Genomic DNA, 103,461 nt, shown 5'->3' on the forward strand with positions numbered 1-103,461 from the left:
TATGAAAGGACAGCAAGGAGGGTGTTGTAGTAGAGTCTGTTGGCAACGCTGCAACTGGTAGTAGGAGTGGTAGAGGAGGGAAACGAGGTGCCCAGGTGTTAGATGAGGAGCAGCAAAGGAAGAGAATCCAGGAGATACTTATGTCACCCACTGATGAAGAATCCTTTGAGGGTTTCTCTGAGAGTGAAATGAGTGAGGAGGAGGAAGGAGATTCAGATGGGAATAGAGGCATTAAGAGGATTACTCGAGAGCAGGAATCAGACAAGGAGCGTCAGAGAAAGAAGATCTGGGACATACTTACTTCTCCCACAGAGGAAGAGGATTTCATGGGTTTTTCTGGGAATGATGGGTCTGGGAGTAGTGGGGATGAAGAGGAACCACTGGATTGGACCAAGGTACAGGAAATTCGGAATGTGTGCACTCAACCAACGTCCAGTGACACTTTTGAGGGGTTTTCTGGTGGCGGGGATTGGCAATCTAGTGATACCATGGAATCGTGGGAAGACCTAAGTCTTGACAAGAGGTGGAAGAGTTGGAGGGATGGGAGTTGGCGTTCACCTGTAGAGGCTAAGCCAGCTGATAGTGATTAGGATGGGGTAGAGGGCAGCTCATCATCGGATTATGAGCTGTAAGATAAATGAAGGCACTGGAATGATAGAACTTTGCAGTAGGCAAAGTGTTGGTTTCGTGCCTTGGGTCTTGTCGCTGCCGTTTTTCTTGTTGGGCTTGGGTCCTGGATCTGCAGGTTGCTGCTTGCTTCGTGTACCTACTGGCTTGGATTCTCGTAAGTGCGGATTTCCCCTCTCCTTGACTTCGGACTGTTTTTGACGCTACCACTGCCTTTTGGACTTTGGAACTTTCAACTGGTATTTCTTCGAATTTGGACTGCTTCTAGACGACAGTTTCTCTTCACGGCTCTTTGTTTGCTTATTATCTTTGAACTGTGTGATTTTGATGTGCTTTGGAAGAACTCTTGTTTAATCTGGATTTTTTGCCAGTTTAATCCGGTTTATTTTCTGAGTTTGTTTTTCGAGCTGCAAATTGCTGCAAACTTTGAGTTTTGACCAGAGGCGCTGAAGCAAGTGTCTCTGAGTCCTGTTTACTTTGCTTTAATAAACTATTGTTTTGGCCATACTTCTGTGTCTGGCTCTTTAAGGCATCTGGGTTCCGACAGAGGGAGCCAGCTAAGGAAAGGATTATAGGAGAGGTCAGGGAGAAGGCTCTTCATGTAGTATCTCTTACTGTAATGTGTTTGATTATTTTAATATTCCTTGACTTTGTAAGCATCTCGAATGTACAAAACTAACGCAGGTCTTGTAATACACCCATGAGCAGAGTTTAGGGAAATTCTGTTTTTGGACTCCAGCTTCCAGGATCCCTTGGCAGACATTGGAATTTGCGGAGTTGTAGTCAGTCTTTCAACCTCCCTCCTCCTTTCCAAGCCATTTCTGGAAAGGAGCACGGACACTTGGCATAACTGATCTATTTTCTCTCTTGCACGATCTGATCGAGGTTCAGCTAGAACAGCATTCTTTGCACAAAATCAAAACAAACAAACAGCTTCCAACAACAGCAAATACAAATGGGTCCACCAAATGTTGGCTGATGGCCAGTGGTCCATTTTCTTTCTGCTCTTGATGTATAATACACACACAGAAAAGATTCATTCTCAGTATAGGGCACACAGGGTATTGGGATTTTAGCTGACAGAGATAAAACAGGAACAAGAACAAATGATTTAACTGGAAAAATGCAGAAGGAAACTCAAGGGGAAAGAATTAAACAACTAAAAATAATAACGTACTGGAAAGATGTTTGAGCAGACTGTATGCTCTCCAGCAATTACATTTCAAATCTTGGCCATTATTTGTAGTAGGAGGGAGGTTATGAACATAGATAGTGCAATGGATAGGAAGAGTAATGTTTCATAGATACTACTATCATACTGAACATCACCTTTTCTTCTCACTCAGTGGGGCTATTGATCTGTATTTGGAAAGGAAACATTATGTTTGTTATATAATTGTATTAGGTTGCACATAACCTGAATAGATGCTCTCTAATTGATAATGTATAGTCTTTATTCTAGTAAACTGGACATGGAAGTGAAAAACTAAAACAAAGTGTTAACCCTTGCTGGTTATAATCCTATGCTGATTGGGAATACCAAAATCAAATTCCTGTATTCTATTGCTATAAGGATAATTTGAATCATCTTAAAGGGAAACTAGCATATACAGGGTGCAGCAACATAACTTCCTTTTTTCAAAATTTAATAAAACCCATTTTATGAATCAGAGTTTTTTAATGTATATATAATGTAGGTGCACACCTAAAGTTTTGTTTTACGTAGTTTTGAAGGCCAAATTAGGTAGGTGACGTCCCCCATTCTCCAAACACTGAGTAAACCGATTTCTAGCGTTTGTCATGACTCTTGGCAGCATAGCAGGCGTTATGTTGGCAATTTCTTCCTGGATGTTGGTCTTCAAATCTTGTAGGGTCCTTGGACGGTTCACATAAACACGGGATTTCAAAAAAACCCATAGAAAAAAAATCACAAGGGGCCAAATCTGGAGAGTGGGCCGGCCACTCCAAATCCCCCCTAATTGGGATGAGGCGCTCTGGGAAGTGTTCCCTCAAAACAGCTATCAATGCTCTTGAAGTGTGTGCAGTTGCACCGTCTTGTTGGAACCAAACGTCCCCTAAGTCCAACCCATCTAGCCATGGGAAAAAATTCCTGTAACATGTTTACATACCAGTCCGAATTCACTGTCACTGCAACTTCATTTTCCTCAAAGAACCAGGGACCAATAATTCCAGCGGAGAAAATGCACACCGCACTGTGATTTTAGGTGAATGCAAAGGCCTGTGATGCAATTCTCGAGGATTGTTGTCACCCCCCTAGTGCATGTTTTGTTTGTTGATGGATCTACATAAATGAAAATAGGCTTCATCACTTAAAAAAACAATAGCGTACTCAGGAACGACTTCGAGAAGAACCTCACATGCGTTCCTCCGAGAATAGAAGTCACGTTCAGAAAGTTCCTGCACAATCGCCATCTTATAAGGATGGAAATGAAGATCATCATGAAGAATTCTCCTCATGGAACAATCGGCAAATCCAAGGGCAGACGCATGTTTGCGTGCAGAACGCTGTGGTGATTGCAACATTGAAGCTCTCACTGCCTCAATGTTCTCAGGTGATCTAATGGGGCGAGGGACTCCAGTTCTTCATCTTGTCACACTTGCAGTTTGTCTGAATGTAGTGACCCACGTCACAATTGATTTCTGGTCCGGGACAGGGGCCAATGGGACTAAATTAAAGCGATTCCGAAAGACGCGCTGGGTTGCGATCGCAGAACATTTGCTCGAAAAATAGGCCTCAACGGCAAAAGCATGCTCCAATGCATTATGGCTACTGAACTGTGTCAGGACAAAACTTTATATCCCGCCTCTCGAGCGAGACCAGTAGCGCTCCGCTACGTCTTCAACCGACTGAATAGCGCGCATTTTAAAAAAGGAAGTTATGCTGTAGCACCCTATACCATTTGAGCAGAGCTGCTGACTTTACAGCACTATTATAAGCAAGATACTTTAAGTTGTCCCCCTTTTAACTGACAAGGCTGTGATTCTTGTCTCCATGTGTATCACATCTCTGGTTTCATTTATCCACTTTCAACAAAACATGTCCTGTCTAGACATTTTCTAGATCCTCCCATGCAATTCTACAGTATTCTTAGGCCAGAATTCCTTCATTTTAACAGGGTTTGCTATTATCCATAGTGTTGAGTATCCACACAAAGTCCACACCCTTTACCTGTCCAGTTACATTATTGTACTGTTGTTTTGCAACACCGATAAAAGTATAAAATCATTTAAATAAAATTGGAAAATAATGTACAAGCTTAGCATCTCTTATCTGGAATTTCAAAATCCAAAGTACTGCAAAATCCAAAAATGTTCGCACGAGTGGCTGAGAGAGCAACACCACTGCTTTCTGATGTCCCAGTTTTAACTATCTAACAAATATTTTGTATAAAATTATTTTCAAGCCTCATGTACGAAGGGTATTTTTTAAGTAAGGTCCGTTTTGTTGTAGACACTAGTAGTTTGCGCGCATACCGCAACGAGCACGTGCATCATGTACTGGCATGCCTCAGGAACAACTGTGCTCAGTTTCCGCTCTGTAGCTAACCTGTACGGTTCTGTTCTGTGCTTTAAAAATGTTTAAGACTATCAACTCACCCTCCGCATGTGAGGTTCACTCAGTGATACGGTTTTTGTCAGCAAGGAACCTGCCTGCTGCAGAAATTCATCGTCAGATTTGTGAAGTGTACGATGATACTGTTATGAGTGAAAGCAAAGTGCATAAGTGAGTATGACAATTTAAAGATGGCCGTGACAACGTCCATGATGAGGACTGCTCCGGTCGCCCTTCTTTGATTACAGTGAACTCTTGGTTATCGGAGCAGGCAGCAAGTTTTTATGAAGAGGGTATTTTAAAATTGGTTCAGAGGTATGATAAGTGTTTGAACAAATTTGGCAACTATGTTGAAAAATAGAGTGAAGTATGTACTTTATGAAAATAAATTTACTTCTTTGAAATAAACTTTCGTTGTGTACTTATGTTCAAACGGACCTTACTTAAAAAATACCCCTCGTATATGAAACGTAAATGAATTTTATGTTTAGACGTGGGTCCCATCTCCAAGATATTTCATTATGTACGTATATGCAAATTCGGATCTTCCAAAATCAGAAGAAATATGAAATCCAAAAAAATCTTGGTCCCAATAGATAAGAGATCCTCAAACTGTATATTAAAATATTCATAAATACAAAAAGTGATGTCTTACCTTTTGCTCATAGGTGGTGCTTTGACCTTGAGACAAGGTGCTCCATAATGACAATTCTCCGTCATTTCAACTTGGGTTACATTTATTTGTTGAAGTGACTTGTTTCCAAAGCCTCTCATGAAAGATCCTCTCTGAGAATCTAAACTGTGTGTGGACGTCTTCAAAGTGAGGAACATCTTGGTCCCAATATGCACATGTTCCCCAGTTAAGTTGTATCAGATGAAGAATTATATTAATTTTAAATAGATGTGACAATTCTCAGCCCTTGATACCACTAAAGACGATGGTGATAAATGGCAGTTAAGACTTCTGGCATGATGATTACTGAAAGAAGAGTACTACACACTTGGGATCTGAGGCCTAGCTATAGAATATCATGCTTCAAAAATGAATCCTTCCAAACTGTCAATTTAGGGTACAAATTCTAGATGCCCAGTGGTGTACATAACTCTCAGTGAGTATAGCCTTTTAATTAGTCTGAAAAATGCACATATTCATAATAACTTTCCTGACCTTTCCTGAGTAGAGTCCAGCTATAATTAAAATGTTTTCTCACAGGGGGAAAACTTCAGACCAATATTTTACCTTCCATTCCAATTTATACATTGAAATGTTCCAACAATCACTGATGATATTACACTATAAAGAGTTATGATGAACCAACAGTTGTTAATTATATTAGTCAGGTGCCATCTGTCCAATTAACTTGCTCCTGATCATGACCATAAATCACCGGGCTAAGCACAATATACCTAGATAGGTAGATTCTTGGTCCCCTGTTACTGTAATGGTTGAATGGCACATCCCTGTATTTCTCTATTTCATCCAATGAAGTAATGTGCTCCATTGCTCCCTGACATGTTTAATGGCATCTTCCTGCTGTAAATGGATTTAGTTTCCTTACTTTCTTACTTAGGCAATCCTTCCTTGTCCGAGTAGGATTGACTTCCAAGATCAGCGTACTGGCGGCGGGTGACTGTGGAGCCCTATTCTTGATATGCATGTTCTCCCGCAGTAAGGGCATTGGTTTCCAGGTGGGAGTCGGTCCTGGTTGGGATTGTCTTGATGTGCCATCCTCTTGGCACGTTTCTCTCTTTCGCCCCTCATTCGTGCCTCTTCAAATTCTGCAGCACTGCTGGTCACAGCTGACCTCCAGCTGGAGCGCTCCAGGGCCAGGGCTTCCCAGTTTTCAGTGTTTATGCCTCAGTTTTTAAGGCTGGCTTTGAGTCCATCTTTGAATCTCTTTTCCTGTCCTCCAACATTCCATTTTCCGTTCTTGAGTTCGGAGTAGAGCAACTGCTTTGGGAGATGGAGGTTGGGCATCTGGACAACCTGGCCGTTCCAGCAGAGTTGATGGCGGAGGACCATTGCTTCAATGCTGGTGGTCTTTGCCTCTTCCAGCATGCTGACATTCATCCATCTGTCTTCCCAAGAGATTTGCAGGATTTTTCAGAGGCAACGCTGATGGAATCATTCCAGGAGTTGCATGTGACGTCTGTAGACAGTCCATGTTTCGCAGGCGTATAGCAGGGTTGGCAGGACAATGGCTTTATAAACAAGCACCTTGGTCCCGGTCCTCAAACACTCTCTGCTTCATTTGGAGAAATACTGCACTCGCAGAGCTCAGTGGAGAGGTGGCTGCCAAGGTAGTGGAAATGGTCAACATTTTCTAATTTGGTTTAGTCCAGCAGTCGTGTTTCTTTTAATTGTTTTGGCATCTTAAATTTCAAAACAAAAATATGCTATTTTTTAAAACTATCCACAGAGAAGTAATATGTTCCAACTTTTCAGTCAACCTTTTTATTTTTTATTGAATTTCTGGACAGAGTAGCTGTCCACTTTGCATCCTGGTTCCATTTCCTGTTTATATTCAAAATAATTTTGCATCATCACCATGTTGCTCAGCTTCTTTGGGGTGTATTTCCTTCCACTTCTCAAACAGATATTGTAGCGCAGCGCAGCTCAGGTATTGTATTTAGATAAATCTGGATAAATATTTAATTGTGTTGAGTGTGACTACCATGACTGAAATAAAATATTGCAATGTTAAAAACTTCCAGTGATACACAATAATGTAGTCTTTAATTAAATGTTGACAAAATGTTGACCAGATTTTTGTATGGCCAAGTTTTCATAAGAGATTATTTCTGCAATTCATATAGTTACTTGGCCATTCTTGTGTTTTCCATATTTGCTGGCGTATGGCATGCATCATCTTGACAGCATCATCTTTCAAAGTGTTAAATAGTTCAGCTGGGATCCCGTCGTCTCCTGCTGCCTTGTTGTTAGCAATGCTTCTTAAGGCCCATTCAACCTCACTCCTCAGGATTTCTGGTTCTAATTCACTCACCACGCCATCAAAACTATCCTCAATATTATTATCGTTCCTATACAGATTTTCTGTATAATTTCGCCACCTTCTCTTGATCTCTTCAGCTTCTGTTAGGCCTTGCCATCTTTGTTTTTTAGCACGCCCATTTTTTACTGAAATTTACCTCCAATGTTTCTAGTTTTCTGGAAGAGGTCTCTTGTCCTTCCTATTCTGTTGTCTTCTTTCACTTCCATGCATTGCTTGTTTAAAAATAGTTCCTTATCTCTCCTGGCTAACCTCTGGAATTGTGCATTTAATTGGGCATATCCCCCCCCCCCCCATCACTGTTTCCTTTTGCTTTCTTTCTTTCTTGGGCTACTTCCAGTGTCTCAGCAGGCAGCCAACTTGCCTTCTTGGTTTTCTTTTTCTTTGGGAAGGACTGTGATAGATAACCTTTTAACATAAACACTTACTGTCCCTTAAATAAAGGGGCAGACTAATGTTGATTGTATACTCTGTTGTCCATGCATACGCAAGGATGCATATGTCCTTATAACAAAGTTTTTTAATGTTATATCCAGGTATTGAATGTTTGCCGTTTATAAGCTGAAGATTAATCCCGACAGAGGTCCTCTTGGTCAATCGTAAACCAGATCGGGGTATAGGGTGGCAACCTGTGTTGGACGGGGTTGCAGGTCACAGGTCCGAGGTCCGCAGTTTGGGTGTCCTCCTGGACTCATCACTTAGGCTTGAAGCTAAGGCGTCAGTGGTGGCCGGGAAGGCCTTTGCACAACTAAGACTTGTGCGCCAACTGCGACCATACCTCGTGAAGGCAGATCTGGCTAGGGTGATCAATGCCTTAGTCACCTCCAGATTGGATTACTGTAATGCACTCTACGTGGGGCTACCCTGATGCTCCTTATAGGGAGAGGTCAACCCTCCTGTTTAAGGAGCTCAATTGGCTGCCGTTCATTTTCCGGTCCCAATTCAAGGTGCAGGTTCTTACCTACAAAGCCCTAAACGGTTTGGGACCCGCCTATCTGCGTGACCGCATCTCTGTGTACGAACCCACACCTCTTTGTTCATCTGGAGAGGCTCTACTCACGATCCCACCTCCATCGCAAGCGCAATTGATGGGGACGAGGGATAGAGCCTTCTCGGTGGTGGCCCCTTGACTCTGGAACTCGCTCCCCAAGGACATTAGGCTGGCCCAACTCTGGCAGTCTTCAAGAGGAGCCTGAAAACGTTGTTCCAGTGTGCCTTCCCAGAATAAGGAAACCCTAAGCAACATGCCCCTAATCGCACTTTACTAATGATCTAGGATTGTCTGCTCGCTCCATCTCTCTCCAAATACCTATCCTAGTTATATGTCACCTTGTCACGCCCAGCATTTTTAAAAAAAGATTAATTATTACATTTGACCCTGCCATAGGTTTTTAATGCGTTGTTGTGTTATTGTTACTGTTTATTGGTTTGTTTATGAGTTAGTTTATTGTCTGTATTATTGTTGTTGCTTTTTACTGATGTATTTAGGCTCGGCCTCTTGTAAGCCGCACCGAGTCCTTCGGGAGATGGTAAAAAGGTAAAGGTAGTCCCCTGACATTAAGTCCAGTCATGTCTGACTCTGGGGTGTGGTGCTCATCTCCATTTCTAAGCCGAAGAGCCGGTGTTGTCCGTAGACACCTCCAAGGTCATGACTGCATGGAGCGCCGTTACCTTCCCGCTGGAGCGGTACCTATTGATCTACTCACATTTGCATATTTTTGAACTGCTAGGTTGGCAGAAGGTAGGGCTGACAGCGGAAGCTCACGCCGCTCCCCGGAATTGAACCTGTGACCTTTCAATCAACAAGCTCAGCAGCTCAGTGCTTTAACCCACTGCACCACCGGGGGCTCCCTTTCGGGAGATGGGAGGATTATTATTATTATTATTATTATTATTATTATTATTAGGAGTGTGTTGATGTTACTATTAGAATCAGAGTAAAGTTGTGATGCAAGCTCCTTATATTACCTGTTAACTTTTCAGATCCAAATCATGCAATCTGATATTAAGTACATACATTTGGAAGAAAGACATAAGGAAGTAAATGTGACAAAATTTGGTTCATATTTGTAAAAGTAACGCCTGCTTTCTCTATGCTGCCAAAATAATGTGAACAGACTTGTGGAAAGAGATCTACTGAAAATAATGGAAGGAGCTATGAAAATGTTACCTGTAATATTGTACCTCTAATACGGAAACCTAGGCAAGTCATCACTATACTGGTGTGAACCAAGTTTTATTTGCAAAGCAATATGTGTGTGTTTCCAGACTTTGACAGAACATTGACCCTCATGTTCCCTTTATTAGTACAGATTAGTACAAATGCAGTGTACTTACTTGTGCCTTACTAACATTGCTTATTGTGTTTGGCTTCAATTGCCTGCTTCCTGAAGAGCAAGAGAGAAATAAACTTTATGTTTCAAACTTATAAACTGCCTGGTACAAAAGGTCAGCAGGGTTGCATACCATAGCAGATGCCCAGTATAACTGCAAGTTGGGAGGCAACTCTGTGGATGTAATTTAAAGCTGCTATAGTCTAAATTTTAAAAAAAATGTGAAATTGAACTGTACGTTGCAGAAAGTCTAGAGACATAATATACCGATAGTAGCACTTTTTCTTTGTTGTAGTCGTGTCTATAACTTAAAAGCACCACTGAGTGTGAGAATGCACTCGTAGACTGTCATCCCGTTTGGATATCAGCCAGCACGTCAACGACTTAAATCAAGAAATAGTTTTCTAAGATCTACAGAGACACTCGCTGGAACACTTCAGCAAGTGAGAGTCCAAAAGTGGCAGGCTCAAACCCAGAACCTCAATCAATGGCTGATACCAAATGAGAGACTCCCCCCTGGGCACACAGAGGACTGGGCGACTTGGAAGGCGCTGAACAGACTGCGCTCTGGCACCACGAGATGCAGAGCCAACCTTAAGAAATGGGTCTACAAAGTGGAATCCACGACATGCGAGAGCGGAGAAGAGCAAACCACTGACCACCTGCTGCAATGCAACCTGAGCCCTGCCACATGCACGATGGAGGACCTCCTTGCGGCAACACCAGAGGCACTCCAAGTGGCCAGGTACTGGTCAAAGGACATTTAATCAACTACTCAGCTCGCAAACTTTGTGTTTTGTTTGTTTCTTTGTTTTGTTAAAGAATGCAATGCAACTGGTCTGCCCCTGACACGATAAATAAAATCTGCTTCCTTGCAGAGTCTACATTTGAGATTATTATTATTATATAGCCCGAAAAACCTACAATATCCCAGTGATTCCAGCCATGAAAGCCTTCGACAATACATTGTCCCCTTTCAGTTTGGCTAATGCAGTGGTTCCCAGATGTTTTTGCCCTTAGAATCATAGAATCAAAGAGTTGGAAGAGACCTCATGGGCCATTCAGTCCAACCCCCTGCCAAGAAGCAGGAATATTGCATGCAAATCACCCCTGACAGATGGCCATCCAGCATCTGTTTAAAAGCTTCCAAAGAAGGAGCCTCCACCACACTCCGGGGCAGAGAGTTCCACTGCTGAACAGCTCTCACAGTTCTTCCTCACGTTCAGATGGAATCTCCTTTCTTGTAGTTTGAAGCCACTGTTTCGTGTCCTAGTCTCCAGGGAAGCAGAAAACAAGCTTGCTCCCTCCTCCCTGTGGCTTCATCTCACATATTTATACAGCCTTCTCTTCTTCAGGCTAAACATGCCCAGCTCCTTAAGCCGCTCCTCATAGGGCTTGTTCTCCAGACCCTTGATCATTTTAGTCGCCCTCCTCTGGACACATTCCAGCTTGTTAATATCTCTCTTGAATTGTGGTGCCCAGAATTGGACACAATATTCCAGGTGTGGTCTAACCAAAGCGGAATAGAGGGGTAGCCTTCAACTCCCAGAAGTCCTAACAGCTGGTAAATTGGCTAGGATTTCTGGGAGTTGTAGGCCCAAAACATCTGGGGATCCCAGGCTGAGAACCACTGTGCTAGTGGTCCCCGTTGGAGGTCGCCTCTAACCCAGAAAGACTCAGCCTCTGTTGTCGAAGGTTTTCAGGGTGGGACAAAGGACTCTTGTCTGCTGGAGCTAGGTGTGAATGTTTCAACTGACCACCTTGATTGGCATATAATGGCCTGACAGTGTCTAGAGCAAACTTTTGTTGAGAGGTGATTAGATGTCCTTGTTTGTTTCCTCTCTGTTGTTGTGCTGTTGTAATTTTAGAGTTTTTTTTAATACTGGTAGCCAGATTTTGTTCATTTTCATGGTTTCCTCCTTTCTGTTGAAATTGTCCACGTTTGTGTATTTCAATGGCTTCTCTGTGTAGTCTGACATGGTGGTTGTGAGAGTGGTCCAGCATTTCTGTGTTCTCATATAATATGCTGTGTCCAGGTTGGTTCATCAGGTGTTCTGCTATGGCTGATTTCTCTGGCTGAAGTAGTCTGCAGTGCCTTTCATGTTCCATGGTACCTCTCTATTCTGTTTTAGTTAGACCTCGCCGGCAATACTGTGCCCAATTCTGGACACCACAGTTCAAAAGAGATATGGAGAAACTGGAAGGTGTCAAGAGAAGGGCAACTAAAACGATCAAAGGTCTTGAGACCATGAATACCTATGAGGAGTGTCTTAAAGGGTTTCATATGTTTAGCTTGCAGAAGAGAAAGTTGAGAGGAGACATGATAGTCGTGCATAAATATGTGAAAGAATGTCATAAGTGGGATCAAGGAAAATGAAAGGCACTGCAAACTATTTCAACCACTATTTTCAATCAAGAAGTCAGCCATAGCAGACCACCTGATGAACCAACCTGGACACAGCATAGAATCAAAGAGTTGGAAGAGCCATCCAGTCCAACCCCTGCCAAGAAGCAGGAATATCGCATTCAAATCACCCCTGACAGATGGCCATCCAGCCTCTGTTTAAAACCTTCCAAAGAAGGAGCCTCCACCGCACTCCGGGGCAGAGAGTTCCACTGCTGAACGGCTCTCACAGTCAGGAAGTTCTTCCTCATGTTCAGATGGAATCTCCTCTCTTGTAGTTTGAAGCCATTGTTCCGCATCCTAGTCTCCAAGGAAGCAGAAAACAAACTTGCTCCCTCCTCCCTGTGGCTTCCTCTCACATATTTATACATGGCTATCATATCTCCTCTCAGCCTTCTCTTCTTCAGGCTAAACATGCCCAGCTCCTTAAGCCGCTCCTCATAGGGCTTGATCATTTTAGTCGCCCTCCTCTGGACACATTCCAGCTTGTCAATATCTCTCTTGAATTGTGGTGCCTAGAATTGGACACAATACTCCAGGTCTGGTCTAACCAAAGCGGAATAGAGGGGTAGCCTTCAACTCCCAGAAATCCTAACAGCTGGAAAATTGGCTAGGATTTCTGGGAGTTGTAGGCCCAAAACATCTGGGGATCCCAGGCTGAGAACCACTGGGCTAGTGGTCCCCGTTGGAAGTCGCCTCTAACCTAGAGAGACTCAGCCTCTGTTTTTCTCTACTCCCCCCCCCTTCCTCCTTTCCTATCTCTACCACCTCCCCCCCCCCCCCTTAAATCTCATTGGTACATCCCAGCCTCCTGCTCAACAAACACTGGAAGATCCCTTCGGAAGAAGGGGGAACAATTTAGGGGTGGGGAAGAAGAAGAAGAAGAAGGAAGTTTCTCCAGAGGTAGGAAAGGGAGGGGGAGGAGGAAGAGGGCGGGACGGGCGAGCCGCTGGGCCAATGGCAGCGACCTTCGGGGCGGGGCATCCAATCGCCGGGCCGCATAGGGAGGAAGAAGGCGGGAGCGCGCGGACGGCACTGCGCCTGCGCGGGAGGAAAAGGCGTGAGAGAGTGTGTGAGGCGGAGAGGAAAGGGGGGAGCGGAGGAAATAGCCGCGTCGCTTCGCGTGAGGGAGGGGATGGAGCGGAGCCGAGCCCTGGCCGGGAAGTTGTGCTGAGGGAGGGAGGAGGAGGAGGAAGGGAGGGAGGCCAGGGCGAGGCGGAGGAGAAGGAGAAAGCCGGGTCTCTTCCGCCCAGAGAGGCCAGGAGGGAGGATGGAGCAAGAGGAGATCCTGAGGAAATTCATCCAGCGCGTCCGGGCCATGAAGGACACCGACCACAATGGGGAGGACAACTTCGCCACAGACTTCATGGTAAGCCTGCTGTGAGGGGAAGGGGGCGCCCAGGGGGAGAAGGCCTGCGGGGGGGGGGGAGGGTGGGGAGGGAGGCTCGAGGCCCTTCCTGGGTGCCTCCCCCTCCCCCTTTCTTTCCCCCTTCTCCATCTCTGAAAGGAAGCTGCTGCATCCTCTTCCCTTTCCTCGCAGCCTTTTCCTGTGGGTGTGTGCCTTTGCTAGGAAGCCTTGTGCAAAAGATAGACACATATTCTGGCTCTTTGCTTCTTTCTCCCCTCCTCCAGAAGTCCCCCCCCCCTTTTTTTTTGAAGGCACGCCTCTACCTTAAGAAGGGAGCAGCCCAGAGGGATTTCTTCCTTTCTGGTTTTGTTACCAGGTACCAAGGAAGGATGTGTGTGGAAATCGGGGATCACCTTCCCCTGCAGTTGGGGTCTATCAGGGCCCCTTTACTACTACTAATAATAATCTGTATTTATACCCTGCTGCCATCATCATCATCATCTTATATAAATAAAAATGTAATAATACTAATACTACTACTACTAATAATAATCTTTATTTATACCCTGCCACCATAATAATAATAATAATAATCATCATCATCATCATCATTATCATCATCTTATATAAATAAAAATGTAATAATACTAATAATACTACTACTAATAAGAATCTTTATTTATACCCTGCCACCATAATAATAATAATAATCATCATCATCATCATCATCATCTTATATAAATAAAAATGTAATACTACTACTAATAATAATCTTTATTTATACCCTGCTACCATAATAATAATAATCATCATCATCATCATCATCACCACTATCTTATATAAATAAAAATGTAATAATAATACTAATAATAATAATCTTTATTTATACCCTGCTACCATAATCTTCATCATCATCTTATATAAATAAAAATGTAATAATAATACTAATCTTTATTTATACCCTGCTACCATAATAATAATAATCATCATCGTCATCATCTTATATAATTTTTTTAATAGTAATACTAATAATAATATTTATTTATACCCTGCTACCATAATAATAATAATATTTATTTATACCCTGCCACTATAATAATAATAATAATAATCATCATCATCTTATATAAATAAAAGTGTAATAATAATAATCATCATCATCTTATATAAATAAAAATGTAATGTTCGTTTGTGGGATTAACATAACTCAAAAACCACTGGACCAATTGACACCAAATTTAGAGACAATACACCTAACAACCCAATGAGTGACCATCACCCATAAAAACACTGAAAAACACAGTGGAATAGACTTTAAAAAGCCAAAAAATAAAAAATACATTACAACGCATGTGCAAAACCACATATATACACAAACACACACATATATATATACACACACATATATACACACACACATAGAATCATAGAATTAAAGAGTTGGAAGAGACCTCATGGGCCGTCCAGTCCAACCCCCTGCCATGAAGCAGGAATATTGCATTCAAATCACCCCTGACAGATGGCCATCCAGCCACATATACACAGATTGGACCACAGCAACATGTGGCAGGGGATGGCTAGTATATAAATAAAAATGTAATGTTCGTTTGTGGGATTAACATAACTCAAAAACCACTGAACGAATTGATACCAAATTCGGACGCAATACACCTAACAACCCAATGAGTGACCATCACTCATAAAAACACAGAAACGCACAGTGGAATAGACTTTAAAAAGCCAAAAAGTAAAAAATACATTACAATGCATGTGCAAAACCACATATATACACAAACACACACATATACACATATATACACACACACACATATATACACAGACTGGGCCACAGCAACGTGTGGCAGGGCATGGCTAGTACATAAATAAAAATGTAATGTTCATTTGTGGGATTAACATAACTCAAAAACCACTGAGCGAATTGATACAAAATTCGGACACAATACACCTAACAACCTAATGAGTGACCATCACTCATAAAAGCACTGAAAAACACAACAGAAGGGACTTATAAAGCCAAAAAAATAAAAAATACATTACAATGCATGTGCAAAACCACATATATACACAAACACATACATATACACACATATATATACACACACATATACACAGACTGGGCCACATCAATGCGTGGCAAGGGATGGCTAGTAATCTATATAAATAAAAATGTAATGTATGTTTGTGGGATTAATATAACTCAAAAACCATTGGACGAATCGACACCAAATTTGGACACAAGACACCTATCAGGCCAACGAGTGACCATCACTCATAAAAACACTGAAAAACACAGCAGAAGAGACTTTAAAAGTCAAAAAAGCAAGAAGATGCTACAGCGCATGCGCAAAAATGACTCCACCTGGCAAACAAAACACACAATAGCATATCCACACTCTCTTCCAGACTACAGCTCCCAGCATCCTCTAGACCAAGCCCTTTAGGAGGGGGGGGGGATCCAAATGCATTGCTTCCAAGCTGCAAGCTTTCTTCTTGGATTTCTTTGAGAGCATCCTAATCCCTGCAGATTTCCAATTACCTATTCTTGGACTGCAACTCTCAGCAATCCTCCAGATAGATAGATTGGAAAGAGATAGATAGATCAGGAGGACTGCTGGAAGTTGCAGTCCAAGAATAGATAGAGAAGGAAGAAAGGGGAGAAAGAGGAAGGGAAAGAAAAAGGGGGATGGAAGAGGAAGAGAAGGAAGGAAGGAAAAAAGGGAAGGAAGGAAAAAAAGAAGAGAAAGAGGGAGGGAAGGTTGACCACAGCAACACCTGGCGAGTACAGCTAGTAATAATAATAAAATCAAACTGCAAAGGCTCTGGCATAAACCAGTACAGGTGGTCCCAGTGGTCATTGGCACACTGGGTGCCGTGCCAAAAGATCTCAACTGGCATTTGGAAAAAATAAACATTGACAAAATCACGATTTGTCAACTGCAAAAGGCCACCTTACTTGGATCTGCGTGCATCATTCGAAAATACATCACACAGTCCTAGACGCTTGGGAAGTGTTCGACTTGTGATACGAAATCCCACATATAGATCTTGTTTGCTGTGACATACTGTGGTTCTCTGTCAGTAAAATAATAATAATAATAATAATAATAATAATAATAATAATAATACACCTCAGCCTGCTTTGAATGGGAATTAGGGTCCTCTTGCCACAACCTCTTCTATTTTTTTCTTTTTAATCATTTTTTTATTATGGAAAGAGACAATTTTTATACATACATTAAAAAAAGATTTGTGTGAATTGGGGGTGGTGGGGGGTGGAGGAAGTAAAGAGGGGAAGGAAGAGGTAGAGGAGCGGAAGGAGATAATGGAGGAGAGAGAAGGAAAGGCGAAAGGGGAGGGATAGGATAGGCCAACCTCTTCTAATTTCATGATCATTATTCCCCTTACGTTTATCCCTGGGCCACTCCTGAAGCCATTTGTTTGTGCCCTTAGATGCGGTCTCAAATTGTATTTATTCAAAAGCTTCCTGTTCTTGCAGGAACAGCCTTTGTACATTAATGAATACATGGCTATATATGCGAGTAGTGGGTGACCCCTAAGAGCAATGTGAGTTTTTGTAACAATTGTTCTGATTGCTTCCCACGGAACCACAAGCCCTCAGTAAACTAATTGGAAATATTAATCTTTGTCTCGGCTCATCTCGTTCAGCTGGGCTGCAAGGCTTTGGCCATGTTGCTATGCGAGATCTGATCCCTTGATGGCTTGGGAAGACACATTCTGATGCAAGTGTCAAATGGAAGGGTTGCCCAAAATGCAAGGAGGCGGCTGCAGGATGTTGCAAAAGACCAAGGGGCTGTTGAAAGATGTGTCAGGTCTGAGGCGTGGAAGAGGAAGTGGACTTTAGGAAGTGGTTTCCTGATCCCGGATGAGGTGGCATGGGAAAGAGGAATGGCTCTTCTGGCTGAAAGGCTTCTATTGTTCCTGAGAGGAATCACAGAGGATCAGGAGAAGAGACGAAGCCTCACAAGATCCTCTCGGATTGAAGTGCTGTACTTCATTTCCACTTAATTTGATACACATTTTCCAAGGCTTCGAATCATGTATTGCTTTTTGAATATTTGCTTGCATCTATAATATAGTTGAGAATACTAGCTATGATAAAGTCTCTGATCACAGCTCTCTTGTTTTATATGTAGTGCAAACATGATTGTAGATACTACTTCATTATCAAGAAAGTCACATAAATGAGATTAGGGAATGCAATCACTTTGTAATCATTGTACTATTAACAAACATTGTACCAAAACCATTATTCCCATACAGAAAATTGTGGAGATTTTAACTTGCTCTGCATGCAATATCATAAAAGATTGCCTGATTACTAATAGTGCTGCGCACCGCAAATTCATACAACAAATAGAAAAAGGGTTAACAAATGGAAGGGTAAGGTGGTTATAGATGTGACACCTCATGATTCCTTTAACACTTATAAATGTGCTGCAGCAAAAGGGACTTGGTTTATCATGTTCAGCAGTCCTCTCCTAAATAATGTATTAATGGGACATTTTGTAAGCCATCTCTTAATAATACAGAGGCTGTTTTAGATCTTTGTCTCGGCTTTGTCATTGCGATGTGAAGATGAAACATTGAAGGAAACATTTTGTTATTTTTATTGTGTTTATGCACCATCTTCCAACTACCAGTGGTTGATTTTCAGGAATCCTCACAACAAAATCGCTTTATTAGGTTTCACAGGCTTGCATTTTCAAAGAAGACGCACATTCCTTTAAAAAAACACCCAAATTTAATCATATCTCCAGTCATAATTGTCCTTGACCTATCTGCTGCCTCTTAACATTTTGGTTCGGATAATCTTAATTGAATCAATTTCATCCAGTGGCTTTGCACGAAAGTGCTGCTGTCTTCTGGGATGTAAAAATCGTCAAGGCTTTTTTATTGCATTTCTCATTTTTCCATCTGAATTCTTGTCTTATCTCGGTTCTGTTTTGGGCCTGATTTTTTCCCCCATGTGAAAACGGATGTGTATTTGTATACATATTTTGAAAATGAAAAACTTTCTATAATATATACATTTTGAATAAACTAAGTTAATATGGATCATTAACATTTATCAAGTTTTTCTTTTCCATGTTTTTCAAATGCACAATATGATCTTATGCATATTTTTTCTTTACTAAAATGTATTGTGAGCCTTGAAAACGAACAACTTTTTGCAACAAAATTTTGTGTTATCTTGTCAGTCTCAGTAGGTATAAAATGGCTATTTCCACAGATAAATGTGTATTGACCAACTGCTTTTAGATCTGTAGCCTGTGTTCATCTTCTGTGTGTCAGATTTCCCTTCCTTTATTTATTCCTTCACTTCCCACTATTCTCGAAACTGGGTTGTTGTAGGTTTTTCCGGGCTATATGGCCATGTTCTAGAGGTATTTTCTCCTGACGTTTCGCCTGCATCTATGGCAAGCGTTCCCAGAGGCAAGCATCCTCACTACCTCTGAGGATGCTTGCCATAGATGCAGGCAAAACATCAGGAGAAAATGCCTCTAGAACATGGCTATATAGCCCGGAAAAACCTACAACAACCCAGTGATTTCGGCCATGAAAGCCTTCGACAATATATTGTCGAAATTATTTGAAAAAGTTAATTCCTTGGTCTCCCACTACTTTCCTTCTGTACATTTATGGACAATTTGATTAATTCTTAGAGCCTCTGCTACCATATTGCAAAGCTGGTTTTCCATTTCTGTCTTTCATGCCCAAATATACGAGTATATCTTGGAGACATTTTGTAAACTTCTCTCTTTGATTATTGTACTATCATTTGATGATGAGCATAATTAGCATTTCAGACCAAATCCCCTGCACTGCTGCGTTTCTGACATTGTTGAGGAAACCAACTAGAATGCTGTTTGTGTGCCATACTAGTACAGGCAGTCTTCAAATTACAAACAAGATAGGTTCTGTAGGTTTGTTCTTAAGTTGAATTTGTATGTAACTCGGGGTAGTTACATTTTTAAAGTGTAAATCCAATTATAATTGATGTTTTAATAATTCATGTTTTAATTGTTTGGTTTTAATTGTAATTGTTAGTGCCTCTGGTGGTGCAGTGGGTTAAACCCCTGTGCTGGCAGGACTGAAGACCGACAGGTTGCAGGTTCGAATCCGGGGAGAGGCAGATGAGCTCCCTCTATCAGCTCCAGCTCCTCATGCGGAGACATGAGAGAAGCCTCCCACAAGGATGATAAAACATCAAATCATCCGGGCGTCCCTTGGGCAACGTCCTTGCAGACGGCCAATTCTCTCACATCAGAAGCGACTTACAGTTTCTCAGGTCGCTCCTGACACGACCCAAAAAAATTGTAATTGTTTATTTGCTATATATGTATGGCATTGAATTGTTGCCTGTTGTAAGGCTGCCTTGAGTCCACTCCGGGGTGAGAAATAAATATGGCGTGTGTATGTGTGTGTATATATATATATGCGTGTGTGTGCGTATATATATATATATATATATATATATATATACACACAGAGAGAGAGAGAGAGAGCGAGAATGCTTTGGAGAGCATAGGAAAGGGTTAACCCCCCCCCCCCCCCCGTGTTTGTTTTGTGTCTGCTCCTGTTCAGAAGATTTCACCTCACTTTCTGTCCCTGTGAGAATTGGATTTTGAAACATGTGGGTTGTTGTGGAAACAAGGATTGGTGAGAAAGCTTCAATGGAAAAGACACCTTTCCCCGTGATAACTCTTTCAGGAGTGAATTTTCCTTCCTAGGGGTAGATTTCTGTCATTTCCTGTTGTTTCACTCCTGTTCTTAACAATTTGTTGATGTAAGTCGGATGTTAGTAACTCGAGGACTGCCTGTAGCTGTATATCTCCCAGGCCATTCAGTGATGTTTTGGAAAGGCAGATGAAATCTCCAGCCTCCAATTAGCCTATTTCTCCTATATCTTATTTCCTTCTGGGTTGCTGTGTCCACAACCTCCTTTCTTTTGCTGCCTTTGCCCATTGTAGTCATGTTTGCGTATTAATGCATTAATAAGATTCCCATCTCTGCCTTTCCTTGTTCCATGCATGGAATGGTCACGTTATAATTAGCACTCAACATTCTCCTACATTATCATTTGGTTTCTTGATATATATTGGAAATGAATCCTTTATACTCTGAATTCTCGTTCATCTTCTTTTTCTGCCCTTGCCCTTGTTATAGCTCCCCACTGTGATAAGTTTAACCCAACTCTTGTAACTTTGGTATTTTGCTGTTATTAGTACTATCTGTTGTCCTTGTTCTGTCTTGCTGTAAAATAATTTCTTTTTGAATGCCATGGCTTTGTTATGCAGCCGTTTCAACTGCTAAACAATATAATAGTACACTATTCTCAAGTTAATTTTTGATTCGTGTTTACTTTTATTTCCTCTTTTCTACAACTAAATTTACTAGGCAGCTGATAGAAACCAGAAATTTCTTAATTTTATCCTCTGGTATGCAAGGATATCATTGAGCAGACCAGTTAAGCCAACTATCTTCCCCTCTAAAAATGGTGGGAGTAGTTCTCTTGAAGAGAGGGGCAAGTACCTCATGCATTTTGGTACTGCAGATAGTTCCCTACTTTGACTGTATTGGGGCACTCCTGGTTTTGGTTTATTTCTTTGTCGTGTCAGGGCAACCATTCAATTATATTACATTTCTAACAGAACAAAGCAAACAAACAGACAAAATACAAAATTTGTGAGTTTGGTAGTTGATTAAATGTCCTTTGACCAGTAGCTGGCCACTTGGAGTGCCTCTGGTGTTGCTGTAAGAAGGTCCTCCCTTGTGCATGTGGCAGGGCTCAGGTTGCATTGCAGCAGGTGGTCAGTGGTTTGCTCCTCTCCACACTCGCATGTCGTGGATTCCACGTTGTAGCCCCATTTTTTGAGGTTGGCTCTTCATCTTGTGGTGCCAGAGCGCAGTCTGTTCAGCGCCTTCCAAGTCACCCAGTTTTCTGTGTGCCCAGGGAGGAGTCTCTCATTTGGTATCAGCCATTGGGTGAGGTTCTGGGTTTGAGCCTGCCACTTTTGGACTCTCGCTTGCTGAGGTGTTCCAGAGTGCCTCTGTAGATCTTAGAAAACTATTTCTAGATTTAAGTCATTGACGTGCTGAGTGACACCCAAACAAGGGATGAGCTGGAGATGTCTCTGCCTTGGTCCTTTCACTATTGGGTGCTACTTCCCGGCGGATGTCAGGTGGTGCAATACCGGCTAAGCAGTGTAATTTCTCCAGTGGTGTAGGGCGCAGACACCCCGTGATAGTACGGCATGTCTCATTAAGAGCCACATCCACTGTTTTAGTGTGGTGAGATGTGTTCCGCACTGGGCATGCGTACTCAGCAGCAGAGTAGCACAGCGCACGGGCAGATGTCTTCACTGTGTCTGGCTGTGATCCCCAGGTTGTGCCAGTCAGCTTTCGTATGATATTGTTTCTAGCACCCACTTTTTGTTTGATTTTCAGGCAGTGCTTCTTGTAGGTAAGAGCACGGTCCAGAGTGACTCCCAGGTATTTGGGTGTGCTGCAATGCTCCAGTTGGATTCCTTCCCAGGTAATCCTCAAAGCTCGGGATGCCTGTCTGTTCTTAAGGTGAAAGGCACATGTCTGTGTTTTAGATGGGTTGGGGATCAGCTGGTTTTCCCTGTAATAGGCAGTATAAGCACCTAGAGCTTCGGAGAGCTTCTGTTCTACCATCTCAAAGCTCCCTGCTTGAGCAGTGATTGTATTGGTTGATTGTATACAAAGTCAAAGCTTATAGTCCTGACATAAAACATACATCGTGTCTTGATTTTTTTCTTTAACTACCCCATTTTTTCCCTATTTGCCTACTACCTTCTGCATTTTTATTACTTCAGTCTTGAAACATTTTACATTTATCATGATCCAGAAGACTTTTCTGCACAGTTTATCTAGTAGAGCCAAAGTGGATATTTCTAGCCAAAGTGCATATTTCTAATCTTACTGAACAAAAGTGTTAAAAATCTTGTTTATCATTGTTCTGTACTTTCTGCCTTGGTGCTCGTTGTGTCTCATTGGTCATTTTTGTGTTCTTTATCCAAGTGTTTGGTTATGACCTATCTATACCAAAGTCTGCTTTGAGAGTTAATTTGTGCCTTCTGCCATGTAAATAACAATCCCTTTTCTTTCTTAATTGCTTTTCAAAGCTGTTAGCTGTGTTTGAATTTGTATTGATGATGTTATACTATAATTATGCTGAATATTGTGCTGAGTTCTTCTGGTAGAATAGCAGTATATTGCTTTTGAAAATACTTCCAGAACTGTAGCTGTATTAGTCAATGGCTGCCAAAACAAAACCCTGTTCTTTAAGACTACTATATTTATTATGCCATAAGTCTTTGAACCAGAATCCTCTTTTGCTATACCCTAATAAATCTGTCAATCTGCAAAGTACCACAAGACCTCATTGCTTGTGCCCATAGGATACAAATATGGAAGTCTTTCTGGCAGTGACTAGACTGCTTTTCATAGAATGATAGAATAATAGAGTTGGAAGAAACCACATGCGCCATCTAGTCCAACCCCTTGCCATGCAGGAAAAGCACAAAGTACCCCAACAATAGATGGCCATCTAGCCTCTGGTCAAAAACTTCGAAGGAAGGAGCTTCCACCACGCTCTGAGACAGAGAGTTCCACTGTGAAACAGCTCTTAGAGTCAGGAAGTTCTTCCTAATGTTCACCTGGAATCTCTTTTCCTGTAATTTGAATCTATTGCTCCATGTCCTAGTTCCCAGGACAGCAGAAAACAAGCCTGCTCCCTCTTCCTTATGAGATCAACCTTCTCTTCTGCAGGCTCAACATATGTAGCTCTTTAAGACGGTCTTCATAGGGATTCATGATCTCCAGACCCTTGATCATTTTAGTTGCCTTCCTCTGGACACCTTCCAGCTTGTCAATACTTCTTTTAAACTGTGGTACCCAGAAATTGTGGTTCTTCGTGGTATTCAACACATCGCTAGCCCATTATCATTCTTCTTCTTATCAGCGTTTTCTTCTTTGGATGCCATGTACACTGGTACTTTAAGAATTAATGAGACAATATTGTCAGATCTCAGTTTGTAGCCTAGAATCTATAATGTACAGTTGGGAAATGAGAAAGAGAGGAGTATGATAAGGAGCAAAGAATATGAGCAATTGCTGTTCCATGTGCTTACAGCTTGATTGTAGATAGGAATGAGGAATTAGAAGATAAGACCATGCAGAAAAGATGAGTCCCTTTAATCATTCTTTTGCAGTCCTACCAGGCATTTAAGCACAATATAATATTGTGATTAATTTTTCTATTCTCATATTGAGTTGTCAATATATATGAAGTGGGAATTGAAAGAGCATGTGCTCGCTGTTACAGTTAAACACTGCAAATGGATGGTGCTAGACAGATATTGCTGCATGTTATTGACATTGTGCAATATTGAAAGATACAGTCCACCCAGAAACAGTGTTAAGGAAATAAACTTGAGTCCAGCTTTCTAGTCTATATTTTGGAGTCCAACCCAGATCATCTATGAAGGTGGAATTCAGAAAGAGAAACTTGCAGCAGAGAGTTACAAGTACACCAAGGTTTGGGAAAGAATTCACAAGGGAGTTTGTGTCTCAGTGATATAATATGTTCTCTGCAAACACTGGGTCCCAGTTGAGTCACTAGTATGCCCCATTCAAAGGATAAGGGATGAGATAATGTAGGAGACCTCTGTATAAGACCCCAAGAAACTGATGCCAGTTAGTAGTCTAGATAACTAGATTGGTTTGGTTTAGTGTAAAGCAGTGCATGTCTTTAAGAGTGGACAAAGCTGTGAGGGTATCAAATAATCTAGGCGTGAACCAAAGACAACTACTAAGAATAAGAAACAACTGACTATTGGCACAGATGATCAAATCTTCAAAGAATAAACTAGGAAAGCTGTCAGGAAACAAGTTATGTGATAGATGTGAATGTTGAAATGGGATGGGGAGATCTGGAAAATTATATTAGCTGCAACAGGGAATAAATATATAGCATTAACTTCACAGCATAAAATGTAGAACAAAGAGTGATCAGAGACATGGCTGATACTAGTATGATTTTGTCAGAAGGCTATTATCATGACGACTAGAGTGAGGAATTGAGATCTTCCAGAGATCTCATACAAGGAGCCTGCATCTTTTCCAAAATAAACTTTTTCCAATAGGTTCAGTGAGCAGGAAGATCTCCTTTTTCTGCCACCCCCATGCTTCACTTATAGCCATTTGGGGTGAAATGTTTGTAAAGTCAGTCCAGAGCAGCCTGAATGCACATCACTGCTGACATGTATGATCCTGCTGACATTATAAGATCCAGAATAAATTAATAAAAATAAGTCACAGTCGCTTTTATGATAAACTGACCCAATTCAACATAATTTACCTCATTTCCACAGCTGTCCCCATCAGCAGCCTATGGAGATCTTTTTCTCTGATCTAACTAGCTCCTCCAATTTTCTTCTTTTTCTACATTTAATTTAAATCATGCTCCATATATCTTACTTACCACTCATTTTTACTCATGTCTTGCCACTTGTGGTAACAGGGCAATGCAGGGATGATAGTGAGGGTGTTTTGTCAAGTGTCTCTGAGGACAAGGAATTGAAGAAAAAATCACACCATGGATTGGAAATCTTTTCTGATTCACTGGTTAGAGGTAGAAGTGGAGATGTGGTTGTCACAAAGTGTACCAAAGGTTCAAACCATATGGTCACAAATGGCACACAATATATAAATAGGCTGAACATGCTTCTACGGCTAAGCCTTAGGCAAGTAAATGGAAGAGAGAATTACTGTTTTTCTCAGTTCTAAATACAGGCCAGGATAGAGGCTAATAATAGAAAGGATTCTATTCTTGATCAGGGAAGAATGCAGCAAATATTTTTCCCACATCCTTTTTAAATAGATGGATGTTTTATGTCATAAAAATAAAAGTAATTATTTTCAAAGCAATTGTTTGCGCTTTCACATGTTCCAGAAAATAAAAAGCTAGTTAGATGTGTGGAATGAGCTTTTTGGTTCTCTAAATAGTGTTTCATGATACAGATGTTAGTGCCATGATATACAAAAATACCTTATGCTGGCCAAGAACTATGCATGCTGATACAGGTTTCCTATTTGGTTTGTTGATTCAATACAGATGTACCAGGAATCTATGGGTTCCCACTGTTTGAGTAAGCAGTGATGAATTTCAGTCTTTCCCTTTTTTCATAGCTACAAAATGCAGGCAAAACTTTTGGGTTCTGCTATTAAAATATTATTACAATTACTCATAATATTCACTCAGATGGGGGACTTGTTTGACTTTAGGCAAGTGAGAGCAGGTTGTATTTTAAACCAAGGTAGATCAATTATGGTCTTCTAGATCAGTGTTTCTCAAACTCTGCTCCTTCATGTGTTTTGGACTTTAGCTTCCATAAATCATAGCCAGCTTAGCAGCTGTTAGGAATTGTGGGAGCTGAAGCCCAAAACATCTGAAGGAACACAGTTTGAGAAACACTGTTCTAGGTGTTTACTCCAGTTGTCATAGTTCTTCACCAATGATTGTGCTGATGATAGCTGTAGGCCAGAAACATGTAAGCAGGATGTAGCTGTCCACCCTAGGTTGAAAGAAACCAAAATTCCAAGTTCAGGTGTAATGGGAATCTGATTTATACCAATGAGGAGATGTGAATATGCAGTCTGTAGTCACTTTAAATTTTGGAGAAACAACAAACACATTACAAAATAGCCTCCAAGAGCTCTTTAAAATGGAGCACAAGCAATAGCCTCCTAGGCTTGGGGTGCATATCTGTAATTCAGAGACTTCTGGAAATATTCTATCCCAGTTCCTATACATGAATAGCAAGAAGTGTCCAATTTATGTTTTCACTGACACATAATTGTTTTTCTTATGTTCCATGTGCACACACACATACAGTGTGTGTGTGTGTGTATATATATAGAGAGAGAGCGAGAGAGAGCGCTTGGTAATATATTGTAGACAATATGTATAGCTAAAAATCTTCATAGCTCATTTTGTCAATACTCCAGTAATTTCAAACCTGGAAATGACCTTTAGCGTACTTGAGACTAATGAATTAATTACATTTTCCATTCTTGTTGTGGACCCCTGTGAAATGCTACAGGCTGACCTATACAGATTATATAAATACAAACATTTGAGATTCAGAGTAAAAAACATCCCTAGTTTCGAAGGATAAATATAACTTCCTTCTCTTTGGGGTTCACATTCATTAAAGCTTTAAGTGACACCATTGTGGGACTAGGTGTATTATTTTGTGAGATGCAGAAACTATGTATTCCACTGGACCTTTGTAGGCAGTTGTGGCAGGAACATGTTTTAAAGTTTTCCTCCTTACATTTCTATCTTGGTGGAAGCACCCACCCACCACATTTGTGGCTGTGCTGGAAGAGGGAAGGAAGGTAGGAGAGCTGTATCAGTAAACAAACTCTATCGTTATGTGTGGGTGTGGATAGTGGGGTCAAAATAATGTTCCTTTATGCCTCTTCTGAGATTCTATATTCTACATTGAAATTGTTTTGTTTTTTTTTTGTTTTTTTTTTTTGCTTCAGAGTGTTATTATTAGAAATGGTATTAGTACCATAGTAGGCTGTATTTCAGAGGAAGGAACTGACAAAACTACCTCTTGAATATTCATTTTCAAATAAAACCCTATGAAATTCATGGGGTTGACATAACTGAACAGGTAACTTGAAGGCATGCACATACATTGGTAGTAGGAGGGAAAAGGCATGTAATTAGCATAGTGTAGATATATATTCTCCCAAAATAAGTACCTCTAGTCTTTATTCAGTCAACATCAACATTTTTTCCTTTCATAGATCTGGCAATAATTGTTAAATGTTCTGGATTCCTTAGCAAGCATTTCTTGTAAGGAAGCCATAGCAAAATTTTGTAGTATATTCCAGAACATGATAACTTCCTTCTTGTTTGAGAAAGGCGCAGAAATATGCAGAAAGCATATCCCACTGGCAAACATCTCTTAACATCTGGAAGTTCTTCCTAATGTTTAGGTGGAATATTTTTTTCCTTCAATTTGAGTCAATTGCTCTGTGTCCTAGTCTACAGATCAGCAGAAAACAAACTTGCCCACTCTGCAACATGACATGCTTTCAAATATGTCGGTGTGCTGCTAATCTTGAGTTTCACAGTCATGAAAAAACACTGCTGGTTTCATAGATGTTAAAAAAGCATGGCACAGAGTTCTGTTTCCCTCAGTGGCCAGTCAGTTGCCTCTGGTAAACCAACAAACAGGTCATCAGTCCTTTTGCCTTTCCCTAGTAAATGAAATTCAGAGGCATACAGCTTCTGATTCTGAAGACAGAGCATATATGCCCATCAAGTCTAATAGTCATTGATAGCCTTATCCACTGTGACTTTGTCTAATCTTTTTGAAAGCTGTCTAAGCTGGCAGTCATTGTTGCATCTTGTGGCAGCAAATTCCCTTGTTTAGCAGTACACTGTGTGATGTAATCTCTCACCATTTAACTTAATGGAATGTCGCTGGCTTCTACTACTATAAAAAGTAGAAAATACTATGCTTATTTTCCCTATGTATTCTGTACAGATCTTCTCAGTTGGTTCCATTTATTTTTAAAAAACTAAAGAGCTCTGAACATGGTAATCTTGCCTTGGAAGCAAAAAAGCACTCATTTTCCAAGTTCTTTCTCCACTCTTTCCATCTCTTCACTATTTACTCCCCACTTTCTTGAGGTGGGGTAACCAGAATGGTGCTTTTATTCAAAGTTGTTGTGTACAAAGGTGTTATGATGTTTGCGGTTCTGTTTTAGAGCTTTTGTTTATTGATCCCAGTCTAGAATTTTCTCATAGCTGGTTCACACTTCCAGTAACAAATCTAAACCTTTCATTCAGCTATCTGCTGTGATCACAAGTTCTCTTTCTTCATCAGTCACTGCTGATGAAAAGCTGATCAGTATCTATGTGAAATTAATTTCCTTTGCCCTAGTATGCATCACTTTATACTTTCAAACACATTAATAGGGTTATTGAACCTATTGACCAAGTTTACAGAGATAATTTTAGAGTTCTTCATTTAGATTAACTTGGAGTCATCCTTCTATGTATTCATTACATTGCAGTGTTAACTTGTAATACTAGAATTTATTATCAGGAAAGCACTGACTTCAGAAAAAATATTATGTAATAGATCAACTTTCCAGGCACTGTCTTCAAATCTGACTCCGTAAAACTATAAGAACCATTTTAATGTGTTTAGCAATACAGTATGACCTCTGCATCTATGGCGGATACATTCCTGGACTTTGCTTGAATATCCGCAACCACAAATAGTAGTGAACCCTCTTGTAATGAGGGATTTCTAGATCAATTATAGAATTGTACTTGAGGACTTAGGTCTCTTCTACACTGCCATATAATCCAGAAAATCAATGCAGATAATCTACATTATCTGCTTTGAACTGGATTATCTGCCAGATAATCTGGATTTTATATAGCTGTGTAGAAGGGCCCTTAGAAGATTCCAAGAAAGGACTCATTTTGTTGGGTATGGATAAATGAAAACACTGATTCCAGTCCTATGGTTACGGGGGTCACAGTGTAGTCCAGTCTTGCGATGAATTGTAACTTGATGACACAAAATTATTGAGATAAGTACAAAAAATAATTACAAACAGAATCTCACCTAGCTGGGATAATGCCTTTAAAATGTTCTACTGAGATCCATTTTAAACAAGTGTTAAATGTTTCACAGTCCTAACTTTATATGTAAAGTGATAGGATTTCAGTTGACCTGCATATAGTAGCTGGTAGTCCAGGAATGGGATCTTAGTGTTATGGTTGATAGCGCAATAAATATGTTAATTTATTTAAAATTATTTAAAACATTTATATTCCACCCTTCTCACCCCGAAGGGGACTCAGGGCAGAGCACAGCATATATGCGGTAAACATTCAATGCTGGGACAAGTATGCAGTTAATGCAGTATGCAGGTGGCTGTAAAACAACAACTCATAGAGATCTATGTTTTTGCCATACTGTGTATAATTTTAGTCACTATCCTTGAAAAACAATATTGCAAAGCTAGATAAGAACAATCATGAATAGTGTATGAAAGAACAATCAAAATGATTAGGGGGCTGGAGCAAGCCTGTGAGAAAAGGTTACAATATTTGAACATTTAGCATAGGAAGAAGGAAAATAAGGAGAGTCATGTTAGGGTTACATGTTGTTATGCATAATGTGGCAAAAGTAGAACATATGGTTACTCACTGAAGCAGAATCTCATGAGATTCAGGACTGATGACATGTGCACTACTGTGGAACCAAGTGTTCGGCCCATCATTACTGAGAAGGCTGTTCAGACCTTGAACCGGTGCTTGGCCGCTGTGGCAGACTGAATGAGGGCTAACCAATTGAAATTGAATCCAGGCAAGATTCAATTGCCAGTTGAAAGGCCGAACAGGGCATAAGGTTACAGCCTGTGTTGGATGGGGTTACACTCCCCCTGAAGATGCAGGTCCGCAGCTTGGGAGTGATCCTGGATTCATCGCTGTGGCCCCAGGTTTTGGCGGTGGGCAGGGGGGCTTTTGCACAGTTAAAGCTTGTGCGCCAGCTGCGTCCGTACCTTGGGACGTCTGATCTGGCAACAGTAGTCCACGCTCTAGTTACATCCCGAATAGATTACTGCAACGCATTCTATGAGAGGCTGCCTTTGAAGACTGTTCGGAAACTTCAACTAGTCCAACGGGCTGCAGCCCGTTGCAGATTACTAAAAGGAGCGACATACAGGGAGCACACCACCCCCTTGTTGTGTCAGCTCCATCGGCTGTCAATCCACTTTCGAACTCAATTCAAAGTGCTGGTTTTGGCCCAGCTTACTTGTCTGAACGCGTCTCCCTCTACATCCCGCCTTGCAGTTTAAGATCATCCGGGAAGACCCTGCTCTCGCTCCCACCAGCAAATACGTCTGACAGGGAAGAGAGACATGGACTTCTCGGCTGTAGCCTCCCGCCTGTGGAACTCGCTTCCCAAGCAAGATGAGCTTCATCCCTCCTGTCTTTTAGGAAGAAATTGAAGTTGTGGTTCTGGGACCAGACTTTTGGACAGCAGGCATAAATAGCGCTTTGGATATGGAATTAGACTGGAATGGTGATACAGCGGTTAATACTGTTTTTATTGTTTTAATTAATGTTCTATTTATTGTTTTAATTGTTGTTATATTGCTTTGTTATATTTAATGGCATCCAATTGTGCCAAATGTAAGCCGACCTGAGTCCCCCTTCGGGGGTTAAGAAGGACGGGGTAGAAATACTGGAAATAAATAAAATCATAGGAATATTTAAAGTTAAAATGGAAGTTGCAAGTGCAATGACCCAGGACTGTTTACAACAATGGCTATGTCTCTGTGTGATAGGTGATGCTATTTTATGTGATGTGTTTAATGTTTTATTAGAGGAGGGTCAGTTTTAATGTTTTATACTGTTTTTATGGATGACATTGAATTATTGCCAACACTGTGAACCGCCCTGAGTCCCTTTCAGGGTTGAGAAGGGCAATATCGCAAATAATAAATAATTAAATAAATACTTCCTGTCAAGCCTAATTAAAACTGGAATTCAGCCCCACAAGTAATTTTCGCTGATCACTTGGATAACTAACAGGTTATTGGACAAATGTACAAAGGACGAGAAAGTCATGGCTACTAGTCATGTTGGCTATATATTCCTTCCAAAGTGTGTGTTATTTTCTGGGAAGTACAAAGGAGAATAGTGTTATATGTTGTGTTTGTGGGCTTCCCATAGGAAACTAACTGGCCAGTGTATATGAACATGGCCAAAGGTAAATGTTTATTTTGTTGTAAAAATTCTCTTCTCTATGTTAACTGCAAAGTAGTGGAGCCCAATTTTAACAAGAGTGGTGATGACTGATAGAATTGAAAGCTGTTAAGCAGTCTAGAAGAATCAAATATCCTAGATTAAATTACTGCCTAAGGCAATTGCAGAAGCCTGACTATCCAAAAGAAAAATGGGGAAGGGGGTTATTTGGGATAATAGAGTTTTGTGTGTTGTCCCAGATAGTTTTCAACTTCTAGTAAATTCCTTATATTATTCCCTTCTATTTATTACAAATATTAAATAACATCTCCCACAAATTATATGAGGATACAATGCTACTAAACCTCTTAGCAGTAGCAGATAGGCGGAATGCTTCTAAGTGGAGGTTCTGGTGTCTCTTAATATCACCTATGCCCGTTCCACTGCCACCATAAAAGATGAACTGTTAAAATTCAGACTGTCTTATTTATTAGGTCTGGGATTAAAATTTGGGTTGAAAAATAAAAACATATTTAATAAAGCTCAGTTAAAAAGATTTAAGAATACAAATATGTGTCCTTTGTGTTTAGAAGAGTTACAGTTTGTCCAGTTTTGAAACTCTGTTGGGGTACTTTGGGTGTTAAATGGTATCTTAATCATTATCTTTTGCTATGGCTTTAATCAGGAACTTGGAATCAAAGGAAAAAGATAATTTAATCACTTGACTTGCTACTCCTGATAAAAGGCATGCTTTTTAATAGGGAACTGCTGTGGTGGGATTTGATAAGCCCTTAATTCATGAAAGGGCACTTCAATTATTTTTAGTGAAAATTTGTTGAACTGTCAGTAAAAGTAGTTATTCGAATATAATATTAACCAGAGTGCAGATGTAAACTTCAGTCTTTAGATCTCTGAATTCTTAAATACAGCCAGAAACTGATATGTAACACCTGAAACCTGGCATCTTTTAGGCTTCTGCAGACTAGGAAAATGCTCACCCTAGAACAGTGGTTCTCAACCTGGGGTCTCCAGATGTTTTTGGCCGTCAACTCCCAGAAATCCTAAGAGCTGGTAAACTGCCTGGGATTTCTGGGAGTTGTAGGCCAAAACACCTGGGGACCCACAGGTTGAGAACCACTGCCCAAGAACTATAGTAGCTATTGGGCATGTACAAATGCACCACTCTCCCTTCTCCCCTATGATGCTGTCAGTATCAGAACAGTATCCAGTTCTTACCATCTATATATAAAAATATGTAATATTCGTTTGTGGGATTAACATAACTCAAAAACCACTGGACAAATTCACACAAAATTTGGACACAATACACCTACCCAAAGGAGTTACCATCACTAAAAAAATGGATGATGTCATTTAGGAGTTGTAGTTGCTGGGATTTATGGTTCACCTACAATTAAAGAGCATTCTGAACCCCACCAACGATGGAATTAAACCAAACTTGGCACATAGGACTGCCACAACCAACAGAAAATTCTGGAAGGGCTTGGTGGGCATTGACCTTGAGTTTTGGAGTTGTAGTTCACCTACATCCAGAGAGCACTGTGGACTCAAACAATGATGGATCTGGACTATACTTGGCACTAATACTCCATATGCCCAAATGTGAACACAGATGGAGTTTGGGGAAAATAGACCTTGACGTTTGGGAGTTGTAGTAACTGGGATTTATAGTTCAGCTACAATCAATGAGTATTCTGAACCCCACCAACGATAAAATAGGGCGAAACCTCCCACAGAAACCCCCACTACCAACAGAAAATACTGTGTTTTCTGGTGGTCTTTGGTGACCCTTCTGACACCCCCTCACGACCCCGCCAAGGGTCCCAAGGTTGAGAAATGCAGCTTTAAGGCCATCCAGTCCAACTCTCTTCACTGGGCAAGAAAACATGATTAAAGCCCTCCTGACAAAGAGCCATCCAGCCATAGATATAGATAGATAGACATATTTCACACACATACACACATATGTATATGACAGATATAATATCATAATTTGAAAGGGACCCCTAAAGAAGGACAATAATATGTTCCATGTTCGAGAGTAGGCAAACCAGATAATCTCTACATCAACACTGACAAAGAAACAAGAAGTACTGTTTATACACAAGCAGAAAGAAATTACATATATTAGAAACCAGCACTTTCTCATTATTTTATTTTCCAGATCATCAGACTGGGCCACAGCTACGCGTGGCAGGGAACGGCTAGTTACCAATATATAGACAGTCCCTGAGTTACAAAAATCCGACTTACAAAAGACTCATAGTTAAGAATGGGGGTGAAACAGCAGGAAGTGAGAGATATCTGTTCCTGGAATGGAAATGCATTTCTGAAAGAGTTATGGTAAAAAGGTGTCTCAACTGAAACTTTCTCGGCAATCCTCGTTTCCATAACAAGCCACATTTTTTGAAATCGAGTGATCACAGACACAGGAAAAACAAACATCACAGGGGTATTAACCCTTTTCTGTGCTACCCCCCTCTCTATATAAAGATATCTATTCTGACTTACATACAAATTCAACTTAAGAGTGAACCTACAGAATCTATCTTATTCGCAACTTGGGGACTGCTTGTATAGGTTCTGTTTTGTTATCTTAGGCTATAGTCAAAACTTCCAACAAAGATCATGTAATTAATTACAATTCTGTGATGTTTTGCTCCGTATCATTTTCTAGCGCATAAACCCTCGTATTGTGCTAACTATAGATCTGTTTAATGAATTCCCTCATATATTTCTCTTTACTCATACAGTCTCTCTAAATTCTATTTCTGACTTTCATTTCCAAACCTCATTCCTTGTCTTGTCATTCATGTCACACCATTCTAAACAGTACCTTCCCCTCATTCTTTCTCAGCTTCCACCCATATTCAACTATATTTAATCTTGTCAATCATTCCACATCTTTCAGAATGTTTTAGATATACACTCTGAAACTAGTTACCATACTGAACAAAGGCACAAAGTCATAGTATATTATAGTAAAACAATACTTCTATATTTGCTAAATTCTTTAGATCAGTGGTTCTCAACCTTTGGTCCTCCAGGTGTTTTGGACTTCCATAATTCCTAACAGCTGGTAAGCTGGCTGGGACTTCTGGGAGTTGAAGTCCAAAAAACGTGGAGGACCAAAGTTTGGGACCACTTAGATGATTGTGCCAAAAGGGAGATTACTGTATTTCTTCAATTGTAAAATGCACTCTAAAAAGAGGGTGTGTCTTAGTATTGTGAGGGCGTACGTGTGTGTGTGTGTGTGTGTGTAGAGAGAGAGAGAGAGGTGGCCAAAGTACTTCATATTTGTGAAAGATTCCTACCGTCATGGAATTCATCTATCAGATAATGGGCAACCTATTTAACCTCAGCAGATTGAAAACCAAAACCAAGGTCACAACAGTGTCTGTTATAGAACTCAAATATGCTGATGGTCATGTAGTCTGTGCTCATTCAGAAGAAGACCTACAAGCCACCCTAAGCACCTTTGCAGAAGCATATGAAAAGCTTGACTTCTCACTGGAAATGGGGAAAATCAAGGTGCTGTTTTAGCAGGCACCAGCCAATCCCTCTGCAGTGCCAGAAGTACAAGGTTAAGGGTGTAACATTAGAAAATGTTACTATTTCCGCTATTTTGGCAGCCACCTCTCCACAAGACCATCTAAGCTCTGCAAGTGCAGATTTTTTTTAATGAAACAGAGAGTGTTTGAGGATCAGGACATTCATAAGAATACAAAGATGCTTGTTTACAAAGCTATTCCCAACCCTGTTAAATGCCTGCGAAACATGGGCCGTCTACAGGCAGGTGGACAAATGTCGGCATTCTGGAAGAAGTAAAGATCACCAGCATTGAAATGATGATCCTCTGCCATCAACTCCGCTGGACTGGCTACATCAGGGGTCAACAAACTTTTTAAACTGAGGGCCAGGTCACAGTCCCTCAAACTGTTGGAGGGCCAGATTATAATTTGAAAAAAAAAATGAATGTGATGTGGTGGCAAAAAAGACAATGGGATTTCGGCCTGCATCAATAGAAGTATAGTGTCTAGGTCCAGGGAAGTCACATATCTTATTTGTAGTGCAAAAAATACTTTAACACAATACAATAATTAAAATGAACAATTTCAATAAATATAAGCTTATTAGTATTTCAATGGGAAGTGTGGGCCTGCTTTTGACTGATGAGATAGGATTGTTGTTGTTGTGTGCTTTCAAGTCATTTCAGACATAGGTTGACCCTGAGTGAGGGCTGGGTAAATGACCTTGGAGGACCATATTCGGCCCCCGGGTCTTAGTTTGTTTGAATGCCCAATCTCCCAAATTGGTTATTCCACTCTCAACTCAAGAATGGAAAACAGAATGTTGGTGGAGAGGAAAAGAGATTTCAAGATGGGCTTTAAGCTAATCTTAAAAACTGTGGTATAGTAACTGAGAACTGGGAAACCCTGTCCCTAGAGCGTTCTAACTGGAGGTCAGCTGTTGACTAACAGTGCTATGTAATTTGAAGAGGCACGAATTGAGGGCAAAGGGAAGAAACATGTCAAGTGAAAGGCATGTCAAGCCAACCCTTGTCAGGACTGCCTTCCATCTGGAAATCTATGTCCTCATCGAGGACATGCAGATCTAGAATAGGTCTCTACAGTCACCTGCAGATCCACTGCCAAGACCCTACACTGAAGACAATTATACTCTGCCACGAGGAATCACCTATGATGACTAACTCCCGATTTTGCAAGCATTTAAGACCACATGAAAACTTTTGCCCAATTTAAATGAGGACACTTCTTCAGTTACTTAGTTTAAATAAATCAAGGTTTTTAATCAACTGAACATATCATCTGTTGCTTCTAGTGATGTGTCAGGATGCCTGCCTTACACTCACTGCCATCCCACTGCCCCATCAGTGAGCCGACAACCAGGATCCGTTTTGGCTCACTCGGCATTTTAGTGGAAAATTCTTATTGTCAGCTTTATCTCTCCCCTGTCCCCATCTGCCACACAGAGATAAGCAAACCTGCCTTACAGCTTTATTATAAGGAATGCTGAGAGAACATGTGAAGTATATTGCATACTTCAGAAACCATGCTGTAAATACCAGTGTTTGGTGGAAGCAGAAGAAATTATGCAGAAAAGAAGAAAATGATGCAGTTTTTTGGCACAATATTCTAGGCATGCATGGTATATGAGAGTGCACAAGATTTATATGAAACTCAGACTGGCTTCTACATTGTTGTTTGCATGCAAGCATTGCTAAACCTCTTCAAGACTTGAATGGTGTTTCTATTAAGAAAGTCTTTAGTATTACGGTACGATCAAGACCAGTTTTGTAAATATGATGCTTATGACTAAATCATATTTACACTAGAACTAGAATCACATTTAGTGCTACCAGCGCCTTGTTTTATACTTGGTGGGAAGCATTTATTTTATGTATAAAATATTATGTATTATATTATATATTATATATTAAATTTATATATATATATATATATATATATATATATTATTAAATATTTTTAAACTATTGCAAATTTTCTATTTTGTACAATTGTGTCTTTTAATGATGTATTATTTTCAGCTGTACTTTGCTTTAACTTACATTGTAAGCCAACTTGAGTCCTGTGCTGGAAGAAAGCTGGGATGTGTATGTGTGTCTTCAAGTTACCTGTTGACTAATAGCAAACCTATGAATCCTTCAGTGTTTTACTAAGCAAGGAATGCTTCGTTGTTTTGCCAGTTCCTGCCTCTGAACAACAATCCACAACATCTGATATTAATTGGCAATCTCCCTTTCAAGTACTAACCAGGGCTGATGCTTTGCCTTCAAAAATCAGACAACATCTGGTGCCAGTAGATTCTAAACTCCGCTATATCTAACAGAAGAGATAGAATCATAGAGTTGGAAAAGACCTCATGGGCCATCCAGTCCAACCCTCTGCAAAGAAGCAGGAATATTGCATTCAAAGCAGCCCTGACAGATGGCCATCCAGCCTCTGTTTAAAAGCTTCCAAAGAAGGAGCCTCCACCACACTCCGGGGCAGAGAGTTCCACTGCTGAACAGCTCTCAGAGTCAGGAAGTTCTTCCTAATGTTCAGACGGAATCTTCTTTCTTGTAGTTTGAAGCCATTGTTCCGTGTCCTAGTCTCCAGGGCAGCAAAAAACAAGTTCGCTCCCTCCTCCCTATGACTTCCTTTCACATATTTATACATGGCTATCATGTCTCCTCTCAGCCTTCTCTTCTTCAGGCAAACATGCCCAGCTCCTTAAGCCACTCCTCATACGGCTTGTTCTCCAGACCCTTGATCATTTTAGTTGCCCTCCTCTGGACAATATATCTCCTCAATTGTGGTGCCCAGAATTGGACACAATATTCCAGGTGTGATCTAACCAAAGCAGGATAGAGGGGTAGCATGACTTCCCTAGATCTAGACACTATGCTCCTACTGATGCAGGCCAAAATCCCATTGGCTTTTTTTGCCGCCACATCACATTGTTGGCTCATGTTTAACTTGTTGTCCACAAAGACCCCCAAGATCTTTTTCACACGTACTGCTCTCGAGCCAGGCGTCCCCCATTCTGTATCTTTGCATTTCATTTTTTCTGCCTAAGTGGAGTATCTTGCATTTGTCCCTGTTGAACTTCATTTTGTTAGTTTTGGCCCATCTCTCTAATCTGTCAAGATACTACAGTTAAGTATGTTCTCAGACATTTCTATAATGAACAGATTCTTTTATAGCCTGCTCTTGCTAAAAGATTACATCTTTTTACAAAACATGCTGGGCATAGCCACCAACAAAAGCAATCATTTGCTTTTGCCATGGCTTTCTTCTGTTATTAGTGTCCCCCGTGCTTGTTTTCTACATCTCTCCAGTTTTGTTTCTTCAGTCTATGCACAAGAGTGAATCTTAACTCCGCAGCTTTCAACCTTAGTAGCATACGCTATGTCTTATAACCGGCATCTTCAATCAGGATCCCGAGTTATCCTCAGGGTGAAGCATCATTGGACAGGTCTTCTTAGGACTTGTTGTGCAAAAATAGAGTACCTTTCTGTGTGTATTGTTTTGTAAAGCTTGTCTTAAGTCTTGGACCTGAGTCTGGGCCTAGAAAAACTATAGTTGAAAGAACTGGCTGAAGGAGGACTCATGCAAAACTGTTGTGAAATTTGGAACTTTATGGTACAAGGCAGGCAAACTGGAAATGCTGTGTACATTTCGCTACCAGTTTGCCTCACCCTGGTGATTCTGCTGTCTCTAACTATTAATCCTTCAATAGTTTCTCATCCTGCAATGCTTCTGTCATCTATTTTGGTGTAATGGATCCCCTCTGTTTGTGTGCTGGCAGTAAAGTGACATCAGGATTTTCTTCTCCTGTTCTTTCCCCTTGCTAGTACCAAGTTGGCTGTTTAATTGTATATGTATCTTCAGCTGTAAAAAAAAAATACCTCCCTAATCCCTGAATTAGCTTTTTCCCAGCAAAATATCTATATAAATAAAAATGTAATGTTCGTTTGTGGGATTAACAGAACTCAAAAACCACTGGACGAATTGACACCAAATTTTGACACAAGACACCTAACAACCCAATATATGTCCTTCACTCAAAAAAATTGATTTTGGCATTTGGGAGTTGTAGTTGCTGGGATTTATTGTTCACCTACAATCAAAGAGCATTCTGAACCCCACCGACAATAGAATTGGACCAAACTTGGCACACAGTTCTCCCATGACCAACGGAAAATACTGGGTTTGGTGGGCAGTGTCCTTTGGTTTTGGAGTTGTAGTTCACCTACATCCAGAGGTCACTGTGGACTCAAACAATGATGGATCTGGAACAAACTCTACACGAATACTCAATATGCCCAAATGTGAACACTGGTGGAGTTTGAGGAAAATAGAATCTTGACCTTTGGGTTGCTGGGATTTATAGTTCACCTATAATCACATAGCATTCTGAATCCCACCAACGATAGATTTGGGCCAAACCTCCCACACACAACTCCTATGTGGCCCACAGCAACGCGTGGCAGGGGACGGCTAGTTTGATTATAAAAATGCTTTTGAGTAGAAACCAGTAAATACTGGCCTCCTTCACAAAGGTAACAATGAAAATTGACCAGAGTGTCATTTCAGCTTTCTAAACGTTTTACTAGTGTTATCTGTTTGGGGTTGAGAGGGAGCATGTGCCAGACCCCTGCCCTAGACTAATTTATAAATGATTTTTAAAGAATTTTTAGAAATGTAACAATTTTTTACAATGACAGCAAACAATTACAAGAATCAAACCTATCACTTTCACAGACAAATATTCGCAAAATTTGCAATTACAAATATCTGCGTCTGGATCTCATAATGATCGTAATAGTGTTATTTCCCTATAAGGTCATAATATGAAACAAGACTTCACAAGTACAATTAGTAGTTTAAACTGCCCACTATACTTTTATCTGTTTTTGTCATCTTAACCCAAATTACTAACAGCAATTCAGATTGTACTTTTCTAAGCAAAGATACCTTGCATTTGAGTTTTCCACTCAAGGGAATGCTCCAGCCCTGAGCTATTGGCCCACAAGGCCCCCCAGGAAGTTCTTGAACTTGTCTGTCCACGTTCCATAAACTTCCCTAATCTCAATAAAATAGACAGTCAGGCTACATTCCAGTTTTTTGTGACTTTCTCTGCTAGTTTGTGATAGTACAGGGTGAGGCAGCATAACTTCCTTTTTTCAAAACTTAATACAACCCATTGTATGAATCAGAAATATTATTATTTTTTATAATGTAGGCACATACCTAAAGTTCTGTTTTACGTCGTTTTGAAGATCAAATTAGGTAGGTGACGTCCCCCATTCTCCATACACTGAGTAAGCAGATTTCTGGCGTTTGTCATGACTCTTGCCAGCATAGCGGGCGTTATGTTGGCAATTTCTTCCTGGATGTTGGTCTTCAAATCTTGTAGGGTCCTTGGACGGTTCACATAAACACGGGATTTCAAAAAACCTCATAGAAAAAAATCACAAGGGGTCAAATCTGGAGAGCGGGCTGGCCACTCCAAATGCGCTCGAAAAGTAAGCTTCAACAGCAAAAGCACGCTCCTCACTGTTCCAACCCATGATGGCGACTGAACTGTGTCAGGACAAAACTTTATACTCCCGCATCTCGAACGAGACCACTAGCGCATTGCTACGTCTTCAACCGACTGAATGGCGCACCTTTTAAAAAAGGAAGTTATGCTGCCTCACCCTGTATATAAAGCTAGATATTGTTATTATTGTTAATTGTTATTATAGTTAGTGCCATCAATGTGCATGGTGCTTAAGAAGTAAAAGAACAACAAATCATATATTCTAAGTCACCAGGCTTACAACATAAGATATGAAACAAAAAAAGGGGATCCAGCAGATACTGCCTTTTCCCCTCCCTCGGATATGTAAGATATAAATACAATATTTTATACATTGTTTATATAGATTACTATATAATATGCTACTATTATATATTACTACATAATACAAATTAAATAGACTTACAAAATAGAGTTGGAAGGAAAGGAATGAAGGCAGGAAAGGGGGAAGGAGGGAGAGAAAGAAGGAAAGAAAGAAAGAAAGGTAGAGAAGCAAGAAAAGGAGAGAAGGAAATAAAAATTGAAAGGTTAGGACAGGTACTATTGTGTTACCACTGCAGACATCTTCTTAAAGTTGGGAAAACAACTGTGTATATGTGATTCATTAAAAAAATAACTTGCGTAAAAAATGAAAATTAGCTTCGTGGTGTACTCATTCCAGCTTCCCTCCCTCTCTTGCTCTCTCTCCCTTGCCTTCTTCATGAACCAGGAATAAAAAAACACACAAAACCAACTAACCCAAAGTTCCTTGAAGCAAAGCCCGGGTCGAGCGACAGGTCTTAACTCACTTTACTGGATAGGATCAAGCGCAACCAGCAAAAAGGAATTCATGATCCATAGTGACAATCAAATTAACATAGGGGGCAATTGATAACGGGTGATAAGTCTCTGCTTAGATCAGTGGTTCTCAACTTGTGGGTCCCCAGGTCTTTTGGCCTTCAACTCCCAGAAATCCCAGCCAGTTTACCAGCTGTTACCATTTCTGGTAACATCTGGGAAGGCCAAAACATCTGGGGACCCACAGGTTGAGAACCACAGGCTTAGATGCAACTGTTAGATCTCAGTAAAGATACATTCCTGAATCAGTTATAGATGGCAGGGTGAGTGGTGTTGTATCTTCATGGTAATTGATATTCAGTGGTGGGGTCTGGATAAAATGATTTAAACATTAAGTACAAAACATTAAGAAATTGGTAATGACTTGCTTGGTTTGCCTTACTCGAAGTAGCACCCTTGCCAGATGTGAAAAGAAGTAGAAATGTTGTTGCACTTAGTTATAAGTATTGCCAGCACATCCCCAGAAACATCAGTTGCAGCTGTTTATGTGACTTGTATTATTGGACTTTTGTGATTGAGGCTCTTGATACATGCCATATGTATGTAGATGGAACTAAACATTTAGATGCAATTAAATAGCAGTAGTTGATTAACTGAGAGATGTACAGTTCTATGCATAATAAACCAGGTTGGTGGCTACAGTTTACCACTGAATGAATTGTTATATTTGGGATTTGAGGAATTTAAGAAAATAATTTAGTCATAGCCATAAAATGAAATTGTAAAATGGCTGTGAAATTTGTTACTGTGGCAAACTGGTATGGCTAAAATATAAGTAACTTGTCCAAGAATCTCAATATAGGCCAGAAGTGCGATCTGAGTGTCAAAACACAATATTATTGCTTTGACTGTAGTTTTCAGTTCAACAGAAAACCATTTGAGGCACATCCCCCCCCCCCCCCAAGACACAAATGTGAGCATGATGCAATGGTCAAACATTCCCAAACTCTGAACAATCAGCCTCTAGTCTTCACTCCCTTCCTTCCCAGGGGAACATTATCATTCCTGTTACTTATTTTTCCTCTTCTTATTTCTCCATTCTCTTTTAGTTGGCTAGATTAGGAACTGGACAAGGGGAATGTATCCCTGTTGAATCTGTTGGATCTCATAGTGACTTTCTGTGTTGTTGATCATGGTATCCTTCAGGACCACCTCTCTAGGATGGGGATTTGGGGGACTGTTGTGGGGTGGTTCCTGAAAGGACAACCTCCGAAAGTGGTGCTTATTTATTTATTTATTTCGGGCACTTCTACCCCGCCCTTCTCAACCCCCTAGGGGGGACTCAGGGCTAAGGGACAGGGACTCTTGTTCCCTGCTTTGGCTATTGGCCTGTGGAGTCCCTCAGGCTCTGTTGTGTCCCACATGCTCCTAAACATCTGTCTAGATAAAATAGCTAGGAGAGGTTATCTGGAGTTTTGAGGTGTGATGTCACCAGTATGCTGAGACTATGTTACTTGAACCTATTTGTAAGGTCAACAATGTATTCATGGAAAAATAGGGAGTCTAAAATGACAAAAGATATTTCTGATCTTGAATTGGGAAGTCAGATCTGGCCACAGTGGTCCACGCTCTTGTTACATCCCGAATAGATTACTGCAATGCACTCTACGAGGGGTTACCTTTGAAGACTGTTCGGAAACTTCAATTAGTCGAACGGGCAGCGGCCAGATTACTCACCGGAGCGTCATACAGGGAACATACCACTCCTCTGTTATGTCAGCCCCACTGGCTGCCGATCCAGTTCCGAGCACAATTCAAAGTGCTGGTTTTGACCTACAAAACCCTATATGGCTCCGGCCCAGCGTACCTGTCCGAACGCATCTCCTTCTACATCCCGCCTCGGAGTTTAAGATCTTCTGGGGAGGCCCTGCTCTCAGCCCCACCTCTATCACAAGTGAGATTGGTGGGGACGAGGAGCAGGGCCTTCTCGGTGGTGGCCCCTCGCCTGTGGAATTCGCTTCCCGGGGAAATTAGGTCATTGACATCCCCCCTCTCTTTTAGAAGGAAACTAAAAACATGGATATGGGACCAGGCCTTTGGGTAATCTGGCAGACAGACAAAGGACAATGGCGACTAGAATTGGATAGGATTTGACAATGCGGAATGAACTTACGGATTCTGAGCTTGGCGAACGTTGATCATTAGATTGGTTTTTATTAATTGTGAAGTATAACTGGATTGTTTTAATTGTTTTATAATTGTTGTTGATACATGTTTTATCTTATTATCTGTTTTGCTGGCATCGAATTGTGCCTTTTGTAAGCTGCCCTGAGTCCCCCCTCGGGGGTTGAGAAGGACGGGGTAAAAATGCGCGAAATAAATAAATAAATAATACTTTGCTGTCAAAACATTTTCAGCAGAGATCTGATTAATTAATCAAACACTGTTCTTTTATTTTATTTATTTATTTATTTATTTATTATTCAAACTTATATGCCGCCACTCCCCTAGGGCTCAGAGCGGCTTACAAAACAAACTGGAATCTAACACAAATTAAAACAACAGATCAAAGGTCAAAAGCCTGTTGAAACAGATATGTCTTACAAGCCCTGCGGAAGGCTGATAAGTCCCGCAAGGCACTAACTTCTGGTGGCAGAGTGTTCCAGAGCAATGGTGCCACTACTGTAAAGGCTCTGCGTCTAGTTGCTGTAGACACAAGGTTTTAAAACTGGGAACTTCCAATAAATCTTGGTCCTCAGAACGGAGAGATCTCTGGGGTTGATAGAGGGTGAGGTGGTCCCTTAGGTACTTTGGCCCCAGACCATATAAGGCCTTAAAGGTAAGTACCATCACTTTAAAAGTGATCCGGTGCTCAATTGGCAACCAATGCAGCTGCAGTAAGATTTATATACAAGTGGCGAAATATGTATTGACAGAACTGTATATGATTTAAGAATGTCAAAATATCTGGATATTTCTTCAATGAATATTACTAAAAATTACACACACACACACACACATATTTCTTACCCACCTCTTCTCATGGCTCAAAGCGGGTTACAGAACAATTAAGACAACAAGTTAGGTAAAACACACACAGATACATATATTAAAATGTACCTCTATAAAAGTTACACACCAAAATTAATCTCTATAAAATACTTATTAAAATACATAAAAAGAGATTAAACAAAATGCACACATTTAAAATTCCATGTTTAAGGATTGTCTTGGTAGGCTTGCTGGAAGCGATAGGTCTTTACATGGTTTTTAAATTCCGACAGCTCATTTAGCTGTCAGAGTTCTTCTGGCAGGTCTTTTCCGTAGTGGAGCGCCGATGAAAAGGTCCTCTGGTTGATCTTGCAAGTGGAAGTGGATTAGCACTTTATTGTTATGCATTGTTTCTGGAAACTTGACAAAGAAGTTCTGCATATCAAGTTAGTTCAGTTTGTAGTTTTGTTTCTCTCATTTACTGGCTACAAGCATGGAACAAAAGGTTTTCATTTTCTTTTAGCGGCTTCCCCAGACCAATCAACTCCTTTTATATGTCTGCATAGTCTACAATTCAGTTTCAATGTGAGTGGGTGTTAAAGCCTCTGAAAAGGAAAGGTACTATGTTAGTGAGAATTTAGCATTTCACATTATTAAAACATTTTGAGTATGAATTATTTTTTGTAAATATACAAATGATAATTTATTACACCTCTGTAGGTCACAGTGTGTCTTACAGAAATTTGTGTTTGGTTAAACATAGTAAGACAATCTTGTAAATAGAAAAAGGTACATACAGTATTGTGGCCTACATCTTTAGGAAAACTTTATCTTTCTAGTTGTGTGGGATGTGGTGCATGTATTTGTATGATCTCTTGTTCCCATTTGCACATGTGGAAGCTGTGTTTGGATTCTCCTTTAGCGCCTAATTTGCAACGAGGCCTTCACAAGTACATTTTTACTGCTGAATTACTGCTGAGCCAGCTTCAAATCTTCCACACGCTATGTCTTGAAAGTAAAACGTGTGTTTTTCTTACTAATATTTTAATATTTCTTACAATAACAGTGAATCCTCCTATGTAAATTTGAAAGTACTCATTTTTAATATGGGGTGTAAAACAATGCTAGTCTGGAAATCAAGTTGATATGAGTAGTAACTGAAAAATGTAGGAAGAAATGTTTTTTCACTTTGATATGTCTTCCCCAAATTACTTTCTATGGTTACATAAACTATGAAATAGACTTGGAATCCAATGGAAAGAAAATCATAGAAGCTCATCCATTTTAGAGAAGACTTGTTGAGGGAAAAAGGAAGGTCCCACTCACCGGGTTGTTGTAGGTTTTTTCGGGCTATATGGCCATGTTCTAGAGGCATTCTCTCCTGAAATGTCACCTGCATCTATGGCAAGCATCCTCAGAGGTAGTGAGGTCTGTTGGAACTAGGAAAACTTTATCTTTCTAGTTGTGTGGGATGTAGTGCATGTATTTGTATGATCTCAGCTTGGGAGTGATCCTGGACTCATCGCTGAGCTTGGAACCCCAGGTCTTGGCGGTGGCCAGGAGAGCTTTTGCACAATTAAAACTTGTGCGCCAGTTGCGCCAGTACCTTGGGAAGTCAGATCTGGCCACAGTGGTCCACGCTCTTGTTACATCCCAAATAGATTACTGCAACGCGCTCTACGTGGGGTTGCCTTTGAAAACTGTTCGAAAACTTCAGTTAGTCTAATGGGCGGCAGCTAGATTAATCACCAGAGCGTCATACAGGGAACATACCACCTCTCTGCTATGCCAGCTCCACTGGCCGCCGATCCAGTTCCGAGCACAATTCAAAGTGCTGATTTTGACCTATAAAACCCTATATGGCTCCGGTCCAGCGTACCTGTCCGAACGTATCTCCTTTTATGTCCCACCTCAGAGTCTAAGATCTTATGGGGAGGCCCTGCTCTCGGTCCCGCCTCTATCACAAGTGAGGCTGGTAGAGACAGGGCCTTCTCAGTGGTGGCCCCTCACCTGTGGAATTCACTCCCTGGGGAAATTAGGTCATCAACATCCCTCTTCTCCTTCAGAAGGAAGCTGAAAACATGGATATGGGACCAGGCCTTTGGGTAATCTGGCAGACTGACAAGGTAATGACGACCAGAATCTGGAAAGGACTATGGTAATGCTGAATGGACTTACGGATTTTAGAACTCAGTGAACGTTGGCCACTAGATTGGCTTTTTAGATGTTATTGTATTAATTGAATGTTTTAACTATTGTGGTTATTGCTGTTATGTATTTTATCTGTTGAATTGTTGGCATCAAATTGTACCGGTTGTAAGCCGCCTTGAGTCCCCCCCTAGGGGGTTGAGAAGGACGGGGTAGAAGTGCCCAAAATAAATAAAAATAATAAACTAGGAAAAGGGGTTTATATATCTGTGGAATGACCAGGGTGGGACAAAGGACTCTTGTCTGTTGGAGCTAGGTGTGAATGTTTCATCTGCTGGCCATGAAAGCCTTCGACAATACATCCCACTCACCTTCTAAAAAAGCCTAGATCATCATATTTGGTCACAGCTGCAGAAGGTGGAAACTATTTCCAGGGCTCTTCTTACTTGGAGTATTCAAAGGAATATTTCTAAATTATGTAGCGTCGGTGTATTGGTCGTGCTAAAATCCTATGTGTTCTTCTAGGCAAGAATGGCCATCCAATTGAAATTTCCATAGAAGAGACTGAGGCATTTTTACCAGGATAATACATGACCCACAGCAGCACAGGAATACTCCTTAATATATATTACACCAGATGGGAGGGTTAATAAAGTTGAAAGCTCAGTAGTAATTTTCTTTTTGACTACTTGTTCAGACGCTACTGAGCTCTGTCATAAATAAGGCTTTTGTAAAGACTGCATTCCTTGGCTCCTAGTAATAGGCAAAACAGGAAGAGTGCACATTTTTACCATGTTTTGCCCAGTTAAGAAAGAGATGTAGTTTTTTTTTGTAAAGGATTTCTTTTATTACTCATTCATTGAGGTCAGCTTACTGTGATGTCAACAATAGCTCATGACTTTGTTGCATTTAGAGCAGTGCAAACAAAATGTATTCTACTGCTGGACTGGATATTCTTACTGTTGTAGCAAAGGAAGAAAATCATGTTATGCATACAGCTGAACAAATAGAGGAAGACTGTTATCTATATATATAAATTTGTTAGGGGCATCCAACGAGGAAACAAAACTCAAAAACCCCCCAACGAAACTTAACCAAAATTCCCATGCCCATAACACAACCCACAAGGTACAAACATATCTACTCAAAATGAAAAACAACACAACAACACACTCACAAAACGGCAAAACAACAAAACTCAAAAATCCCCCAACGAAACTTAACCAAAATTCCCATGCCCATAACACAACCCACAAGGTACAAACATATCTACTCAAAATGAAAAACAACACAACAACACACTCACAAAACGGCAAAAGAACAAAACTCAAAAATCCCCCAACGAAACTTAACCAAAATCCCCGTGCCCATAACACAACCCACAAGGTACAAACATATCTACTCAAAATGAAAAACAACACAACAACACACTCACAAAACGGCAAAACAACAAAACTCAAAAATCCCCCAACGAAACTTAACCAAAATCCCCGTGCCCATAACACAACCCACAAGGTACAAACATATCTACTCAAAATGAAAAACAACACAACAAAACACTCACAAAACGGCAAAAGAACAAAACTCAAAAATCCCCCAACGAAACTTAACCAAAATTCCCGTGCCCATAACACAACCCACAAGGTACAAACATATCTACTCAAAATGAAAAACAACACAACACACTCACAAAACGGCAAAACAACTGAGCATGCGCATTGGCGCCCAGCCGCAAGTTCCATTGCGCGCGCACATGGCCTTCCGGCCAACGTTCCCTCTGTGGAAACCATGCCCACTCCAAGCCCCGCCGCGCCGCTTCCCGCACACACACACCCCCTGCCGCAAACACACACGCAACCCCACGCTCCATCACTCCCCCCACCGCCGCACACACACGCAACCCCACTCCCCCCGCCGCCGCACACACACAGGCAACCCCAGGCTCCATCACTCCCCCCGCCACCGCACACACACACGCAACCCCACGCTCCATCACTCCCCCCGCTGCCGCACACACACACGCAACCCCACGCTCCATCACTCCCCTGCCCCAATCTTACCTCCTTTTACTTCAGGCCACCTCCAAACCCCACCCCGCCCCTTCCCGCCCTGTCAAAATCTAGGAAAGACAGGAAGGAAGGAAAGAAGGAAGAAAGAGAAAGGGAGGTAAAGAAAAAAGGGGAAGGAAGGAAAGTTAGAGGAAGAAGAAAAGGAAAGAAAAGGAAAGATGGAAGGAAAGAAAAGAGAGACAGCAGAAGAGAAAGAAAAAGGGGGAAGGAAGGAAAGAGATAGAGAAAGAAGAGGAGAAGGAAAGATGGGAAGGAAGGAAGGAAGGAAGGAAGGAAGGAAGGAAGGAAGGAGGGAGGGAGGGAGGGAGGGAGGGAGGGAAAGAAGGAGAGAAAGAGGGAAGATTGGCCACAGCAACACGTGGCGGGTAAAGGTTGTTATTTCTATTATTATTATTATGATGCTATTGTTCCTATGAGACCCTTTTAGGGGGAATGGGAGAGGTGTCAGGTCCCAGAGGCAATGCATTGCATTATTGTTATTGTTATGATGGTGGTGAAATAAAAGGAAATAAAAAGAGAAAGAAGGAAGCAAACAGGGAGGGAAGAAAGGCAAAGGAAGGAAGGGGGAGGGAATGAAGGAAAGAGAGAAGGATGAAACCAAGTAGTGAAAGAAGGAAAGAAAGAAAGAGGGAGAGAAGGAAGAAAGTAGAGAAAGGGGGAGGAAAAGGGGGAAGGAATAGGTAGGGACCTCTCTTTCATAATAGTCCAGATATCTACCTCAACTTTGATAAGTTTTACTATAGGCCACAGCAACGCGTGGCAGGGCACAGCTAGTGAAATATAAAAACATTTAGCAAAGAGCCCATTTTCAACTGTTCTAAAAGATGTCATGTTCTAGCCCAGGGGTCCTCAAACTACGTCCCGGGGGCCAAATACGGCCCTCCAAGGTCATTTACTCGGCCCTTGCTCAGAGTCAACCTAAGTCTGAAACGACTTGAAAGCACACAACAACAACAACAACAACAATCGTATTTCATCAACCAAAAGCAGGCCCACACTTCCCAATGAGATACTAGTAAGTTTATATTTGTTAAAATTGTTCTTCGTTTTAATTATTGTTCTAAAGTGTATTTTTGCACTACAAATAAGATACATGCACTGTGCATAGGAATTCATTCTTTTTTTTCTTATTCAAATTATAATCTGGCCCTCCAACAGTTTGAGGAACTATGACCTGGCCCTCTGTGTAAAAAGTTTGTGGACCCATGTTCTAGCCTATATTTCAGTGCAGTTGAATCCTTAACAAAACATACATATAACAAGGTACTGTCATCAACAAACAAATCAGCGCAATACCCTGTTGTAAAGATCTCCTTTATATTTGAAGGTAAATGAGGTGAGGGCAACTACACAGGGAGTAAACAGGGAGTTACATCAGTATAAAATGAAAATGTGCTTACAATATGCATGTATTTGCATTTTAATGATCAAAATGTGAAAGATTTTCTTTTACAGGCCCAAAAGTCAGAAGTCAGGATTATATCCCAGTACTTAATTTGCCCATTGTTACATTTTTAAAAAGTTTTTATTTGGATTACATTTGAGCAAGCTCTTAGTAACTGCAAATACTAACTGACAAAAATCCACAATCCTGACTGAAGAGTTTAGTTCATGTAATCTCCTGCAATTTGTTTGAGTAGAGAGTGCCTAAGAGGAGCTTTAGGCCTGTAACGCTGTGGCAGCTGAGAGCAGATCCTACATGGAACGAAAGATATATATGGAAAGCATTCTGATTAATTTGCTGTTGAGATTTTGTATGTTAGATAAAATCCAGTTCAAAGATTAAATACTTAAAGATACGGTGGAGATGAAGATGGAGCCCTGTGTCATTCAAAAGCCATCTAGGAAATAGGCAGAAGATCCTTCGGCAGTTTGGTTTCAAGCCTTTAACAGTTACTATGCATGACCACTATTTAAAAATAGAAGACTAGGTAACTTGGAGGAACAACAAAATACTATTTCAGTTGAGCTTGTTTCAAAAGCTTCCCTTAGGACAGTGTTTCTCAACCTGGAGGTCGAGACCCCTAGAGGGGTCGCCAAAGACCATCAGAGAACAGTATTTTCTGTGGGTCATGGGGGTTCTGTGTGGGAGGTTTGGCCCAATTCTATCATTGGTGGGGTTCAGAATGCTTTTTGATTGTAGGTGAACTATAAATCCCAGCAACTACAACTCCCAAATGTCAAGGCCTATTTTCCCCACACTCCACCAGTGTTCACATTTAGCATACATTTATCATAACTTTATGAAACATCTTTACATTTATGTTGTAATACAAATAAGCTGAAACAGTTTAACCAAGGCTGTGGTGGGAGATGATTTCGTTGGCATTGTGAAGACAGGTTTTTCTATACAGCCTACTTCCACTCTTGCACTAATAGGAGTATAGTGTCCAGATCCAGGGAAGTAATCAAGGGTCTGGAGAACAAGCCCCATGAGGAGTGGCTTAAAGTGGGCATGTTTAGCCTGCAGAAGAGAAGGCTGAGATGAGACATGATGGCCAGGTATAAATATGTAAAGGGAAGTCATAGGGAGGAGGGAGCAGGCTTATTTTCTTCTGCCCTGGAGACTAGGTGGCGGAACAATGGCTTCAAACTACAAGAAAGGAGATTCCACTTGAACATGAGGAAGAACTTCCTAATAGTGAGAGCTGTTCAGCAGTAGAACTCTCTGCACCAGAGTGTGGTGGAGGCTCCTTCTTTGGAGGCTTTTAAATGGAAGAGACCTTATGGCAGTGTTTCTCAACCTTCCTAGTACTGTGACCCCTTAATCCAGTTCCTCATGTTGTGGTGACCCCGAACCATAACATTATTTTCATTGCTAACTGTAATTTGGCTACTGTAAATATCCGACATGCAGAATGTATTTTCATTCACTGGACCAAACTGGGCACAAATACTCGATACGTGGGGTTCGGGAGATTGATTTTGTCACTTGGAAGTTGTAGTTGCTGGGATTTATAGTTCGCCTACAATCAAAGAGCATTCTGAACTCCACCAATGATGGAATTGAACCAACCTTGGCACACATGACCTACAGGAAATACTGGAAGGGTTCAGTGGGCATTGACCTGAGTTTGGGAGTTATAGTTCGCCAATCTCCAGAGAGCACTGTGGGCTCAAACAATTGTGGATCTGGAGCAAATATTGGCACAAATACTCAATATGACCAAATGTGGACAGTGGTGGAATTTGGGGAAAATAGAGCTTGATATTTGGGAGTTGTAGTTCACCTACAATCACAGAGCATTCTGAACCCCACCAATGAGAAAATTGGGCCAAGCTTCCCACGCAGAACCCCCATAAACAACAGATAAATACTGGGCATTATATGTTTTTATCCTGTTCTCTCTTTCATTCCCTCACCCAAATTGTGCTTCAGTAGTTATATTTATATTTTTAATGTACCAAAAATACCAAGTTTGTATGAAAATGTGACTATTTCCTGTGCTGGTCAATGACCGAAATAAATGACCCCCCCCCCCCCCGGGGTCCCGACCCCCAGGTTGAGAAACACTGCCTTATGGGTTGGACTGGATGACCCACGGGGTCTTTTCCAGTCCAACTCCTTGCCAAGAAGCAGGAAAATCGCATTCAAAGCACCCCCGACAGATGGCCATCCTCTGATTCTATGATTCCATGCTTTGATTGATTCCCAAACATATTCTTTTCAATTTTGCAAAAGAGCTGAAGCTGAAGCCCCCAAGATTATTTCAGATTTGTGCCTGTTGTGCAAATTATAATTAGATCATATTTCTTTCTGTATTATGTAGCATTTAGAATAATAAAAACACTTAAAAAGTATTCTAAAATTTAATTTAAAAAAATGTTTCACCCATTTTAGAAAAAAAAACCTAAAAGTTTTTCAAATGCTTTTCTATGTCACATTATGAGACAGTTGCAAAAGGGTTATTAATTAAGTCTAATTGCATAGAATAGAAGTCAAAAGTGCCATAGATCCATTAGCCAAAGCAAGGGCTTTTGCTGCATTGTCTTTTGAAACAGTGACAATATAAGTCTTGTAGCTATTCAAAAAAATATGTCTTTTGGCAAAGCAGTATGGAGATTTCCTGTATGTTTTTGCAGAAATAAATAGCCTGTGTTATTCATGCTAGCATTTACTGTGCGCTTCCTCTTCTGAGTGAGCACCAGGGAAAAGATAAAACAATGGGTAAGGGAAAATGCTCCTTTTTGAATAAATGGTGGGATTTGTGTGAGAAAAGCATTTTTAGCCAGGATTATTAACTATGGCAAGCTTGTAACAGACTGAGAATTCAGTTTTGTGGTTTCAGTTCATAAAACATGAGGTTTTGGGCTTCTTTTATGTAATCATCAGCCAGTTAGAATATTTGACATTGTTTCTATGCTGATTGCATGGAATGACAAAGCTATAGATTACGAGTCTATAGATAGAAGGCTTTAAAACATGCAAAAGTATGACTGAAAAGCATAGTCTCCTAGAACATCTTAGTCTGCAAATATACAAAATTTGAGGTTCTCGGTTAGAAATTTTAGACTATTTTGATCGCTTCTGACTTAATAATCTCAATATTGTATTATCGTACAGTGGAATAGGAAACTATTGATGTGTACTATTGGTATATCTACAGACATGGGGCTCAGAGAAAGGAAATAAGGCAGGGTTATTTCTTGGGCTCTGTTTTTAATTTCCAAACTCAACGTATAAGGCTTATCTAAGCAGGGAGAGGGGTTTCTGATCTATTACCAATCCTGATGTGGCCTGCAAAGTGTTCTGAATATGACAACATATATCACTCCCCCCTCCATTAGCACATAACCCATTTCCCAATTTAGAAGACCAGTAGCACACAACGGAACCCAATGATACCAGTAGGGATACCAGCAGGGAGCTGATACTGTTACCCCTAGGTTTGACAATGTACAGGATATACAGAGCTTCTAAGACCACGTGTGACCTCATAGAATCACAGATTTATAAAGTTGGAATAGACGACAAGGGTCATGCAGGAATACACAATACTGCAATGTCGTGAATGCAAGAACTTTTAGAAATTACTTTATATTATGTATAGCATGTATATGTAATGTTGAGAATAGGTCCTGTTGAAAAATCATTTAGCAATATTTAGTGGATCAAAATGTAAAAACTAAGGAAAGAAAATGATGAGGAACAAACGATCTAAACTAATAGGAATGATTGGGTAAATATCATGTTGTGTTATATTCTCTTGAACTGATTTATTATTTGTTTATTATTTCCAGTGTTTCTTCTCTACCCCTGAAGGGGGACTCAGGACGGCTTATATTTTGACAGCGATTCGATGCCACTACAAAAAACTATTACAATAATACAACAACCATTAAAATACAGTATATTCTGGCGTATAAGACTACTTTTTAACCCAAGAAAATCTTCTCAAAAGTCAGGGGTCGTCTTATACGCGGGTGTAGTCTTATGCATGGGAGTTGTCTTAACTCTATATTTTAACTGGAAAGGTTGGGGGTCGTCTTATATGCCCAGTCGTCTTATATGCCGGAATATACGGTATATAAAACATTGCAGCAGGTTAATATTGTACATTTCTGCAGTCTGGTGATGTATTTAATAGGGGAGAACATTGGTGATAAAGGTTGTGGATTGAGTGCACACTAAGTTGAAGGGTGATACATTGTGCGACAGCCAGTGGTTTTGATTTAATCTCTGCAACATTGTTTTGAAAATTCCCTAAAATTTACACCTCTGCTCAACTTATGTAAATGTAAAAATGGTTTTGCCCGTGATTTGTATTATGCAGTGTAGTGGAATTTCATTTCATGATAACATACAGTGAAGGGAAAAAGTATTTAGTCAGATACCAATTGTACAAGTTCTCTCACTTAAAAAGATGAGAGAGGCCTATAATTGACATCATAGGTAAACCTCAACTATGAGACAACATGAGAAAACACATCCAGAAAATCACATAGTCTGATTTTTTATCAAATTTATTTGCAAATTATGGCAACTTCAAGACTCATTTATTTTAACACCAGGTTTAATTGCTATCAAACATATGGATTGATTGAGTACATAATTAATCCCATAGATATTTAAGTAGCGTTTGCGACATGCTGGGATTGAGAGCAGGGCCTCTCCTGAAGATCTTAAACTTTGTGATGGTTCGTAACAGGAGATACGTTTGGACAGGTAGTCTGGGCCAGAACCGTTTAGGTCTTTAAAGGTTAAAACCAGCACTTTAAATTGTGCTCGGAAGCTGACCAGTGGAGCTGGCGTAACAGAGGAGTTGTATGCTCCCTGTATGCCGATCCAGTGAGCAACCGGGCTGCCGACCGTTGGACTAGTTGAAGCTTCCGGGAAGTCTTCAAAAGCAGCCCCACGTAGAGTGCATTGCAATAGTCTATTTGGGATGTAACAAGAGCGTGGGCCACACTCTTGTTAATTAAACAGCAATTATATATGTATATGTGTAGTTTTAGCTGAAAACTTGTAGGTGTCAAGTGGTGTTTTGTTTTCTGGATCTATTAAAGAGATTATTGTTCATTGGTATCAGTCTGGCCAAATTGTTGTTTGTTTATTTATTTATTTATTTATTTATTTGGGGTGCTTCTACCCCGCCCTTCTCAACCCCCTAGGGGGGACTCAGGGCGGCTTACAAAAGGCACAATTCGATGCGCAACAATTCCCAAAAATACAATATACAAATTACAGTATAACGTCAACAATTATAACTAATTAAAACAATCAACCAATACAGTCGCAGCAATAAAATTATATTGTGGCCAATATTCGCCAATTCATAAATCCATGTTCCGTCTAGCATCGTCATTGTCCTTTCCTACTCTGGTCATCATTGTCTTTTTGTCCAACTGCCAGCTTACCCGAAGGCCTGGTCCCACATCCAGGTTTTTAACTTCCTTCTGAAGGAGAGGAGGGATGTTGATGACCTAATCTCCCTGGGGAGTGCATTCCAGAGGTGAGGGGCCACCACCGGGAAGGCCCTGTCCCTCGTCCCCACCAGTCTCACTTGTGTTGTTGTTGTTGTGCATGCATTTGTGTGTTATTTTGATGGATGGGTCTGAAAAATGTGTCATTTAAATTTAAGTTGGAGTCAGTCTGACTGATGTCATATCATGTGATGTGATGTGTGTTTTACTGATCATCCTCTATATTGCAATGTAAGGTTTGACTATTGTCCCTAAGATGATGATCCCAGGAAGTTTGGAGTGGACTGTAAGTTCTGCAGGAATTTAGTAATGTCCTTCACATAACTGGAGGTGTTGGTGCCATATGGTCTAAGGATATTATCCATACATCCAGAAGTGCCAAGTGTGAGTGTTCCAGGACTTGATGATGGCCCATCCAAGATGGCCTTGTTTATGTATTTTGGGTAATAGATAGAATGTCCCTGGTCAGTACTCCTGCACTATGTTGGTTCATGGATTTGATTAAAAATACTATCTCTGGATTCTCCAGTGTGATTCCATGGTCAGCTCTGCCAGAAATTGTCCATAGAGTCACAATAGAGGACCTACAAATTTTTGGAATTATGTTCTCCCAGGTTAAGAGAAAAGACTTGATGCTTTTCCATTTTCGGAGGGGTTCTGTGTTCTTTAACCCCAATAAATGTAGAGGACTGACTAAGGCTGACTAGATGTATTCATATAAAGGAGGTGCTTCGTCAAAAAAGTTTTCCAAGCAACTGAAAAAAAATTAGCATAATTCTGAACTTCTTAATTACAGAGGCTGAGGAGGCTGTCAACAAAGTATAGAACAGAGAAAATCTATCCAACAGTCACTGGAGAAAAAGAAGAAAATGTGAAAAAGAACAGATACAAAGATATCCTGCCATGTAAGTCTGGTTCTTTTTTTCATCGGACACTTTAATAACAATTATTAAGATAACTTGCCAGTTAACATTTACAGTTTCTTGAACTGATAAATTACACCGTAATTATTTGCTGAAAGGAGTATTCTTTAAGATACTTCATCTGCCTAAGTGACTTGTTTTGTTTCTGTGTGTCACCTCCCTGATTCTATTTAAAAACTTATTTCCAAAGCTAACAATCTGCTAATGCATTTGACCTAAAACCAAGGTTGTAAAATCTTTTCTTTTTTTGCATCATCACACACATATATGCAAGCTAGTGCACAGTTCTTCTTAAAGAATCAGTTAGTTTGGTTCTTACAAGAGACAGATGGATTTTTCTAAAAGACGGCTGGAATAAAGATAGATGTCTGATTGTGCATGAAACTCTGGATGTATTTTTTAAGTCACAGCTCTACATTTTCTTTCTACTTGAACCTGGAGATCACAACCAGACACAGTGAAGACGTCCGCCCTTGCACTATGCTACTCTGCTGCTGAGTATGCATGCCCAGTGTGGAACACATCTCACCACACTAAAACAGTGGATGTGGCTCTTAATGAGACATGCCACATTATCACGGGGTGTCTGCGCCCTACACCATTGGAGAAATTACACTGCTTAGCCAGTATTGCACCACTTGACATCCGCCAGGAAGTAGCAGCCAATAGTAAAAGGACCAAGGCAGAGACATCTCCAGCTCATCCCTTGTTTGGGCATCAGCCAGCACGCCAATGACTTAAATCAAGAAATAGTTTTCTAAGATCTACAGAGACACTTGCTGGAACACCTCAGCAAGTGAGAGTCCAAAAGTGGCAGGCTCAAACCCAGAACCTCAATCAATGGCTGATACCCAATGAGAGACTTCCCCCTGGGCACACAGAAAACTGGGCGACTTGGAAGGCGCTGAACAGATTGCATTCTGGCACCACAAGATGCAGAGCCAACCTTCAGAAGTGGGGCTACAAAGTGGAATCCACAACATGCGAATGTGGAGAAGAGCAAACTACAGACCACTTGCTGCAATGCAACCTGAGCCCTGCTATATGCACAATGGAGGACCTTCTTGCGGCAACACCAGAAGGATTCCAAGTGGCCAGATACTGGTCAAAGGACATTTAATCAACTACCAAGCTTGCAAACTCTGTGTCTTTTGTATGTTTGTTTGTTTGTTTGTTCTGTCAAAATGTAATGCAACTGTTCGGTTGCCTGACATGATAAATAAATAAAAAATTATTTCTTTCTTTAATTTATGTTCTGCCCTTCTCCCTGAATGGGGTCCAAGGCTGTTTCCAAAAGTTTTTAAAAATAGCAATTATTTTATGTACAGTAAAAAAGGATTAAATAAAAATGTATTGAAAACCATGATTAAAATAGACAGCTGGAATAAAGATGTCTAATTGTGCATGAAACTCTGGATATATTTTTTAAGTTACACCTCTACGTTTCCTTCCTTTCTTTAATTTATGTTCTGCTCTTCTCCCTGAATGGGGTCCAAGGCTGCTTCCAAATATCAAATTACGTATTTTATATACAGTAAAAAAGGGTTAAATATTGTTGGAAATGTAATGATCATGAAGGGAGCTTCTACCATCTTTGGTGGACTTGTAAGGAAGCCCAGAAATATTGGAGATGGATTCATGAAGAATGCCAACAATTTTTAAAAACAAAATTTCAAAAAAACAAACAAAACCAAAACGGAATATTACTTATTAGGTATCACAGATGGGGACATAAAACTGGATTTGAATGAGGATATTTTGTATATGACAACAGCCGCTAGAATAAACTATGTGAAACTTTGGAAGCAGAAGGAAATACCGGAGAAGGACCAATGGATAAAAAAGATAAATGAAATTAAGGATATGGACAAATTAACTTTATTATTTATTTATTTATTTATTTATTTATTTACAGCTTTTATATTCTGCCCTTCTCACCCCACAGGGGACTCAGGGCAGATTACAGTGTACACATATATGGCAAACATTCAATGCCAATTTTGACATACAAACATATACAGATATAGACAGAGGCTATTTAACTTTTTCTGGCCGCCGGGGAGCTGTCGCTTTCATCGTCCATCTGCGACGCTGATGAAGCACTTCCGCATTCCAGCATGCTTCCCCACTGGAATACTTTGCTGGAGTCTTCTTTATGGCCTCATAAATCAGTTAATTAAGCCTCCCCACATTTTAAAGTGGTACCTTATTTTCCTACTTGACAGATGCAACTGTCTTTCGGGTTGCAAAGGTCAACAACAGGCTACACATAATTGGTTGGAAACCCACTCCAACCCGGGCTGGCTTCGAACTCATGACCTTTTGGTCAGAGTGATCTTAATGCAGCTGACACTCAGCCAGCTGCGCCACAATCCCAGTGCTTTCTTACTGAAGAGGAACACAGGAAATCTGGTTAAACAAACAAACTGGGGAGAGGTGGAAGAATATTTAGAAAAGAGAAGTAAAGAAACTTAACTGTGAATCTATCAATATAGGTTACAAGAGTGGACAATTAAGAAAAAATCAGGAAAACCACATAGACAATAATGTTGAACTTGTGCAGGATTAGAAGGAAGTCACAAGATTTGTAATGTATCACAGAGAATACTTGAAAGCACTCAAAGTAATTCTTCCAAAAATTGCTGTATTTCAGTTGACCACAGCCGAGTTAAACTGACTTTGAAAACTCCTCCACAAGATTCAGACTACATCAACGCAAATTTTATAAAGGTATGTAGGATTATTTCACATTGGGATCTGTAAAATCTAATTTCCTAAAATGTAGACCAAATTTATACAATGGTTTGTTTAGTGCTTAGTTTATTGTTGTTGAGAAAATTGATTGCATTTTTATTTTTCAAGAGGAATGCAAAAATTGAGTACCCAAAACTACTAGGGTATGAAGATTGGTTATTTACACCAGCATCACAATTAAAAGATCAAAGAAGATAAACCTGCTTTTATGCAGTTCTAAGACATACTTTTTCCTATATAAAAATATCTAAAAATGGGACCCATCTTAGAATCACATGGGAGCCCTCGGTGGCGCAGTGGGTTAAAGCGCTGAGCTGTTGAGCTTGTTGACCGAAAGGTCGCAGGTTCGATTCCAGGGAGCGGCGTGAGCTTCCGCTGTCAGCCCTAGCTTCTGCCAACCTAGCAGTTCGAAAACATGCAAATGTGAGTAGATGAATAGGTACCGCTCCGGCGGGAAGGTAACGGCGCTCCATGCAGTCATGCCGGCCACATGACCTTGGAGGTGCCTATGGACAACGCTGGCTTTTCGGCTTAGAAATAGAGATGAGGACCACACCCCAGAGTCAGACATGACTGGACTTAATGTCAGGGGACAACCTTTACCTTTTACCTTAGAATCACAGGTATATTCCCTATATTTTAGTTGTTGGTGGTAGTACTGAAATTAGGGTGTATCTTAGAATTAGGTTGCTATACATTTCCGGGCTGTATGGTCATGTTCCAGAAGCATTCTCTTCTGACATTTTTCCCACATCTATGGCAGGCATCTTCAGAGGTTTTGAGGTTTGTTGGAAACTAGGCAAGTGGGGTTTATATATCTTTGGGATGTCCAGGGTGGGAGAAAGAACTCTTGTCTCCTTGAGGCAAGTGTGAATGTTGCAATTGGCCATTTTGATTAGCATTCAATAGTCTTGCAGCTTCAAAGCCTGGCTGCTTCCTGCCTGGGGGAATCCTTTGTTGGGAGGTGTTAGCTGGCCCTGATTGTCTGGAATTCCCCTGTTTGAGTGTTGCTTTTTACTGTCCTGATTCTAGAATTTTTAAAATTTTCTTACAATTGTTGGCAAGTTAAACATGAGCCAACAATGTGATGCGGCAGCAAAAAAAACCAATGGGATTTTGGCCTGCATCAATAGGAGTATGGTGTCTAGATCTAGGAAAGTAATGCTATCCCTCTATTCTTGGTTAGACCATACCTGGAATATTGTATCCAATTCTGGGCACCACAATTGAAGGGAGATGTTGACAAGTTGGAATGTGTCCAGAGGACGGCGACTAAAATGATCAAGGGTCTGGAGAACAAGCCCTATGAGGAGCGGCTTAAGGAGCCGGGCATGTTTAGCCTGAAGAAGAGAAGGCTGAGAGATGATAGCCATGTATAAATATGTGAGAGGAAGTCACAGGGAGGAGGGAACAAGCTTGTTTTCTGCTGCCCTGGAGACTAGGACGCGAAACAATGGCTTCAAACTAAAAGAAAGGAGACTCCATCTGAACATGAGGAAGAACTTCCTGACTGTGAGAGCCGTTCAGCAATGGAACTCTCTGCCCCGGAGTGTGGTGGAGGCTCCTCCTTTGGAAGCTTTTAAACAGAGGCTGGATGGCCAGGAGTGCTTTGAATGCAATATTCCTGTTTTTGCAGGGGGTTGGATTGGATGGCCCATGAGGTCTCTTCCAACTCTTTGATCCTATGAATTGTTCTTATGTATTTAAAATAATACAGCTTATTCAGAGGTTTTGCCTGAGGGCTGTAGTTACAGTGGTCCCTCAGTGTTCGCTGGGGTTTGGTCCTGTGGATACCAAAATCCGTGGATGCTTAAATTATAAACAATGGTATAGTAAAATGGTGCCCATTATATAAAATGGCAAAATCCAAGTTTCCATTTGGAATTTAAAAAATGTTCTCAAGTGTGGTTGAATCAATGGATGCAGAATTTGTGGATGTGGAGAGATGACTGTACTTAACCTTAATTTTTATACTAAGTCTAAAGACTCAAGGGCATCTGTTCTTTTATTTTTAGTCTAAAAAGGTCTCTTGGAAATATGAATAGAACTCAGTGTTAATAACTTTATACTATCTTACTCTTGGCTTTATATAGAGAACGTGACACTGCCTTTGTGCATCAACTTAAAATGGCTATTGTACTATGGGTAATTTTAGGTTCCTAGAATCTTCTATATGTAGCATCCTTTTCTTTTCTTCCTCCCTCCCATTAGTCACACTAAGTGAAGTTAAATAAATCCTTTGATGGCCTTTCAGTGAAATCCTTATATTGAAAGGAGAAGTGATCAGGTATTTTGGGGAGGGAATAACTGGGTCACTTATTGTAGGAGGATGATGAGGAGGTGAAGTGACACAGGGGACATAAACATTCTTATTTCAGAAGAGCTGCAAGACCGAGAACAAGCCACGAGAGTAAAGACAAAGATCCACCCAGAGGAATAGTGTTCTTGCCATATATCAAGGGAACCACTGACAGCATAGGAAAGCTGATGAGGAAACACAGCATACACATTATTAACAGACCCTCCAAGAAAATCCAACAAATACTACGTTCAGCAAAGGACAAGAGGGATCCTCTCACCTCTGCAGGAGTGTACCGTATACCATGCAGCTGTGGAAAAGTCTACATAGGGACCACCAAACGCAGCATTGCCCAAACACGAATCAAGGAACATGAAAGGCACTGCAGACTACTTTAACCAGAGAAGTCAGCCATAGCAGAGCACCTGATGAACCAACCTGATGAACACAGAAATGCTGGACCACTCTCACAACCACCATGTCAGACTACACAGAGAAGCCATTGAAATCCACAAGCATGTGGACAATTTCAACAGAAAGGAGGAAACCATGAAAATGAACAAAATCTGGCTACCAGTATTAAAAAAACTCTAAAATTACAACAGCAAAACAACAAAGAGGAAACAATCAGGCACAACTAATCACTTCTCAACAAAAGATTGCCCCAGGCACAGCCAGGCCATCAAATGCTAATCAAGGTGGGCAGTTGAAACATTCACACCTAGCTCCAACAGACAAGAGATACAGAGATACACAAACCCATTTTCCTAGTTCCAACAGACCTCACTACCTCTGAGGATGCTTGGCATAAATGCAGGCGAAACGTCAGGAGTGAATGCCTCTAGAACATGGCCATATAGTCCAAAAAAAACTACAACAACCCAATTCTTATTTTGTTTTTTGTTTTTTAAATCATGTCAGAAGCGACTTGAGAAACTGCAAGTCACCTCTGGTGTGAAAGAATTGGCCATCTGCAAGCACATTGGCCAGGGGACGCCTGGAAGTTTTACCATCCTCTGGGAGACTTCTCTCATGTCCCCACAAGGGAAGCTAGAGCTGACAGACAGGAGCTCGCTCTGTCTTACAAATTCTAACCAGTTGGCACAAGAGTTTAACCCATTGCACCACCGCGGCTCACTTTGTGTATGTTTTATATTTTCATTGTTTGTAAATGGAGTATTTGTCCATTAAGTTTCTCCTTGGATCGCGAAATGTATGTGTTTATGCAGATGTGTACAAACCTATCCATAGTTCATCATTTATGTCTAAGAGAAAGTTTATTGTATATTTTAAACATGCAGTTTGTCTGTTGAAATTATAGGGAGTATATGGGCCAAAAGCGTACGTTGCTACCCAAGGACCACTAGCAAATACAGTAATAGATTTCTGGAGGATGATATGGGAGTACAACGTTGCAGTAAGTATTTAATGTTATTTCATTTGGTGATGGGAGCATTTTTTTTGTAATAAATGTTTCACAATGCATAACCTTGCAAACATGATGGCATGAATGACTTGCTTTTAATTTTTATATTGTACTAGCCGTCCCTTGCCACACGTTGCTGTGGCCCAGTCTGTTGATCTGGAAAATAAAGTAATGAGAAAGTGTTGGTTTCTAATATATGTAATTTCTTTATGATTGTGGGTAAACAGTATTTCTTGCTATTTCTTTGTCAGTGTTGATGTGGAGAGTGTATGGTTTGCCCACCCTGGAACATGCAACATATCATTGTCCTTCTTTAAGGGTCCCTTTCAAATCTATGATACTATATCTCTCTGTGTGTGAATCATATCATATCTCTATATCTATCTATATCTATCTATGGCTCTTTGTCAGGAGGGCTTTGATTACATTTTCTTGCCCTGATGAAGGGAGTTGGATTGGGTAGCCTTAAGTATTTTCTGTTGGTCATGGGGGTTCTGTGTGGGAGGTTTGCCCCGATTCTGTCGTTCGTGGGGTTCAGAATGCTCTTTGATTGTAGGTGAACTATAAATCCCAGTAACTACAAATCCCAAATGTCAAGTTCTATTTCCCCCAAACTCCATCTGTGTTCATATTTGGGTGTATTGAGTGCTTGTGCCAAGTTTGGTCCAGAGCCATCATTGTTTGAATCCACAGTGATCTCTGGGTGTAGGTGAACTACAACTCCAAAACCAAAGGACACTGCCCACCAAACCCTTCCAGTTTGCCAAGTTTGGTCCAATTCTATTTTCGGTGGGGTTCAGAATGGTCTTTGATTGTAGGTGAACTATAAATCCCAGCAACTACAACTCCCAAATGACAAAATCAATTTTTTGAGTGAAGGACATACATTGGGTGTCTTGTGTCCAAATTTGGTGTCAATTTGTCCAGTGGTTTGTGAGTTCTGTTAATCCCACAAACGAACATTACATTTTTATTTATATAGATGGTTTTACTGGCTGTAAGTTGCCTTGGGCCCTTAACTGGGGAAAGGTGGGGTATACATCTCATAAATAAATAAATAAATAATAACAGCCTCACCCTCTGCATCAGTCTGCTTTTCTCAGAAATAAAATAAACAACATAGCATTAAAATATAAAATTAGGGGCTTTCCTAATCTCTCCGGGCAATGAGTTCCAGAGTCGGGGGGCCACAGACGAGAAGGCTCTCTCCCTTGTACCCACAAGGCGAGCCTGAGAAACTGGCACGGGTGAAAGGAGGGACTCCCCCGAAGATCAAAGAGTTCAGCCTGGTTCATGGAGATACGAACATGAAGATAGGTGGGTCCCAAACCTAGGTTGTTGTAGGATTTTTCGGGCAATATGGCCATGTTCTAGAGGCATTTGCTCCTGACGTTTCGCCTGCATCTATGGCAAGCATCCTCAGAGGTAGTGAAGTCTATTGGAACTAGGAAAATGGGTTTATATATCTGTGGAATGACCAGGGTGGGGCAAAGGGTGGGTCCCAAACCGTTTAGGGCTTTATAGGTAAGAACCTGTACCTTGAATTGGGACTGGAAAATGAATGGCAGATGAACCTATCAGGCCAACAAGTGACCATCACTCATAAAAACACAGCAGAAGAGACTTTAAAAAATCACAACCTAAAACAAAACATTACAATGCATGTACAAAACCACATATATACCGCTGTCAGCCCTAGCTTCTGCCAACCTAGCAGTTCGAAAACATGCAAATGTGAGTAGATCAATAGGTACCGCTCCGGCGGGAAGGTAACAGCGCTCCATGCAGTCATGCCGGCCACATGACCTTGGAGGTGTCTACGGACAACGCTGGCTCTTCGGCTTAGAAATGAAGATGAGCACCACATCCCAGAGTCAGACATGACTGGACTTAATGTCAGGGGACTACCTTTACCTTTACATATATATACATATACACAAATATATATATACACAGACTGGGCTACAGCAACGCATGGCAAGGGATGGCTAGTCAATAATAAATGTACATGTGCAGATATTTCATTGCACAAGGATTTTAAAAGTACATTTACATTTTTTTGTTCCAGATTATTGTAATGGCTTGTCGAGAGTTTGAAATGGGAAGGGTATGTATACAAAGTATTGACTTGATTATGTGGTAGAACTAATATGCTATAGGTGTTAGTGGAGTTCAATTTTATATTTGGGTTTGGTCAGCGAAGCACACGTCTGTACTGGCCGATATGTTTTCTTAAGGGAATCTCAGTTTTTCATATTACAAAATATAAAAATGGCATTTATTGGTATTAGTTCATGAAAAATCACAAGTTTTCTTGCACAGCTCTCATAGAACTATGTGTAGGAAGATATTGTAAAAATAACTCCAGCAACAAATGACTTTAGACATTGTAAAGCACTTAAAATACTTTTAAGAGCTTCATAGTAGGGTAGGTATGCTAAATATACTGGCAGCAGGGTGAGTTGGAGTAAATACTAAGGATAGCATACAAATGGCAGCCTTCAGGGACCGATTGCATACCTAATGAAATGAGATCACCTGCTGAAATGTCTAAAACTTTGAGAGGATTACAGTGACTGTGTAAATCCATCTTCTGTATGTACTTACAAATATATGTGTTTATTGATTTTAAATTTGCATTTTTTGGATAACAGAAAAAATGTGAACGTTACTGGCCTCTGTATGGGGAAGAAGGCATTAGCTTTGGATCATTTCATATTTCTTGTGTGAGTATTTTATCAGTGGGGATTTATTACAGATAATCTTTAAACTAACTTGTAATTTGTGCATATTACAACTTTTTCAGTTTCTACACAAGCTCACATGTTGGTTATTTGTGATTCTTGAGTTCATATATTGCTGAGGAAATCAAAGAACTATATAAGCAAATTTATAGAATTCTGATTTAGAGGGTGATACTAAATTAATACTTTCTCGCTGATAGTGAGGTACTAAATTTTGGAAGGAAATAACTGGAGGTCTCTCATTGAAGCCATAATATATTAAATCTACACTATGGGACTCATCTGAGTTATGTTGTGTTGTAGACCAGGGCTTTTTAATCCCCCCCCCCCCAATTAATGACCTGTTTTCACCTAAGACAGTGTTTCTCAACCTGGGGGTCGGGACCCCTGAGGGGGTTGTGAGAGGGTGTCAAAGGGGTCGCCAAAGACCATCAGAAACATAGTATTTTCTGTTGGTCACTGGGATTCTGTGTGAGAAGTTTGACCCAATTCTATTGTTGGTCGAGTTCAGAATGCTCTTTGATTGTAGGTGAACTATAAATTCCAACAACTACAACTCCCAAATGTCAAGGTCTATTTTCCCCAGACTCCACCAGTGTTCACATTTGGGCATATTGAGTATTTGTGCCAAGTTTGGTCCAGATACATCATTGCATGAATCCACAGCACTCCTCTGGATATAGATTAACTATAATTCCCAAACTCAAGGTCAATGCCCACCAAACCCTTCCAGTGTTTTCTGTTGCTCATGGGAGTTCTGTGTGCCAAGTTCGATTTTAAACCATCGCTGATGGAGTTCAGAATGCTCTTTGATTATAAGTGAACTATAAATCCCAGAAACTACAACTCCCAAATTACAAAATCAATCCTCTCTCCCCAACCCCACAAGCATTCACATTTGGGCATGTTAGGTATTTGTGCTCAATTTAGTCCAGTGAATAAAAATCCATCCTGCATATCAGCTATTTACATTACGATTTACAACAGTAGTAAAATGACAGGTATCAAGTAGCAACGAAAACAATATTATGGTTGGGGGTCACCACAACATATGGAACTGCATTAAGGGGTCACAGCATTAGCAAGGTTGAGAACCACTGACCTAAGACATTTTACATGACCCATATAGATATATAAAATAGGTATACAAACAAAACATTTACTAATAATAAATCATACAGAAATGTATTTTAAAACAGTTCTTTGGAGTACATATACTTTTATCAATTTATTAAAGATTAAAGCAAATTTGCATGTTAATAACAAGGATATACATGTTTATTTTTACAAAATGAATTTAAATCTTGACTGAATATTTGATATTACAGGACATGGAGCATCTTCAGCATTTTAATGCCATGCTGGCATGCTTTGTTTACAGTCTCTAGTGGCAGTTGAAACATTTGCTGCATGTTGTTGCTAACAAGATTCATGTAAATATCTTAAACAGCCACTAAGTGGCAAGCTACACAACATTTTTGTGACCTCATAAAGGGGTCACAATCCACAGATTAAGATGCTATCTTTCAGACCAGGGGTCCTCAAACTAAGGCCCGGGGGGTCATTTACCTGGCCCTCGCTTAGGGTCAACCTAAGTCTGAAACAACGTGAAAGCACACAACAACAAAAACAATCCTATCTCATCAGCCAAAAGCAGTCCCACACTTGAAATATTAATAAGTTTATATTTGTTAAAATTGTTCTTCATTGTAATTATTGTATTGTTTTAAAGTGTTTTTTTGCACTACACATCAGATATGTGCAGTGTACATAGGAATTCATTCATGGTTTTTTTTCCAAATTATAATCTGGCCCTCCAGCAGTTTGAGGGACTGTGACCTCTGTTTAAAAAGTTTGTGAACCCCTGTTTTAGACTATATTGATGAACTTTGGGCACGTACTCTGCCCTTTCAGCTTGGTTGGAAGGAAGCGATTGAAGTCATTATTTTCAGTGTTTCAATAATTCTAGATGTTCTTCATACTAAATGCTAGTGCATGTTGCCTGCTTACTGGCATTACAAGTGGGAGTAGCAGACTTCCTGTTTGTGGCTTGTTTATTGTGACACATAAACCCTACTCTCCAAATCCAGTGTTACATGCTTTCAGTATTCATTTTAGTGGAGGACTTCAGGGTTTTTTTTTAACTTCTGTGGCTACCTTAGATTTACTTGGATCAATTGAGTGTAATATTACTATCAATACTAGAGCAGACTTTTGTGAAGTTTCCATGTATTGACAAAAATCTTTCCATTTTGTTTAGGAAGCTGAGCAAGTCAGAACTGACTACTATATTAGAACTTTGTTATTCGAATTCCAGAATGTAAGTAAATAAAAGTTGAGTCCTCTAGTCAAGTTAAACATGATAAAATCAATAAGCATAATAATAATAATAATAAAAAAACAATCATGTTAAAAAACAAAGTATGGATCGTTGATGTTGCAATCCCAGGTGAAGAGAACTGGAAAAGCTGACACGATACAAAGATTTAAAGATTAAACTGCAAAGACTCTGGCACAAGCCAGTAAAGGTGGTCCCAGTGGTGATCGGCACACTGAGTGCAGTGCCTAAAGACTTTGGCCTGCACTTAAACACAATTGGCGCTGACACAATTACCACCTGTCAGATGCAAAAGGCCACCCTAATCGGATCTGCATGGATTATTCGTTGATACATCACACAGTCCTAGACACTTGGGCAGTGTCTTGACGTGTGATCCAATACAACAGCCAGCATAGTGATCTTGTTTGCTGTGTACTAATTTTGTTGTGTCAATAATAATAATAATATTAGCAACAACAACAACATAAAATTGTTCTTTTGACTGTTTGCCAATGGGAAGGATGGCAACTGCACACCCATAAAACTTTTTAGCTTTTCAGTTGTTTTACTGTAGAGCATCGTGTTCATTTTATGGCACAATAAATAGGGGTGTTGAAGTTGATGATAATATATCTCAGCATAACATAAAAACCGAATTGTGATTGCAATTACACTGTGGCAAGTTGCTCAGTAGGAAATTCTACTGTATTGTAGTTCCCTTTCTGGTACATATTTTCCCTGTTATCGTCATACTTTTAGCCCCCTACCCTCTGCCTAGGTCAGTGCTTCTCAACCTTGGGTCCCCAGATGTTTTTGGCCTACAACTCCCAGAAATCCCAGCCAGTTTAGCAGCTGTTAGGATTTCTGGGAATTGTAGGCCAAAAACATCTGGGGACCTCAGGTTGAGAACCATTGTCCTAGGTGGACAATGAGAAATGAGATGAATCACAAACAGGGCTGGAGAACATGATATTAAAGTAAAAAATTGGGGGTCTACTATTGGGCCAGATAACCCGAATAGCCACTGCAGTATCGCTGTAAATAAAACATTTTACCAGGGAGCATGACCTGGTGAACTTACTGTTGGGTAGGCAAGTCCAGGGCAATACCTACAGCTGTCAACCCTAGTGAAAAACTGATATCCGGAAAACACAAATGGGCTTCCTCAGCCATCTGGCTGTTGCTGAGTAATGACTTTTAGATGACACTTCTTCCCTTGCTAATTTGTGGGATTTAGCTGCTGTTTCAAACATTTTAATACCCTTTTTAGACTGTAGGTTTGTTTAGTCCATTGAACCATTTGGATCTTGGCTGAACTTAGGCTGTTTTTGTTGATGGCATTCAGTTCATAGTTTTGTAAGATGCTTCTAACCTTTAAAATTAGTTCTGTGATCCTTGGGAAGGAAAACTTGACACCTGATATTCAATGAATGCTTTAACATGTGTCTTTCTCTAATCTCTTGTGATTCATTTGTTGAACCTACACGTATATTCCGGCATATAAGACGACTGGGTGTATAAGACGACCCCTAACTTTTCCAGTTAAAATATAGAGTTTGGGATATACTCACCATGTAAGACTACCCCTCTTCCAACACACACCAAATAATTTTTTTAAAAGCATCAGATTTGATTTCAATATGGTAATTTTCCTATTACTGTACCTCCTTCTCTGCCTCTCAGATCTCGCACATGCGCACGTGCACCGCTTCACAGCAGTCTTCAGGAGTGAGATCTGAGAAGCAGAGGAGGAGGTATGGTAATAGGATATAAGGGCAGACCAGATAAGTAAAAAGAGTTGTGTTTTTCTGGGCCCAGAGCCACTCTATCTCTTTTTCCCATACCCCAGGCGCCCCGGACGCCTGCAGCTTGCTCTGCCCTTCACTTACACCGTCCTGGCGAGGTGCCCCTTCATTAAGTCCACGAATCCTGATGAATGGATTTTCTTCTACCATACTTGTACAACGTCACCCTTAATGCTTTCATACAGTCGCTGCATACGGTAGGGACGCGGCTACTGCCATTTTCAACTCCTCCCACAATATCCAGCAACCACAGATTCTCCAATCTGGATTGGAAGTTTCAGCACCCGCTCTATAAGATGTATGAGACTTCCAGTGTATGAGACTGGAAAAATTGGGAGTCGTCTTATACGCCCAGTCGTCTTATATGCCACAATATACGGTACTAATGTATTGCAGTTGCCTCTTAGAGATGAATTTCATGGTCATGTCTGTGTGATGAACCATTTGTATGAAGCAGCACCCACAACATTTCCATGATTTATTTTCATTTTCTTTTTTGTGAATCTGTTTATTTTCAGATATTTTCATCTTGCCTTTCAATGAAGACGCCTCTCTTGACAAAATCGAGATGTTAATTTTTTTTTCTTTTTCCTTAGGAAACACGTAGGATATATCAGTTTCATTATGTCAATTGGCCTGACCATGATGTTCCTTCATCTTTTGATTCCATTTTGGACATGATCAGTTTAATGAGAGAATATCAAGAACATGAAGATGTTCCTATTTGTATACATTGCAGGTATTAAATTAAATTTTTTGTGTGCTTGTTATTACAGGAGTTTAAATAGGAGTGCATACAAAGTATTATTTGGAAAGCTTTCTCCCATTTCTCCACTTCCTGCTCCTGTTTCTGTATAACTGAAGAACTGGGAGCATAAAGTGCTTGTTCAAAGTTGTTATTATCCTGCTCTGAAAACTTTGAGATAGGTTCAGGTGGAAATCAAAACCAAAATGTTCCAAAGTGTCATGCCAACATTATTTTGTCTGAAAAAGTCCTATCATTTCTAATTAGGAATTTAATTGAAAATGCATATATTGTCTACCCATGCCTTGGAGCTCTTTCTTTTTGCTAAGAAATCATGTAGATAGTAATTTTTCGCCCAAACATTTAAGCACCTTCTTATGATAGTAAATTTCCCAGAGTTCCTGGTAAGAGAAGGAACATATTAATGAAATCTGCTTTGAAACAAATTTATATTTATTAACTACTAGCTGTCCCCTGCCACGCGTTGCTGTGGCCCAGTCTGGTGACCTGGAAAATAAAGTAATGAGAAAGTGCTGGTTTCTAATATATGTAGTCTTTATGCTTGTGGGTCAACAGTATTTCTTGCTGTTTCTTTGTCAGTGTTGATGTGGAGATTGTCTGGTTCACCTACTCTGGAACATGGAATATATAATTGTCCTTCTTTAGGGGAACCTTTCAAATATATGATATTATATCTCTGTGTGTGTGTGAATCATATATAACTATCTATATCTATGGCTGGATGACTCTTTGTCAGGAGGGCTTTGATTACGTTTTCTTGCCCTGATGAAGGGAGTTGGACTGGATGGCCTTAAGTATTTTCTGTTGGTCATCAAGGTTCTGTGTGGGAAGTTTGCCCCAATTCTGTCGTTGGTGGGGTTCAGAATGCTCTTTGATTGTAGGTGAACTATAAATCCCAGTAACTATAACTTCCAAATGTCAGGGTCTATTTCCCCCAAACTCCATCTGTGTTCATATTTGGGCATATGGGGTATTTGTGCCAAATTTGGTCCAGATCCATCATTGTTTGATCCACAGTGCTCTCTGGATGTAGGTGAACTACAACTCCCAAACTCAAGGTCAATGCCCACCAAACCCTTCTAGTGTTTTCTGTTGGTCAGGGGAGTCCTGTGTGCCATATTTGGTTCAATTCCATAATTGGTGGAGTTCGGAATGGTCACATTTGGGCATATTGAGTATTCGTGTAGAGTTTGGTCCAGATCCATCATTGTTTGATCTCTGGATGTAGGTGAACTACAACTCCAGAACCAAAGGACACTGCCCACCAAACCCTTCCAGTATTTTCTGTTGGTCATGGGAGAAATGTGTGCCAAGTTTGTTTCAATTCCATTGTTGTTGGGGTTCGGAATGCAGTTTGATTGTTGGTGAACTATAAATCCTAGCAACTACAACTCCCAAATGACAAAAGCAATTTTTTTGAGTGAAGGACATACATTGGTTTGTTAGGTGTCTTGTGTCCAAATTTGGTGTCAATTCATTCAGTAGTTTTTGAGTTCTGTTAATCCCACAAACGAACATTACATTTTTATTTATATAGATAATAGTGTTTTGAATTCTGTAACTAGCCACTTTGAAAACATTTGGAATGCTATATATTGAAATGATTTTTGCTCCCTTCTTCATGGTTGCTCATGAAATAAAATGTGAACAGTTGTAGGGTTATTTGGGATTCATTGTTATACAATGTGCTGCATCCAGTTCGTGTACTGTCCATAAAATAGATAAAAGCTTTGCCATGTTGTTTAAATAGTTTACTTTATTGGATATTAAAACTTTTATGATTAAAATATGAGTCTGCTTGTGATGATATTTTTATTGATAGTAATTCAGAATAAAATTTCCTTTAAAGAATTTCACTTATAAAAGTGCCTTCCAAAATAATGCTTCCTATCAAATGTTCAGTATGTACAGACAAAAATGTAGTGTTTTCATCTGTTTTTCAATAATTTTGCTTGTCTTTACCCCCTTTTAGCGCAGGGTGTGGAAGAACAGGAGCCATCTGTGCCATAGATTATACATGGAATTTGTTGAAAGCTGGGGTAAGGAGGATTTATAGCAATCTAAATGCTGAAAAACTAGGTCATCTTATGGCAGTGATTAAAGCAGCAATTTTATAGTAGAATAATAGATCTGTAGTCCATGTGGAAAATTGAGAATCATTTGAAAATGAGATTTGAGTGAACTAGTACCCTTTGTCATTTAGTTTTCCTGAGAATAATACCAAGACTCCTTTGTGCTTTCAATTCTTAAATCATAAAATCAGAATTGAAATATCTTAGTATATGCAAATATTGAAAGCTGAAGCATTTTGTGACTGTTTAGATAATATTTGAAACAAAGCAATTTCTCCTTTTGCTCTTTTCTATCACAGAAAATACCAGAGGAGTTCAATGTGTTCAGTTTAATTCAAGAAATGAGGACACAGAGACATTCTGCAGTACAAACGAAGGTAATATTGCCTTTATACAAAAGAGCACTTCTATGACAGTGGCATGAGTGTTTGGGTAAAACTGGCTTTCTGAAATTATATATCTATATGCTAATCTTGGTCTTTATTTTGTACATAGGAACAGTATGAACTTGTTCATCGAGCCATTGCACAGTTGTTTGAAAAACAACTACAAAAATATGAGAGTTGTGCAAACTTGAAAATTGCAGATGGCCTGGTATGTGGATTTTTTTTGGCACCTTAAGAATATTTTAAATAGTAACATTTCCTTGGAGTATAATTGCTTTTGTTTTGTTTAGTGGTGATCAGGGATTAGACATTACTGTTCTTTTTATGAGTTGTTTTTCTTACTTGGTCGATTGTCTCAGTACGATCCATAAATGTCTAGCTACTTCCAATCTAGAAAAATAGTTTACAATTAAAATCCTACCGTCTTGATTGTTGGTATATTTTTAGTATTTTTTCTTAAGGCTTCAGCATAGGGTTTATGGCTAGAAACTCAGTTTCTTTTCCCCTTGTTCCATCCCCATTTTATGCTTTCTTATATGCACCAGTATTCCAAGCAGTGGTGGAAATATTTTCTCCTCTCTGCAGTGATGTTTCCCATGTCATTGGACTCTTAGCCTGAACTTTGCAGGAGATCTCCAGTGTACTGAACCTAACATGGAGATAGATTTCAGAATTTTGGATAGTTATTTTAAAACATGGGCTCAAAACTAGAGCTAATTCATTGCACACTGATGTACAATCCATCAGCACCCCCTTTCTTTGTGATGTGATGAATCCCATTCTGGCGGGAGAAAGAGTCTCTTAAGGATACTGTGGAGGTATTGGTGGGATTCTAACTCTACAACAGGGGTGTTAAATTTGTGGCCCTCCAGGTGTTTGGACTTCGGCTCCCAGAATTCCTTGCTATTGGACAAGTTGGCTATGGTTTTTAGGAGTTGGCGTCCAAATTTCTGGAGGACTACAAGTTTGACACCTTTGCTCTAGAAGAAGATAGGCTCTCAAAGATATATATCATACTGTCATTCTTAACTGTCATCTATCACATGCCAGACTAGGATCTAAAATAAAGATAAATTGCTAGTTAGCTCTTTGCAATATTTCTGGGTAATTATGCTGAAAAAGAGGCTCTGCGTGAATTCCAACCTTGTGTGATGGGCTTCAGTGAGAAGTGTCTTACATGCCCTGCGGAAAACTGATAGGTCTCGCAAGAATTGGACGTCAGGTGGTAGAGTATTCCAGAGTGATGGTGCCACTGCTGTAAAGGCTCTGCGTCTGGTTGCGGTTAAATGCAAGGTCTTGACACTGGGAATTTCCAATAGATTTTGGTCCTCAGAATGGAGGGATCTCTGGGGTTGGTAGGGGGTGAGGCGGTCCCTCAGGTACATCAGCCCCAGACCATGCAAGGCCTTAAAGGTGAGTACCATCACTTTGAAAGTGATCCAGTGCTCAATTGGTAACCAATGCAGCTGTAGTAAGATTGGTGTTATGTGGCATCTCATCTGAATTCCGCAAGAAGCCGAGCAGCTGCATTTTGAACCAACTTGAGCTTCCAGATCACCGACAGAGGAAGGCCAATGTAGAGAGCGTTACTGTAGTCCAGTATTGAGATGACCGTAGCCTGGATCACTGTAGCTAGGTCGTCCCTGGACAGGTAGGGGGCCAGCCGTCTAGCCTGCCGCAGATGAAAAAAGGCGGTTCTGCTAACGGTGGAGACCTGTGCCTCCATCGTCAGCAGAGGATCCAAAAGGACTCCCAGACTCTTTACCAATGATGACGGGCATAGCGCCTCGCCATCCAGGGCAGGCAGCTGGATATCCCCACTGCCCGGTCGACCCAGCCATAGGATCTCCATCTTTGCTGGATTCACCCTCAACCTGCTTGCACGCAGCCATCCAGTAACGGCCTCGATGCACTGACGAAAATAATCGGGTACAGAGTCTGGTCTGCCCTCCATCCTCAGCACCAGCTGAGTGTCATCAGCGTACTGATAACACTCCAGGCCAAAACCTCAATTATGTACCTAAAGGGATTCCCATGACAACTTTGATATCTGTATGAGTACCCTTGGAGAAGATGATATAGTAGTTTGAGTGTTAGACTAGGACTCTGGGAAACCAGGGTTTGAACCCCTACTAAGACAAAGAAACCCCTGAGTGGCATTGAACAAGTTGGGGTAAGGAGGATTTATAACTATCTAAATGCTGAAAAACTAGGTCATCTTATGACAGTGATTAAAGAAGCGATTTTATAGTAGAGTTATAGATCTGTAGTCCTCAAACAGATGAAGTATTTGTCTTCTCCGCGAAGCTCTTTGGTTTGAAGTAAAAGGCTTCTGAAACTCTACACTCAGTGGAAGGTTTGAGGAAGCATTGAATATGCAAATGAAAGCATTTTGGTGTTAGTTATCAGTGTTGATGCCATTCTAAGAAGAAGCTGGTGAGAGGAATCCTAGAATGTTTTTACAGTGTTTGCCAGTATTGTTCATCTGAGTTCTCCATGAATGAGAGAGTGACAAGGAGAGGTGTGTGTCAATATTCAAGTACAGCAGAAATAGTGTGAGTCATACTACTACTTCTCTTGCAGAAGAAAATCTTGACATTTGTCCATTAAGGCACATGCACAGCATACATGGAATACAAAGGAATTTCACCTGCAAGGTTTTAGAGGAATCCAGAAATGATGCTTTTCCACTGGTTCTAAAGCAGGGGCGTCAAACTCATTTTCACCAAGGGCCACATCAGCCTTCAAAGAGGATCTGTAGATACAGAGGACCAACTATATATATATATATATATATATATATATATATATATATATAGTTGTGGCGCAGCTGGCTGAGTGTCAGCTGCATTAAGATCACTCTGACCAAAAGGTCATGAGTTCGAAGCCAGCCCGGGTTGGAGTGGGTTTCCAACCAATTGTGTAGTCTGTTGTCGACCTTTGCAACCAGGGTTTGGGAGGAGTCTTTATTCTGGCCCATTCCTCTTCAGTCTCAATCCCCGGATTCCATTGTGGAAAGGAATCCCTGCTGTCATCACTAGCCAGTGATTGGAGATAAAGGCAGGAAGTCCTCCACTTTGAGGTTTGGTCTGCACACCATTCCTACTGGACGAAGTAATCCATGAACATAGTATAATATGCATGTAATCAGCTTTTGAAACTGAATAGATCAAGCTCTAGACCAGGGGTCCTCAAACTATGGCCCGGGGGCCGAATACGGCCCTCCAAAATCATTTACCCGGCCCCCACTCAGGGTCAACCTAAATCTGAAACGACTTGAAAGCACACAACAACAATCCTATCTCATCAGCTAAAAGTAGGCCCACACTTCCCATTGAAATACTAATAAGTTTATATTTGTTAAAATTGTACTTCATTTTAATTATTGTATTGTTTTAAAGTGTTTTTTGCACTACAAATAAGATATGTGCAGTGTGCATAGGAATTCATTCATTTTTTTTCCAAATTATAATTCGGCCCTCCAGCAGTTTGAGGGACGGTGATCTGGCCCTCTGTTTAAAAAGTTTGAGGACCCCTGCTCTAGACAGAATGCCTTGGCACCAAAGTGATTTTTTTCTTAAATTCAGCTACCAAAATACAACAGAACAATATTTGTCTAGGCAAATAGGCAAGAAGTTGGCTAAAGGCAATCTGCTTTAGGAAGGCAAATGGTTTTCTTCTTAAGACCACCATCTGTTCTTTGCCACTGTGGATGAGCTGATCTTTGGAACATGCATTATAAATGCTTGCAGTTTTGGTGTCCCGCCTACCCCCCCCCCCCCCCCCCCCATCTTGAGTACCAGAAGCGAATGTCTTAATCCACATGTTCAGTAGCCAGAACATTTGGTTTATTAATTGAATACACAGTGTGAAACATATTGGTCGCTTCCTTTAATGGGAAATGCTTGTGTTACAGGGATCATGAGTAAATATTTGACTGTCAGCAGTTAAAACACTTACCCTTGTGCCATGAGTGCAATTCTGTTGATGTTTTGTACTGACAACGGTGTATATGTACAATATACTGAATGAGGTGAGAATATGTAATACATTTGGCTGGTTCAATAGGTCACTGCTTTTTTATTAAATGACTAGCAGTCCCCTGCCACACGTTGCTGTGGCCCAGTCTGGTGATCTGGAAAATAAAGTAATGAGAAAGTGTTGGTTTCTAATATATGTAATTCCTTTATGCTTGTGAGTAAACAGTATTTCTTGTTGTTTCTTTGTCAGTGTTGATGTGGAGAGTGTCTGGTTTGCCTACTCTGGAATATGCAACGTATCATAGTCCTTCTTTAAGGGTCTCTTCCAAATCTATGATACTATATCTGTGTGTGTGTGTATGTGTGAGAATCATATCTATCTATCTATATTTATGACTGGATGGCTCTTTGTCAGGAGGGCTCTGATTACATTTTCTTGCCCTGGTGAAGAGAGTTGGACTGGATGGCCTTAAGTATTTTCTGTTGGTCATGGAAGTCCTGTATGCCATGTTTGGTTCAATTCCATCATTGGTGGGTTTCAGAATGCTCTTTAATTGTAGTGAACTATAAATCCCAGTAACTACAAATCCCAAATGTCAAGGTCTATTTCCTCCAAACTCCATCTGTGTTCATATTTAGGCATATGGAATTTTTGTGTCAAGTTTGGTCCAGATCCATCATTGTTTGAGTCCACAGTGCTCTCTGGATGTAGGTGAACTACAACTCCCAAACTCAAGGTCAATGCCCACCACACCCTTCCAGTGTGTTCTGTATGCCATGGAAGTCCTTTATGCCATGTTTGGTTCAATTCCATCATTGGTGGAGTTCAGAATGTTCTTTGATTGTAGGTGAACTATAAATCCCAGCAACTACAACTCCCAAATGTCAAGGTCTATTTCCCTTACAACTACAACTCCCAAACTCACGGTCAATGCCCACCAAACCCTTCCAGTGTGTTCTGTATGCCATGGAAGTCCTGTATGCCATGTTTGGTTCAATTCCATCATTGGTGGAGTTCATAATGCTCTTTGATTGTAGGTGAACTATAAATCCCAGCAACTACAACTCCCAAATGTCAAGGTCTATTTCCCTTAAACTCCACTGTGTTTGAGTCCACAGTGCTCTCTGGATGTGGGTGAACTACAATTCCCAAACTCAAGGTCAATGTCCACCAAACCCTTCCAGTTTTTTCTGTTGGTCATGGGAGCCCTGTGTGCTAAGTTTGGCCCAATTCCATCATTGGTGAAGTTCAGAATGCGCTTTGATTGTAGGTGAACTATAAATCCCAGCAACTACAACTCCCAAATGACAAAATCAATTTTTTTGAGTGAAGGACATACATTAGATTGTTAGGTGTCTTGTGTCCAAATTTGGTGTCAATTTCCCCAGTGGTTTTTGAATTCTGATGGTATCACAAACGAACATTACATTTTTATTTATATACATTTAAGTCCTAGACTTGTATTCATTGATCTCCAGCAATCTACTTGTGGCTCCATTTTTTCTTTGACCCCCTCCTTGTTGCAAATAAGCTGGTTTGCTCTCATTGTCCTTGTAACCTTCTTCCAAATTCTCTGTTTATTGTCTTGAAATAGCATCTTTCATCTTAAAACAAAGTGTTTTCTCAGAACTGAATTATGAGTCACTTTTACAGCCAATGTATATATTGCATCATTTCTGCAATTCATGATTATTTCTCATCTTACTGCATGTCTTGTTCCTTTTATCTGCCAAGTTCAATGATTTTTGCCCAGGAAACATACATATATAGCTTGCTATTACTTCATTATCACATACAACATCCAAATGTTGCCTCATTCCCTATAAATAAAGATGTGATTTAATTGGACTTGTTTTGAGATGGAAAAACCAGGAGGAAAAAATAAGGACCCCCTCCCTCGAATATTTGCTTGTCTCCAGAAACTGTTTACTGTTCTCCCCTTTCCTCTGTTGATGTATATTGAATAAGGACGTTGTAGGTAACTGTTTACTTTGCTTGTTGTAAGCAGGCACACACAGCTACAGTTGGATTGGATAGAGCTAAGTCTCATTTTTTCCCTGCTCAGGCTTTATTGTACTGTTTTACCACAGACATACTTCTATTACTTAGTACTGAAAGTTTGTGTATTGTGCAGTCTTTTCTATCCGTCCTGGGCCCGGTCCTGTTCAACATCTTTATTAATGACTTAGATGAAGGGCTAGAAGGCATGATCATCAAGTTTGCAGACGACACCAAATTGGGAGGGATAGCCAATACTCTAGAGGACAAGAGCAGGATTTAAAACGATCTTGACAGATTAGAGAGATGGGCCAAAACTAACAAAATGAAGTTCAACAGTGACAAATGCAAGATACTCCACTTTGGCAGGAAAAACGAAATGCAAAGATACAGAATGGGGGACAATGCCTGGCTTGAGAACAGTATGTGTGAAAAAGATCTTGGTGTCCTCGTGGACAACAAGTTAAACATGAGTCAACAATGTGATGTGGCGGCAAAAAAAGCCAATGGGATTTTGGCCTGCATCCATAGGAGCATAGTGTCTAGATCTAGGGAAGTCATGCTACCCCTCTATTCTGCTTTGCTTAGACCACACCTGGAATATTGTGTCCAATTCTGGGCACCACAATTCAAGAGAGATATTGACAAGCTGGAATGTGTCCAGAGGAGGGCAACTAAAATGATCAAGGGTCTGGAGAACAAGCCCTATGAGGAGCAGCTTAAGGAGCTGGGCATGTTTAGCCTGAAGAAGAGAAGGCTGAGAGGAGATATGATAGCCATGTATAAATATGTGAGAGGAAGCCACAGGGAGGAGGGAGCAAGCTTGTTTTCTGCTTCCTTGGAGACTAGGACGCGGAACAATGGCTTCAAACTACAAGAGAGGAGATTCCATCTGAACATGAGGAAGAACTTCCTGACTATGAGAGCCGTTCAGCAGTCGAACTCTCTGCCCCGGAGTGTGGTGGAGGCTCCTTCTTTGGAAGCTTTTAAACAGAGGCTGGATGGCCATCTGTCAGGGGTGATTTGAATGCAATATTCCTGCTTCTTGGCAGGAGGATGGACTGGATGGCCCATGAGGTCTCTTCCAACTCTTTGATTCTATGATTCTAGTGAGGTCTGTTGGAACTAGGAAAAGGGGTTTATATATCTGTGGAATGACCAGGGTGGGACAAAGGACTCTTGTCTGTTGTAGCTAGGTGTGAATGTTTCAACTGACCACCTTGATTAGCACTTGATAGCCTGGCAGTACCTGGGGCAATATTTTGTTCAGAGGTGTTTAGATGTCCTTGTTTGTTTCTTTTCTGTTGTTTTGCCACGCCATCAAATTCTAATCAAGGTGGTCAGTTGAAACATTCACACATAGCTCCAACAGACAGGAGACCTTTGTCCCACCCTGGTCATTCCACAGATATATAAACCCCTTTTCCTAGTTCCAACAGACCTCACTACCTCTGAGGATGCTTGCCATAGATGAGGGTGAAATATCAGGAGAGAATGTCTCTAGAACATGGCCATATAGCCCGAAAAAACCTAAAACAACCCAGTGATTCCGGCCATGAAAGCCTTCGACAAAATATGAGTGGTTTGTAAGTCTCAATTTTGGATTCTTGTTTACAACCTTCTTTTAAAAGTGCTTATTAAAATGGAATCCTGTGCAATTAATGTATCAATGACTATGTTACATTTTAAATATTCATTCTATTTCTTTTTTTGGTTCAGCTTTCTGTGGATGTGTTTCTTACATTTTGAATAATTTTCTTGTTAGAATGAAGTTAACACAGAAAATACGGAGAGTTCTGCAGACCTTGAGAAACAGGATTCTCCTCCACCAAAGCCACCTCGAACTCGCAGGTACTCCTGATACAAAGCAAATGACTCCGTTAATTCATTTTAGACTCCTCTGCTCATAATATCTGGAGATACTTTGACTTTCGGATGGCTCTGTGTAGACAAACTATATTTTATATACTGAATTCTTTAAAACATCTGAAGAGATCAGGGGTGGAATGTGTGACTTTCTAAATTGGGAGGTGTGGCGCCCTTCATCCACACAATTGATGCTGACTATGGCTGGTAATGGTTGCAATCCAGAAATATCTGAAAAGCCACATATATGTTTACTATCGTTATTTCAGCATAGTGAGGTTTCTATTGTAGAATTATAAGTACAATAAATTTTATAATAAATTTTAGCCATCTCTCATCAGTGAAGCAGAATACAGTAGTAAGGAAGTAGTCGAAACCATCTTTGATTTTCTCTGTGACCAGAGAAAATATTGGGGGGATATTGAAAATATGACATCATGCATTCATCTAATATTAGTGGATTTCTGTATAGTCCTGGCAATCATTTCTTCAAATTACGCTATCTCTCGTTAAGTATCACATTTCACCCAATGAGTTCAAAAACCTTAGTAGTAATCGTTGCACTTTTCACCGGAAGCAATTTGAGTCATTAGGTTGTGGGAACTGGCTGTTTGTGCTCCATTCTGTGACCCAGGCCTTTTGTAGTTTCTAGTGGATCGTGTAAGACATTATTGAATTTAATTTCTTTCCCACAACAGCCTTTGCCTTTGTGTACGCTCTTACATCATGATAGGGAGTTTTGTGAAAAAGAACTATAGTGGAACTTGGCATCATTTATTGTATTATTTCTTATCTATCTGACAGTAAATTCATGGGAGCGTGCAGTTCAAAATAATGACATAGTATAATGGGTATCTGAAAATAGGGTTGTTGAGGGTGAAAAAAGAAGGTAACCAAATTCAGTTGACATTTCTGCGTATCTAATGTTTTGTGATTTCTGTGTGCTAAGAAAGGTTAAATATTCCTTATCTGGAATTCCAAAATACTGTAAAATCCAAAATTGTGCACATGAGTGGCTATGATAGTGACACTAAGCGCTTTCGGATGGTTCAATGCACACAAACTTCATTTATTAAAATATTGTATACAATTATCCTCAGGCCTGGTGAATGAAGTGTATACAAAACATCAGTGAATTTCATGTTTGGCTTCACTCCTATCTCAGATATTTCATTATGTATGTATATGCAAATATAATTATTCCAAAATTTTGAAAACTCCGAATTCCAAAACACTTCTGGTCCGAAGCAATTTAGGTAAGGGATACTCAACCTATACAGTATAGAAATTAACATCTGACATTAACTTTTAAAAAGTGCAATCTATTGTAGAGCTCAGTTCTTGTGGGTTTTTTCGGGCTATATGGCCATGTTCTAGAGGCATTTCTCCTGACGTTTCGCCTGCATCTGTGGCAAGCATCCTCAGAGGTGAGGTCCTCACGTCTGAGGATGCTTGCCATAGATGCAGGCGAAACGTCAGGAGAAATGCCTCTAGAACATGGCCATATAGCCCGAAAAAACCCACAAGAACTGAGTGATTCCAGCCATGAAAGCCTTCGACAATATATTGTAGAGCTATTTGTTCTCCAGATTTAGTTTGCACAGGTTTGCTAAATCTAAATTTATAATTGTGTAAATTTGTATCGTGGATCCCCTGTGGCGCAGTGGGTTAAACCACAGAGCTGCTGAACTTGTTGACCAAAAGGTCGCAAGTTCGAATCCGGGGAGTGCCATGAGCTTCCGCTGTCAGCCCCAGCTTCTGCAACCTAGAAGTTCAAAAACATGCAAATGTGAGTAGATCCATAGGTACCGCTCTGGCGAGAAGGTAGCAATGCTCCATGCAGTCATGCTGGTCACATAGCCTTGGAGGTGTCTACGGACAACGCTGGCTCTTCGGCTTAGAAATGGAGATGAGTACCAACCCCCAGAGTCGGACATGACTGGACTTATATTTATTTATTTTATTTATTTGTCGTGTCAGGGCAACCAGTCAATTATATTACATTTCTAACAGAACAAAGCAAACAGACAAAATACAAAATTTGTGAGTTTGGTAGTTGATTGACCAGCATGACTGGACTTAATGTCAAGGGACAACCTTTACCTTACCTAAATCTGTATCAGTGTAAACAGAAGGGGAGCAAGAGAAGAAAAGGAAATAAAAAGTTTCGTGGCACTCTTAAGATTAACTTTAGTTTGGAGTGAAAACTCCATGAAGGTTAATGTTAAAATAACTAGTTAGCATTAAAGGTATTGCACAATTTGGTCACTTTGAAAAATATTATTTCATTATGACTCAGTGAAAACTATTATAGGAAGCATATGAAGTAATGTGCTGAGATGATGTTATATGGCTTCTTTTCAAGTATTCCATCTAGTCAGTATTCCACCTTTCCAAATGAATTAACATCAGAATGGCACTTCAATGTTTCAAAAAACTTGCCAAAAGCTGATGCAATCTCCGCTTATTATTTTGTTACCTTTGCCCCCAACACATTTTCCAGATTTGACCACAAGAGGGCAGGTTGACTGCTCGCTAAAGTAAAATTGACATTACTGTAGGTAATCTAAACTCAAAATAATGGGTTCCAGTGATTTCCTATAGGCCATAGAAGATGCCTTTTCCTCTGAGTTAATCCTTAAGGCAGGGGTCCTCAAACTTTTTAAACAGAGGGCCAGGTCACAGTCCCTCAAACTGTTGGAGGGCTGGATTTTAATTTGAAAAAAAACATGAATGAATTCCTATGCACATTGCACATATCTTATTTGTAGAGCAAAAGACACTTAAAAACAATACAATAATTAAAATGAAGAACAATTTTAACAAATATACACTTACTAGTATTTCAGTGGGAAGTGTGGGCCTACTTTTGGGTGATGAGATAGGATTGTTGTTGTCATTGTGCGCTTTCAAGTCATTTCAGACTTAGGTTGACCCTGAGCGAGGACCGGGTAAATGATCTTGGAGGGCCACATCCGGCCCCTGGGCCTTAGCTTGAGGACCCCTGCTCTAGACCATGGCCATACAGCCCAAAAAAACCTACAACAACCCATTTCAGACTTAGCTTGACCCTGAGCGAGGGCCAGATAAATGACCTTGGAGGGCCATATCAGGTCCCCGGGCCTTTGTTTGAGGACCCCTGCCTTAAGGTATCCTTAAGGTATTTCTGGATTGACCTTTAGTCATAATTTGTTGTCAACACTAATGATGTTGGGGGGGAAAGTTATGGCTCTTGCAATTATTTGCCAAATTATACTTAAACATCTCAGTTTTTGTGTCTAAAATATGGCTCTTTTTAATTGTCTTGAAAGTCTGGAGCTTCTTTTCCAGTGCTTGCACAAAATTGGTAAGATGTTTATAATGCTTTGAATCTTTATTGATAACATACTTAGACAATAATTATGCTTTAGTTGCCTTGTAGAGGGTGATGTTAAAGAAGAAATCCTTCAGCCACCAGAGCCTCATCCAGTACCGCCCATTCTGACACCATCGCCTCCTTCAGCCTATCCCACGGTCACAACAGTTTGGCAGGACAATGATAGATACCACCCAAAGCCTGTATTGCATATGGTTTCTTCAGAACATCCAACTGACCTCAATGAAAACTACAATAAATCAACAGAACACCCAGGGAAGAGTGAAGTCTCTGAACATACAGAGAAAAAGCTGGAGCGCAACTTGAGCTTTGAAATTAAAAAGGTACCTCTCCAAGAGGGACCAAAGAGCTTTGACGGCAACACCCTCTTGAATCGCGGACATGCAATTAAAATTAAAACTGGCTCATCTTGTGTTGTAGATAAGACTGTCAAACCACAGGAGATCGGCTCAGGAGATGCACCCACAGATTCCTTACAAAACTCTTGTGTAGAATGCAATGTACAACCACTTAATAAATCTGTAGCATCCTCATCAGAAGGTTGTCAGTGTATAGGAGGTTCTGATGCTCTGCAAAGACCAGATTGTTTACCTCTTAAAGAGAAAGGGCATGCAACATGGTCATTACAAGGAACGAACAACATACATCCCGTACCAGAGGACACATCTTCAGTTGTTTTATGTCATGGTGTTAAAAATCTGTCATTAGTACCGGATGCACAGTCTCAAACGGATCTCCCTTCCATTGAACCAGCCAATCATCACAGTGGCATGCTTTCAATAAGAGCTCCCCTTTGTTTTACAAATCCTCTACATTCTGATGATTCTGATACAGATGAAAAAGATGCCGATGGATGTGTGACACAAAACATGTCTAATGTTTCAACTGCGAGTGCCACAGTTTCTGCAGCAGCCAGTGCAGAAAATGTTTCTAGTAGAAAAGTATTGCCAATGTCCATTGCAAGGCAGGATAACCCACCCACAAGACATTCTAGAGGTGATAAAGGTAAGATGTGCTTGATTTCACATATATTTTATATATATTAGCTGTCCCCTGCAACACGTTGCTGTGGCTCAGTCTGTGTATGTTTGTGTGTATATTTTTGTGTATATGTGTATATATGTGTGTTTGCATATGTGTGTGTGTGGTTTTGTGAATGCATTGTAATTTTTGTTTTGGCTTTTAAGTTTCTTCCAGTGTGTTTTTCAGTGTTTTTATGAGTGAAGGACATACATTGGGTTGTTAGGTGTCTTGTGTCCAAATTTGGCATCAATTTGTCCAGTGATTTTTGAGTTATGTTAATCCCACAAACGAACATTACATTTTTATTTATATCTAGCTGTTCCCTGCTACGCATTGCTGTGGCCCAGTCTGTGTATGTCTGTTTTGTGTGTATATATGTGCGTGTGTATATGTGTATATTTGTGGGTTTGTGCATGCGTTATAATGTAATTTTTGTTTTTTGGCTTTTTAAGTCACTTCTGCTGTGTTTTTCATTGTTTTTATGAGTGATGGTCACTCGTTGGCCTGAGAGGTGTATTGTGTCCAGATTTGGTGGCAATTTGTCCAGTGGTTTTTGAGTTGTGTTAATCCCACAAATGAACATTACATTTTTATTTATTTAGATAGATAGAAAGATAGATAGATAGATAGTGTTTAGAATGAAAGGTTATCTTTTTGGTCCTTTCCTTTCCCTGCACCCCATCTTGAATATTAAAGGCTCATGGTTTTTGAAGAGAGTTCTGTGCAGTGCTTCTATCCATCTTTGTTCCCTCATTTTCCACTTCCATAATACTGTGTTGTTATAAATTATGTTTGGGACTTGAGCATTCCAATCTATTACCCTTTCCTCTATCCGCAACACTTTTGACACTCTGGAAGCTGATGGGTCCTTGTTGTGGTTGTCTTTTGGATTAAAAATGTAATTTGCTGGTTTATACAATTCTGCATATCTAGGAACTCTACTTATTTATTTGTTTATCATGTTGGGAGCAACCAGACATTTGTATTACATTTTTAACAAAACAAACAAACAGACAAAACACAGAGTTTGCAAGCTTGGTAGTTGATTAAATGTCCTTTGACCATCTGGCCACTTGGAGTGCCTCTGGTGTTGCCACAAGGAGGTCCTCCATTGTGCATGTAGCAGGGCTCAGGTTGCATTGCAGCAGGTGGTCAGTGGTTTGCTCTTCTCCACACTTGCATGTCATGGATTCCACTTTGTAGCCCCATTTCTTAAGGTTGTCTCTGCATCTCGTGGTGCCAGAGCGCAGTCTGTTCAGCGCCTTCCAAGTCACCCGGTTTTCTGTGTGCCCAGGGGGGAGTCTCTAATTTGGTATCAGCCATTGATTGAGGTTCTGGGTTTGAGCCTGCCACTTTTGGACTCTCGCTTGCTGAGGTGTTCCAGCGAGTATCTCTGTAGATCATAGAAAACTATTTCTTCATTTAAGTCGTTGACATGCTGGCTGATACCCAAACAAGGGATGAGCTGGAGATGTCACTGCCTTGGTCCTTTCACTATAGGAACTCTACTAACTCTATAGAAAAAGGAACCCAACTCCACATGTTAGAGTGGTGGTAGCATTATACCCTGATAGATGCAGGATTGCCACTCCAAATAGTATTGCAGTTTCTGTTTCCATCCAATCTGGAACCATAACCTTGCAGTGGTGTTTATGGTTCACTCAGCTATGAAAATGACCATGCTTGGAAACCATGTTCCCTTCATTGAATCTGAAATGAGGAAACCAAATACATCAAGTGACAGTGAAACATAGAAAGGATTCAAATGGACAAAACTAAAATGAAGCAAAACAGATGCATCTTTACCATGGTTGAGTTTTATTAATTTTAGAATTTGTTGTCTTTAAATATGTGTTGGTTAAGCGAGTTTTAATTAAAAGGAAAAAAATAGTGTCCTTGTCCAAATTTCAGTTGACTGTTGAAATAACACATAACACATGTCATTGCTGAAAATATTCCTCTTCACAAAAACATATTGTGGTACATGAAACTTCAGCCTTTTTTGCAGTTGCCTTACTTCTTACATTCCTTTTTTGCAATTGCTGGATATCTTGGCAGATGTTTGCTGCTTCAGGCAAAATTGTTTAAATTGGCTCATAAATGCCATTGCGAGTTTTAGTCCAACCCCATTTAATTGGTGCTGGAAATTCTTGTCTTAGTAGGATTGCGTGTCTCCACATAGGATATCTTTGGTGAATAGGTCTTTTAATACATCCCTCTGAAGTTGTCCTTGCAGGTGGGACTAATTTCATGTACCGTATATACTCGAGTATAACCGACCCGAACATAATCCGAGGCACCAATTTTACCACAAAAAACTGCAAAAATGTATTGACTCGAGTATAAGCCGAGGGTGAAAAAATTAATAATAATAGAGTAAATAATAGAAATTTAATAATATTGTTAATAAGAAAGTAATAAATGTAATAATAACAATAATAGAGTAAAATAATAAATGTAATAATAATAATAAATAGAGTAAAATAATAAAAATAATAATAGAGGAAAATAATGTAAATGTAATAATAATAATAGAGGAAAATAAAAATGTAATAAAAATATTAATAACAGAGTAAAATAATAAATAACCTTGACTCGAGTATAAGCCGAGGAGAACTTTTTAAGCCTAAAAAAGGGGCTGAAAAATTAAGCTTATACTCAAGTATATACAGTAATTATTATTTGCAAATAACTTCTCTTTAGCATTCAAATACTAAATGTTGTATTTGTCTGTTTTAGCATTAGCTGATATAATAATAATAATTCTTATCTGTCCTCATGACTTGAGGTTACAGAATAATTTAAAATTCACAAACATTGAAAAAAATACCACAAATGCACATGTTAAAATGTATTTCTATAAAAAGATACATATTATAATGCATTTCAATAAAATACATATTGAAATACACAAAATGGAGATGAGTTTAAAATTCATACTTAGCTTAAAACTGGCTGGGTAGGCTTGTGGATAAAGGTATTCTGTAGCACCTTTGAGACTTGAGAAAAATCAATTTTTAGCTTTCATGGACTTGGAGACAATCCATCCAATGCTTTTTCTGTATTACTCCTGGTATTTGTTTAAAAAATACAGGATTTCCGATTTTTTCAGTGGAGGGGAAAATATCTTCTGATGTAATACTGGGTGCTGAGGATAACTTCAGCAATGTAAATTTTAATTCTCGGACATGTATTCCTGTTGTGTGCAGCAAAGTCTGGCAAATGTCACATCATGTCAAAGTGTGCTGTGTAATGGTCATAGATGAGATGCCATGTCATCGTCGGCTAAGCACCAGAATGTCTCCAGTTCCAGTTGTTCATTGCCATGTTGTAGTTTTTTGTGCAAAATATATAGAGTACTACAACATCTGAATCAACTATCTAATGAGAATATTACGATACTAATGTGTATAACATCAATTACATTTTTCTTTACAGGTGAAATTGCATTTGGTAGCCATTTTGTAAAATGAGTATCTTAGCCTTCAAAGGGTAAATCAACAGTGCCCCAATGCCCAGATTTTTAAAAGCAGTATAAATATCTGTCTGTCATATTTCATGCTATTATCACAAAGTGCGTAGAAAGTTGGCTCATATGCCCCACTGTCAGAGAATCTCTCATACTTGGTGTAATGATGCCACCAATTTGTGACGAGGCCACTAATTTGTAAAGAGTTTGTAAAGGAGCCACCACTTTGTAAGGGTTTGTTAATTTGATAGCATAGCTAATAGCTAGTGATATTGACTAGGTCTTTCCTCAATGTGTAGCTAGGCCTGGGTAACAACGGAAAAATTTGTTTCTAAAATCGATTCGTTTTTTGGGGGGTTTTGCGTTTCGATATTTAAAATAATTACAAAATTTTCCTTTTAAAAAGTTCGATATTTACGAAATTTCGTAAATGGTAAAAAAATAACGAATCGATTTCCGAAACAATAACGAATCGATTCGTTAATGGCGGACGCGACCGCGAAATACGCTAAAAAACCTCCAAAAACTTCTGAAGCGTCCCTCTCCCTCTGTTGTTGACTGTTGGTGTGATATTATAATTTTTTTTCACTAATTAAACCATAAAACTGGCCCAGACATGCGGAAATAATAACGAAACGACCTCGGAACAATAACGAAACGAATACAATAACGAAATACGAAGCATTTACAAAACGTCTTTAAAAATTCGTTTTTTTAAAAAATTGCTCCAGAATGGTTCGTTATTGCTTCGTAATCAACAAAATTAACGAATTATTAACGAATTACGAATTAACGAAACGAAACCGCCCAGCCCTATGTGTAGCGTGACTTAACTTGGAAAGGAATTGTAACAAGAGACAGAGCTTTAGGAAAAACAGTAACAAGTTTATTGAAATGTAGAAGGAGCATGATGGTTTCAATGTTTCTTACTCTTAGAGACACATATCTTCATAGGTTACATTTATAACGTTTATTAAACCACTCTAGAAAGGACTCTTCCTTCCACTAAACAGGTTTTAAACTTATTTGTGATTTTAAAAATCTGAGCGAAGTCTGAACGATCTTAAATTAATTCTACTTGTAGATCAAATAACAATGTTCAACCAGATTTGGAATGGTAGTTTTATCAAAGAGGAAAGGCTCAGTGAGGGAATCTGGATTCATATGGTACCGGAACTTCGGTTTTTTAAAGTTGTGCTTGCTTGTGTATATCAAAGGTGGATATTGGGAGGTAAATAGATACCTACTGTATATACTCGAGTATACGCCGACCCGAATATAAGCCAAGGCACCTAATTTTACCACAAAAAACTGGGAAAAACGTATTGACTCAAGTATAAGCCGAGGTGGGAAATGCAGCAGCTACTGGTGAATTTCAAAATAAAAATAGATATCAATAAAATTACATTAATTGAGGCATCGGTAGTTGAAATGTTTTTGAATATTCATAAAACAGTATTTTAAGGTAAGACCAACTCTGATTAAACCATTCTAACCTTCTTCAATGTAAATGTGCTTACATATCCTTCCAATAATAATAAAGAGAGTAAAATAATAAATGTAATAATAATAATAGAGTAAAATAATGGAAGTGTAATAATAATAATAATAAAAAGATTAAAATAATGAATGTAGCAGTAAACAAATTATAAAGTAAAAAAATGTAATAATAATAGTGTGCTAATAATAGCACAATTCAAAGTGCTGGTGTTGGCCTATAAAGCCCTAAACGGTTCTGGCCCAAGTTACCTATCCGATCGCATCTCTGCCTACAAACCCACTAGGACTTTGAGATCTTCCGGGGAGGCCCTGCTCTCGATCCCACTTGCAACACAGACACAGTTGGCGGGGACGAGAGACAGGGCCTTCTCGGTGGTGGCCCCTCGGCTGTGGAATGCCCTTCCCACGGACATTAGATCGGCTCCATCTCAAATGGTATTTCGGAGAAAAGTGAAAACCTGGTTATTTGAACAGACGTTTGAATAGGCAGTGCAATGAATATAGGAACGGAACAACGGATGATGAGTTTTGGATCATGTTTTCAGTTATGAGACGCCAATGAGTGGTTATTGATGTTAACTGTCTCGTCTGTTATTGTGTTAATTGTTTTTAAATATCTTGTTGATGTTAGCATTGAATTTTTGCTGCCACTGTTGTTAACCGCTGTGAGTTGCCTAAGGGCAGAGATATAAATAAAGTAAATAAATAAATAAATAAATAAAGTAAAATGATAAATGTAATAATAATAATAATAATAATAATAATAATAAATAGACTAAATAATAAATGTACTAATCATAGCAACAATAGAGTAAAATAATAAATAATCTTTACTCGAGTATAAGTCGAGGGGGACATTTTCAGCCTGCAAAAAAGAGCTGAAAAACTAGGCTTATATTCAAGTATATACAGTATATTCAAAGTTCCCAGCATGTTGTTCTCATAATAGCTAGCCAGACTCACAGAAACATTTAGTCAGCCGTCTGTATCCTGGATTCTGTATGGAGATTCAACCATCTACGGCTAGAATTTTTTTTGTTTAAAAAAATCCAAAGAGCACATCTTGATTTTGCCATCATTTTAATATGACATTTTATATAACGGGACTTGAGCATCCATGGAATTTGGTATCCAAATCCCAATGGATTCTAAGAGCCTCGATACTATCAATTATTTAAGTGGTATTTTATAACATTGCATTCTGTCAGTGCATGTGAAAGAGTGAATTAATATCTACAAAAATGCACAGGAAGCTAGACCAGTTTGTTTTAAAGGAGCTACTAAATTCATTCTTCCCACCACCTCTATTTTCCTTTTTATTAAGTGCTTTTTAAAAATTAGAAGGATACACTTTGTATAACTGTTTGTGTGTATTTAGATGCAGGTGCTGCTGAAGACTCTTCCCCTCCTTTGCCAGAAAGAACTCCAGAGTCTCTTGTCGTTGCAGGCGAACAGAGTGAGTTTGACAAGAATTGTGGACCAAACTTTGGTATTAAATGGGGGGGGGGGGGTGTTTTGGGGCCAAATAGTTATTATAGAGCAGGGGTCCTCAAACTTTTAAAACAGAAGGCCAGGACACAGTCCCTCAAACTGTTGGAGGACCAAATTATAATTTGAAAAAAAAAAAAAACATGAATGAATTCCTATGCACACTGCACATATCTTATTTGTAGTGCAAACTTAAAAATACAATAATTAAAATGAAGGTCAATTTTAACAAATATAAACTTATTAGTATTTCAACAGGAAGTGTGGGCCTGCTTTTGGCTGATGAGATAGGATTGTTGTTGTGGTTGTTGTTGCGTGCTTTCAAGTCATTTCAGACTTAGGTTGACCCTTAGCGGGGGCTGGGTAAATGACCTTGGAGGGCCGTATCCGGCCCCTGGGCCATAGTTTGAGGACCCCTGTTATAGAGGCTGAAATGAATACAGTATGCAGCAACACATATTTAGTTGGTAATTTCTTCAGGCCATTGCATTAGTGTTTTGCCTAATATATCAGGCTTGTAATTATGTTTGCTTGTAGCAAAGACCTCCCACAGCTGCAACATGTAGCTTAAAACATGTATGTGCCACAGTACGTGCAATTGCTCGTCCTGATTTAGTAGCTTCATAAAAGCTGGATTGGAAAAAAGGAGTCACTGCAACCCTGTGTAGTTTTACAAAGTTGTAATTAATATTGTATTGTCGAAAGCCTTCGACAATACAGTGTAAACAGTTGTGCTGGTTTTGGTTCAGAATTAGCCATTGCTGTCTGCACGACCATCCTGTTTTTCCTAGGCTCAGACAGCTCAAGGATGTTGTTGTAGGTTTTTTCGGGCTATATGGCCATGTTCTAGAGACATTCTCTCCTGAAGTTTTGCCTGCATCTATGGCAACACCTCTGAGGATGCTTGCCATAGATGCAGGCGAAATGTCAGGAGAAATGCCTCTAGAACATGGCTCTATAGCCCGAAAAAACCCACAAGAACCTTGTAATTAATATTCTTCCTTAAATGCTTCTTGGAAAAAACTGTCTTGCTTTTTAATAGAATTGCATATCTATCAAAATTGACTTTAAACTGGTTTTTCATAGTTACGACTTTACCGAAAGCTGTTATCCTTCCGCGATCTGCTGAATGGAGTTTGTTACAAGACGACAACACTTTAGAACAACCAAAATGTACAGTAAGTGTGAAGGCATTCAGAGGAACAGGAAGAAACATTCACAGCATATTAATAAAAGCACTGCAATATCAATTGGCTGTATGACTATATGATATTCAGCCAACAAAGTGCAAAATCATTGTTTGCCCATAGTCTCATTTTATGTGACAGTTCCTTAGGCTGTTTTTTGACTTCTGAATCAATCCTTATCATTTGTTTGTTTAAGAAACCTTAAAATGGAAGGAACTGAATAAAATAGAATATAATACTAGTAATAATAATACAATATTATAATTATTTATTTACATTACATGTAATATTACTAATAATATTACAATATAATGGTGTAGTGCAATATAGTAATATATAATACTGATATTGTACTATGCTAATAATGTAATATATTGTATGAAAATATATATTGTAAGCCGCTCTGAGTCCCCTTCGGGGTGAGAAGGGTAGCATATAAATGCCGTAAATAAATAAACTGCTTGTAAACAAGACCCCCCCCCCCCCAAAAAAAACCAACTATGTAGATTTTCCAGATGGAAAAACTTCACATGTTGAGGGAAAACCTTTGTATCACCGTATATGTAAAATAGGTCATTGTCTGTTCAATTTATAGGAGGAAATCAACTGTGGTATTAATGCTTTTCTTGAAGCTACCACAGTATTGAAATATGAATTTAGATGTCTTCAGCATTTTGGGGTGAAAGAATGAGTAATGAAGGTGGTGAGTGGTGGCTTAAAAACAAGATTCTCTCTGCTCTAATAGGATTTATCGGCTAGACCTATGTTGGCATGCTCACATCCAATGCCACATTTGGTCAATATATATATTGACTTGTTTTTGAAGAAACTCCGTGGCTGTTTCAAGAGTACACAAATGATCTCTCAAAAGCGGATACTGATTTGGAGGCAACATACGATTCTTGTTTACAGGAAGTAACAGAAGAGTGTCATGTGCAATATGGTAACCAAGTTGAACTGGTCATCTGATACGTAGATGAAAAATTTAACAAGTACCACCATAGTTCTTAATCATGAATGGAGACTTCCATGCTCATCAAGTTTTTCTAATTCTGGACTACTTTGTGAACTGACAGGAAATCAGCAGGAAAATGTGATGTCTTTAGGTCATATCTTATCTATCTGTCTCCCTGTCTGTCTATCTACAGCTACTGACAGGCAGACATAAGATTAACAAAGCCGATGCATTACTTCTTTAAAAACTTTTATATGAGAGGTGGAAATAACACAAAAAGAATAGGGATAGTCTTAATCTGCAAAAAGCAGTTTGAACATATTTCAGCAGACCTTTTATTCAGAACTAAAACTATGCACGCATTAAATTAAATGCAGGCAGTCCCAAGTTATAAACAAGATAGGTTCTGTAGGTTTGTTCTTAAGTTGAATTTGTTTGTAAGTCAGTAGAGGTATATTTTTAAATCATAGAATCATAGAATCAAAGAGTTGGAAGAGACCTCATGGGCCATCCAGTCCAACTCCCTGCCAAGAAGCAGGAATATTGCATTCAAATCACCCCTTACAGATGGCCATCCAGCCTCTGTTTAAAAGCTTCCAAAGAAGGAGCCTCCACGATCTGGTTAGTGTAACTAGGGTAGCATAGGGAAGGGTTAACACCCTTGTAGCAGTTTCTTTTGCTGTGTCCCCGTTCTTAACTGTGAGTCATTGTAAGTTGGGTGTTTGTAACTCAGGGACTGAGTTACATGAGTTCAAAAAATATTTTATTTATTATTTACAACATTTATATCCCAGCCTTCTCACACTGAAGGGGACTTAGGATGGCTCACAGCAAAGGCACAATTTGATGCCTTGAATACATATGAAATAAAATAAAAACATTTTAAAATCACATAATTAAAACACATCACTTAAAATAATTGCTTAAAATCAGTCCAAAAGCATATTCCAGGAGCCATTCCAATTGTCATTGTTCATTATTGCACTGAGAAATCAATGTTGCACTGGGGATCGTTGTGCAAACGCTTGGTCCCACAATCAGGATTTTACTTTCTTCCTGAAGGTCAGGAGGGAGGGAGCTGATCATTACAATGTTTCTTCTATAAATTCATCCTGAGATTCTTTTTTTATCTTTTACTAATCCCCACATTTGTAGTAATTTCCATTTTGGTGACCAAACTTACAGGTTCACGCTTTTTTAACATAGAGGAGGTAGCTGTGAGGCATATCTAGTTCTCTCATTGTTTCTTTGATTTCCTGTTTACTCTTTCTCAGTAATTCCAAAGGCAGCTGCTATTTACTTTGCCTGTTGTAAGAAGGCACACACCATTGGGTCACTTTAAGAGTAGAATTGTTGAGATTAACTCCACAACTCAGCAGCAGATCAGTTGCACAACTTCAGCGTTTTCCAGTAGCTTCTTCCTGCACAGTATTTTCAGTCAACTGCTCCCACAGCCTGCAGTCACGCTGGAATCTTTTACAGACACTTGAGCACATGCCCGGCCATTGTCAGTTTACCATTGTCTTTCCCCCCAGTCTAAATGATATTACAGACTTACCACACAGTTATATCTTGTCTTAGCAGACAGGTTCTTTTAATTACATATAGCCTTCGACGAACAACATCACAGCACAAGGAGAAATATACACTGTACATGACTTCCTTATATACAATTCATTTACACATAGCAATCACCGATTGGTTCCCAACTCATTGACTCAACTCAAACCCAGGATTGCATCATTCACAATCACCTGGACTAGGCCAGAACACATTCCCCAAATGATTCCCTATATACAGTTAATGCATGACTCAGCATTTCCAATAGAAGCCCATTAGCAGTGCATGACTCAGCTATATTACATTACAATAATATATTGTAAAACCTGACAAGAATCCTGCTCTTTCACTATCCAAGCTTTATTGCATTGCTTACTATTGACTTATACTGCTAAAAATTCTAGTCAAATACTAGGCAGGGATAAAAAGTCTTCTTTCTAGAATGTTTTAGCAGAGGTATACTTCTGACTGCCTATCCATCCATCTGAATTTGTTTAAATGAGAATTCTTCTTTCATTGAATTAAAAACTTTTGTTCCTATTATTGAATATATGTTATAATTTCAGGAATTGAAAACTGCTGGATCCGCACAGCTTGGTAAGCAGTTTTCTTTCTTCTTTTTGGATTTAGAAGACAAAAAAAATGCCTTCTCGTCGAGCTAGTTCTATGTGCAGAGTGTTAATTAACTTTACCTATACAAGGCGAAACAGGCCAAATTGGTCTTTACGAAGCAGTTCCCTAGGATTTTTTTGGAAGACTTTGCAGATGTGGAAGGACAACTCATTGAAAGAAGCTAGAATTATGTAGTGTGTAAGCAGACTAATTGCTTGGCCCTTAAGTATTATTTTTGTTTACCAGTGGCAGTCATCTTTGTATACAACATGCTTGGGCATCAGGATATATAAGTTGGGGAGCTTTTAATTATGTGAGTGGGGTTTAGACAATGGAACAGAGTGGCTTTTACCCCAAACATTGATTACCCGTCTGAGTTATTGAACAGGTATATTCAAACCAGTGAAAGCTTTCTGAAAGATGAATACCTTGGCGCAGAGGCATTTTATGCATACTTGTTCCTCATCTTGGTGCAAGTGTTTATATCTTCAACTGTAATATCAGTAACATCACCTATTCATGCGCAAATATATAAGTTTCGAAACTGTAAGTGTGGAGGTAGGGAGAAATATATAGGATAGTAATATGGGCAAAACATATATCTGACCAGTGTGACTCAAGTCACTTGTTAGTTCTAACTAGGGCAGTGATGGGCAACCTTTTGAGCTTGATGTGTCAAAATTCGCCCAAAAGCTGAGCATAACTTGGGTAGTGTGTCACTTTGAGAAACCACCCCCCCCCCCATAATTTCATGATATTTAAAGTTTAAATAACAAAAATGTATAATTGCAATATACAGTAGAACTTTAGGCAATTAGGGGATAACTAGCATAACTGACCACAAGATGGCACATGTAACTGTCTTTTAGGAAAGGGCAGGGTTAATAAGCAGAAATAGGGGTTCATAAGGATGCACAAAAGTAATAGTGGTGAAATGGAGTCTGTACTATGCTGCAAGATGTAAATTAAGATGGCTGCCGCTATTTCTAATGGTGGGAAATGGCACCCATAGCACAGGCCCTTGCCTCTTCCAGCTTCCCCCTCACTTATCTCAGTAATGATGGTCAAAGAGAAATCCACGACACCCCAGAACAGTAGATTGGATGATGGTTGCTGTGGTTATGTGGTTGCTGGTAATGGAGATCACAGGGCCACCAGAGATGCATCCCCCGTGGCATTGCGCTGCTCCCTGCTCCAGCAGCCAGAAGTGAGGTCAAAGATTCTCTAACAGCCTAACTGGAAGTCCCAGGACTAGATGCTTTGTGCCAGAGTTCTGTTGTATTGGCCTACAGACCTCCGGTACAGAGTGACTACAATACATTACAGCAATTGTTTCATCCTTGGCTACTGCACCTGGCATGCAGCCCCATACATCTCTGTATGCGGCTGCATGCTGCCGCGTGTCATTGAAAATGGCTACGCATGTCAGTGCTGACACACGTGTCATAGGTTTGCCATCAGGGAACTAGGGTATACCCATTTATTGAACTGCTGAAATAATAAATTTGGCCTTGTGTTTCTCTGACCTGGTAGTGAAACAGATTTGCCTTTTAATGTTCTAACATGAGATATTGGAGCACACTAAGTTCTAGGAAATCCTCCAAACCAAATTTCTTAGAACAAGTCTAGGTTCTAATTGAATTACGTTTCGACACTTAGGCCAGTGTCTGGGGATGGCTCTTTTGACAGACGGTGTGCAAATTTTCCCTCTCCATAGCAATTCCCCCAGAACACTTCCAATACTAGCCCGGGAATGCTGGAAAACGCTCCAAAATCATTTTTCGGGTAGTATAACATGCTGCAACATACCACTGTGTTGGAGTACAAAAACAGATTGTATGCCTTATAATTGCTGGAATTAATTTCTAAATCAGTGGGTCCTTTTTTCCTCAGATCATACTGAAATGGAAGACAAATCACAAACTGATGCTATACCTCAGCCGCCTCTTTCCAACCCTACTGCTAAAAGAGGCCTAGTCTCAGAAGGGCCCGTTGAGACTACAGATATTGGTAAACTGCAATTTATTTCTTTACTTGTAGTGTGGCATAAGTGCAGAATTCTTTCTGTACTGCAGATACAAAGAGTACGACTAATAACTTTAAGCAACTCTTGTATTGTGACTTACAACAATAGTACAATGCCATGTTATTTTGTCCATGGATAATGTTCAGGAGCAAGCACTTGTTTCTAGATAGTTGCAGAATTATAAGTTGCTTACCTGTAACTATAGTTTCCTGAGTAGTCGCCTGTGAATTCGCACATAATGGTATCTCTGCACCTGCGCAGGCCAGCTTCGGAACCTTCCAGAAAATAAAAAGAAGAGAATTTTCCTCCCCTCCTGGCCCTGCCCCCTTCCTTGAGTATATAAGGCCTAGACTCCCTATTTTTTCTCGTTTGAGGTGTAAACGCCATACACACCGAACATTTCTGAGAGAGATGGGCCTCCCCCAAACACGTCAGGCAGAGGGAGTTGCCATCATTGTCGGGTAACATATTAGGGCAGCTAGTACATTTTTTAAACGATGTAGTAGCCATGTCTGAATAAAATAAAGAATAGTCCAACAGTTCAAATCAAGCCAGTAGGCAGTCCAAATTATTCAAGCTCGCGAACGAAGGTTCTCTAGCTATTGCCAAGGCGGCGGACTAAGAGAACTGGCTGGCTGGCCCTGCCCACGGGCCTTATATACTCGAGGAAGGGGGCGGGGCTTTTTATTTTCTAGAAGGTTCCGAAGCTGGCCTGCGCAGGCGCAGAGATACCATTATGTGCGATTCACAGTTTACTATGACAGGAAACCTACATCTTGCAGTGAGTCTGTGTGCCTTCAAGTCTCTTGTTGACTTATGGCAAGAATTTCATATTGTTGGTAATTAATTCAGTGAATACACTTATAACAGAATTAATTCAGGAATACACTTATAACAGAATTTGGAAGACTGATAGTTATTTTAAGCTGATTATACATTTTTTGCTAGGTCAATATGATAATAGAGGTTCACAACCTCTCAAGTCCACATGTTGGTGGACTGCAGTTCCCATAAGCTCTTGGAACATAGCTAGTGGTAAGGGATAGTAATTTGGTTCAGCAACATCTTGGGGATTAGCTACCTATATCTGTCTAGATGCAGGCTCCTAGTTTATCAACATTAATGTGAAAGATATTGAACAGAAAAGGTAACAGTTAATACAAGTGTAAAAGATGAAAACAAAAGATTAAAAAGGGAGGAAATGAAGCAGCTCAGCAGTCTCTCAGTTTGAAGCCAAACATTTCTGAACATGTTACTGCAGCTGCAGTGGGCAAAAAGGAAATGAGTGGCAAAATGGGAATCCTGTCTAGACATGTGCAGTGGGACACAGTTCTCGCCAAGACACTTCACTTAGCTCTAAAATTTTTGAGGTTTCTCTGTATAGACTATGTGCAGAACAATATATGTGTCATAGAGTCCAGGAAGAACAAACATTTAGCAGCACTTCTTCAGTTTTAAAAATTACTGCAGCTTAGGAAGCATCTCTCATATCCAATAAAACTATATGCTGAGACTGCTTAACAAATGAAGAACCTTATAATTACTATACCTTTGTGCACACAACTTCATACATAACTATCTAGAGCAGTGTATCTCAACCTTCCTAATGCCACGACCCCTTAATACAGTTTCTCATGTTGTGGTGACCCCCAACCATAACATTTTCGTTGCTACTTCATCACTGTAATTTTGCTACTGTTATAATTTCTAATGTAAATATCTGATATGCAGGATGTATTTTCATGCACTGGACCAAATTTGGCACAAATACCCAATACACCTAAATTTGAATACTTCTGGGGTTGAGGGAGATTGATTTTATCATTTGGGAGTTGTAGTTGCTGGGATATATTAGGGTTCACCTACAATCAAAGAGCATTCTGAACTCCGCCAACAATGGAATTGAACCAAACTTGGCACACAGAACTCCCATGACCAACAGAAAAGACTGGGAGGGTTTGGTGGGCATTGACCTTGAGTTTTGGAGTTGTAGTTCACCTACACCTAGAGAACTCTGTGGACTCAAACAATGATGGATCTGGACCAAACTTAGCATGAATACTCAATATGCCCAAATGTGAACACTGATGGAGATTGGGGGAAATAGACCTTGACATTTGGTAGTTGTAGTTGCTGGGATTTATAGTTCACCTACAATCAAAGAACATTCTGTACCTCATCAACGATAGAATTGGCCCAAACATTCCACACACAACCCCCATGACCAACAGAAAACACTGTGTTTTCTGATGGTCTTTGGCGACCCCTCTGACACCCCCTTGCGGTCCCGTCCCCCAGGTTGAGAACCACTGATCTAGGGGCTTATGGAAGCATTTTCTCCAAGTTTTTAGGCACCCCGTGGCCATTTTTGTCCCCAAAGGGGCACTTAAAAAAAAAACAACAGGAAGTGACTGACAATTTCTACAGTGTTTCCTTTTTCCTAGGAAAGTGCTTGGGATAGTCCAGACTTGGTTGGGTAACCTATGACCCTGCAAATGTTGCTGGACAATAGGTCATCAGCTCGAACCATTGCCCCCGTTGGCTGGTGACAAGAATCCAGCATGCACAGGGCCATAGCGTTCCTCTTCTGGAGCTCAAGAGTGAAGAATGCATCATTCCCATTAGCCGATAATGAGTGATCATGGGAGTTGTACACTATCAACAATGGGAAGACTATATATCCTGCATGAGTGCCTTAGCTATTTTGAAAATGGCATTTGATACTAGAAATCCTGTATTTAAACTGTAATATTTCTGAATACTTCTCTAACTCTGTTCTCCCCAAAATGCAATATCCAATTTAGGTTTTGGTAACCGTTGTGGGAAACCAAGAGGACCAAGAGAGCCACCATCTGAATGGACATGATGCAAGAACAAATGGACATATATTAAATTATACTGGAATATTCAAGTGCCACTGAAGTAGATCAATAGTATTCCACGCTTTTTTGGGGGGGGAGGGGGTAGAAACTAACACAGTGTACATACACACACAATGGTACACTCTTGTATACATGAACACAAACAGTAACATTCACAGCAGTGGATTCTAGTATTGCAATCTAACTTTTTACTGGGGCCATCAATCTGCCTTATTACATTTAGGAGAAAGTATTACATATGGTTTATTTTATTACTTCAAGTATTATTGCCTTAATGTCTTTTAAACTTGTTACACACTGTTTCTAGACATGTTGCTATGGTGAAACTTTTGACAAATTGAGTTTATGGACTACTTTTTGCTAAAGTTTTGATTATCCCGTATCCTTTATTTTGTATATGTACAGGGCAAGCAGGTATATGATTTGATAAAGCTGCAATCATAAAGTATTAACAGAAGATGTAAGAAATCTCTGCATGACCTAAATTTTCATGTATCTTGTAAATTATTTGCCCTACTGTTTTAGTAAATGGTTTTGTTTTTCTTTTGCTTTTTAAAAATGTGTTGGGCACACAACCAGAATAACAGGATAGCAGAGATGAAGATTGTAATACATTTTGTAAATTGTAAACAAAAAGTTATTTTTATATTATATACTGTTTTAACTGTTGGTTCTATTTTGTCTTGGTTTTCATCTAGTCTCCGAGAGTCCATAAGTGCCTTTGAAATATCAGAATTCTTAGCATGAACATGTTTGCTCATTGAGATTAGCGTGCCAGCGTATTTGAACTGCCAGTAAAAAAGAACACTTAACTCACACTTTAGTTATCCTTGTAAAAATATTTCAATTAATCAGTAGAATTTTCTAAAGGAAAGTATTTACTAAATTGCATCAGGTTTAATGTTAGAATAGACTAATGTGTTTATTTGTGTAAGGCCTTCAGGGTTCCTCTTGTAAAGAGACTATTGAGATAGTTTTTATTGTGCTAGTGAAAAGCACCCCCCCCCCCCCTTCAACAGTTGTTCCTGTACAATTCTGGAGGTTCAGAAAGCCCTTATAGCAACACTGTTTCTTCACAATATACAGTATCAGGTTAATTCGCATAAGGATTCACTACAAATATACTTTTGTTTCTGTAACAGAATCTTTAAATTAAAGAGAACTCTTCCCTTAATGGTGTGTCATGTGTAGCAGTCAAAGTTAGCTGTAGTTAAGATGTAGTTAAAAATCTTGTCCAGTTATAACAATGTATTATGGAACAGCTTCCATCTCTTTCCTTTACAAAGGCACTAAATACCTTGAGAACTTTGGGAATCAAAAGTAGTATTCACTTGTTCTATCTGATCTTGAGATAGTGTGCCATACTTGGTTGAAAGTTTGGAATTCAAAGGAAAGTTGCCCATAGCATTGTCACTTTACAATCATGGACAAACTTCCTTTGACATGCCAAACTTTCAACTGATTGTAGCATAACTGATTTGCCAAGGACGAGGGTTGAATGAAAAGTAATGCCTCCACCTTCGTAACTCAACAGATGCCAGTACTGGTATGCGGCAGGTACTGGCTTGTTCAGTAGACTCTCCTCTACAGTTCCATTTTTGGCGGGAAGCCTTAGCATTGAGCAGTTGTGTTGTTAAAGTGCGAAGTATGGAACCCTGCATAGACGTTCGGTCAATGCAACTTAAGCAACGTGCAGTCATTGAATTCTTGACATCAGAAGGTGTCACTCCAAAGGAGATTGATCAGAGAATGCAAGCTGTTTATGGTGATTGTGTTGATGTGAGTACTGTGCGTCATAAGGCAAGTAAGTTTAAAGATGTTGAGGTGACAAAGAGTTGGATGTCTTTTGACAGCAACCACCGAGTTTTACAAGCAAAAGGTTGACAGATTGATTCAGGACAATTGTATCACTCATAGAATATAAATATGTGAGAGGAAGTCACAGGGAGGAGGGAGCAAGCTTGTTTTCTGCTTCCCTGGAGACTAAGACGCGGAACAATGGCTTCAAATTACAAGAAAGGAGATTCCATCTGAATATTAGGAAGAACTTCCTGACTTTGAGAGCTGTTCAGCAGTGGAACTCTCTGCCCTGGAGTGTGGTGGAGGCTCCTTCTTTGGAAGCTTTTAAACAGAGGCTGGATGACCATCTGTCAGGGGTGCTTTGAATGCAATATTCCTGCTTCTTGGCAGGGGGTTGGACTGGATGGCCCATGAGGTCTCTTCCAACTCTATTATTCTATGATTCTATGTTCCTCAAGTATGCAGAGGCAATCTAGTTAAGATTCTAGCTCAGGATGAGAATTATGTGGCCTTCCTGATTATATTGGTGTGAACTGCATGCAGCCTTATCCAGTTGTAGCCATTGGTGAAGGAATACTGGATGTTGCTCTCCAACATGATTTGGATGACCTACATGGTTTTCACTTGAAATTTCTATTTACTCATTGTTACTCATCAATCTCCTCCAGTCTTTCAGTTTCACACAATTCATTAACAACACATGAAGAAAATATAGAAAAGGCAGAAGTGAACGTTTTTGCCTTAATAAGCAGCTGTTGTCTGCACCCTACACACTCAACTCCTTGAAGCTGGAGATTGAGAGAGTGTTACTGCCCTTCTGGTTTAGCAATGTTGAAATACAGTTAAAACGAAGTACAGTGCTCTATCAACTATCTTCAAATCAGGTGGAGAGTTCTCATGAAGGTGAAATCCTAAATGCTGACATGACATGTCAAAATGTATGGCCTTTATATTGCCACATGCTCAGGAGATTTGTCATTCAGGGAAAAATAGGAAAGGGAGCAATTCTTTCAAATGTTTCACCCTCGACTTTTCTGTCAGGTAC

The 103,461-nt window shown here is 39.9% G+C and overlaps 1 protein-coding gene across 1 annotated transcript; it reads left to right on the forward strand.

Annotated features, from left to right (window-relative positions):
• The first annotated feature begins 12,991 nt into the window (after nucleotides 1-12,991).
• On the forward strand, nucleotides 12,992-101,285 carry PTPN12 (protein tyrosine phosphatase non-receptor type 12). Its single transcript, XM_067468830.1, has 18 exons — nucleotides 12,992-13,318; nucleotides 55,995-56,103; nucleotides 58,775-58,851; nucleotides 62,496-62,591; nucleotides 64,669-64,707; nucleotides 65,255-65,326; nucleotides 67,605-67,664; nucleotides 70,066-70,208; nucleotides 72,208-72,274; nucleotides 72,607-72,684; nucleotides 72,803-72,901; nucleotides 80,438-80,523; nucleotides 83,949-84,919; nucleotides 91,285-91,362; nucleotides 92,481-92,572; nucleotides 95,663-95,693; nucleotides 97,602-97,718; nucleotides 100,539-101,285. The coding sequence occupies exons 1-18, from the start codon at nucleotides 13,220-13,222 to the stop codon at nucleotides 100,598-100,600; spliced, it is 2,376 nt and encodes a 791-aa protein (XP_067324931.1). The 5' UTR covers nucleotides 12,992-13,219; the 3' UTR covers nucleotides 100,601-101,285.
• The last annotated feature ends 2,176 nt before the right edge of the window (nucleotides 101,286-103,461 follow it).

Source organism: Anolis sagrei, chromosome 5 (assembly GCF_037176765.1).
Source record: "Anolis sagrei isolate rAnoSag1 chromosome 5, rAnoSag1.mat, whole genome shotgun sequence".
In the NCBI taxonomy this organism is placed as follows: Eukaryota; Metazoa; Chordata; class Lepidosauria; order Squamata; family Dactyloidae; genus Anolis; species Anolis sagrei.

Coding starts and splice junctions, on each gene's coding strand:
- PTPN12 (XM_067468830.1), top strand. CDS start 13,220: ATGGAGCAAGAGGAGATCCTGAGGAAATTCATCCAGCGCGTCCGGGCC. Junction 62,592..64,668: donor TATGGGAGTACAACGTTGCA/GTAAGTATTTAA, acceptor TTTTTGTTCCAG/ATTATTGTAATGGCTTGTCG. Junction 70,209..72,207: donor CCTATTTGTATACATTGCAG/GTATTAAATTAA, acceptor ACCCCCTTTTAG/CGCAGGGTGTGGAAGAACAG.